The sequence below is a fragment of the Eptesicus fuscus genome, chromosome 5 (assembly GCF_027574615.1).
Source record: "Eptesicus fuscus isolate TK198812 chromosome 5, DD_ASM_mEF_20220401, whole genome shotgun sequence".
In the NCBI taxonomy this organism is placed as follows: Eukaryota; Metazoa; Chordata; class Mammalia; order Chiroptera; family Vespertilionidae; genus Eptesicus; species Eptesicus fuscus.
In genome coordinates this window covers 2,767,565-2,907,746 of record NC_072477.1, presented here as the reverse complement: position 1 = coordinate 2,907,746, position 140,182 = coordinate 2,767,565, and the positions used below count along the sequence as shown (strand labels likewise).

At 57.5% G+C, this 140,182-nt stretch overlaps 1 protein-coding gene and 1 long non-coding RNA gene across 3 annotated transcripts; one reads left to right on the top strand and one right to left on the bottom strand.

Annotated features, from left to right (window-relative positions):
- Window positions 1-24,895: 24,895 nt before the first annotated feature.
- On the bottom strand, window positions 24,896-25,941 carry LOC114229022 (uncharacterized). The gene is made up of 2 exons (XR_003615118.2): window positions 25,574-25,941; window positions 24,896-25,375 (listed from the first exon to the last, which is right to left on the bottom strand). It is a non-coding gene; the product is annotated as an uncharacterized LOC114229022 (long non-coding RNA).
- Window positions 25,942-30,577: 4,636 nt separating this feature from the next.
- CLMN (calmin) lies at window positions 30,578-118,547 on the top strand. 2 transcript variants are annotated; one of them, XM_054715739.1, is made up of 14 exons: window positions 30,578-30,696; window positions 86,227-86,288; window positions 90,872-90,967; window positions 93,152-93,235; window positions 97,115-97,207; window positions 99,168-99,358; window positions 101,847-102,040; window positions 102,866-102,948; window positions 106,818-108,446; window positions 110,606-110,796; window positions 115,331-115,391; window positions 115,958-116,028; window positions 116,421-116,517; window positions 118,351-118,547. In XM_054715739.1, exons 1-14 carry the CDS (start codon window positions 30,615-30,617, stop codon window positions 118,513-118,515), a joined length of 3,099 nt encoding a protein of 1,032 aa, XP_054571714.1. In that variant the 5' UTR covers window positions 30,578-30,614; the 3' UTR covers window positions 118,516-118,547. The 2 variants fall into 2 exon arrangements, with proteins under 2 accessions (XP_054571714.1, XP_054571715.1); XM_054715740.1 differs by lacking the exon at window positions 116,421-116,517 and having other exon boundaries at window positions 118,347-118,547.
- Window positions 118,548-140,182: the final 21,635 nt, after the last annotated feature.

Here is a 140,182-nt window from a genome sequence, read left to right as displayed (position 1 = left end):
CACCTGCCAGGGGGGACGGCGCTCGGACTCTCCTCCCGGCCCGGCTCTTCTCTTCTCAGGAGAGCTGGCAAGCCTGGATTCTAGAACGTATCCACTTTTAATCCCCTGATCCTGTCCGTTGGAGAGCACCATGTGCTTTGAACAGAAGCCATGATACTCACCAAAATCACCCCAGGAACGCAAGCCCTCGGCCTGCAGGGGAGGGGCGGGTGGGGAAGCAGACAGCAGGAGAGTCCCTCGGAGGGGGGAGCGGGGTCTGGTGCGTGCTGAGTCAGCCAGCCGTTTGGCGGAAGGCAGCTCGAGGGTGCTTGGTCGGCGGGAAGCCACGCTTCACCTAAGGCGGGCGAGTGTGAAAGCTGCCCATCAGATGTCAGACCGTGGGGCTCCACATGGCGTCCTGGAAGTAAACAGACGGACTTTGCCAACCCTCCGCGAGATCCCGCCAGTTCTGCGGTGTGGTGCTTTCAGACCTCCTCCTAGCTGTCCAGTACAAAGATGCCCAGCCCGGCTGGTGTGGCTCAGCGGTCAGGCATCGACTTATGAACCAGGAGGTCATGGTTCGAATCCTGGTCAGGGCACATGACCAGTGCGGGCTCGATCCCCAGTGTGGGGTGTGCAGGAGGCAGCTGAATCAATGATTATCTCTCATCATTGATGTTTCCATCTCTCTCCCCATCTCCTCCTCTCTGAAATCAATAAAAATATATTTAAAAAAACCAATATGATGCCCTGAGTAAGTGTCTGCAATATTAAAAGGGCCTTTGATGCCTTTACAATTGTTAGAACACGCACGATACGCACAATGGAAGAAAAATGAAGAGCAAATCGTGTCGGTGTGTGTGACTAGCTGGAGACATCGAACTGAATTATCCGGAAGAGCCCTAAGTCGCCCACTGCTCCCCAGGCAGAGGGCAAGGGCGTGTGGGGAAGGAAGGGCATTGGTGCTGGGCACCTACTGTGTGCCAAGGCCGCAAGAGGCACTGTCGCTCACCCTACAGCAGTCTGGAGAGTCCCGTCACTTCACATCCTGTCTGAGAAGCTCACCACGCTACGCTTCCATTGCTTCCCTCCCGGCCTGTTTGCTAATTTGTCAGAGATGTTTACTTCTCTGTATGTTACAAATCCCACAATACAGTGTTAGTATGCTTACTTTAAGTGTTTAATTATCTTTTAAAGGGATTTTTAAAAAGAAAACATATAGTTTCTCTTTACCCACCTATCTATGGTTTCCAGGGCGCCCATTCCTTTAAAAAGGCTCTGTCTGGCTGGCTTTAGCTCAGGGGTTCCTTTGAGTCAAGCCTTCCCTTGCCAACCACTCTTGCTTGCGAGGGTGGTTCAAGGCCTATGGGCCTCCTCCAGTCCTTTAAAAAATGAAAAATAAAGTAAAAAGACGATGGCAAGTCTTGTCAAGGATGTGGAGCAGTTAGAATGGCCATGCCTTGCTGGTGGGAATATAAAATGGCATAACCATTCCAGAAAACAGTTTGGTGGTTTTGAGCTAAAACTACACCTACATGATCCAACCATTTTACTCGGATGAATATATGCAGAACAGAGGTCAGCGTATTCTCCGCACAAAGACCAATACGGGAACGCTCATGACAGTTTTGTTTGTAATAGCCAGACGTGGAAACAGCCCAGATGTCCATCAGCAGGTGACAGATAAGCCAACTGTGGTACATCTATGTAACAGAATAGTACCGGACAATGCAGAGGGATGCATTATGGACGCACGAGACAACACAGATGAAGTATGAAATAGTTACGCTGGAAGAAAACAGAAAATAAAGAAGAGCACAAACTGTACAATTCAAATTATATCAAATTCTCTCTCATCATTGATGTTTCCGACTCTCTTTCCCCGCTTCCTTCCTCTCTCTGAAATCAATAAAAATACTTTTAAAAAAGAAATTAGAGATTAATCTATAGTGACAGAAAGCAGATGGGGATGGAGGGTGAGAGTGGAGAATGGATGTCAAAGCACAAAGAAATTTTCAGGACTAATGAGCAAACTCATTATGTTAATTATAGTGATTTTTTTATGGTTACATACATATGTCAAAATTCTTCCAAGTTTACACTTTAAATATGTAATTTATACATCAGCAAATTGTAAAAATGTATTAGGTGGGCTTATATCAGAATGGACACGGCAGAAGAAATGACAGTGAACTGGAATAAAACACAATAGAAATTATCCAAACTGAGAAAATAATAATTTAAAATAAAACAATGAAGAGAGACTAAATGATCAGAGGACATATCTAGCAGGTTAACATGTATTCAATCAGAGTCTCAGAAGAAGAAGAAGAGAGAGAAGGGGACAAAAATAAATACAAAAAGAGATAATGTCTACATTTTTTCTTTTCAAATTTCCAACAAACTATTGATAAAAAAACAAAAAGGTCAACAATCCCCAAACAGGAAAACTATGAAAAAATTCACATCACTATCAAATGTCTGACGACAAAAAATAAAGAGAAAATCTTAAAAGTATCCAGAAATGTTTAAAGGATACATTAATTACAGGGAATCAATAATAGAATGAACAGCTGCCTTCTCAATAGGAGCAGAGGACAGAAGATAATGGGAGCACATCTTTAAAACTGCTGAGAGATGGCCTGGCTGGTGTTGCTCAGTGGTTATGGCACTGCCTCACTCACCGAAGGGTTCTGGGTTCAGTTCCCAGTCAAGGACAAGTACCTGAGTTGCAGGTTTGATCCCTGGCACCAGTCAGGGCACATTAAGGAGGCAACGAATCAATGTGTCTCTCTCCCATCCATGTTTCTCTCTCTCTCTCTCTCTCTCTCTCTCTCTCTCTCTCTCTCCTTCCCCCTCCCTCCCTACCTTCCACTCTCTCTAATAATCAATGGGAAAAAATATCCTCCAGTGAGGATTAACAAACACAAGAAAACTGCTGAAAGAAAATAACTGCCAACCTAGAATTCTATACCCAGTAAGGGTTTCCTCCAAAAAATACAGGGGAATAAAGACATTTTCAGATAAACAAACCACTGAGAGAATTTACTGCCAGCAGATCTGCACTACAAGAAATACCGTATTTTTCCGTAAGAAAATATGCTATTTTTTTCTAGAATCGTTAGACTGAAAATCGAGGGGTGTCTTATACATGGAAGTCAGCCGAGGAGGGAGCTGAGAGGGTGCCTCACTGCCCATACCTCAAACAGGCTTCCTCCAATCACGAGCCTTATTGTTACTGACGTCAGCTGATGCCGTAATTGGAGGTGGAGGTGGAGAGTGCACAGGTGCAATAAGGACCTGAGCATTCTGACCCCATAAAGATGTCAAAAAATAAAAAGATAAATACCGGTCAGCGATTGTCTTACTCTGCAAAATTCAAACTGAATGTCAACAGCTATGCAAAAGAGCTTGGAAATAGAGCTGCAGAGAGACCATTTGGACCTTCTCCCACTGAGTGTATGATCGTACAGTAGAGAAAACAGGAAGAACAACTCCTTAAGATGCCAAAAAAAGAAGAAGGCCTTAAGAGGAAAACCAGCAAAATGTTTAAAATATTGATTTCTTAATTTTGGGTTGGAAAAGTGGGGGCGTCTTATACATGGAGGCATCTTATACATGGAAAATACGGTATTATAATAAACTAGAGGCCCGATGCATGAAATTCTCACAAGAGTAGGCCTTCCTTCCCCCGGCTGCTGGCACTGGCTTCCTCTGGCACCTGGGACCCAGGCTTCCCTCACAGCCCCGGCTTTGTCTGGAAGGACGTCCGGTCTAATTAGCATTTTACACTTTTATTATTATAGATCCATCCAGCTAAAGGGAACGATACATAGACATACAGATCAAAGGAAGGAAAGAAGAGTACTGGGAATACTCAATATGAATGACTACAGTTTCTTAATTTCTTTAAAATATGAGTAAACATTTAAGGCACAAAAGTACATGTATTTAGGGTTTATAATTTATGTAGAGGTAAAATATATTACAAGAAAAACACAAAGGCCCAGAGAAGAATACATGGATTTATGGCATGGTCACACTTGCATTTTACATAAACTTGTAAAATATTAATTCAATGTAAACTGTGATAAATTTAGAGTGCCTATTATAATACCTAAAGTAACCCCTAAAAATAATACAAATGCTAAAATGTCCATAGAAAAGAGAAAATGGAACACTAAAATTATTCTGCTATCCCAGAAGAAAGCCAGGAAGAAGAAATAAAGAAGCAAAGAGAAAAAGTGAGGAAAAGAAAACAAGTAAGAAAATGAAGGCTTTCACCCAACCATATCAATAACCACATCTGCACTAATAAAAGAGTAAGATGCAAATTGACCGTACCTTTGTGACACCCACCAGCCAATCAGGAGTGAGTATGCAAATTAACCCAACAAAGATGGCACATTAATTTGCATATGCAGGCGCCTTGGGGGCGGGGCAGGATGCTTGCATCCTTGCCATGGTGACGATGCAGGCATTCCACACTGTCCCAGCCACTCTGGGCCTCTGGGCAGTGTGGGAAGGCGGAAAGGCGGCTCCGGGCCTGAGTGAAGGCGGTGCCGGCAGCCAGGGGAAGGAAGGCCCATTCTTGCACAAATCTTCGTGCATCGGGCCTCTAGTAGAAAATAAACACTCCAACAACAAGATGGCAGTTGCCAGGCTGGATGGAAGCGTGAACCATAAACAATTAAAGCGAGTTTCACTTCTATGCTGTTGACAACAGAAAACTTTCAATGTAATGAAAACATCTGAAAGTCAAAGGACAGAAACACATGTCACATGAAAACACTAAGCATGAAAAAGCTAGTGCAGATATACTAATAGCAGAGCAAGGGGTATCAAGACAAGGGGTATCACCAGAGGAAAGGAGGAACCTTCTAGAATGTGAAAAAGGTCAATTCATAAAGAGAGAAGTCCTAGTAACCCTACGTGCATGTGTGTGAAATATAGAGCTTCGAAACCGGGGAATTAGGGGGAGAAATGGGGAAACCCACAGTCATAGCTGGGGATTGTAACAATTACTCTGTCAGTCCCCAATAGAACCAGGGCCAGGGCTTGGGTCAGGCAAGTGAAGCACTTGGTGCAAACGTTAAAAAGCACCGAGAAACTCCATAATCAAGATAAATACAGTTTTAAGACAATATTTTAAAAAATTAAAATTAATGCAAAAAAAACAGCAGGAGCAAAACATCAACACTTTAAACACCGACAGGATCAGGATGGCCGCCTCTTCCTTCTGCTTCAGGCGACAACATGGATGAGACGAGCTCCAATACTGACCCTTTTATTTAACACTTTTATGTTTTCTGTAGCACTTCTGCCCGTGACACCAAAAGAGCCGCAAGGGGAAGGAGAAGACATTCTAAACGGAACGATAATGAATACAGAACAGGACTGTGGGGGATGTAGCTAAAACACTTCCATGAGAAAATGTATGCCTTTCAATGCTTGTATTATTTTAAAAATAAAGTTTTAAAGTCAATGATCTAAGCTTTCATGTTAAAAAGCAAGGAGAAAAAGAGCAAAATTTAACTTTTGCTAACACAAAGTTAGTTATAAAGAGAAGCAGAAATCCATGAATTAGAAAGCAAACAATAGGAAAAATTGGCAAGGTCAAAAATTTAACAAAATTTAGCCCTAGCCATTTTGGCTCAGTGGATAGAGCATCGGCCTGGGGACTGAAGGGTCCCAGGTTCGATTCCGGTCAAGGGCCTGTACCTTGGTTGCAGGCTCCTCCCCAGCCCAGGCCCTGGTCAGAGCTCCAGCAGGAGGCAACCAATTGGTGTGTTTCTCTCACATCGATGTTTCTCTCTGACTTTCCCTCTCTCTCCCACTCTCGCTAAAAATCCATGGAAAAATATCCTCAGATGAGGATTAATCCTCCCCCCGCAACCCCGACAAAACAATGAACAGATTAACAAAATTTATAAATCTCCAGCTAGATTGGGAAAGAAAAATGTGAAAGAATCACACACATGGAGTAATGAATTGCTACAGATGTTACAAATATTAAGTGGTTAATAATGAATAACTTTATGCCAATAAATCTGACAATTTAAATGAAATGGACCAATTGCCTGAAAAGCACAACCTATTAGAACTGACTCAAGAAAAAATAGAAGATCTGAAATTAGTTAGCCTTGTTCTTGCACACAGCTCCCTGTCCCTCTAGCTCCAGACCCTGCACATCTTGTATCTCAGGGTTCCCTGGTGTCCAGCCCTCCTCCTGGGAGAGCTAGTAAACACAGGTTGTTCGTTGCTGTATTTTATTGTATCGCTTAACCAGGGGCCCGGTGCACGAATTCATGCACCGGTAGGGTCCCTCAGCCTGGCCCGCACCCTCTTGCCATCCGGGACCCCTTAAGGGAATGTTGGACTGCCGGTTTCAGCCCGATCCCCATCTGGCAGTCCGACATCCCCCCAAGGGATGTAGTAGCACGCAAAGCGGCAGACGGCCAGGGAGGAGCCTGGGCTCGGGCTCCACTCCCGCTCACCCCAGCCCCACTGCGCCTGCCGCTGCTGCCGCTCGGTAGCGCCAACACAGCTGCACTTCCCAGCCGTGAGCCTGGCATCGGGCACCCATCGGTCAGCTGAGCGGTGCTCCCCCTGTGGGAATGCACTGACCACCAGGGGGCAGCTCCTGTGTTGAGCGTCTGCCCCCTGGTGGTCACAGTGCTCGTCATAGTGACCGGTCAACCGGTTGTTCGGTTGCTTAGGCTCCTATATATATAGATGTCACCTAGTATAGATTCATTCCCTGATTAATTCAACAAAGGCTTATTGAGCGTCTGCTGGGAGTCAGGCACTGTGTTAGGTATTAGACCTATAATAGCCCCTTATACTAGTTAATGGGTAATTAAATCCAATCATTCCTGCTTATTCTTATTAAAACTGGGGCCTTGGATTCTTGGTGAGGGACACAGTCCGTCATGATGCCATTGTTTCTATGGAGACATTAGATTTGGTTGATGTTCTTCCTGTGCAGTATCTCTGCATTGGAAATCAAGTTCATGATAAACGTGAGGGCTGTCTGTATTCTATTGGGGCAGTAGAGGCCTGCATGATACGATTTAGAAAGTTGTTTGTTTTTAACCACAAAGACGGAAAAGGTGGTGAAGGATTTAAAAGCGCTGGCAGCCATCTGAGAAATACGGACCCTTGGAGGCTGGTTCTAGAACAGTGTGCTTCTGGTTTGCCAGGGTCACGTGGTCCACCGGCTGTGGTGCCCACCTCACCCCGACACTGGGGAGTGGGGATGCGGTGGGCGCTGGGAGGGCGGGGGGTAGACCGAGGAGGGAGCGTGGGTCCTCGGGTGAGCAGCTTTCACAGCTCGCCGGAGCAGGCATTTAGCAATAAGAGCCCCCCTTGGGGTGTTTGAGCATTGCAGGGGAGCACGCGGTCAGGCCTGCCCTGAGTGTGGCTTATGCTGACCCAGCCCCCTTCTCTGACCTGGCCCCTGGGCACCAGCGCAGCTAGCAGGGCCCCTAAAGCACCTCCCTACTGGGCTCCGGTCCCACACCCATGACCCATTCCTACTGCCCCCAGGACCACCGTAAGATGTTAAGAGAAGGAGCAGCCGGTGTGGCTCAGTGAGCATCGACCTATGATCCAGGAGGTCACGGTGCCATTCCCGGTCAGGGCACATGGCCGGGGTGCAGGTTCGATCTCCAGTAGGGGGCGTGCAGGAGGCAGCCTATTGATGATTCTCATCATTGATGTTTCCATCGCTCTCTCCTTCCCTCTTCCTCTCTGAAATAAAAAAACATATATTTTTATAAAAAAGGGGAGAAGGCGCTACTTGTAGGTTTAGGAGGATATCCATGTCTCTACCTGTGCATGCAGGTCACCCTTGTGAAGCCCTGCCTCTTACCCCATGTGATCTTCACTCCCGCCGTCTGAGGGCCTTAGCAGGGTAAGAATCGCACGCCCATTTCACAGGAGGGAAAACTGTTCTCAAAGGGAAGTTGGCTGGTCAGGGTCCGCAGTGACGAGCTGGGGCTCAGACCTCCACGCCGCTGACCCGTGGAGTTGTCGGGGAGCGGGAGGCTAGCCGGGCGCTCCCCGCCACGTCATCGAGGTGTGCAAATAGCGCCGGAGCCAGGCGGGGCCCGGAATGCTAAGCAAATAAGGGCTGTCGTTCAGGCAGGTGCTTTCTAGCCACTTCCTGGAGCCCGGGCCAAGCGGGTGAGGTGACGAGGGGGCGGGGAGGGGGCGCCCCTCCCGCTGTAAAGGGGGGCGAGCCCTTAGGGATGGGCCTCTGGTTTCTCTCCAAACCCGGGTAAACACAGGAGGGTGTCCAAGGCTACGCCGCGTTTCCCAGGGGACACAGCAGACGCAGGAGGCGCGGGAGGCAGCTCGTCCCGAGAGAAGGGGCGTGGGAGGCTGTTCTGGGGTCGGGTTACCCCACTGTGCGCCGTGTCCCCCAGCTCCTGCCCTGCCCCCTCAGACCCCGCAGGTGACAGAGGCGCCAGGCCACACTTCTGGGGCTCATGTTCCTGGCCGCCTTCTTCCCGCCCCCTCCCCTCTGGGTCCCTGGGGCTTCCTGACACCTGGGTGCCTGGCTTTTTCTCCCCCGTGAGCATGAACTTGCTTGTTTTGGGGAGCAGAGACCGGGACCTCTCCCTGCAGCCTCCTGTCCCCAGCCCCACAATGGGGTGCCTTTCGGACCCTTTCTATCTCCCGAGCTCTTCCCGGCGCCGCCATCCCAAGCACAAGGCCTCGCACCCAGACCCACCCCAGGACGGTTGCACTGCCTTGGGCTCCCCCGAGGCCCCTCGAAACCTCCCCGGGGAGCATTGGAGGAGAGAAAGCACTGCCCTCCTCCCGGATGGAAGGAAGGTTCGGGACGGGGCACGGGGAGGCTCAGGGGCCGCACCCCAGGCCCCGCCTCCTCTTGGTGGATGAAAGGGCTCATAAAACCAGCGGCCAGCCTCCCCCTTTGCAAGTGGCACCTCTCCGGAATGTGGGGTCCGTTCTTTAGCGTAAAACAGAGAGGGAGATCGTTCCGCCTAAACACTGCAGCATACAATGCTCTCTTCACGGAAAGGGCCAGCACACAGCAACGTGCAGTCAGTGTCACTGCCGCCCGCCCGGACAAACGCCAGCCACGCTCTTACCGCCAGGCTCAGCACCAGCGTTCCCGTGCGGGCGCAGCCTTGGGGGTCCACTCTTATGCTTAAGAACGGACCCCCACATTCCAGAGAGGTACCAGGTCGCCAGGTGGAACTTGCAAAGGGGGTGGCTGGCCGCTGGTTTTATGAGCTGTTCGGGCGGAACTCTCCCAGCACCTGTGGGCCCCCCTGCGCGGCTGTTTCATCTGCCCCCCGTGCCTTCCCACCCCAGGGGGCGGCTTCACCGATCCCTCCAGCCCATCGCCGCGGCCACTGCAGCAGGCTGTCCGTCCCACCGCCCCCACGAAGCTGAGCCCTCTCTTGCTCTGATGCTCCCTGCACCTCCGAGTCTGTCCTGCCTCCATCCTGGCGCTAACCCGCCCACCGCGCGGCCTTCACCTGCTGCCACGTCCCCCGCACACGTACACGCGCACGCGCACACACACAACATTGAACCAGCCCAAGGGTGCCTGTGGTCGGCGAGGATGGCTGAATGAATAACCGATGGGTGAATGAGTGAATGGATGCATCAAGGAATTTAAAAAAATCAACCAATCAAGTAATTAATCAATCAATGTGCTAGAAAAAGAAGTGCAATCCTCGCAGGGACTCTTGCCCCAAGTTGCTGCCTCAGCCGGGCTGTAAGTGAGACCTCAGTGGGTGAAGTCCAGCACAGGGGCCATGGTCAATGATATTGTCATGGCCGTGGATGGGGTTGGGGGAAGCAGGCTTAGGGGGATGATCACTTTGGAAGTTATAGAAATTACTGTGTTGTATCTGAAACTAATATAATACTGTATGTCAACTGTAATTGAAAAATAAATTTTAAAAAACACCCTACCAACAAAAAGAAATAGATAAAATAAAATTAATCTCCGGATCGTCTCTGCATAAAAAAAAAAAATTATCTACGTTGTTCTACCCTATTCACCTGCAAATATAAACCAGTGAGCGGTCGCAAGAGGTGGGTCACTTCAGGTCTTAGGTCAACGCATCCGAGTGCCTGACCCCGACCCCAGCCAGTACTTAGCTTGGTGGGGGCTGGCCCCTCGCTCTCCACCGGGGTCGCCATTCCCGGGATCCGGGAGCCACCGGGGCCGTTCCCTGTGGCCCAGGTACCGTGGGTAGGAGCCCCGCATCTGGCAGGGACCCGGCCCTGCCCTGCCAGCTTATGCAGGAGGGCATGCGGCCGGTCTCACTGGGAGTCCACAGTCTGCAGCCTTCCCATTTGCCAACCCGCTGGCCAGTTCTCATCCTCACCTTCCTGCCGCCGTTGAACACTGCTGCCTCCGCCCTGAAACGCTTCCTTCACCTCCTTTCTGGGACACAAGTTCCTGACTCCTCCGACTTAGCTGGTTGCTCATTCCAGACCCTGTCCTCCCGTCACCTCCTTGCCGTTCCTCTCTTTTCCTCTCCTCTTCCTCCCGTCGCTTCCTCAGCGCCTTGTCCATTCTCAAGGCATTAAATATGACTTTACACCATGACGTGGGAAAAGATACTAGTTATTGATGTATACCCAGCATGCACATGTTTGGCCACATCTACTGAGGCTGACTGTGCATATGTCCTGGCAACATATACACTCACGCTCCTAGGTGTGTGCCTAAAGGAAATGCTTACATCCGTGTGTGGAAAAACCTCGAACAAAACTATTACTAGCAGGATTATTAGGAATAACCCCAACCTGGAAACTACCCAAATGTCGCTCAACCCTAACATGGGTAATAAATTCAGGTAGCGTCACATGATCGCTACTGGAAGGGAAAAAAACAGAAGCAAAGAATCTGCGAAATGCAGTCACTCCAGCCCTTAGGAGACCTGTCCCGTCTTGATGGTGATTGGGGGTGAGTCAGTGTGTGCCCATAAAAGCACACTTTCCCGGCTCATTCCCTCCCGAGCCCTTCCGGGGCTCACAGCAGAGAACATGCCCCAGGCAGCCACCCATCCGCGCTGCGCTGGGGACCTGCCAAGCTCCCCCACATGCCGGAGCTTTCCAGAAACTCACCACGGTCCTTGGTGGGCTTTCTGACGTCAGCCCTCCCAGACCTTGCCGGGCAAACATCCCCATCATCATCACTGTTTACCGAGGAGACGGCAGGCAGGTGGTTAAAGAGCCTGGGAACCGCCCAGGCCACGGGCAGTCCTGCTGATGCCCACGCCTGTTTGTCATAAGTGGCTCTGCCCGCGCAGGAGCGAGCTGGCGAGCCCCCGGCTGCTCGGAGCCCCACCGCCTCAGAGCCACACGGGGCTCCTCAGGATCTGCTCCCGGGGCTGGAACTTGGCTTTGGGGAAGCGTCGCACTGAAGAGGGCCTGCTCACTGGGACTTAGTCTCGAGGTCTTGGTGGACAAACAGACAATTGTCACCTGCAGCTCTGGACCCCAGCCTCCCCTTGAGAGGCTTAAACAGAGGCAGGGAATGGCGCCCTCGGGCACCATAAACAGAGGTGCAGACACAGCGGTAAAGATAGGGAGTGGCAGGAGGAGAGGAGGAAGTGGCCACGCAGCTACTGAGAGGGAACTGACCCACCCAGGTCACCTGGCGCCCAGCACGGCATCCGCAGAGGGATGTGGACAGATGCAGGCGTTTAGTCAAGTGGCTCCCGACAGCGCAAAGGTCTCTGGGTGTGTGCCCCGCGCGCCTCAGCCCAGGGGGGCGCGCAGTGGGCGTGGGGGCGGGCGGGGGTGCAGGACACACTCTGGGGACAGGCAGCTCAGGTCAGTGCTCCCGGCCTGGGAGGTGGCAGGCGGTGGGTCCTGGATCAGCCCTGGAATTGGAACCCCACGCGGGATCCCGCGGCTCTGCAGGCCCCAGGCTGGCGGCCCAGGGTCCTGGGAAGTGCAGGCGCTGGGGAGACAGGCATCCTGGCCCGCCCCCCACGGACGGAGGCCTGAGCAGCGGCGCTGCCTCCCTGGGCCTTCTGGTTGGGGAGTGGTTAACTGTCTGTCTGCCCGGCTGGGTGTGGGCGTCAGAAGGCTGGTGCGGGAGGGCGCGGGGTCCTGGGCTCCGTCCTGAGTCTGCCCAGAGCCGGCTCACGGGAGGAGCGCGGCAGAGGTTTGGTGGCGGGAACACGTGTCCGCCCAGCAGCCGGGTCAGCGGTGGGCTCCGCCCTCGGTGGACACACTGGCCAGCTTGCAGCCCTGCAGGTGCTGCCATTGGCAAGTGTCCAGCCCCTCAGAGCACAGAGAGAGATTCAGGGCTCACAGCTGAGCACCAATGACACTCCTCCTGGAGGCCCCCCCCCCGCCACCCGCCCCGGCTTTCATGGCCCATGATGTGGCCTCTACCATCCCCTGATTGTGGCGGGCAAGCTCAAGGACCCCTGTGTCTCCCTGGGGAGTGAGGAGCCACAGGACGGCAATGCCATCTGAATTAAGTGTTTCCATCACTGGGGATTGAGCCCACAACCCGGGCATGCGCCCCTGACCGGAGTCGAACCCAGGACCCCTTAGTTCGCAGGCCAACATTCTATCCACTGAGCCAAACTGGCCAGGGCAAATTGTTCTTTAAAAATCATTGGAAATTAACGCTTCCCAATCACCATTTTGTCTTACTCAAGAGAATCCCTTTGTATACAACTAAACTTGGTTTCCAAAGTAGGTTCAGAAAATACAGAAACTTAGAGGGTGGCTATTAGCCTTACGTGAGACTTTGCTATATACTTTTAAGCTTTTAATTCTTGTGACACATTTAAATACAATATGGTTAAATAAAATGACAACATGGATGAAACAATAAAATAAAAAAGTGAATCAAGTGTTTTCAGGGCCGGTCCACTTGCTGGGCTGAGCCGACCGCAGCGGGGACCGGGGGCAGAGGCGAGGAGACCCGTCGGGAAGCAACCGCAGTCATCTCGGCCAGAGGACGGGGCCCGGCGTGGCTCAGGGGCTGAGTGTCGACCTCCGAACCAGGAGGTCATGGTTCAATTTCTGGTCAGGGCACGTGCCTGGGTTGTGGGGGGTGTGCAGGAGGCAGCCGGTCAATGATTCTCTTTCATCATTGATGTTTCTATCTCTCTCTCTCCCTCTCCCTTCCTCTCTGAAATCAATAAAAATCTACTTTTTAAAAAGAGAGGATGGTGGCAGTGGGCAGTGAAGGTGGGAAGAATGGTTGGTTACGGTTTTTTTTTTGTTTGTTTGTTTTTTAGGTAAAATGGACAGGATGTCCTAGGCAAAGACAGGGGACCCAGATACTAAGATCTGGAAGACTGGGAGCGGTGGGGGAGTGAGCGAGACGGAGGAAGACCAAGGAGCTAGTCCCGGCTTGGGGACGCGGCTGAGCACTTGCACTGAGCCAGCTCTGGACCAGGAGCTGGGGTGGGGGGTGGGGGGGCGTGGATTTGGATGAGACCCAGTTTGGACCTCACGCAGCTCAGAGCCCAGCAGGGAAGCTGGAGCTCCATCTCACCCGTGGAGCCTAGGACCTGGGCACCTGGAAGGACCCTGACCTCGAGCCGGGCAACCCTGGGCTGCACCCTCCCCCACCACGGGCCCTCCCACGGCCGCCCACGCCTTCCCCTGTGGCAGGACTATCGCTGGGCTTCAGTTGCCTCCTCTGTGAAAGGGGACAATGACTCACCCCGGCAGAGAAGATCTGAGAGCTTTAGAGAAAAGGGTGCCCGGCAGCCTGTACTTGTTGTTTGCTGGCATGTCCCCCGGCCCTGAGCCCCGGAGCCCCATTGCCATGCATAGCATCGGTTAGGTTTCCAGGAATGGGCCTGGGGACGCCTTGCCCGCTGCCTGGCCTTCCACCATGACTGATGCTGCCTCGGGTGGGCTGGGGACGGCTGGTGGCAGGGTCAAGGCCACGCGGCCCTTTAAAGTAATTGACGATGACAAGGGTATTTTGCGTCTCAGGGAGGCTGTGGGAGATCAAAGGCAGCAGGAAGGAGCTGCTGCGACAGGCAGGAATTCCCTGGCAAATGCCGCCAATTACCGAAAATTGGCTGCAGTTACGGCCATTACCATGAAGGGCAGCCTGGCTCCTTCCAAACGCGGCGGAGGCGCTCCTGACAGCGGTCCCTGCCGGACGGGCGCGGGGTTCTAAGGGTCCCCCTGCCACACGATTGGGAATCTTCATCAGCGAGCACAGAGCATGACATCTCAAGCCTGGGCCCTTCAGAGCAGCTGCACTGGCAGCCGGTCCATGAAGAGGCCCAGCACCCCCCGCCCCCCCCCCTTCTCCCCCCACAGGTAGGTGGAAAGGAGGCCTTACCCACAGCCTCTCCCCCTCTTCCCCTGAAGCTCTCAGGGGCCAATGAGATGAAAGCGGCATTTTCACTATCATCTCATTGGTCAAATGGGGTCACGTGGCTACTGATCGCTACAAAGGAGTCTGGGAACATGCGTATCTAGAGTTTTGAGCTTCTGTCGGAAGAGGTGGGCGAAGAAGAAAGAAGCTGGCAATAGCTACTGTGTAGACCAGCGACTCGCAGCCTTTTTCCTCTCATGGCGCACATAAACCAGTTACTGACATTCTGCAGCACGCCAGAACATCTATGTTCAGCAGGTGTGACGTAAAAAAAGGTATACTTTTGATTCATTCACACCAGACAGCTGTTGTCGTATTGGCTGTTGTCATTTTTTAATTTGACAATCTAAGGCGAGGTTCTCAACCTTCCTAATGCCGCGACCCTTTAATACAGTCCCTCATGTTGTGGTGACCCCCAACCATAGCATTATTTTCGTTGCTACTTCATAACTGTAATTTTGTTTTCCGATGGTCTTAGGCTCTACAGCTAGCAGGGTCGCCTAAGACCATCGGAAAACACAGATGTTTACATTACGATTCATTAACAGTAGCAGAATTACAGTTATGAAGTAGCAACGAAAATAATTGTATGGTTGGGGGTCACCCCAACATGAGGAACTGTATTAAAGGGTCGCGGCATTAGGAAGGTTGAGAACCACTGATCTAAGGGGAAAAGGTCAGTGCCCTGACTAAACAGTCAGGTGCTGCATGTTTTAAAAAATCTTGCGGCCACCAGCTGAGAGTCGCTGGTGTAGGCAATCAACAGTGGCTGCAGAGCAGGAGGGGACCTGTTCCTCAGAGCCGGCTCCTGCCATCCGGGTCCCTGAGGCCAACGGGTCAGCAGCAGGAAGGAGGTTAGGTCCACTGGCCTGCAGAGGGCGGGAACAGGAAGCACTCAGCATCAGGTTCTCGGACACACGCATTTCATCCCCACCCGAGGCTACGGGTGGGGCGTGCTCACCCACTTTTTGCAGATTCGGAAACGGGGACTCGCAGCTTTAGGTGGTTGTCCTTGCCATGCAGGGAGTGAGTTCAGTGAACATGGGTTGTCTAACTTGCAAACCGTGGCCACAGCCCTCATCCAGTCCGGCGCTCGCTGAGGACGAGACAGTTTGGGTCACTTGCCTTTAGGGGTGCTGGGGGGCAGGACTCCCAGCCAGGCTGGCGTCCTTTTCACTCTATATCGCTCAGCTCTTTGCAGGAAGGGTCCATATTGCACCATTAATAAGTAAAATGTGGAAACCTGTTTCAGGAAGGTCTCCACTTTGGCCTTTCAAAATATGTGATGAGCTGAGGACTTGAATAGCACAACAGTTTGCTGCCAGGAACAACAAAGATATCCCGTAAATACAACAAAAGAGGGGCCGGCTGGCGTGGCTCAGGGGTTGAGCGTCGACCTATGAACCAGGAGGTCACGGTTCGATTCCCAGTCAGGGCACATGCCTGGGTTGCGGGCTCGATCCCCAGTGTGGGGCGTGCAGGAGGCAGCTGGTCAATGATTCTCTCTCATCATTGATGTTTCTATCTCTCTCTCTCTCTCCTCTCCCTTCCTCTCTGAAATCAATAAATGTATTTAATTTAAAAAATACAACAAAAGAGAGTGTGTGGCCCCACTATGCGCATGGCTAGGGAGGCTTTCAGGCTGCCACAGTCGGCCTCCATCCGATGCCTCCCCTACCGGGTGTCTCCCCTACCGCATGTCTGCAGAGCTCTGCTCCAGCACACGGGCCTCCGTGGCAGCGCGGTGACAACGAGGCCATGTGAGTGGCCCTCAGCAGCCTTTGCTGGTGCTGTCTCCCCCACCACCCCACGTAGGAGGCCCTCCAGGTGGCAGGACCACCCGAGGCCAGCATGTGGCCAGGGGGAAGAGCACTGGCCAGGCAGCCTGGTGCTGTGGGTCCTCATCTTGACTCTGCCACTCCTACACGGGGTGACCTGGAGGCGTCACTTCCTGTGTCAGAGCTCGGGGATGCAAGCCACAGACAGACCCATTCAATGTCTGCAGGGAAGGGCGGGCCCCAGAGGGCCTCAGAATCGGACAAAAAGGGAGGAGCAGACAGATGGGATAAGGCTGCTGAGGGTGTGATGGGGCTGGGGTGCATCGGTCTCCTTAGCACATTACTCCTGCCCCCCCATCCCCCCCCCCCCCGCTTCCCCATGGCAAATCAGCTTCAGTCATTTTTTTTTTTTTATATTTTATTGATTTTTACAGGGAGGAAGGGAGAGGGATAGAGAGGTAGAAACGTTGATGAGAGAGAAACATCGACCAGCTGCCCTCCTGCACACCCCCCACTGGGGATGTGCCCGCAACCAAGGTACATGCCCCTGACCAGAATCGAACCTGGGACCTTCCAGTCCGCAGGCCGACGCTCCATCCACTGAGCCAAACCGGTTTCGGCAGCTTCAGTCATTTTTATTGCTGTTGGCCCTTTGCTTGAGATAGAACCTCTGATGGGCTGAGCTGGGTCCCAGACCCACTCCTTGGCCAGAGGATGTGGGCACCTTGATTGACAGTCCCACCAGCCAGCCCATCGTGGGAAGAAGGTAATTTCCCCAGTGAAGCCAGGGTAGTCCCATCAGGAGGAGAGGAATCGATGTGGGACAGAAAACATGAACCATGTCCACTGCCCTTCCCCCTTCCGGAGGCTCAGCTTCCTCTTCTGGAAAATGGGGACAGTGATATCCAGCTGCCGGCAGGGGGTGCGAGTCCGTGCACCTGTGTGGGCCGGGCACGGGGCAAACAGCAGCCGTGGGTGTCCTGCCCACGGGGTGGCACAGGATATGGAGGCCACCCCTCAGCCGACGGCAGGGTTGGAGCTCAGAAGGTGTTTCCTCCCAGGAGGAAAGGGGAGGGTCATACGGGCGTTCATGCTCATGCGTGCTCACAGCTGGGAACCGAGCCGCAGAGAAGCTAACCAGCGCGCTCGTCATGGGCATTGCTGGCTCCCACGCAGGCCTACGTGGCGCCGGGCACGGTGGCCATCCCGGCTCGGGCCGTGCTGCGCGGCCAAAGGCAGCATCCTAGCTCCCGGGGGGCTCCGCACCCCTGGGAGGGCCTGTGTGGAATTCCTCAGTGAGCCTCACGCGCCCGGGGCCCCACAGATGGTTCTACTTTTCCTCCGAAAGAGCGTTACTTGGATTCACTTGGAGTCATTTTGGGGGTGAACGAGTTACCAGATGCTGGGACGCGGCCTCCCCTCGCTCTTCCTGAAAGGTAAGAGGCTTTAATTTGCGCTTTTCTTGCCTAATAGCGGTGCTGGGGGCGGGAGGCCACGGGAAATCAAAGGGAACTCGTAGGCAGCGTGCAGACAGCTCCCGGGTTCCAGATGCTCGGCGGGCGGCCCCAGGGGCCTCCTCACGGTAGGGGCTGCGCAGCATCCGGCAGGGGAATTAGCGAGAACCAGGCCTCTCAGCGGGACGGCCCTGGATTGAGCGGCTTTTAAGAAACAATCCCCCCATCACTGCTGGTTAAAAGGAACATCAATTTTAAAGGGAAGGTGTCACCGAAATGTGGCCACATGGCCCCGCTGGCAAAGGTCACCCTTTCTCAGAGTGTCTGCCTTCCCGATGCCGGCACAGTGTGTGGGAGGGAGCCGCCTTCCCCGGAGAGTGGCCCGCCTCGGTCACGTCACAGGACTGTGTCCTCCTGGCAAAGACGCCCCGTGGCAAGAAGGGTCCTCTGTACAGGTGGTGGGCCGGGAGTGGTGACCGATGCTTCTGGTCCCCAGGCCTCCCCTAGGCCCTCTGGGAAATGGGATAATCCCTCCCCCAACCACACATCCCCCTCTTGTGCGGTTCCCTGGCGGGCTACTTCGTAACTGTGTGCATGTCCCACAGCCACACAAATCGGGATGCCTGCAGACTGCGCCCCGTAAAAGCAGAGAAGCCGAGCATCTGAGTCGGCCCCGGCCTCTCAGGCTGCATGTTCTCTGCCGGCCTCTTTACCCAGGACTCGCCGAGGCTGGAGCAGACGGGGAAGGCCTTCTGCAAGCGAGGGCTGGAGGGAGCCCCGGCCACAGCGCCCGAGCGCGTCCATCCCAGGCGCCGGTTACGTCGCTGTGCTTGGTAAGCGCAAAGACAAGGTGTGGATGAGGGGGTTCATGCTACAGCCCGAGCTGCGCACCAGCGCCGGTCACGGTGCTGAGAGCTGGGGGTGGGACGGACTGAGAAATGACAGTAATGCAGGAGCAAGGTTCATCTATTCAGTCATTCACTAGCCACTCATTCATGTCCCCACGCAGCTTTAATTGAGGGCCTACTAAGCGCCGTGCTGCACTGTAAGCACTGGCATCCAGCAATGAGCAAGACAGACAAGATCCCTGTCCCCAAGGAGCTGTACCTTAGGGGGTGCGGCCCCAGGGGCAGGGAGGACGGAGGAAACGAAGAGAAGCAATAAACAAGGCCATAAAGATGCACAAACTGAAGAAGCAAAAAATAAAAATAACGTAATTAATAATAATAATAATAATAATGCCAGCTTGTGAGAAGGAAGACCCAGGGTAGTGAGGCAGTAATGGATTTCCTGTTGCAGGTTAAGGCACATGGATGTTACGTGGACAGAGATGCATGTGTGTGGAGTCCAGTTCCTCTGGGCAGCCGAGCGAGGGCCGGACCCTGAGTGAGAGAGGGCAGGACCCTGAGCGAGGGCCGGGGCCGGGAGGCAGGGGGTGACGTGGGTCCAGGTGGAGCTGTGACCTGCATGAGCCTCTGAAGGCATGAGCCCTGGGTCACAGCATCCTTGAACTTGGGCCACGCAGACAGGACGGACCTGTGAAGTCTCAGTGGCACAGACAGTGTTTGCACCTTCTGCTCTGCTAGTCCCGCAGCCCTGGGCGGCCGCGCCAGCAGCCACGCGCAGCGCTCGATGCCTCCTGCGCTGCTGCAGCCCCGTCCACCCACCCCCAGCGTTTCCCCTGCAGCGCAGTTCGCAGACGCGGCACGTTATTCTGGGGTGGCTCTCATGCTGTCTCCTCCCTCCTGGGCTTGGGGAGCCCGCCCACCGTCTCAATAACTGGTCTCGTCCCCTGAGCTGGTCACGAGCCCAGGAAGCTGGGCGTGGAGGTGGAAGGAAGGGCCGGGAGGAGGCAGGAAGGACAGGGCGTGACCCAAAGGTCACTGCCTTCCCCTCGTGAGAATCGGGCTCATCTGTTCTCGGAGCAAGCGAGAGCCCAGCCCGCTTTCCGTTCCGGGCAACGTGGCCCTCACTGCCCACGGGAGCGTCACCCAGGCCGGTCCCTCCAGGGCAGCCCCTGGCTCCGGGGCAGGCAGGCTCCTCGGCCCACAGCTGCCCTCTGCCTGCTCCTGTCCAGAGGTCAGGCCCCAGGCCCCCCCTCCAGGGCCTCTTCCGCTCCCCTCCCCACGGAGCAGCCGCGTCCATGGACAGAGGAGGGAGCCCTCCCTTCCGGGGCGCATGGTTTCACTGTGGCATCGTGGTCTGGGGACTCTGAGCCGGACTGAGCTCGGCGCCACATCTTGCTGGTGGGTGATCATGGCCACAAAGCTTCCCTCAGCCCCGCTCTCATCCATCCCATAGAAATATGGATACTTCTCACCCCAATGCCTCACGGGGCTGCGGGGTGTTCGAGACTGGGAGAGGGCGTGTTCATCCATAACAAAACCATTGAAACCTGTAAAGAATTTTTGTGAGTTTATTTGAGCCAAACTGTTGACACATGCCGGGAAGCAGAACCTCAACGGATTGAGATAATGCTCCGGAGAATGGCGGGTTACATCTGTATTTATACATTGCCATCAAAGGAGGGGACTGAGGTGGGTTACATGAAATCCATTAGTGATAGACTAGAGAGGCGAGAGAAAGCAAAGCGGGGTGGGGTGGGGGAACCCCTGGGGTTGGATAAAAGGTAAAATGATAGACACATACTTAGGTGGGTGCAGGAATAATTAACATGACAATGAAGGAATTTGTGGTATCTGTCCTGGCGCCCAGCACATTAGGCTGTGCCCCAAGGGGTCCAGAAAAAGGGAGGTTACAAGTTACCCGGACATTTCAAGGGTATGTTATCATAGATCCGTGGTCGGCAAACTGCGGCTCGCGAGCCACATGTGGCTCTTGGGCCCCTTGAGTGTGGCTCTTCCACAAAATACCACAGCGGAAGAGCTGTGGGCGAGTCTAGGAATAGCTCGGCCTGGGCGAGTCTATTTTGAAGAAGTGGCGTTAGAAGAAGTTTAAGTTTAAACAATTTGGCTCTCCAAAGAAATTTCAATCGTTGTACTGTTGATATTTGGCTCTGTTGACTAAGGAGTTTGCCGACCACTGTCATAGACGCAAAAAGACAGACAGGCTCCGTGAAGGTAAAGGTTGACCTTGTCGGGGAAGACACCGGCCTCGGACGTGACTCCCCACCATCACTGCCTTTAGTTAAAGTTTCCTGTCAGACCTTCCTTGTGGTGACTGTAGGTCTGAGTCTGCGGGACCGCCACGCAGGCCTCCCCTGAGCTGTCAGGTCAGCACTGGCCCCTTCCGTCCACGGGGGCAGTGATTCGGGGATGGCTGAGCCACGTGGATATCCGGAGGAAGGGATGGAGGCAAAGGCGAAATGGGAACCTGGAGCCGCCACCCCGGAGGCACCCAAGAGCTGAGCAGGCAGGAGGGCCCGGCGGCCCTCTGCCAGCGAAATGCCTCCTTCTCCCCATTGCCTCCCCATTTCCTCCCTCCCTCCCTCCCTTTCTTTTTCCCTTTCTCTTCTTTCTACCTCCTTCTCCAGATCCGTATTAGTAATACTGTTCCCAGCCCCGTGCTGGCCGCGGTGTGTCCACACCAGGACGGCCTGTGCGGCCTTACGGGGAAGTGGAGCGGGAGGGAGGGACAGCTCCCTGCACTACAGCCCGTTGTTGCCACGCGGTGCGCCAGGAGGGACCGTTCAGGGGCGTGAGCCAGGGTAACAGGGAACAGGGCAGCTCTTCTCTGTGTGGCGGGGCAGGGCAGGGAGGCAGATTGTCAGAGGACAAGGCCATAAGGGTTCCTCCCACCCAGGGGCGGAGTTCATGTCTTCAGCGCTGGAATCTGAACTTGGCCGCGTGACTGGCTTCGGCCAATGGACTTGAGCAAAAGAGACACCAGCAGGGGCGTCAGCAGCACTGTGCATTGAGGCTGCCCGCTCTGTGGCCCTGGCAACCTGAGACCATGATGTGATGAGCCCAAGCTAGTCTCCTGCAGGGTCATATGGAACAGGACCCAGGTGTCCCACCAACAGGGCGCCAAGTGGCACACACCAGAGGCCATCCTCAAGTCTCCGGCCAGCCACGGCGCCAGCTAACTGCAGACACGTGAGCGCGCCCGGGCGAGACCAGCCCAGGACCCGCCCAAATCAGCAGCCACAGAGTCACGGGCTAACCAGCGGCTGGTGCTCTGAGTCACTACATTGGGTTGTTTGTTACACAGCCACGACTGACTGATACAACAAAGGAAGGTCTGCGCTCGATCTGAACAACCGGCAGGAGGTAAGCAGGGAAGACTGAGGACGCATGCAGAGTTGCAGGGGGCGCAAAGGCTGTGTGCGAAAGCCGTGTGACGGGAGGCGGCGTGGCGCTTTTCCGTTCGAACGCTGTACGTGAGGCTCAGATTGGTGAACTGTAACATCGTGAATGAACACTTGTGTAACCAGACCCACAGCAGAGACAGATCATGACCAGCATCACAGGGGACCCTCAGGTCTCTCCCCACCCTCACCTCCCCCCAGGGCTGACCCTGCCCTGAATTCCATCCCCACAGAGAAGTGCCTTTGACTTCTTAGTTTGGGACTCCATAGGTTTTAGCTTTTTACCGGCAGAATCCTGGGGCTGGCTCTCTCCTGTGTCTCGTTTCTTTATTCCACATTATGGCTTTGAGATGCATCTGTGTGGCTCTTCCATTCTCATTGATAAATTCCATCACTGACCCGTTCTTCACCTGATGGATTTGGGTGTTTTGGCCATTAAGGATAATACTGCTAAAAAAAAAAAAAAAAAAAAAGAAGAATAATACTGCTGCCCCGCCGGCCTGGCTCAGTGGTTGAGCATTGACTTATGAACAGGAGGTCATGGTTCAATTCCTGGTCAGGGCACATGCCTGGGTTGCGCCCTTGATCCCCAGTGTGGGGCGTGCAGGAGGCAGCCGATCCATGATTCTCTCTCATCATTGATGTTTCCATCTCTTTCTCCCTCTCCCTTCCTCTCCGAAATCAATATTTTTTTAAAAAGAATAACGCTGCCCAGAATACTCGAACACACCACTTGAGGAATTACAGAGGGTGTCCCCCAAAAATTGTATACATGTTTTAATAGCTGATAGCTCAGTTTTGAAAATGAAATATATTCTAAGGAACTGCCTTTATAACTATTCAAAGTGTGTGTGTACATTTGGGGGGGACACCCTACAAATTTCACAGACTAGCAGTGAAATCGCTGGGCTGTGGGGTTTGCGTCTGAAGAACTGAAGGGAACAGGGTCTGGAATGGGGGCGAGTGAGGAGGGGAAGTGAGCTCTGTGGGGGCCTGGGAGGAGGCTGGCCCCTGGCGAGTGCTGTGGGAAGCCAGGGAGTGGCAGGCTCCCTCCCCCTGTGGGCTGCGTGGGGCACAGGTGGGGTGTGAGGCAGGACACTCAGAGCAGCAGGGAAGCGGGCGGGTGGGTGGAGGTGGTGGTGGCCTGGACCCCGGGCCAGCGGAGATGGAGACAGGGGTGGCGTCTGGTCATCCCGCTCTGCAAACGCAACTTCGTGCCTCAAATAGCACACCTTTTCTCCCACGGTTTTGGGGTGGATTGGGCTCTGCCGGGCGGTTCTCACTTGGGGTCTCCTACAGCTACCATCAGAGGGTCGCTGGGGCCGGAGTCATTCAAGTTCAACTGGACGGAAGATGAGCTCTTGTTCAAGGTGGCTTGCCTGGTGCCTGGGCTGGGCTGGGCTGGGCTGGGCTCTCTCTCTCTCTACCCGCGCCCCTCCCCCATGACCAGCTTGGGTTCCTTCACGGCATGGCCACTCAGATGACAGGGCCCGTGGCTATCCCCAGAGCAGGCGTTCGAAGAGGCCGCAAGGGCTCTCGTGACCCAGCCTCAGAGCTCTCAGAACTCCGCTTCCACCACATTCTCTGGGTCAAGCAAGCCATGAAGTCCAGCCTCGGTTCACGGGAAGGGGGTCAGCCTCGACTCTTCACGTGAGGGCTGACGATGGCTTCGGTGGGCACTGACTCCCCAGGATGGATTTGGAGACCAGATAAAAGTGACAGGACCTGCTGTCGGCTTGGAACCTATGTGTTTAGAATCCATTTGAACAGCACAAACATACACACATACACACACACATACATACATACATGCATACACACATACGTTTCCAGCAGAGCCACGCCCAGGGTTCTTCACAGAGATCTCTGACCCATCTGAGAACTCGGGGTCAGAGGTGGACACCCGCCCAGCACTGCACACAGACCTGAGAACCTCCCGGGGGAGGGAAAGGAGAGAGGCTTTCCTGCCGGACCCGAGGGCACACGGGCCCCTGTGGTCAACTGGCTGCTCTTATTCCGCAGGAGTCTGTCTCCCGCATGGCCTGCTCCACGCAGCAACCTGGGCCAGTGCCAAAAGGCCAATGCCTCGTGCAGGAAAGACCAGACTTTGTTTCTGCACCATGTCCTCCTCTGCTCACCTGTGACCCCGTGGCCTCAGGCCTCAGGGATGTTACTGAACTCTTTGTCCTTAGTTTCCTCGGAAGTGAGATCGGGATGATAATAGAACCGCCTTCAAAGGGCTGCTGATGAGATTAGATGAGATGATGCAAAGCCCTGGACGCCACCCTCAGCACAGAGTGAGCTCTCGGGAATGCTGCCTGCACAGCAGACCTCCATCCACCCTGATCTGCTGAGCTTGACTTGCCTGTGCAGGGAACGTCAGCCCGGGGGCTGTCCCCGGGGTTTATTTGATCTTTCTTCTTTTTTTTTTTTTTAATTCACCAAGCTGTGGCTTTCCAAACACCCTTCCTGGGATTATAGCAGCAAAGCTTACTTTTGATTCCAAAATGTTTTTAAAAATTATATACACTGAGTGGCCAGATTATTATGATCTCTGAATGCATAATAATCTGGCCACTCAGTGTATATCCTATATAACCCTATATAATAAAAGGCTAATATGCAAATTGTCCCCTCGACTAGGAGTTCGACCAGCAGGCAGGCCGGCCAACTGCCCATGTCCCCTCCCCCTGGCCAGGCTGGCCAGACCCCACCCAAGCACAAATTCATGCACTGGGCCTCTAATATATATATACTGAGTGGCCAGATTATTATGCGTTCAGAGATCATAATAATCTGACCACTCAGTGTATAGATATACTATATTTCCGCAGTGCGGCCGCAAACACATCAGGCCGCTGTTTCCTCTCCCTCGGCTGCATCTGGTCTCCCCCCACATCTCCACGTGGTCAGTCTCTCACTTTGTGGGGAAAAAAATCTCTTACCACTTGTGTTACTGCGAAGTGTACACTTCTTAGCTAGTGTTCTAATACCAGCAGAAAAGCAAGCGAGTTAGCAGGGCTGTCTCCAGGGGAGCTGCCTCTGACTAGCGGAACCTGGAAGAAACGGAGGGTTTTATTTATGGAAATGGGGCACCCGGAGCTGTCTACTTTGGAGAGCAGGAGCTTTTCAAACCACCCACCGACACCCCCACACCCCAGAGGACACATGCATATTTCACATGACAGGTCATCTCCCCAATCCAGGGCGTAGTTTTCCTTCTGAGTGGGGTTCGTTTATGCCATCCCAATGATCCGCATCTTCCCGGAGAATCTTCCAGAAGTATTTCTTCTCTACATGCAGATCTCTGATCTCACAGCATCCTGACAGGCAGGGATTCTGGGCCTCATTTCACAGAGGAAAGCACAGCGGCCCAGAGAGGTTAAGAACCTGCGTAAGGCCACACAGCTCCGACCTCCACCGTCTGCGCACTGTCCAGGACACCACGTTCTCCTGCCTTTTGCTGGAGCCTGGAGTCCTTCTGCTTGAGCCTGTCCCTCTGACACCAGCCTTTGCATCACGTCCTGCAGGATCCCTGGAGACAGGTAGCAATCAAAGGGGAGGATTTACGAGGAAAAACCCATCAGCGGAGGGGCAGACCTGGCGTTCCTAAGGCACGGAAGAGACCCAGACTGGCTAGTGGAGCCTGGGGGCTCAAAGAGCTTTTAGGATCACTGCTTGGTGACGCATATCATTTATTCATACATGTAACTAACATGTACTGAACACTTACTATGTGTCCAGCATGGTCCTGGGCTCTGGGGAGACAAAGCTGACTTAGGCAGCCCTGCTTGCCAGGCATTCTGTCTCCGTCTCCGCTGGCCTGGGGTCCGGGCCGCCACCACCAGAAACATGCGCAAAACTGGACGCAGAAGCAGAGGGACCGGGGCTGCACCGCGCCGTGGCCGGCCACCGGGTACTGCCAGTTCCACGGCCTGCACGACCGGAGAATCCGTGTCCGTGACTTCCGCTCTGGTGTAGGCCACCACCAGCTCACACCCGTGTCCTGAGCCCAGCAAGGCCCCCCGAGCTCTGCCTACACCTCTGGCCCTCCTCTGCGCTACCACTGAAGGGACAGTCAGACCCATTCCATCTTCCAAGGCTCCTTCCTCTCTGTCCTCACAACGAAGCCCAAACGCCTGAGCCGAGGCCCCGCCCTGCAGGCCGGGTCTGGGTCTTGCCCACCGTTGGGTCCTCGCAAGGGCCAGGCCATGGGCGGCCATTCAACCAATGTTTGTTAAGTGACTATACGAGCCAGGGTGGGGGTGGGTCTCTACCCTACAGTGGGGCCTTGTGACATCATAATGCAGACCCCCGCCCAGGAGAGAGCATCTTGGTCTATTTACAGGATAACCTTGTAACTGGGGTTAATGGGAAATTCCTATCAGTGTTTCGATGCAGATGACAGCTGTGATTTTAATGGAGCTAAGACTTTAAAAAATGCTATATACACATGACCGTAGGCAGGAATGGCTGGCACCAAACTGGTGCGCTAGTCTTGTCTACAGCGTAAGGCCAGCCGTACTGGGACTGCAATGGCAGGGCAGTAAGACTGCAGGCCCGAGTCTGGTTGGGCCAACTCTGTGATCTTGAGCAGTTTTCTCAGCAGCCTTAAGCTCCATCTAAAAATGACCCCCGCTGCCCGGCCGGCGTGGCTCAGGGGTTGAGCATCGACCTAGGAACCAGGAGGTCACAGTCCGATTCTGGTCAAGGGCACATGCCCGGGTTGTGGGCTTGATCCCCAGGGTGGGGCATGCAGGAGGCAGCCGATCCATGATTCTCTCATTGATGTTTCTGTCTCTCTGTCCCTCTCCCTTCCTCTCTGAAATCAATAAAAATATATTTAAAAAAAAAAACACTTAAAAATGATCCCTGCCCAGTGGGCCTAACGCGGCTGTGAAGCCCAGCGGAGCCCTGGCTGAGGACGGGCTGTCCGAACCCGGAAGGGCTGGGCACACGGAGGAGAAGGCCGCGGCGCAGGCCAGAGCGGGCGGCGCCCTCTGCGGGGAGCCCTGCACGCCCCTCTCCTGGCAGTGGCTGGCGCATACACTGGGCTTGTCTTTGTTGTCCTTACTCTGCCGGGGTGAGAGGCAAACCGTCCGCCGGGCATCTGGGCCTCAGTGCCCGGTCCCCGCCGACAGAGGCAGGAAGGACAGGGCCGCCGCCCAGGAACTCCTTCCACGGGGAGCGAAGTTGGACTCGATGATCCTGAGGTGCAGACCCGGCCTCCTCCGTGAGTCTCGTCCTCTCCCTTGGCAGGGCTCCGTTTCAAACAAAGACCAGGATTCTAGCAGAATTGGGCAACCTCAAGAAAACCCGCTTCTGGAAACTCCCGGAAGCCAAGCCTCAGACAGAGAGCTTGTTCTTCCCCCAAATGAAAGGGCCAAGAAAACGAGCACTGCCCGTGCATGCCAGAGGGCGCGTACCGACCCGGGACCGCACGCCCCTGCCCCAGCGGGAACGCAGGCCCCGGCGGCTGCGCCGCCCCGGGAGGCAGCAGCACCGCCTGGCACCTGCCTGGCGCCCGCAGCGTGCGCATTGCCCGGCGCCAATATGGGAGCGTGTTCGTGATCGCCCCTCAGCCGTTTCCTCGGGCCCGGGCCACGGGGCCGACTGTGTGCTGTGTGGTCCCTGCGTTCCGCGTTCAGGCCGATCATAAGAGGCACCCTCACCCGCTCGCTCAGTATGGAGACGCGCTCTGCCAGGCTGTGTGCTGAGCGTGCGGACGGAGAGATGAACCACACACAGCCCCTGTTCTCAGTTTCTGGGGGACCACCCCGGAAACACGAGGACCACGCAACCTAGACACAGGAGCGTGGGGTTCGTGGCTATGAGGAGACTGTACCCAACACCATGGGTTGGAGAAGGTTCTCTTGAGGTGGACTCGATGGCGCAGGCGGCCCTGTTTCCATTGACCCCTGACCCCGGCTGTCTCAGTGGTGGCTCCCTTCATCCCTCTGTTCAGCCCCAAGGCCAGGCCTCAGAGACCTCTGCTGCCCCCGTCCCCACCCTGGTGATGTCCCCCAGTTGGTTTTCTCCTTTCTGGGACTACTTGCCACTGTAATGATCTCGTGTCCGTGTTTACTGGCTGTCCATCCCCTCCTCCCCCCCTCCCCCCCCAGCAATCTACCTGAGGTGAAGGTCAAGAGCGGGGAGCAGGGGAGGGAAGGGCATTTTAAAGGGAACAGAGTGAGCGGAGGCCCGGAAGTGTTGGGCGTGGCCAGGACTTCCAGCATTTCACCAGCACTGGATCCAAAAGTGTAAACAGCATTGATGGGCAAGGTGGTGGCACAGAGACCAATGAGGGAGGCCGAGCTCAGAGACACTGAGGGAGAGGGGTGATGTGGACACGTCAGAGCCATGGATAGGAAGTACCTTTCAGAGGCCAGCCTGACGTTCAGTGCTGGCTCAGGCTCCTAGTCCACGTTAGAAACCACCTAACATTCCCTTGGTAGTTTTTCCTTTTCCTGCTGTAGGACTCGGTCTCTGCTGCTGATCTAACGTCTGGGCCACAGCGGGTGCTCAGTCTGTGTGGCCAGGCTCCTCCCCGCCTAAGCCATGCTCCCCAGAGACGCGGTGGTGAATCCCTTCATAGGAACAGGCATCCTTGTGTCGTGAAAAACGGCCCAACCCTGCAGGACCATCCGCCCTGCGCTGTTCAGAGCCTCTGTCCCGAGACCTGCCTCTGGGTGGAAGGGGACGCTGACGCTCCTCAGCTCTTTGCTTTGGAAGGAAACGTATTTTCAGCCCGACTTCACCCCATGGCAATTACGGGAAATAAAGTGTAAAGAACAAGAGACGACCGGCAGATGGGGCAAAATCAGGTGCCGCCAGATACCGGCGCCCTGCCCTCCAGGACAGACGAGCAGACCCTGCTCCTTGGAGTGTGAAGTGACCGTGCGCTTTCCAATCAAGTCGGGGAGAAGCCAGCTCCCGCCTCAAGCCCGGGAGCATGTGCCCAGGCACCCGTGAGGCCCTTGGCACCCATGAGCCCAGACACCCATGTGTCTCCCTGGCACCCATGAGCCCCCCTGGCACCGTGGGGCCTCCTGGCCTGCACACGAAGACCGCGGGGCAGGCTGGTGACGCCTGGAAAGGCCCGAGAGCTTAAGAAGAACGTGCTGGTGTTCGGTCTGATGGTAAAGATTTGCTCCCGGTGGGCCCTGTGGCCACGGAGCGCAAACGGAGAGAAAAAGCCACCCAAGCTCTGCCTCTTGCCATTCCCCGCCTCCCTCCCGGGAGCCGACTCCCCACCAGTGTCAGCTCCGGGGCGCCTGTCCCGGCTGTGCCCTGGTACCTAGAAGAGCGAAGCGCACAGGGAGCCAAGGCCCTGTTTCCACTGACCCCTGACCCCTGACCCGGCTGTCTCAGTGGTCAGCCCCAAGGCCGGTCCTCGGAGACCTCTCCTGACCCCTGACCCCATCCCAGTGACCACCCCGGCTGATTTTCTCCTTTCTGGAACCTCCTGCCACTGTAATGATCGTGTGTCCTTGTTTGCTGTCTGTCCATCCCCTCGCTCCCAGCAATCTGCCTGCGGGGAGAAGGGCCCAGGTGGGCTCCCAGCGGGGCTCCGTGCGGCTGTCAGTGAGGGAGGAGGCCATGGGTCCCTGCTGCCCGCGTTTCAGTGGAATAAACACAGCGATGAGGAACACGGCCCAGGTTTAATGCTCAGTGAAGCCTGGCCGTCCTCCCCGCCCCCGCGGGAATATCCCATTTATAAGCCACTGTGAGTGCGTGTGTGCGCATGCCCGGGACAGGGTCCCAGCCCTCGTGCCCCCAACTCATTCCCGGCCCTGGGCCAATTCCAGACAGCGGCCTTTCCGCCTGTCACCCAATAAAGAACTGAGTCTGTTGTGAGCCCCAAACAAGATCAGATCCTGGGACTCTCAGCGTTAAAGACACAGGGACAGGAGGGCAAGGCCCAGCACTCACCTTCCCTAAAGCCCCAGAGCGGGTGGCGTGGGGGTGCAGCGCCCCAGGACTGCCCGAGGCACCCCAGCAGCCCAGCCTTCCCTGCTTCTCCCTCCTCCCAGACCCCAGCGAGGCCGTGCCTGGACTGGATGCCCCAGAAAGGTTCCCCAAATCCAAACTGTTTGCCCTGCTCCCCGCACCGCCCGATTGGGAGATAGAGGAGGGCCCCCCCAACTCCATTTCCACACTCTTCACCCCTCCCCAGGCCCGGGCCCTCCCCAGGCGCCCCGCCCCTCACCTCCCCGCAGGAGGCTGCCCCTCCGGACCGGACCGCCGGGCAGGCCCTGCCTGGAGGGCGTGTAGGAGGGGTCAGCCGCGGGACAGGGCGCCGGGGTGGCGCTGGGGGCAGAACCAGGCCCCGGGGCCCGCGGGCTCAGCGCGCACCCCGCGGTTGCGTCACGCGGCCCACCGCCCCCTGAGATCACAATCTAGGGGCCGGGACCCCGCGCCTCCTCACCGCCCGTCTGCAAGCAAACAATCCACCCGACAAACACCGGGGGCGAGGACACCGGCCCGGCCCGGCCTCCACCTCCGCTCCTCCCAGCGCCCCCCGGGGCCCCCGCCCCCACATGGGGGAGTGAGTGCGAGCCAGGGCGCCCGCACCCGCCGCCCCGCGCCCGCCAGCCGCCCGCCCGCGGCGGGGGCGGCCCGAACGCGCCCGCCCCGCCCGCGCCCCGCCCGCGCCCGCCGCTCCTCGGCTCCGCGGCGCCCTCGCCGGGTGCGTGCCGCTCGCGCGCCCGCCCGCCCGGCTCCCCGCGCCCGCCGCCCGCGCCCCCCGGCGCCCGGCCCGCCGCCCGCGCTTCATGGCTGCTCAGGAGTGGGACTGGTTCCAACGCGAGGGGCTCATCGGGCAGATCAGCGACATCCGCGTCCAGAACCTGCAAGGTAAGCGCAGCCCCGCAAAGGGCGCCGGACGGGGTCGCTGGGGGCCGCTCCCGCCCCGCCGCCGCCACCGCGACCCGCCGCCCCTGCCGGTCCGCACCCCGTGCCTCCCTGGCTGGGAGGGAGAGGGCTGGAAGCGCCGCCCCCAAACCCCAGCATCGCCGGCCCCGGGGGTGGGGCGGCACACGTGCGTGTGTTTGGGGGGGGGGTCCCCTTTATTTCTGCGGGGCGTCACGAGTCCCCTCCAGCCACAGCGGAGAGTTTGGAGAAGTTTGTCCCGGGCGCTGGGGGCGGCGGCCCAGGTCCGGAGGGGAGGAGAGAGCGTGCGCCCTCGTGTGAACTCCCTCCCGCCCGAGTGCCCCTGGGGCCGGGGAGGGGCTGGGGAGCGGGGGGCCAGGGGCTGATCTGCGGGTTCGGAGAGCACCCGCCCCCGCCGGTCACCCTGGGCCGGGAGGTGCCCCTCCCCTGGCCCCGCGCTCAGCTCGGGAGGGGCGAGAGGCCCCGCCCACTGGGGGCCGGACCCGCGTCCGCCTGGAAAGGGGGTGAAGGGAGACCCAGGTGGCCGCGCCTCTGACGCGGGCTGGGGTGGCCGCCGCCACGGTGAGGCTGCTCTAACCGAGGAGTGTGTTCACGGTGGACACAGCACAGAACAGTTCCAGGGAAAGAGTCACCGCGTTCGCCTCCTGACCACCCGCTCCAACATCCAACAAAGCTGCTTTGCCTGGAGGTGTATTTCCTCTCTCTCTCTCTGGTTCGTGTGTGAACTTCGCAGAACTGGACAGAGTTCCACTTCCGGCCTCTCTTGGCGCACATGGACCTGGGCATGTGGACCTGGGCAGAGGGAGGTGCTTTAGCCGCTTCCCCTGCGGACTTGGGGTTTCAGGGATTCCAAGGCTGGGGGTGGCCCAGGGGGAGTGGGGAGGCGGGTACTGAGAGGTTTGGGGGGCGGCCTTTGCCCCTGCCCCCAGCAGGTGGCATGACTTTATGGCTTGGGGGCGGGGCAGGGAGCCCCAGCTGGGGGTGGCTGGGCAGTCAAGTTTAAACATTACACCCGGTGGAATGTTTCCGGGACCCACGTGGGCCAGCTCCACCCCCAGGTTGGGCAAGGACAGCAGCAGGCAGAGGTGACCTGGAGCGGGAGGGAGCCGGCCAGTGGGAAGGATTTGCTCTGAGCTCCCGGATCCCTTCTGGCTGTGATGTGTGTTGTAAAAGGAGGATTGCGCTGGAGATGCTGAAAATGAGTCCTTTTGATAATGAGCCGCTTGCCTGGATCCTGTTGCCCCAGAGCCGACATCCTATTCAGGGGGCTGGCGTTGTTACCTGCTGAGATGGCAGCTGGTTTGGGCTGTCAGGGTGTGTGTGAGTGTGGGTGGGTGTTTAATAAGCACCTTCTGGTCAGTCCTTGGTGCAGCTTCCTGCATTCCTCCGGGATCAGCTCCCAGGGTGAAGGGATGTTCAGCAATGTGAGCAGTCAGGTGCACCTGGAACTGTGGGAGAAGGCTTCGTCAAATGGGGATAATTTGATATGGGTCCTGAAGGTTGGGTAGGAGTGCACTGAGTGGGCTCCTGTCTCTCAGTTCCCAGTGAACTGTCCTCACTTTTAGCCAATGCCAGTTACAATTTGAGCATCCAAACCTTTGCCATTAAAAAAACAATAAACTTTAAACTTATGTATATATTTCATATGCATCTTATACATGACCAGTGTCCCCATGCACATTGAAATTAGAATAAATATTTTAATATCGCTATTCACCCTTTCTCTATAATAGAAGTGTCAACCAAATTCACAATCGACAATGACATATTGAAATGTGTGCGATTGGCGCCAGCGAGAGCTTTATATGTATCACACATGTGTGAGTCAACTTAGCCTTTTATAGATATAGATACACTTGCTTAATTAGACCTGCTTTCTGATGTAGCTATACTTTTTCCAGCCCAGTGAAGCACCCCAACTTCTCTCTCAGGTAATTGTCAGCAACACAGCAGTAAATATCAACACGAAGCAGATTATTATTGTAGATCACGCAGGGAGAACAAAGGGCAAAATATTTAACGGCAGCAGTGTCTGACTATATTCTACGCAGTGAGAAAACCTGAAGTCATTTTCAAGGTCCACCATTTCTTACTTTTTTTCAGTCGGGCCAAGTTTCTAAATTTTCTGAATCTCCAGTTTTCTGGCTGATGAAAAGAAAATAGGATTCTACCGAGTCTCCTTTCTACCTACTCCAGGAATCAAATGAGATGAGGCACGGGAACACGCTTCACAAACATTTGGTTAAACTGTAAAATGTTTGCACCTGGCTGTAAAACAAGTCGGGTTCCTGGGCTGAAGAAACTTCAAGGAGGCTAGTCGCTAGGGAGAGGAAGCTGGGCGTTGCTATGTGACATCATTACCTGGTGCCCACAGCGACCATTTCTGAGCTGGGCTGTGGGCCACATTTTGCACCATGGGGTCTCGGCAGCTGCGATTTGGTGGGGTGTCGCTCTGGGGTGGTGGCGGGGCCTGTGTCCCACTTGGGGGAAGCCGAGTATTGGTTTGTCCACGCCAGGTCCGTGGTGCCGTTTATTTTAAAATGGCCAGTGCACGTCATGGCAGCTCCTGCGTCGAGCGTCTGCCCCCTGGTGATCAGTGCGCATCATAGCAACTGGTCAGAGGGAAAGACAGACACTTAGCCTTTTATCTATATAGATTACATACATTTATATAAAACACATTAATCTTAAGTAGGGGTCCTCAAACTACAGCCCACGGGCCACATGCGGCCCGCCGAGGACATTTATCCGGCCCGCAGGGTGTTTTTGCCGCCGCTGCCTGTCCTGATGCAGCCGACTTAGCAGTGTGCATAGGAATTTGTTCATAGTTTTTTTTAAACTATAGTCCGGCCCTCCAACGGTCTGAGGGACAGTGAACTGGCCCCCTGTTTAAAAAGTTTGGGGACCCCGATCTTAAGGATGATCCCAACAAATTTTTACATATGGATACACCACCACCCAGATCAAGATGCAGGAGCGTTCCACCATCCTGGGTGGGTGCCTCCTCGCCCTCCCCGGTCAGTAACAATCCCAAACGCACACAAGGCAGCATTGCCCTGGTCTTCATTATTATGTTTTGCCTCTGGAACTTCCTGTTACATTGAACCGGACAGTGCGTACTCTTTGGAGCTGGCCTTTCTATTCCCCGTCATGTTGGAGCGATGGGTCCGCTTGCTTGCTTGTTTTGGGAGGGGAATTGTGGAACTGCTTTACTGAGGTGCGATGTACGTATCACAACATTCACCTGTTTTAAGTTTACGTTCCAGTAATTTTTAGCGAATCCACAGCGTTGTGCGAACATCACGGCACTCCAGCTTGGGAACATTTTCATTCCCGCTGGTGCCCAGCATACGCGTCAGTCCCGCTCCCAGCCCTGGGAGGCAGTGCGCAGGGCCGGCTGTGGCTGAGGACCGGTCCACCGTGTGCACAGCCATCGGTGAGGGACATCTGGGTTGCTGGCAGTTCGGGCTACTGTGGGGGACAGAAGCTGTCAGTCCCGGGCACCCAGCTTTGCTGCTCTGCCCAGCACCCCTGAGAAGGGGCTGGGAGAGGGGCTGGCAGCAGGGATCTGTCTCCTCTCTGTCTCCATTTTCCCCTGGGCCTCCCTGTCTCTTGATTGGATGTAAACAGACGTGTTCTCTCCTTATCTCTGTGGTACTCAGGAAGTCCCCACCAAAGGGCCACGCCCAGAAGGCACCCACGCCATGCTAGAGCGTCTGCCCAAACCAGCTGGTGGCTGTCAGCAGGCCTGGATGGTCCGGTGATCAGCCCTGCGGGCGGTGGGCGCGGCCGGACTCACCTGCGCGCTGTGGGTGGGAGCCCGCCCGGGAGCCCGGGTCCAGGCAGAAGGGCTGTCTGTCTTGTAAGCTGTGTGTTCCTTGGAGCGCCGGTGGTCGCAGTTGTCATGGTGATGGGAGGGTGGGCACAGAGGGCGTTCCCGAGCCTGTAATCATAGGCCTCCGTGCGCAGGTGGTAGCTGCTGTCCTGGTCAGGCCGTCTGCTTCTTTCCGGAAAGCTTGACTCGCCCGTCCTGGGACCAGGTGCTGCCAGGGGCAGGCATGGGGACCCTGCATTTCAGGAAAAATGGTTCGGGAACATACGGGCATCTTCACCTCTTTCTCTCTCTTTTTAAAAAATATATATTTTTATTGATTTCAGAGAGGGGGAGAGAGAGAAACATCAATGATGAGAGAGAATCACGGATCGGCTGCCTCCTGCACGCCCCCTGCAGGTGACTGAGACCACAACCCAGACATGTGCCCTGACTGGGAATCAGACCGGGACCTCCTGGTTCACAGGTGGACACTCAACCGCGGAGCCACTCCGATGGGCTGCCTCTTCCTCTAGAGCTGTATGTTTCACTGACGTGAGGCATGCTGACCTCTGCTTAATTGCTCATCTGGATTGTTTCCTACGGCCCTGAACTGTGCCATTCTGCCATGCACGTGGTACGATTGTGGCATCGCCAGACCTCCCCCGGGGGGAGGGGGCGGAAGGAAGGCCTCTGGCTGCCTTTGAGTCAGGTGAGCCGGGCGGAGAGATGGCCTCCCCGGGGGCGGGTCACGCCCTGGCGCTCGGACTCATGGGCAGATGCAGCCTCCCTGTGCTGTGTCCCCAGGGCGGCTCATCGAAGGGTGGGCAGGAAGGCTCTCTTCCTCCGGGAGGAAGCGGGGGTGGGGGTGGGGTGGGGGGGTGGGGGGGTGGCCCACGTGGCTGACCTTCCATTAAGGAGAAAACGGAATTGCAGGGTGTGGGCAGCCTCCACCTGGTGGCCCCCCTGCCCTGGAGCCACGTGGGGTGGGATGGCGGCTCCCCCCTGCCCTGGAGCCACGTGGGGTGGGATGGCGGCCCACCCCCTGCCCTGGAGCCACGTGGGGTGGGAAGGCGGCTCCCCCCCTGCCCTGGAGCCACGTGGGGTGGGAAGGCGGCTCCCCCCCTGCCCTGGAGCCACGTGGGGTGGGATGGCGGCCCCTGCCCTGGAGCCACGTGGGGTGGGATGGCGGCCCCTGCCCTGGAGCCACGTGGGGTGGGATGGCGGCCCCTGCCCTGGAGCCACATGGGGTGGGATGGCGGCCACCCCCTGCCCTGGAGCCACGTGGGGTGGGATGGCGGCCACTCCCTGCCCTGGAGCCACGTGGGGTGGGAAGGCGGCTCCCCTCCTGCCCTGGAGCCATGTGGGGTGGGATGGCGGCCCCTTCCCTGGAGCCACGTGGGGTGGGATGGCGGCCCCTGCCCTGGAGCCACGTGGGGTGGGATGGCGGCCACCCCCTGCCCTGGAGCCACGTGGGGTGGGATGGCGGCCACCCCCTGCCCTGGAGCCACGTGGGGTGGGAAGGCGGCTCCCCCCCTGCCCTGGAGCCACGTGGGGTGGGATGGCGGCTCCCCCCCTGCCCTGGAGCCACGTGGGGTGGGATGGCGGCCACCCCCTGCCCTGGAGCCACGTGGGGTGGGATGGCGGCCACAGGCGGTCGGTTACCGGGCTGCGCTGTAGGCGGCGAGGCAGCGCCTTCCTGATGACGAGGCGCTCCGGCTTCCCCTCTCCCTCCGTGACCGGGCTTGGGGTCCAGCTGAATGCACCCCTAGTTCTGGGGTCAGCGGGTGGTGTCCGGTCGGGATTTGGAGGTGCTCCTGTTCCTGGGAAAGCCTCCTCCACCCCGACACTCGCTGCCCTTCTCTGTGCACTTGGCCAGCGTGCGCCCAGCATAGGGCCCTGGGACAGGGGTGCAGGCGGGTCTCTCCCCGCCTGTGAGGAGCCGGAACGCGGGCGCCCAGCCAGACCGGGGCTGGGATTTTCTGCCTCTGGCAGCGCCGACGGCAGTTCAGCTTGGGGCTGTCTCCTGGTGCCCTGGTGCCTGCTGGGTCGGATGCTGTGAACTTTGACCTCAGTGTTCCCCGGCACCCAGAGCTGGAGGTGGATGGAGTTGGGGGGGCCTAGGCTCTGGGGGAGCCAGGCCGGTGCTCACCTCTGCCGGCTGAGCCTCCCAGCCCTGCCTCAGTGTCTCCTTTAGAACTTTCAGGAAGCAGTGCCGCCGGGTTAGCAGACGGGGACCGTGTGGGGGCACTTGGAGCTGACCAGACAGAGGTGGGGCAGGCCCCTGTCAGCCCCGCCCGCTGGTAACACGCCTTTCCATGCGGCCCCCAGCCTTCGAGGCGGGTGTGTGTTGCGGGAGTGGAGAGGTGACAGGACTTGCCCAAGGTCACGGACTTGTAAGTGGAGCTGGGAAGTGAAACCAGGTCAGACGGAGCCCTCGCATCCTGCGCACACGCTCCGCGAAGCCGGAGGAGAGCTGCTGGCCCGCGCTGGGGGCGGGGAGCTTCCCGGGGAGGCCGGTGGGTCGGCCCTCCAGGCTGAGCAGCGGCCTGGCTGCGTGCACCGGATCTGTGGAGAGGGAAGGGCAGTGGTGGGCAGCCCCGAGGCAGGCCCAGGGCAGAGCAGTGCCTGTGTGGGCGAAAGGTCAGCCCTCGCCACGTTCTTCCTTGCGCCCACTGGCGCAGAGCCACTGCAGACCCGACTCCCTAGGGACCTCTGAGGGCTCGGGGCCTTGCGTCACCTCCTCCAGTCTACCCGCCACCAGCCACCCAACACACGTCCCTGCTCATGCCCTTCCCTGGGTCTCCATGGCCAACCCGTGGGCAGCCCCTGGGTCTACCGCAGGACTAACAGCGTCGCCCGTGAATCACGATGGGCAAAAGGTGTGGTGGCCCGCACTGGCTTACAGGGTCAAGTCCAAGGCCCTCAGCCTGGCGCCGGGCCCTCCGTGCTCTGGTTGGGGGTGCCACCCCAGCCTCCTCTCCCACAGACCCCCCCCACCCAGCACCCTGCCCTCCGGTTCCACCTCGTCCCTCCTCGCGTCCTGTGCACACAGCAGCGGCATCAGGGCGGCACTGAGGTCTCGGATCCCCCACCCAGAGCAGAGGCGTCCAGGAGGCTGCTGGCTGCTTCCGCCTCCCCCGGCTCCTGGGGGCACAGCGAGGGCGCTGGGGGGCACAGTGGGTGTGCTGGAGGTTTCTGGGTAAAAACCTCAGGAAATCAAGTGCAGAGGTTTCGTGCCCTCCAGGAACCTGCTGCGGCAGCGCCCTGCCCCAGGCTGTGCTCGGCTCGAGGCTGAGTCACCGTGGAGAGCTCTTCCCGCCCGGCTGGGAGCTGAGCTCGCTCTGGATTCTGCCCTCAGGAGCCATGTTCCAGGCGGCTCATCCCTAACCACGGGGCAGGTCGTGTGTGTGTGTGTGTGTGTGTGTGTGTGTGTGTGAAGCCATGTTCCAGGCGGCTCATCCCTAACCACGGGCAGGTCATGTGTGTGTGGGGGGGACGGAGGGCGGGGCGCACAGCCGGGGCGCAGCTTCAGTCCTGGGTCTGGCCCTGGCTTTGTTGCTAACTTGCTGTGGGATCTTGGGGAGCCTTTTCCATGAGCTGGGCCTCAGTTTCCTCATCTACAGAAGGAGAGGGGTGGGCTATCAGGCTCCAACGGGCCCCTGGAAGGTGGCACAAGGACAGCGCGTGCCCAGTGAAGCCATCACGTTCCGGTCCCTGGCACACGTGGGCGGGCGGCGGTGTGGGCCGCTGGGCACTGCTGAGCGCAGCTGGCCGTGTGCCTGGGTTCCTTCCCTGTCAGGTGCTGGAGCCTCACTCCCACCGAGGGCCTGCTCCTATACTCCGCGTAACCTAGGACCGGTAAATGCGCCTTCGCTCCGCGTAACCTAGGACCGGTAAATGCGCCTTCACTCCGGGTAACCTAGGACCGGTAAATGCGCCTTCGCTCCGCGTAACCTAGGACCGGTAAATGCGCCTTCACTCCGGGTAACCTAGGACCGGTAAATGCGCCTTCGCTCCGTGTAACCTAGGACCGGTAAATGCGCCTTCACTCCGTATAAAACTAGGACCGGTAAATAAACGAGGAGCATTCCTGGTTCGTTCTGGATCAATGATAGTTGCTATGAAAAGCCTGGGGAAGGTGTGGGACCCCTGCTCTGACCTCGCTGGGCACAGTCGAAGGTGCCCAGGGGCATGGGTTCCTGCCTTCACCATGGAGGTGCCTGGGGGCGGGGTCCCTGCCTTCACCCGCAAACATTGGCATGGAGGAGGTGCTTGGGCTCAGGTGAAGCCGGAGCTGGGCACCTAAACGGTCGGTCGGACGGTCAGTCGGTCGGTCGGTATTGAGCGGCGTCCGCAGTCCAGGCGGCGGCAGGCCTAGGGAGAGGTTTCCCCACGGAATTGTTCACAGCTGGAGCTTGCGTTGGCCTTGCCTCCAGCAGCCTCTCGGGGGAGGCGGGACTTCTGAGCAGCCCCAGCCCCGGGGGGAGGAGGAGCAGGAAGAAGAGGCCCAGACGATGCTCACTGCCCTCCCTGACCCTGGGACTCTCTGGCATTTAATTTTTGACTGAACAGCTGAGGCCCTGGGCAGAGTCCTCCTGCCCGGCCGGCCGAAGGTCAGGCCTGCTCTGTCTCCAAGGGAAAGAGAGAAAAATAAAGTCATTGTCTTTTTAGTGGTTGAACCATTAAAAGTAAACTCCCTGTTCCCATAGCAACCTTTTCTGATTGCTCCCGCCCATCCCTGCACCTCTGCTTGAAAGCTGTGTCCATCACAGAAGGACTTAGAGGCAGCGTCCAAGGTCACACGGCCGGCTTTAAAGAATGTTTGCCGTGCCCTAGCTGGTGTGGCTCAGTGGATAGAGCCTCGGCCTTCAGACTCAAGGGTCCTGGGTTCGATTCCAGTCAAGGGCACATGCCCAGGTTGTGGGCTCGATCCCCAGTAGGGGGCGTGCAGGAGGCAGCCAATCAATGATTCTATCTCTCCCTCTCTGAAATTAATAAAAATATATTTTAGAAAAAGAACGTTTGCTATCCCCCCCCCCCCCCCCCCACTGCTCCGTCTCCTTTTCTTTCTTTCTTTTTTTAATCAGAGCAGGAATTGGCAAACTATGGTTTGTGGGCCAAATCCGGCCCACTGCCTGTTTTTTTGAATAAAGTTTTATGGAGACACAGCTGTGTCCATCCGTTTGCACTCGGTCCAGGGCTGCATTTGTACCGCAGTGGCAGTTTCGCGGTGACGGAGAAGTACCCACAAAGTCAAAGGCACCTCCTCTCTGGCCCTTAGTGGACACGTGTCCCTGTGGGATGGACCCGACTCAGGACACGCGACAAGGAGGAGGCTTTGTGATGACGAAAGCGGGGCACGCTTGCCGCCCGTGCCATGGGCCAGCCTCATTTTCAGAGGCTGCATGGGTGGGCTCCGTCCCGATTTAGAAATGGACTCGCCCACCTGAAACCTGGCCATTCCATCAATAGCCATTCCGAGTCTTCCCAAAACGCTGGGCGCCGGGATAGAGGGCTGAGCGGGACACTCGGGTCCCCAGGACACAGAGGCCGCCGCATCGTGAGGCTGTGGGGAGGGTGTTAAGACTGAGGGGTGCTGCAGGGGAGGGAGGGGAGGCCCAATCCAGCTTTAAGGGCGGGGGTAGGGCAGGGGAACATCTGAAATCACATGGGCAGGCCGCGGGAAAGCAGGGAGCAGGCAGTGTGTGGTGGCCCGTGCCAGGATGGGGCAGTGCCTGGAGGTGGTCCCACAGGTGGCCGTGCCCTTGGCACCCTCCTTCCTCCTTGCCCTCCCTGAGCCCTGTCACGCCTGCTTGGTGGACGTGATAGTTCACAGCCCCCGAGGGTGAGGGAGAGCCAGGCAGCACCTGGGGGATTTGCAGAAGCCTGGGGGTCACTGCGGGTCTGCTCGGGGGCCCTTTGGGGCTCTGATGGCATCATGCCCACTCCTGCTGCCCTCGCCGGGGCTCCAAGCGGGCAGGGTCCTTTGCGATATTTATATCCCTCTCCTGTTTTGGACTATTTTTAATCCTCTTTGGGGTGACATACTTCAAACGCGGCGCTCTGGGGCCTTCTAGTGGAGAACTGGGGCGAGGGGTGGGGAGGGGCGCGGAGGTGACCTGCCAGGTTGGTGGTGAAGTGACGTAACCTCAGAGCGCGTCCTCCCCTCACCCCTGCCCTCCGCGCCACCAGGCCTGGCCCTGAGTCTCTCCCGTGCGCCCGTCCGCTCTTGCCCGCTCTTGTGAGCACCCTACCGTCATGGCTGGGACCTGTTTTCCTGCCTCCGTGCCCCACCCCTGCGTCAGCCCTGCAGCCTAGAGAGCTTCCTCTCTCCGTGTCTCAGGAAGAAGCCTACTGTGTGCTCTGGCCCCTCACTTCTCCAGGCTTCCTGGAATGAACCAGACTCAGCTGCACCCGGTATCTCCATCTCCCACAGGCCACGCCCTCTCCCCCCCCTGTCCCTTTGTCTGCAAGGCTCCTCCTGCAGGGAAGGGCCATGACTGCCCCTAGGGTGGCCTCCCAGAACCCCCGCCTGCGCCCGGCCGGGTGGATTTCACAGCGGCCTCCCCGGGATTCTGTGGGGCCCACCCCCGAGTAGGTCCCCAAGAGAAGTAGGTCTTTTCAACTGTTGGCCAAAATTGTGCCCCCCACCGATGTCCACAGCCTAATCCCCAGAACCCAGGAATATGGCAGCTGACTTGGTCCAAGGGACTTTGCAGATGTAGTTAGGGAGCGATGTTGACATGAGGGATGACCTTGGATTCCCCAGGTGTTTGGTTGATACAAGCACCCCTGTAAGAAGGAGGCAGGAGGGGCAGCGGGGGCGGGCGGCGGGACGAGGGAAGCTGGACGGAGCGTTGCGCTGCGGGAGGAGGCCGTGAGCCGAGGCGTGCCGGCCGCTTCCTGCCGGAAGAGAAGGAAACGGCGCTCTTCTGGAGTCCCCAGAAAACGCCGCTCTGCCCGCAGCGTCGATGTTAGCCCGTCAAACCCAGGTGGGACGTCTGGGCTATGAGGTGACCAGTCCTTGTTGCTTTAAGCCACCGAGGATGTGGCCCTGTGTCACGGCAGCAACAGGAACTAACGTGAATTGCAAGCGGCTCTTGTCTTCCTATGGGAGACACAGCTGGGAGGCATTTGCCCAGCTGGATGGCCCTTTCGGTTCCGTGGGAGTCTGATGGGCACCCAGGGGGGTGGCGCTGAGCCTGAGCTGGGAGTCCAGAGACCTGGGGAGGCTGCCTGACCCGGGGCAGGAGAGCGGGACTGGGGGACAGGCGAGGGGGCCGGCTGGGTGAACAGAGACTCTTTGTCCAGGAGTCCAATTCAGCAGAGTGTGATCTGAGACACACGCAGGAGGTGGAATAGCCGGGAGCCAGTGTCCCAGGACCCGGCCTGTGCTCTGTGGCCCTCATCCTGGGTCCCACTGTGGCGGCGACAGTCACGCAGCACGCCATCTCCATTATGTCATTGGACGCTACCGTGACCCTCTGCGGCGGCTGTCATGTCCCCACCTTGCAGACAGAGACACTGAGGCCCGGCAGAGCTCAGCCACGCTGCCCTGTCCCGCAGCTGGTGAGCGGACATCTGCGGTTTCACGCCGCGCGCTGGCGTCTGAGCCCCCCGGCCCCCCACGCCCAGTGGCACCTGCTGGGCCCGGTCGGTACAGGGGCTCACTTTCCTTCCTCGGCACAGCCGGCGGGCGGGCCTTTGAGCTCGACTCTGATCCGAAACAAAACAAAACGTGATACCTTCCACATCAAAGCTGAGGGCCTGGGCCTCGGAGGCGGCGGGGCGCTGGCCGGCCTGGCGATGGCCTGCTGGGTTCTTGCGGGCAAGTGCCAGGAAGTGGCACGTGATGGCCTAGCTGGGCATTGGAGGAAGGGGACAAGGCCCCGCAAAGCCTGTGGGTGGTGGGCGGGCAGGTACCCTGGGCGGACTGTGACTGACGGGCGGGCACTGCTGTCCGGGCACTGGTTAGCGCTGGCTCGTCTCACTGCTGGTTTGCCCGAGGGGACCGGAGCCCCTGGGTCGGGTGCTGGGGCCTGTCCTGCCCCCCACGGGTCCTTGGTGTGACCTGTTTGGTCTCTCTGGACGGGAAGAAGGCCCAGCCCACCCTCCTGTCTTGGCTCCGCGTGTGTGGAGTGTCTCCGTGGAACGTGAGTGCTCCCCCGCAGGGCCAGGTCCACCCGGAGGTCTGGCCGAACCGGGTTGTGAGTTCCAGCCTTTTTGGAGACACTGCCCAGCTGTAGCTGTCGGAGCCGGGGGCACCTTTCAGTGACAGGAGCGACCCCAGCCCCTCTCGGTGGGCAGAACGTTCAGGGATGTCGCAGTCTGTGTCCCCTTCCCTTGTCTTGGCCGCGGCATGCATACCCATAGTTCTCCAAGGTCGGCGGACACACTCCGGGTCCCCACGTGGCCCGTTGGCTCCCGGGCATCGATCGCTCAGGTTTCCTGAGCCGATGCTGTTGGTGGTTTCCTCGGCGTCTCTAACAAACGTGCACGTGGCACTCCGTCTTGCGTCTTCGGTTCCAGGCTCCCGTTTCTTGCTGTGGAAGGTGAGGATGCTGGTCTCCTCTTGGCCTCTTTCGCCTTCTCCCACGTGCCCCATAGAGTCACATCCGGATTAGGTAAGAGCCGCGATCGGGTTGACAGGGTCACTGCCAGGCCAGTGCCCCCCCCCCCCCCCCCCCCGCCCTGCAGCTCAGCCGCGGCGTGAACGCTCCTCCCTCTCCTTCCCTGCCCTCCTCTGGCGTCTGTGGAGCTGGACGTCGCCTGTCGTTGATGGTGTAGGTGCTTCCTGTTCATCCCAAACTCGCAGTGCAGAGAGCCCCCGGTTGTCGGGGTGCACCCGGTAAATTCCGTTCCCTCCTCTTGAGCACGTCGTGGTCTGGGCCTGTGGCCTCCACACCTGAGCCTGGCTGCCACTGGGCCTCTGTCACCGTCACCGGGATTCCCCTCGCCTGCCTCCCGGGTCAGCTCTCCCACCGCCTGTCTCCCCGGGACGGCTCCGCCCCTTGAATGCGGAGCCCACGTTCTGAAGGGAGGGAGCCCGAGGGAGGTGCTCGGAGACCTTGCACACGGGAAGTGACTTCACTCTCTGCTTCTCAGTCGCTGGACCAGCCGGACACCCAGTCCGAGGCGGGAGCCGTCATCGCCGGCCCTGCATGGTGGCCTGTTGTGGTTGGGAAGAGGCCATTCCTGGTCCTTTGTGTGCCGGCTTTGTTCTCTCGGGAAGCGGATAAGGTCCCGATTTTGTCTTCAGCGCCTGAGCCTTCAGGGTGACCGCCTTGTGCCGGTCTCTTCCCACCCCTCGTGCTGAGCCGCATCTGGAACCGGGGCCTGTGCTTCTGGGAACTGTTCCTGGATGATTCCGGCATGAGTTCTGCCCCTGGGCTTTCCCTGCTCTGCCAGACGCCTTCATTTGGACCTTGGTCCTTGTGGCCGGACCCTCTAAGATTCTTATCTTTTCCATTTCACATCCCTCTGGCATTTTGCTCTACTTTCTGGGAGATTTCCTCCATCTCCCATTCCCTGTTTTATCCGCCACGTTGTTCATTCACACGCGTTCTCTCTTACTCTCGGGAGAAGCCCAGTCGCGCTGCAAGCTGCGGTACCTGCTCTCCCCGCCGAGGTGCTGAGGACGGGCCGGGGCTGGGGGACGCTGTGGCAGGCACGCGGCCGAGAGCGTGGGACCCCATGGCCTGGTTGGAACCCCGGCTCTGCCACTTACTTGGCTTGTGACTTCGGGTGAGTTGTTTAGCCTTGATGTTCCTCAGACACCTTGTCTGTCGAATGAGAGGGATCGTGCTGAGCTCTGCCTCCGGAGCTGTGATGACACAGGCGCTGTGCAGGGGGAGGGCCTGGCCCGGTCGGCCCCGCTGGGTGTGCGAGGGTGTGTCCTCTGCCTCTCGCTCTGCACGTGCGTTAGGCCTGGAGCGGTCATGGTGGAGGCTGCTTTCTTTACTGTTTCCTGGTCCTGAGCTGTCCTCTCGTGTTTGGAGTTGGGCACTAAAATGTGTACCAGCTCTAAGCACGGGGGCGGGGAGCTTCTGGCCAGCAGAGTCTTTGTATATATACTAGAGGCCCGGTGCACGAAATTCGTGCACGGGGGTGTGTGTCCCTCAGCCCAGCCTGCACCCTCTCCAATCTGGGACCCCTTGATGGATATCCGACTGTCCATTTAGGCCTGGTCCTGGTAGGATCGGGTGCCGGCTCCTTGGGAGAGAAAGCCACCCGGGGGGCCGAGCTGGCTGGCGCGAGCTTTTCAAGTCGAGCTGTGCTTCGTGACCAGATTCAAGATTATCCTGCCCGAGCCACCTCAGACCAGCCAGGCCCACTCTTCTTGATCCTCTAGATTTCTGTGTGGGTTGGCCCACCCAGGGCAGGAGCGCCGCGGACACTCCCTTCGGGTATTCCAGTCACGACCCAGTCAATCCATGACCCTCCAGTTCCCTGAACTGATGCCTTTTTATCCCGAAGCCCTCATCGAGCAAACGCAGCCGATCAGTAAGAGCAGACCAGACCCCGGAGAGCCTGCCTGGCCGCAGCGGAGAGAGGAGGCGTGTGAAGCCAGGGGTGGGCTTGATGGTTAGCGCCTGCACGTGTGGCTTCGGAACGTTTGCCGAGGGACACGTCCCTGTGCAGTTCGGATCTCGTCGCTCTGTAACGGGACTTTCATAATAGCAGCGCCCTCCCAGGGTTGTTTGGAAGAGCCAGTGAAATCGTGAATGCTGAGTGTCCAAAGCTAACCGGGACCATTGGGATAAATGTCTCTTTATTTCAAGTAGAGGGGAGCCCTAGCCGGCCTGGCTCAGGAGATAGAACGTCGGCCCTCGGACCGAAGGGTCCTGGGTTTGATTCCGGTCAAGGGCACCTACCTCGGTTGCAGGCTCCTCCCCGGTCCCAGTAGGGGTGCAGGCGGGAGGCAGCCAATCCATGTGGCTCTCTCACATCAGTGTTTCTCTCAGGCTCTCCTCCTCTCTCCCACTCTCTCTAAAAATCAATGGGAAAATATCCCTGGGTGAGGATTAACAGCATAAATAAACACATGAAGTATGAGGGGAGTTTCTTTGGCACGTGGTCAATAACTGGGTAGAGATTCAACTGACTGATGTGAAAACGTCTGTCCGTTTGGGGGATAAAATATCCTCTATCCTGAATGTGGTGGTTCCGTGACTTTATTCATCAAAACGCACAGAACTGTGAGCGAAGAAAGGGTGAAGCTCGCTCCGTGCGCGTTATTCCTCCGTGAATCTGAGGCGACTCGGGGAGGGACCCCTGGCACCAAGACGCTCCCTGTGAAACCTGTTCAGGGGCCGCTGCGTGTCCGTTGAAACAGGCCTGCACAAAGGGGCTTTTCCCGGCCTGTGGCCACTGATGCAAGTCCGCATTTCCCAACTGGTCTTTGAAATCTCTTCCCATAAAAGCCACGGGAGTCCCTCTGAGCCCCCGGCATAGATTTCCCTTGTAAATGAGACTCTGCAGATTGCTTTCAAGCCCAGTAAAGTGAGACCTGCCCGGGGAGCCACAGGGAGGAGTTGGACCGACACCCTTTCACTCTGGCCCCGTGGGCACCGAGCCCAGACCCCCCCCCCCCCGCAGTGCACCAGCTGGCTCCTCTACTTTCTCCCCCTCTGAGAGGCAGACCTGGGGTAACTCGGACTCAGTCTTGATTAGAGTTAGCTGTGAGTTACAGAAAGTCCCAGGTAACTGTGTCCTAAACATATGCATTTCTGTACAGACAGTTCAAAGCTGGTATGGCCACTGTGCACCACAAAACGGGAGGGACCCCGGCTCTCTAGCTCAGAGTACTGCCGCTCCCCCCCCGACCCCCCCACGTTCCGTGTAGCTTGTGACCTCATGGCTCAGGAGGGCTGCGAACGCTGCAGCCATGACATGAAGTTTCAGGCAGCGGGAATGGGGAAGGGACAGGGAAGGAGGGTCCAGGGTGGATGCTAGCTCTGCTAATGCCGGCGGCGTTTCGGCGTGCACCTGTTGGCCAGCGCTGGGCCGTATACTTGCGAATAACTGTGCGGGCGGCTGAGACGCAGGCGGCTCCCCTTCAGGGGAGGAGGGGGAACAGGCCTCTGGGGTGGGGACGACAGCCAGCAGTCTCGGCTGTAACGCCCGGTTCTGCCAGGTGTTTGCTCTGGAGCCTGGGACCAGTCTCCAACCTCTTTAGGTCTTAGTTTTCCTGTCTGTGAAATGGGCACAGCGACGCCTTTCTCTCTAGCTTGTCGTGGAAATTAAACGAGAGAAGGTGGCTCTGACCCTCGGGGCGCTCAGTTTCCCCATGATGACCATGTCTAGGACTCCCACTGTGTTAGCTGTCCCGTCCGTGGCCTCTGCCCTCAGTGTCTCGGCTGAGCAGCAACGCCATAGAGAGACGACACACTTTGGAGTCACCCATGATCTAGTCATGCAACCGTACTTACTCCCCCCTTAACTCGGACAGGCCCGCGGGGCCAGGCTCCTAATGAACATCCTGGCACCCCCGCTGACTGCTCGGTGCCTTTCGGTGCGCGGCACCGATGATGTGACCGCCCCGATGATGCGACCGCCCCCGATGATGTGACCGTCCCCGATGACGTGACCGCCCCCGATGATGCGACCGCCCCGATGATGTGACCGCCCCGATGATGCGACCGCCCCGATGACGTGACCGCCCCGATGATGTGACCGCCCCCGATGATGTGACCGCCCCCGATGATGTGACCGCCCCGATGATGTGACCGCCCCGATGACGTGACCGCCCCCGATGATGCGACCGCCCCGATGATGTGACCGCCCCGATGATGCGACCGCCCCGATGACGTGACCGCCCCGATGATGCGACCGCCCCCGATGATGTGACCTCCCCGATGACGCGACCGTCCCGATGATGCGACCGCCCCGATGACGTGACCGTCCCGATGATGTGACCATCGCCGATGATGTGACCGCCCCGATGATGCGACCGTCCCCGATGATGTGACCTCCCCGATGATGTGACCGCTCCCGATGATGTGACCGTCCCCGATGATGTGACCGCCCCGATGATGTGACCGCCCCCGATGATGTGACCGCCCCCGATGATGTGACCGCCCCCATTTGGCAGAGGGAGCCTGAGCACTGAGCGGATTAGGCGCCTGTCCCAGGCCCCATGGCCACTGAGAGGCGGGTTTGAGACCGGGCAGTGTGGGGCCCGGGCTCCCGCCCTGATCTGCAGACGCCCGCAGCCTCGTGCCGGGACAGACTGCGCACGCCAGGGCAGAACAGCGGGCAGTGGGCGGATGCATTCCATGGGCCGTGGGATCCCCAAGATGGATGTGCCTTTGAAGGAAGAGCATCCCGGCAGAGAGCCGGCTGAAGGGAGGGGGCGGGCCCCGGCACTGGGAAAAGGTGGGGATGATGGAGAGCGGTGCGCCCGTTGGGGATGGCCAGGAAGGCCAGGCGATTTCCTCCGTGCTCCACTGGAGTAAGTACGCATTGCGGGGATGCCATTGACCCTGAGCGCAGGCTGATGGGAGCCTGGCCCTGCGGCCGGCCAGCTGCACGGCCTCTGAGCTTCGGCTTTGTTTTCCCGTATCGCGGGCCTGGCGCCAGGCTCGGACTCACAGACACGCTCGGGAGGCGCCTGGCACCCAGTGGCAGCAGCCTGTCCTCGGTTCCACCCATCCTGCCCCCCCCACCCCCAGGCTCTGTGGCCTCCCTGCGCCCAGGCTGGGGGCCCACAGTTCCACCCATCCTGCCCCCCCTCACCCCCAGGCTCTGTGGCCTCCCTGCGCCCAGGCTGGGGGCCCACGGGTCCACCCATCCTGCCCCCCCTCACCCCCAGGCTCTGTGGCCTCTCTGCGCCCAGGCTGGGGGCCCACAGTTCCACCCATCCTGCCCCCCTCACCCCCAGGCTCTGTGGCCTCTCTGCGCCCAGGCTGGGGGCCCACGGTGCCCGTTCCCTGGCGTCCAGAGCAAGACCATGTCCTGCCTCCGAACAGGGCCACCGTGCCAGGGGGTCAGTGCCGGGGCCAGCCGGGGCCCAGGGTGGGAGGAGGGGCCGAGCCCGTCATTGTCACCTCTGACTCCGGCCTGTGCCTTCCCCTGCAATCCCCGCCCTCTCGGGGCAGGAGCGTGGGCTGCGTGGAAAGCCCCTGACGGACGGCTGCCCCGCGCCCTGCGCACTCAGTGGCGCCTGCTGGTCCCTGTCGCACTCTGTGCAGGGCCTGTGTCCCTGCAGCCGGGGCTGCGCTGTGACTACAGGACAGCAGGTCGGGAAGGACGAGCTCCCGTGCTCAGCCTGGTGCCGGGCGGCCCTCGGGGTCGGAGCCCTGCCCGGCCCGCCTTCCCCGCGGCTCAGCTCACTGGCGATTCTGCATCTCCATCTAACCTCCTAGATGGCAGTGGAATTTAGGGAAACGCATGAGTAATTCCTATTCCTGAGGGAGCGCTGGCTCCCTGGGACCCCCCCAGTTACCCGCAGGGAGTGGGGGGGAGCTCCATGCACCAGGGGGCCCTCAGCAGGTCACCTGGCCCTGCCTCCTCCCCAGCCAAAGAATGGTTGCACTTGGCAGCCTGTTCTGACCCATTGGTTGTGGCTGCCCAGGCACAGGCCCCCAGCCAGGGCATGGCGAGCAGGCGGGACTGGCAGTGTCTGCCAGGGCGCAGGGTTGGGAGTGTTCCAAGGGCAGGAAGGCTTACTGCCCAGGCAGGGCCAGCTCATGGCAGAACCCAGTGTGAGCGGCCCCCGGGCCGGCCGCATTGTGGGGGAGCCCAGGCACCAGGGAACTGGCCCTGGCGGGGTGGCTAAGCACCCCCTCCAGGAGCTGCTGCCCCAGGCCCTCGGACGGACGAGTTCCTTCCGCCAGGACGGAGCGGAGCGGGCCTGCTCCCTGCTTGCCCGGGCCTCTCCTCTGTGCCTGGTGCACCTGGGCCCCGCCTCTTGATGCCACCCTCCCTTTGAAGCGCCTGCCCTCTCTTTCCACCCGTCCAGTCCTTACCCACCAGCGGCTCCTCACCCTCCAGCCCTCAGCCTGGGGTGGCGCCTCCGCTGCGCAGTGATCCCTGACCGTGACCTCCTCCGTGGCTGGGAGGGTGACTGTTCTAGCACGAGCGCTTAGGCAGCCCCGGGAGGAGTCCGGACCCAGTGACTGACCCTGTGAGGCCGGAGCCCGGCCAGGGTCAGGTTTTCAAAACTGCTATCTCGGGGGGCTGGGTAGGGCGGCCTCTCTTGCCTCCCTCCTTACCTCCACTCCCAGTGCCTCTTTTTTTTTTTTTTTTAAATATATTTTATTGATTTTTTTACAGAGAAGAAGAGAGAGGGATAGAGAGTCATAAACATCGATGAGAGAGAAACATTGATCAGCTGCCTCCTGCACACACCCCACTGGGAATGTGCCCACAACCAAGGTACATGCCCTTGACCGGAATCGAACCTGGGACCCTTGAGTCCACAGGCCGACGCTCTATCCACTGAGCCAAACCGGTTTCTGCTTTTTTTTTTAAATGTTTTTATTGATCTCAGAGAGGAAGGGAGAGGGAGAGATAGAAACATCAGTGATGAGAGAGAATCGTGGATCGGCTGCCTCCTGCACGCCCCCTAATGGAGATCGAGCCACAACCCGGACATGTGCCCTGGACCGGAATCGAACCCGGGACCCTTCAGTCCACAGGCTGATGCTGAGCTAAACTGGCCAGGGCCAGCTACTGACCTCTGAGATTAGACTAACCGGCCCATGAGCCTCGCAGTCTGGACACGCGTGCCGAGGGCAGGGTCCCATCCTGTCATCCTGAGCAGCATGGACCGCAGTTAGGGGGGGGGGGGGTCCTTAGCCGCCAAGAGCCCAGAGAGAGCTGAGGGTGCATCTGCAGGGTTTGCTGGAGGCTGTTTACAGAGCGGGGGGGCGGGGAGAAGGCCCCAACAGGGAGGCCCAGCATCCCCTCCTCACAGCAGCAGGGAGCCGTTACAGGCAAGGAGGGGGAGTGGAGCTGGGGGAACCCCACAAAAAGAGAGCCAGGGAGACTAAGGGGTCTCCTGCAGGAGCTGTGGGCCGAGGTGGATGAATGCGGCTGGAACCACATCCGAGGACCCGCGGGTGAAGGTGTTACCTGCTCCCGCTCTGCCCCATTGCCCTCCCTGCACCCCCCACTGCCCTCCCTGCACCCCCATAAGCACTCCCTGCACCCTTACTGCCCTGCCTGCACCCCCACTGCCCTCCCTGCACCCCATAAGCATTCCCTGCACCCCCACTGCCCTCCCTGCACCCCCCACTGCCCTGCCTGCACCCCCCTATGCCCTGCCTGCACCCCCATAGCCCTCCCTGCACCCCCATAGCCCTGCCTGCACCCCCCACTGCCCTGCCTGCACCCCCATAGCCCTCCCTGCATCCCCATAGCCCTCTCTGTACCTCCCATAGACCTCCCTGCACCCCCATAGCCCTCTCTGTACCTTCCATAGCCCTCCCTGTGCCTCCCACTGCCCTCCCTGTACCCCCCATAGCCCTCCCTGAACCTCCTATGGCCCTGCCTGCACCTCCCATAGCCCTCCCTGTACCCCCCATGGCCCTCCCTGTACCTCCCATAGCCCTCCCTGTACCCCCATAGCCCTCCCTGTACCCCCCATAGCCCTCCCTGTACCCCCATAGCCCTCCCTGTACCTCCCATTGCCTTCCCTGTACCCCCCATAGCCCTGCCTGCACCTCCCATTGCCCTGCCTGCACCCCTCATGGCCCTGCCTGCACCTTCCAGTGGCTGAGCCTGGCAGGTGTTGAGGGACAGGGTGCCCAGCGATGCAGCCTGTAGGGGGATCAGCCTCCCAGTGGGGACAGATGGTGGGAGGGTGGGGGAATGGAGACGAAGGGCACAGGGCCTTCATCCTTAACCAGCGCTCAGGAGGATCCGCCTTGCCCAAGCCACGCTGCGAGGAAGGGGCAGGAGAGGGAGGGGCTGGAGGGTGGGGCAGGTCTGTCTCCAAGGCCTTGGTGCTCCTTCCAAACAGATCCCGGTGGGCTGGCCTCAGCCTTCGCAGGGCCCTGAACACCCACTGTGTGCATGGCCTGCCCCCTGAGCACCCACTGCGTGCACGGCCTGCCCCCTGAGCACCCACTGTGTGCACGGCCTGCCCCCTGAGCACCCACTGCGTGCACGGCCTGCCCCCTGAGCACCCACTGCGTGCACGGCCTGCCCCCTGAGCACCCACTGCGTGCACGGCCTGCCCCCTGAGCACCCACTGTGTGCACGGCCTGCCCCCTGAGCACCCACTGCGTGCACGGTCTGCCCCCTGAGCACCCACTGCGTGCACGGTCTGCCCCCTGAGCACCCACTGCGTGCACGGCCTGCCCCCTGAGCACCCACTGTGTGCACGGCCTGCCCCCTGAGCACCCACTGCGTGCACGGCCTGCCCCCTGAGCACCCACTGTGTGCACGGCCTGCCCCCTGAGCACCCACTGTGTGCACGGCCTGCCCCAGCACACCAGACGGGCACCAGCCCTCCTTCCAGAGGCATGCTGGGGTTTATCTCCCAGAGCCCAGCTTGCTTTCTCCTTTCTTGCTGCAACAGCCGCCGTGTGTAAGTCTGCGGCTGCGCTGCCCAGATGAACGCCTGTTTGCCCAGCGCGAGCAGGGACCTGCATTTTGCTCAGGATTGTCCCTCGTCCAGCGCCTGGCACATAGATGCTCAGCCAACACCCCAGAGATACGGGAGAGCACTGTCCGTTCGTTTCAGGTTCGTCAGCAGGCAGGCTGACCTCACTCTCCTGGCTGCTGGGGGAGGGGGTGCCTGGAGAGGGGGGCAGCCCTTCAGGGCCAGACTTCTAGGCTCCTCCCTCCTTACCCTGTTCCTCCTCCGTCTGGGAAACGGGCCTGGAGGTGGACTTCTCCACGGGCTTGCAGTGAAACTAAAAGACGTCATGTGATGGGAAGCCGGGCCCTGCACGGTGCCAGGCACCCAGTAAGCGCTCAGGAAATGCTTGTCGTCGCCATCAGCAATTTCAGGGGATCGTGTGTGACGTGATTAGGGTCTCCTCCTCCTTCCCTTTTGTGTTCTGATCTCAGAATTCCCCCACGCCTTCCACGTTGGATGGACACACGCCCTTCCTGGGGCCGCGTGAGAATCACCGTACGGGGTACGTGGCCGCCGCGCGCCTTCCGCTTCGGCTCTTCGCTCTGTGTGCTGTGTGCTGCTGCCATGACCTCCTCGCACATCCATTCTCGTCCCCGTTTCTGATGGTCTGTTAGGACCAGTCCCGGGATGTAAACATACTGGGTCACCGGCGATGGGAATTCATTTCTGGGGCGCTGGGTCACGTGAGACCAGGGTGCTTTTTCAGGGGGGAGGTGCTGCTTTGTGCTCAAGGCCAGAATCGCTGGGACTAGAACCACCTCGCCCCGCCCGCCCATCACCGACATGCTTCTTTGCAAAGGGGCCCAACGTGGCCATGTGGTACCTGGGAGCCTCCGGGGGTGAGAGGCGCCCCCTCTTGGCGTTTCCAGGAGGGTGCGTGTGCCTGGGTTTGTTCCTGGCGTAGGCAGCTGGCGGTCCCAGTTGGGGCGGGCGCTGCAGGGCTGTGGGCTGCAGACTGGCATGGGCAGGAGGCGGGTTCTGTTTACAGAGCCATCGCCTAGGTGCTGGGCTCCCTGGAGGGCCCGCCAAGCCCGGCAGACAGGAAGTGCCACGCCTCCTGCTCAGCCCTGGGTGTTGTCATCTGTAACCAAGGACACTTTCGCAGCCCGGGGCCCTTCCAGCCACTGCTGCAGCCTTTTCCCAGGCGGTTCCTTTCCTTTCCTTTCCTTTCCTTTCCTTTCCTTTCCTTTCCTTTCCTTTCCTTTCCTTTCCTTTCCTTTCCTTTCCTTTCCTTTCCTTTCCTTTTCTTTTCTTTTCTTTTTCTCCCCCTTTCTTCCCTCCCTTCCTCCCTCCTCCCTCCCTCCCTCCCTTTCTTCCTTCTTTTTGTTAATATTCACCCAAGGATATTTTTCCAGTGATGTTTTAGAGAGAGTGAAAGGGAGGGGGAGAGACACAGAGAGAGAAACATCCATGGGAGAGAGACACATTGATTGGTTGCCTCCCGCATGCGCCCCAGCCAGGGCCAGGGATCAAGCCTGCAGCGGAGGTGCGTGCCCTTGACCAGAATCAAACCCAGGACCCTGCCGTCGTGGGTGGACACTGATCCCCTGAGCCACCCGGCCAGGCACCTTTTTATTTTTCAGTTGTTCTTGTTCTTTGGGAAACTAAGAATTCGACACAGAGCGTGGTCGGGGGGTGCCTGGCAGGTGGCTAGGAGGGTGGTAACAACAACAATGAAAACTAGAGCATCATCCCGGGACCCGGTGCGTGCCCAGCGTCTTCCTGTGACCTCTGCCGCGAGCCGGGCGCCGCGTCCTCAGGGTCCCCGTGTCTCTGCATCATGATTCCTGGGCCCTTTGCCGAGTCCCCCTCGTGAGCTCTTAGAACCTGAGCAAAACAGAACCAAACCAAGGCAGGTGAGACGGCACCTGCTTCCCCCGCAGGTCACGGAGGCTCCGGGAGGTGCGCTGGGAGAGGCAGAGCCAGGCCCTTACCCGGTCTGTCTGTCTGTCCCCTGACCTGTGCTTCCAACCGCCACCGCCTGCTCCCTTCGCACATCCCGCGTTGAGGGCGTGCCGCTGGGTGCCCGACACCAGGGTGGGCGGGGGGGAGGAGCGGGGGGCGTTCTGTGAGCAGCAAGGGTGTCTGGTGTTCCGTGCCTCACCGGTGATGAGGCAGGTGTTCGTTCGACCGCGGGAACAAATGAGCACAAACCGGGTGCTTTCGAACCGCACCCCTGCACCCCCACACGCTGTCACCCCGGCTGCTGCGGCCTCGCGGCCGGGACCAGCGGGGCTGCGCGCCTTCTAGAAGGTTCAGGAGAAAAATTGCTGAGCATGCTCAGCTCGAAGACACCGGGACACGGCGCTGACTCCCGGTCACGGTCAGGGCGAAGCTCTAGGGCCCCCCGGCCGCAGACGCTGTGCACACGTCGGGGGCTCTGCAGGTGTGCAGGGAAGCGTGTAGTAGCGCTTTCTTTGCCAACAGGATATGTGCCGGGCCAGGACGCGCGAGGGGGCGGGGAGAGGTCCCTGGGATGTCTTGGGGGCGCCCCCCGGGGCCAGGGGCAGCCTGTTCACCCGGAGCCTTGGCCATCGAGCGGCCCCTGCTCAGTGGAGTGTTTACAGCGACCAGCGCCGAGAACAGGCTAGGCCTGAGGTGATGTCTCTAAGGAGAGGCTTAGCGCCTTTCTTCTCTGCCGGTCGCATCGCCGTGGAGCTCTCATCCCTGACAGACGTTCCCCAAAGACCGGAAGCTCCGCCTCCAGGGCTTTCAGGCCTCGGCTGCAGGGTTTCGTGTGTTCTGCGCGTATAAACATTTATTCGGTGAGGATGCAGGGTGGCGCCCACCCCCCCCCACCCCCCCCCCCCCCGTTTTAGTTCTGTGCTCCCCGCTGTGAAATTTCACCCGTTTGGCAAGTAAACCCGGTAGATGTACTCAGAGAGGGACTTGCTGAATCAAATGCCACCTTTTCAGCATGGCCTTCCCGGCCACTGTACTTAGGCCGGGCTCCGGACCACGCCCTGTGGGCCTGCTGGGCAGGTATCCCTGTGTCCTGTGCCTCGCAGGGAGGAGCTGCCTCCCTGGTCCCTGCCCACTAGAGGCCAGCAGCACCCTCCCCCGTGGTGAGGCTCCAAACCCAGTCTAGGAATTGCCAGGTGTCCCCTGGGGGCAAAATGGGCCCAGGCTAAGGACAAGTTTAAGTTTAAATTGGGGAAATAAAAATCACCCCTTCCTACCCATCCCTCCCTCACCCACGTCTCCCTTCTCTTAGCCCTCATCCCAGCTAACAGACTAGACAGTGTCCATGTCTATCCAGCTGACGCCGGCCTCTCCGGACCCGCCCGCAGGCCGGCAGAGCCCGTGGGCCACAGCAGGAGTCCACACGGTTCTCCCGGGGCCCGGGTGGCCGGCCGTGGAGGAGCTGGAAGGCGGACTGTGAGCACGGAGCTCCGTGGTGTGTGTCCGCTCGGGCCTGGCGCGGGCCTTTTCTCTGGAGGTCTCCCCACGGGAGGGGAGGCGGGTTCACACAGACACCTACACGCTTCCGGAGGACGGCGTGACGCTTCATGCTTTTCCCCACTTGTGTCTCGGGAAGGGTTTCAACCAGGAGATGCCTGCTGGCTGCCGCCAAGAAGGCTGTGTGTGGGGCTGTTGCTATAGAGAACACCTGATTATCTGCAGACTCGGATTCATTAATCGGAACGTGCTCTTTCCAGAAGGCTGGAGAAGGCCCCGCCTCCCTCCTCCTGCCTGCGCCAGGCTGCGGGCGGGGACTGCTGGAGGCGCTGAGCTGAGCGTGCAGAGCAGCCTCGCTCCTCTCGACCCGGCAGCTGCTCGGCATGGGGCTGGGAGGGAGACGAGGCACCGAGGTGGCTCAGCCACTGCACGTTATTGCCGACAGGAGGTCCGTCCCTGGTGCCGCCTTCCCCCTCCCCTGTCCGCACGCGCACCTGCCCCCGTGCACGCCTGTGTGCGTCAGACGTCAGGGTTCTCGGAGACGGCCAACAGGATGGGGAGAGAGAGATGTAGTTTCAGGAATTGGCTCACGCGACCATGGAGGCTGGTGAGTCCAGAACCGGAAGAGGAGGGTACCTGGAGGTTCAGGGGAGGGTTTCCGTTCAAGTTCAGAGGCCACCTGCGGGCAGAACCCCTTCTTGCTGCAGGGAGCTCGGTTTCTGTTTTATTCAGACCTTCCCCTGATGGGAGGAGGCCCACCCAAGTGGTGTAGGGCAGCCTGCTTTATTCGGAGTCCACTGATTCCCACGTTCCCTCCTCTAGAACACACCTTCTTAGAGACACCCAGAATAACGCGTGACTAGAGATCTGGGTGCATGGCCCAGTCACGCCAACACGTGACATCAGCGAGCAGACGGCGCGTGCTCCAGGTGCGCTCACAGCAGCAGCAGGCGGGCCTGCCAGTGCGCGGACGCCGGGGAGCCTGGGTGTGAGCCTCCCTCCTGGGTGCTCTGGGCCCAGGTGAAACCCGGGCCCTTTATCCGGCCCCTCCTCCGACCGAGCACGGCGTTCCCGGTTCTCTCCGAGCTCACGGCAGGGCGTTGGAAGGGACGACCCAGGGCTGCACAGCTGCGGAGCGGGAGACCGGGCCCGGGACCCAGGCCTGGCCCGGAGGTCACAGGCTTCCACCGCTGCACACCAGGCGGGGGAGGGCCTGTTGGAAGAAGGTGCGGGCTCGGGCCCACTGGGAACGGTGGCGGTCCATCTGGACTTGCAGAACCTCAGGCCGTGATGGTGGTGGGACAGCGGCAGTGACAGCCAGCACTGCCCGGGCCTTTGCGTGCCGGCCACTTGTCTAACTTCACGGGCGCCAACCCGTTCGGCCTCATGCCACCCAGAGGCGGGCATGGCAGTTCCCCCACCTCCCGGGAGAGGGAGGCTCCGCGCCTGTGACTTGTCCCCAACCTCTCACTTCTCCTCCCACCTCCCGCGCCCCTTGGGGCTCCTCCCGGCTCTGCAGCGCCTCTGTCTGGGGCGGGTGGGCTGCCGTAGGCAGGTGTCAGGGCTGGGTGTTTATACACAACGGAAATGTATTCCTCGCAGTCCTGGAGGCTGGCAGTCCCCGTCAGGACTCCGGCAGGCTCGGTGCCTGCCGAGGACCCACGCCTCCTCGCTGGTGGCATCTCGTCCCTGTGTCCTCACCCGGAAGTCTCTGGGCCCCCTAAAGATCAGGCACCGCGGGCTCCACCCTCAGGCCTGGTCACCTCCCCAGGCCCCCCCGCCAGCACCATCACATTCGGAGTTAGGGTTCAGCATTTGAGTTTGGGGGAGACACAGACATTCAGTCCGCAGCGCTGTCCCCTCCCTCCCAGCTCAGATAGCCGGTAGTCTGCATGCGTCTTCACACGCCGAGTCAGTGTCCCGGCTTCGTGGCTGAATTCCGCGTTTGGGGCGAAGAGAGCTGACTTTGCAGTCTCCTCCTGGGCCATGGAGCCCCCTCTCTGGACGGCGGGGGCCGCTCTGTTCTCTCATCAGTGTCCGGGCTGTTCCGGCCTGCTGGGTTCCTGTCCCGATGAGCCACCTGCCCGCCAATTGGTTCGGCCGCCACTGACCTCACCAGAGCGGCGCTCCCGGCGTGGCGGCCCGGAGCTGGATGCTGAGGCCCAGCCCTGTCTGCACATCCGCCTCCGGGACCAGCGGCGTGACCTGAGCACTGCCCGAGTCCTCCCGCCTCCCGCCTCAGCAGGAAAACGGGGAAGCATGGCCGGGGTGGCTCAGTGGTTGAGCATCACCCCATGAACCAGGAGGTCACAGTTTGATTCCCGGTCAGGCTCATACCCGGGTTGCAGGCTCGATCCCCAGTGTGGGGTGTGCAGGAGGCAGCCGATCCATGATTCTCTCTCATCACTGATGTTTTGTCTCTCTCCCCCTAGCCCTTCCTCTCTGAAATCAACCAAAATATATATATTTTCTAAAAAGCCCATACCGCAAACTCAGCAAGATTCGGTAACACCGGTAAAGCGCGAGCACGTAGCGCAGTGCCTGCCCGGCACGCAGCAAGCACGCAGCCAACGGCCCCCGCTGTTCCTGGTCACCCGCCAGATGCCACGGGCACCCTGGCTGACTCCGCTTGTTCTAGATGATCCTTCAGGCCCGAGCTTGCTGGGCTGTGCCCTGGTCACTGGCATGTGTTCGTCTTTCGTGGAGGGAGCTGGGTTGGTGTTCTGGCGAGCAGACCAGCGGGCAGAGCTGGTGCTCAGTAGCCAGGCCGAGATCCGGCTCACCCAGGCGGGCCCGGGGCTCCGAGGGAATGTCGGCTTCGGGAGCGTGCCCGGAGCCGGCGCTGAGAACGGCTTTAATGCTGTTCAACAGGTGATGACACGGATGCTGACGCCCACACGCTGCGAGGAGACGCGTGGGGAGTTCAGATCGAAGCTCCGGGACGTTTGGGAGTGGAGATGCGGATGCTGGCCCAGCCCAGTGCCTGTCAGCCAGCCTCCTGAGCCCTGAGCCCTGAGCTGCTCCGAGGAGAGATTCCTGGGAAAGTGGGGCGGGGGGTGGGGGGGAAGGAGGGGGAAGCTGCCTGCAGGTCATCAGGAGTCCCTCCTTCTCAGAGCAGCCTTGATGGATGCTCTCAGAGGCAGGGCGGTGAGAGGACGGTGATGGTTTCCAGGTTCTTGCTGCGGCGGAGGACGGGCCGTGGGGACCGCGTGCTGTCTGGGGCGCGCAGGGGGTGGGAGGAGCCAGCACACCTGCAGGCTCTTAGGATTAAGGCTGGGGTCGGAAGAGCCCCCCTAAGAGCAATTATGTGCTCTGCTGGGTCCCCCTGCAAAGGCTCAGGTCCTGGTGACTCTCAAACTGTTGGAAGTGAACTAGAGCCCGGCCGGCGTGGCTCAGGGGTTGAGCGGCCACCTATGACCCAGGAGCCACGGTTTGATTCCCAGTCGGGGCACAGGCCCTGGTTTCGGGCTCAGTCTCCAGTAGGGGGCGTGCAGGAGGCAGCCGATCAATGATGCTCTCTCATCATTGATGTCTCCCTCTCCCTTCCTCTCCCTTCCTCTCCGAATCAATAAAAATGTATCAAAGGACAAAGGAAGTGGACCAGAGGCTGCCGTCCATTACATCAGTGCTTGTTATTTACCGATTCCATACCTGCCGCTCCCCTACTCGCTGAAACCAGCCGTGACCCCACAACCCATACCGGAGTGGCCGTCACGGTCACCCGCAGACATGCACAGAGGGGCAGCCATCCGAGTCCTCGGCTGCACGTGTCCCAGCCGCGATGGGACCGGGCGACAGTCCGGCTTCTCGGCGCAGCTCTCGCTCTGTAAACCCGTGTCCTCTCCGAGGGTTGGTGCGGGCGGAGCACGGCTGTGCGTTTGGTTGGTGAGCTTGCCGTTCACTCCGCGCAGTGCTGACAGCGCGAGAGCCGCGTGTGCCCTTCGGAGGGAACCGTGCGTGAGGTGAGCTTCGTGAGGCGTGGGTGACAGCGCCGCCGGCCGTGAGTTCAATGTCAGTGAGTCAGCGACATGTAGCGAGTAAGGTGCCTTTAGACAGACAGCACATCAAACAAGGTCCGCATCGGTCGGCTGACGAAAGTGTGGTGTCCAGAGGCTCACAGGAGCCTAGCCTGTGTCCCCCGGAGCAGTCATTAAGTTACTTACTAATCGGTGTTCGTGGCGACCTTCTAGAACATGGCCACGGTGAATAACGAGGATCAACTCTATTACCTTGGGGTCAGTAGGGGTAAACGAGGTCATGTAGTCACTCAAGACCTGACTCAACGCCGCCGCCTCCAGGAAGCCCCCCAGGGTCTGCCCAGCCCCTAATGACCTTCCCCTACCCATCTTGCCCCACAATGTGTTTTATGTTTACCATTGACTTGACACATAACATAGACTGCAAGATACTAGTCTTTTTCCCCCGTACGCTTATCTCATCGAGTGACACTATGGTGAGCCCCTGAAGCTGGGAATGTGTCGAAGTCTTGGAGCCCTACGTACAGTAGGCAATACAGTGGCCGTACGACTCCACACACACTTGACTCGCTCGTGTGATTTGCATGTTGGATTTGTTCCTGTGATGAACACGTGAACAGAAGACTGGGTGGGTGAAGGAATGATGTGCGCACTGAGGCCAGGCACCCGTGGGAGGCAGCAAAGCCGGAAGGATGAGGAAGTCATCATACATAGAACCTCGGGTGCCGCAAAGTGGGGAGCAGAGCGGAGGCCCCCCACATCTTAGGGTGTACAGGAGGCCTCCCGGGGAACTGGACAGTAGATGGGGAGGTGCAGGGACTGTGTCCCAGGCAGTGGGGCAGCAAGTGCCAAGGCCTGAGGCAGGGCGAGCGGGCCTGCGGGGGGAGGGGGGGGCACAGAGATGGGCAGCACAAAGGCCAAGGCGGCCTGGGGGAGTGGGGCGAGGAAGGGAGGAGAGCGGGACAATGGGGGTGCAGGCCCAGGGCCACCTGTTTGTCTATGAGGAGTCCTGGGTTCTGCAGGGGTTGGGCACTCACGGTGTGTGGTTGGACGATGCTTCTGTCCCTAATTAGCTCCACAGTTAGCACACATTGGGGGGGGGGGGCTCTCCACCCTGTGTGGCCGGCGGCGGGCTCACGGGCTCAGCAGCCTGTGGTCCTCTGAGGCCCCGCCCCGGAGGGGAGGTGGGCCAGACCCGCAGAGCTAACTCCCTCCTGCCCCAGCGGCCAGGCCTGCAGACCGGCTCCCACCGGCCGGGACGGCCCTCCTGGCTGCTCCCCCAGCGCTGTGGGAGAGGCGCTTCTTCCCGCCCGGTGTCCCGAGGCCCCGGAGGCCGGGCAGAGCTGCGTCCCAGGCCCCAGTGAGGCTTGTCCTCGAGGCATGTTCTGCCCTGGCCCCTGAGGTCGAGCCTGGGGTGGGCGGTGGGCGGTGGGCGGGCAGGGCCCAGCCGGCATGGAGCTCTCAGGTTTGCCGTGTCACAGCCAGCGTACCATCACCTCGCCCCCTCTGCCCACAGGAGGCGCTGTCTGCCCGGCTCCCTCTGCTTGCCCAGCCCTGACAGCAGGCCTGCCATTGCTTCCGCTCCAGGCCCAGCAGCAACCCCTGAGCGCGCACACACAGACACACACCCCACACCCCACACACCACACACCACACACACACACATACACACCACACACTACACACACCACACACTACACACTACACACACCAAACACTACACACCCCACACACTACACACACACATGCACATGCACCACACACACACACACTATACACACACACCACACACACCAATACACACACCCTCCACACACCCATACACCACATACATACATATACACCACACACCAATACACTACACACACATACACACATACACCCCCCGAACAACACATGCACCACACCACACACCAATACACACACACACACCCCCACACACACCCATACACCACACACACGCATACACACACACCACACACATGCATACATACCACATACCACACACAACACACACACGTGACACACACACATACACACATACATCCCCCATACACCACACACATCCACAGACACACATATACCACACACACACACCCCCACACACACACACCACACACAGGAGATGCGCTGTTATCGGCTGTGGCCCAGCCCCCACCCACTCTTTCCTCGGAGATACTTCCTACCGGCGCCTTCTTTTCTGGCTCGTGCCTCTTTGCTGCGGGCCCCGTGGCCTGCGGCTCCCGGCCAGCTCTTATTAACGTCACCGGGCCTCACTGAGCTCGGGGCACTGCTTCCTCCACACAGCCCTCTGGGGCGCACTGCTGAACCCCCTCACTCCCATCCCCTCTTCCCTCAGCTGAGTCCCTCCTGTGGGGCCAGGAAAGTCCCCTTCCCTCCTCCGCTTCCTTTTGGCCAAGAAATCAGGTCAACAGGAGGCAGCATGACGAGAGAAAGCCGCATTCGCATCGTGTGCATGGGAACCTCGCATGCATGAGGGGTCCGAGGAAGAAAGGGGTGAGGTGGATAAGGCACCCAGAGCTAGGGAGGAGGCGAGGTGCCCTGGGGCTGCGGACGGTCATTGCAGGATGAGGAGCGGGAAAGAAGCCAGCTCTGACCATCTCGCATGGACAAGTCCTCGGATTAGATTCTTTTAGGTAGAGCCCTGGCTGGTGTGGCTCAGTGGATAGAGCGTCGACCTGTGGACTGAAGGGCCCCGGGTTCGATTCCTGGTCAGGGCACAGGCCCAGGTTGCGGGCTCGATCCCCAGTGTGGGGCGTGCAGGAGGCAGCCGATCAGTGATTCTCTCATTGTCGATGTTCCTGTCTTTCCCTCTCTCTTCCTCTCTGAAATCAATAAAAATGTATTTTAAAAAATCTTTATGATCACAGGCAGTACAGATTTCTTTGTTCCTTTTCCACTCCCACTGCTTCACTTGACTAGCCTAAAAAAAAAAAAAAAAAAAAATCTTTAGACTAGTGACTGGGGGAAGGGCAGGACTTTCTCTTGAACCTGAAGCTTAAAGTAATCTGCGTACCACCGAGGCACATCGCGGGCGGCTTGGGCTGGACCCGCCCCTGGGAGCCTCCCAGCCCCTCACGCAGGGACCCAGGTGCTCCCCACCATCCCTCTCTCGGCAGTCGGGGGAGGAAAGGTGCAAATGCGTCACCTCCTTTTAGAACAGCGTTGCCAAGGAAACCGGGGCTTCCTTGAAGGACCAGCAAAGGGTGGAGAAACTTCTGCAGCTCGTGGGGCAGCGTAATTATTAGAACACTAGAGGCCCGGTGCATGAATTCGTGCACCAGTGGGGTCCCTCAGCCTGGCCTGCGGGATCAGCTGAAACCAGCTCTCCGACATCCCCCGAGGGGTTCTGGATTGCAAGAGGGCACAGGCTAGGCCAAGGGGCCCCCACCGGTACATGATCGGGGGCCAGAGAAGGACGTGGGAGGTTGGCTAGCCGGGGAGGAACCGTGGGAGCGTTCCAGGGTGTGTCTGGCCCGTCTCGCTCAGTCCCAATCAGCCGGACCCCAGCAGCAAGCTAACCTACCGGTTGGAGTGTCTGCCCCCTGGTCAGTGCACATCATAGTTGAGCAGCCTTAGCATATCATTAGCATATTACGCTTTGATTGGTTGAATGGACGACTGGACACTTAGCATATTAGGCTTTTATTGTGTAGGACTAGAAGCCCAGCACGCGAAATCACGCATCCCCGCCCACCCGCGTGTGCCTCACGCGCACGCAGCCTCCTGGTGACTGGTCCTTGGTCGTTACGGCATTAGGACCACTGGGTTTTTCTATGTAGATGAAGAGCAGCTACGCTGAAGGCTGCCGATGGCACTGGGCCTTGTGTGTGTACTCTCTCATTCTTTTTTTTTTTTTTAAATACATTTTATTGATTTTTTTTTTGTACAGAGAGGAAGGGAGAGGGATAGAGAGTTAGAAACATGGATCAGCTGCCTCCTGCACACCCCCCACTGGGGACGTGCCCGCAACCAAGGCACATGCCCCTGACCGGAATCAAACCCGGGACCCCTCAGTCCACAGGCCGACGCTCCATCCACTGAGCCACACCGGCCAGGGCTACTCTCTCATTCTTATCACGCCCTCCAGGGGTCCCAGGTGCACATCAGTCATTTCACAGCGGGGAGGAGTGAATGCACAGAGCCTGCTAGTTTGCTGGGGCTGCCATGACGAAGAACCACGACTGGTCTTCAACAACGGGAGTCTGTTTCCTCACAGCTCTGGAGGCCAGAGGTCCAAGGTCAAGTTCATCTGGGTTGGTCTCTTATGTGGGCCCTGAGGGAGCAGCTGTCTGTGCCGGGCCTCCCGCCTTGGCTTGTAGATGCTCTTTCCCTGTGTCGTCACACGGTCTCTATGTGTGGATTTGCTTGTTTGTTTGTTGTTTTTTAAAAATATTTTTATTGATTTCAGAGAGGAAGGGAGAGGGAGAGAGAGAAACATCAATGATGAGAGAGAATCACTGCCCACACTGGGGATCGAGCCCGCAACCCGGGCATGTGCCCTGACCAGGAATGGAACTGTGACCTCCTGGTTCGTAGGTTGATGCTCAGCTTCTGAGCCACGCCGGCCGGGCTCTATGGGTGTTTGAGGACCTAGTCACACTGGGTTAGCATCCCCCCCTAATGGCCTCATTCTAACTTGTTACCAGAGGGTCAGTTCTGAGCACTGACTGGCAGTTGGGATACCAACATACGAATTTTGAGGGGACACAGTGCAGCCCCTGAGAGAAGCACCCCCACCCCTGACCATGCAGCCGGTGACGGTCTAAGAGAGGAACCCCATTCTGCTGGACTCCAGAGCGGGGCAGCCACCTCCGAGGGCGTCTCCCGGCCCTCTGCTCTGTGGGGTGGGGATAGGGCCTTCCAGGGAAGGGTGGGGGAGAGTGGAAGATCCCAGCCTCCCACATACCTTTATGTCCTTAAATACAGTGATACAGTGTCCGGGATACAGTGTCAACCCCAGAGACTGGTTTTCTAGTGCACATGCCCCAAGGTACGTTGAAAAGGAGATTTGGGGTCCAATTCTAGTTCTGAAACTTTCTAGCAGTGTGGCCTTGGGCACGCGCCCCCAGGCCCACTTCGTCCTGGGTGAGGTGGCGATCGTACCTGCCTGCTGGGACTCCTGGTGGCGACTGACAGAAATCTATCTGGAGCCGCCCAGGCACAACAGGGGATACCTCCGCCCTGGGGTTCACGGATGAGATGCGGAGCAAGCACCTGGCGGGGCAGGGACGCAGCTGAGCCCCGGAGGCAAAGGGGACCGGGTTTGGCATCACCAACTGCGTCCCTCCTCTGCGTTTTGTCTGATTCTCTCTCATCCTCTAGACGGACTTTCTCCACGGAGTGAGAAAGGTGGCTGCATCAGCCCTCAGGTTCACACCACAGCCTCAGTCCCGGGAGAGAGACTCCCCGGTGGTCTCTGTGGTTCCAGGTCCACAGCTCCAGGGAGAGGCTCAGGGCTCAGCGGGGCTCACGTCCTCGCAGCCAGCCTGGCCGTGACGGTGGCGGGGTTCTGAGCCAGGCAGGGTCCTGGCCTAGACCTGGGGAGCCCGGTGAAGCCGGGGAGCTCCATCCCCTCACCGCCCGGGCAGGGCAGGGCAGGGCACAGGGAGGCAGCCTCGGAAGGGGGAGTTGGCGCCGTCCTTGCGAGAATTAATCAAGATGGTGTTGTTCCTGAAGCGCTTAGCCGGCAGCCGGCCTCCGACACGCTAGCGCCCCTCTTCCCTCCCGCCCCCCGCCGCCCCCCCCCCCCGTGCAATACGAGTTAATTAAAGGAGATTAATGTGGATTAATGAGGTGCAGGCGACGTATTTTAACACGAGCACATGGAGGTCCCCCTGACAGTATTGTGCACGGTGGCGGCGGGCGCTGGGCCGTGAAGAGCACTTTCCTTTACGTTGGCTCCTTGGCATCCAAGGGAGTGACTGCAAGCCCGTTCTTTGTGGAGGAGAGAGGGGACACGACTAAGCACAGTCACAGCAGGTCCTGGTCTACAGGCAGCTGGCCGCAGGGCCTCGGGGTGGAGGGAGCATGGCGGGGTGGAGGGAGCATCCCGGGTGGAGGGAGCATGGCGGGGTGGAGGGAGCATCCCGGGTGGAGGGAGCATGGCGGGGTGGAGGGAGCATGGCGGGGTGGAGGGAGCATCCCGGCGTGGAGGGAGCATCTCGGGGTGTGGGGAGCATCCCGGGTGGAGGGAGCATCCCGGGTGGAGGGAGCATCCTGGGTGGAAGGAGCATTGCGGTTTACTCTCGCCCTGGCCTTTGGTTACTTCTCCAACTCGAGCACTCGTCCTGATTGGAGGGATTGAGTGAGCAATTGCCTCGCTGTGTATTTGGCCCCGCCGAGCCCCTCGGGCGCTTCGAGGCTCTGTCCCCTGGGGCTCCGCGGCCCCTCCCTGCAGTTATTATTAGTCCCGCTCCAGCCTCCTGTCGCTGCCCCGCCGTGTGGGTGCCCTGCCCCCTCCCGAGTCCCACAGATCTGCAAGTGCCTGCCCTGCTCACCCCACCGGGGACGCCCCTGGGGCGGTGGCCAGACCCACAACAGCGCCTGCCCCTCCTCGCCCAGGTTCCTGGGCCCGCGTGCCCGCAGGTGCCGCCTGGGACCCCGTGTTTGGCGGCTTCTCCCCCCACCAGCCCAGACCCACTTGGTGTCCAGCGCGGGGCTCAGGGTGAGAGAATAAAGAAGGGGCCGGGAGCCGGGCGCCTCCTCTGGTCAGTTAAGGGCCTGAGTGACCATGTGAGACGTTTAGAGGGGTGTGGGCCCCCGGAGCACCCCGTGCGTGGACCCCGCAGGTGGGGTGTGCGCGCCCGCCCCCTCGCGGAGGAATCGTGTCCTGAGGGAAGCATGTGCCGGGCTGGGCCCTGGAATGACCTGTTGGGTCGCAGTTTCCTCAGCAAGACCCACTGTCACCAGAGCCGAGTTCCTCCCGTGGAGCGTCCCCGAGCCTGCGATTTGTGCACAGACACGGGTTTGAGGTGAGAGCCCTGAGTCCGTCCTCACCCATGCGGGGCGTGAGCGCTGAGTGCGGGACTCCGTGGGGCCACCCCGGGGAGAAAGCATGGGGCTGTTCCCCACGGGTCCCCATGTGACCACGGCACATCGCGGTGGGCTGTGCGACTGCAGGCAAGTTCACTAACCTCTCTGTGCCGCCAGCCGCGTCCTCGTGTTTACAATGAGGGTGAGAGCACCTGCCTCCCAGGGTTAAGAATTCAGGTGAAAAGCCTTCACACGTGACATGCTTGGAGAGTGCAGGGTGTGCTATGGCGTGGCCTGCGCCCCTGCATGCCCCCACACGGGGCGGGGGGGGGGGGGCGTGGAGGAGGGAAACAGGGCTGGGGCACGTCTGTCAGTCCAGGCGCTGGAACAGGCTCCCGCAGGCCGGCCCTTCGGCAGCGGGAACGCGTGGCTCAGGGTCCGAGGCTGGAAGTCCCGGATGGAAGTGCTGGCGGGGCGGGGCCCCCTCGGCCTCTGTCCTCGCTCGCAGATGGCCGCCTTCCCGCCGTGTCCTCCCGGGTCTCCTCTGTGCGCACGGCCTGGGGTCCTTCCGCGTCCACATTTCCTCTTCTAAGGACACGGTTAGCCTGCCAGGGCTCGCAGCAGCCCGAGCTCACTCCTCTCCTCTTTAAACACCCCGTTTCCAGTGCAGCGCCCTCGGAGGGCCAGGGGTCCGGCTTCAGCGTAGGACTGTGGCGGGGACACGGTCGGCCCCTAGCGAGTTGGATGGCGTGGCTTTTCGCCGACGTGGTGACCCACGGGAGCTGGCAGGTGTTTGAGGTGCCCACACACATGACACATGCGTGTGTGTTCCAGGTGGCTCTGTTTGGCTCCGGTCAGCCCTGTGGTGCCGTGGCCTGTCCCCTCCCGGCACCTGGAGGTGGGGACAGCGAGGGAAGCACTCCGCCACCACAGAGCTGCAGGCGGTGGCGCCCGCACCTTGACCCCTTGCGGCTGGCCGCGTTCGTCTGACTTTTTAATTAACAAGTGGCTGCTCCGTCCCACGCCTGCTCCACACCCCGTGCTCCTTGTGATTTCCGGCCCCGGGAGAGAGCGACCACCCCCAGGCCCCCGGGGGGGGGGGGGCCGACGCGGCGGGAGCTGGAAGGAAGAGGCGCAGGCCGTCGCGCAGCCCGGCGGGAAGTCACTTGCAATCAAGTCGGGCTTTGCTGGCTAATCCTCCTCCGCGGGCCGAGGCAGGAACCCTCTGCGTGAGGAGGCCCAGGCCCGGCTCCGGCCCTCGCAGCCAGTTCAGAGCCGGCCTGCAGCTCTGAGAGAAGCAAAAGCGAAGGGACGTGTCCCAGCAAAACACAGGCCCGCAGGCTTCCAGCTGCTGCTCAGGAGAACAGCGACCGAGCGGCGGGAGGAGGGGTGTCCCCACCAAGGCCCCCCAACTCTCTCCGAGACACCCTCGCTGCAGGAATCAGAGCTGATCTACCTGGGACATTTGGAATTCTTTTTATTGTTTTAATATATTTTTATTGGTTTTAGAGATGAAGGAAGAGAGAGAGAGGAACATTATTGATGAGAGAGAATCATGGATCGGCTGCCTCCTGCAGGCCCCACCCTGGGGATGGAGCCCACAACCTGGGCATGTGACCTGACCGGGAATCACACTGTGACCTCGTGACTCATAGGTCAACGCTCAACCCCTGAGCCACGCTGGCCGAGCGGAATTCTTATTTTCTTCTGTGTGATCCGGAGCACTGCATTCCCTCGCCTGCCTGAGCCTCCGCTTCCTCACATGTAAATGGAGATACTAACGCCGCCTCACAAGTGCCAGCGCTTAATAAACACAGGTTCCTCGTCTTCAGAGTCCAGGGCCACAGCCAGCCTGGGGGACTGTGACAGCGGGTGCTCCCTGCTCTCTAGTAAGTGAGCTCCGGTTATAGACTGGGAGACGCTCGGAATGGGACGAGCGAGGAGCGGATGTGCCTGAGCGAGCGCAGAGCCCACTCTGTTTTTCTAGGGTTGGTCAGCGAGCATACCAGGTTCGCTGTGTAGCCAGAAGGACTGGACCCCATCGCAAAACTGACATGGGGCCCCCGCCTTTTTCAGAATGCAGGGTGGTGGGTGGCGGCTGGACCAACATTGTCTACGAGCTAAGAAGGTGGGCATCATCTGTGGCCCCCCAGACCCCCCCCACCCCCCACCCCCGCCACGGGGCCACTGTGTGCAGACGCCGAGCAAGGACGCCTGGGAAATAAAAAGCGGCTCAGGAAGCCAGGAGGGTACGGGGTGCCGGTTCCAGGTGGTCCCCGAGCAGACTTCCTGCGTTGTCGCTAAGCACAGCCCTCTCCTAATGCCTTTTCAAGATCTCACAGCCTAGCCCGCTTTTCTTTTTTTTCTTTGTATTTTTATTGATTTCAGAGAGGGAGGGAGGGGGAGAGGGAGAGAGAAGCATCAGTGATGAGAGAGAATCATGGATCAGCTGCCTCCTGCACGCCCCACCCTGGGTAGGGATCAAGCCCCCAACCTGGGCATGTGCCCCAACCGGGAATCGAACTGTGACCTTCTGTCTAGTTCATAGGTCAACGCTCAACCACTGAGCCACGCTGGCCAGGCAAGCCCCCTTTTCTGGTGCAGGTCCTTCCCCACCCCCCACCCCCACTCCACCAGCCCACCCCTGACACATACACAGACTGGTCTCATTATCTCCGAGGGTTTTGTCCAGAGGCCCCGAGCAATCTGCAGCATTCCCGAGCCCCTGCGTGCGCCTTGACCTCCTGCGTCCACGGGTTCTTTGCACCCTGCGGCTGGAGACAGGCCTCCTGGCCGCCCAGGTGACCTTCCCTAGGACTCATCTGCAGGGTGGGGAGCCTGCATGACACAAGCCAAGCTCTTCACGCGCTGTCACTGCTTCTCACTTCTCGCTGGGACTCCGCAGCCGCTGTTTCCTGACGTTGGTTGGTTTTGGAGCGGAACCTCGCTGCTGGGGTGCATGAAGGAGACAGAGGCCACCGTGGATGATGCGTTGCCCATAACTTGGCTGCTGAGCCATCTTATCTTGACCGTCTTCTCCGGTTTCGTGAGGGAATGGAGGCGAAAGAGCTGTGCAGCTCATAAAGCGCTGTAGAGGCGTCAGGCCCCACAGGGTTATGCATCGAAGTGCTGATTTCCGGAGTATTTACAGGAGGCAGAAGCGATGGAACTCGCCTGTGTGGCTCAGAGCACGTTCTGCTCACAAACACAAAGGATGGGCTTGCAGCAGCAAGAAGATGGGGCTGTATCAGCTAGGACTGTGTTCAGCTGCACGGAACAGTCCCACCCACACGGACTTCATCCCAGAGGGTTTATTCCTCTCAGACGATGAAACCCGGGACCAGCAGCCTGGGGCCAGTTCGGAGACCCCGCAGCGCCATCGGGGTACTGGCCACATCTGTCCTCCGCGCGGCCATTCCTAGCATCGGCTGTTGGGTTTTCCAGCTTCACAGCCCCATTACAGGAAGCCGGGGCTAAAGGAAAAGGGTGCACACCAGCACTCTCCACTCCCTCTTCCAGAGCACTCCTGAGAGCCCGCCCCCTAACGTCCCCTTCCCCTTCATTGGCTGAGCTTTGTCACATGACTACGCCTACTTGCAGGGGATTCTGGGAAATGATCATTTTTTTAAAGTGTTTTTTATTTATTTCATTTATTTTTTTAATCCTCACCTGAGGGCATTTTTCCATTGATTTTTAGAGAGAGTGTGAAGAGAGAGGGGAAAGACAGAGAAATATCGATGTCAGAGAAATACATCGATTGGTTTCCTCCGGCATGTGCCCCGCCCAGGGGAGGAGCCTGCGACCGGACACATGTGCCCTTGATCAGAATCGAACCTGGGACCCTTTGGTCTGCAGGCCAGCACTCTATCCACTGAGCCAAACTGGCTAGAGCTGGAATGATAATTTTTAATATTTTTGTATTGGTTCTTAGAGAGGAAAGGAGAGAGAGAGAGAGAGAAACATCTATGTGAGAGAAAAACATGGATAGGTTGCCTCCTGCATGCCCCTCACAAGGGATTGAACCCAAAACCCTGGGCATGTGCCCTGACCAGGAATAGAACCGGCAACCTCGTGCATGGGACGACGCCCAACCAACTGAGCCACACTGGCCAGGGCAGAAGGATAATTTTTAAACTAGGCAGGTTACTGACTCAACATCAGCATTCTGTTAGTTGGGAAGAAGGGAAGGGTGTCTATTGGGGAGACAACTAGCAGGGTCTGCCATAGTCGCCCCCAATAGCTACCCAGCATCCCTCCTCCCTTCTTTTCATATCAGAGCTCATTCGCCTCCTTCCCCTGAGGAGAGTCACAGTGTCACTGTCGTCACAGCCGGGGCTCAGCATCCAGGACCATGAGGGGCTATGCTGGTGCCCCATCGAGTCTGAGTGGGTCAGGTTCCTTGCACCTGTAAACTACAAGACAAGCTCTTCGCCCTCCTCCCCCAACACAGTGAGGGAGAAGGAGCAAGACAAATAAGATCTATACACACACACACACACACACACACACACACACACACACTAGAGGCCTGGTGCACCGAAATGTGTGCACTCGGCGGGGGGGTCCCCTCAGCCCGGCCTGTGCCCTCTTGCAGTCCAAGAGCCCCACGATCAATCACCCTGCCGAGGGAGGCCCTGCCCACCCACCTGAGCCCACCAGTCAGTGGCCAGGGCCTCCCTCTTTAGGGCTATCGTGGAGCCCCCCATTGATCACCCCACTGGCCGGTGGCCTAGGCCTCCCTCTGCAGGGTGATCATAGGGCAATGGCAGTGCCCCCGACCAATCATATTGCACCCACCTTGGGTGGCCTGGCACCAGTGGGTATCATAGCATGGTCATCTGGACAGTCGTTCTGCTGCACCGCGAGCCACCATGCCGTGCGAGCTGCAAGCCCCACCCTGCCGCCACGAGTGGCTTGCGGGCCAGGGGGAGGGACCGAGAGGTGCTCCATGCACCTCCTGGTGACCAGTCGTTTGGGCGTTACGGCGTTAGGGCGTTACGGCCACTGGCCTTTTATAATATAGATAAAAGGCTGATATGCTAAGTGTCCAACCATCTGACCAGCCACTATGACGCACACTGACCACCAGGGGGCAGACGCTCAATGTTGGAGCTGCCGTGACACACACTGGCCATTTACAGAGAAATGGCACCGCAGACCTGGCGCCCACAAAGCAACACTCGGCTTCCCCCAAGTGGAACACAGGCCCCGCCACCACCCTGGAGCAACACCCCACCAAATCGCAGCCGATGCTGCCGAGACCCCGTGGTGCAAAATGCGGCCCACAGCCCAGCCCAGCCCGGAAATGGTGGCCTTTGGTGCTGGGTAAATGATGTCATGTAGCAACGCCCAGCTTCCTCTTCCTAGCGACTAGCCACCTTGGAGTTTCTTCAGCCCAGGAACACGACTTGCTTTATGGCCAGGTGCAAACATTTCACACTGTAACCAAATGTCTGTGAAGCGTTTTCCCTGCCTCATCTCATTTGATCCTCACAGAAGTCCTGGAGTAGGTAGTTAGGAGACTCAGTGGAATCCTATTTTCTTTTCATTAGCCGGAAAACGGAGATTTAGAAAGCTTAGAAATTTGACCCGACTGAAAAGAAATCAGAAATGGTGGAACTTGAAAATGACTTCAGATTTTCTCACTGTGCAGAATATAGTCAAACACTGCTGCAGTTAAATATTTTACCCTTTGTTCTCCCTGCGTGATCTACAATAATAATCTGCTTCATGTTGATATTTACTGCTGTGTTGCTGACTAATTACCTGAAAGAGAAGTTGGGGTGTTTCACTGGGCTGGAAAAAGTTTAGCTAAATCAGAAAGCAGGTCTAATTAAGCAGGTTTATCCATATACTAGTGCTAATATATACTAGTAAAGCTCTTGCTGGTGCCAGTTGCACACGTGTGTTTCGATCTGTCGCTGTTGATCGTGAATTTGGTTGACACTTCTATTATAGAGAAAGGGCAAATAGTGATATTAAAATATTTCTTCTAATTAATTTCCTTTCAGTGTGCACGGATTCGTGCAGCGGGCCACTAGTATAATAATAACAAGAAGCTACTGCCATTCAGGAAGGTGAGGAAATACAGGGGCAGGTGACTAGTAGAGCCCACCCCACAGAACACCACATTGCACGTACACGATGGCCAGGGTCATGTTAAAACAAGCAAAAGTGTAAAAAAGTTAAAAGGAAAAACGGAAGGAAATAAGCTGCCTTAGGATAATTTAATCCATGTGATTCTTTCTTTCCACTGTATGCTTCATTTTTTTTCTGTTAGAGGTAGCTATTAATGACATAAACAGAAAATTCGTTACGTTTTATAAATATTTCTCCCAATGTTGTTGAGGATAATAGTTTAGAAATATTGCACCGTGCACAGGGTTGAATACATAGTCATTTTTTAAAGTAAAACTTAAAATTTCTAGGAACTATATGCACTATATAGTTCAAAAAAAATAAAATAGCCCGCCTGGTGTGGCTTAGTGGTTGAGCATCGACCTATGAACCAGGAGGTCACGGTTTGATTCCCAGTCCAGGGCACATGCCTGGGTTGTGGGCTCGATCCCAGTGGGGGGCGTGCAGGAGGCAGCCAATGAATGATTCTCTCTCATCATTGACTAGAGGCCTGTTGCATGAAGATTCATGCAATAGGCCTTCCTTTCCCTGGCTGCCAGCACTGGTTTTCCTCCAGCACCCAGGACCCAGGCCTTTGCTCTGGCCGCCGCCTTCAGTCTTTGCTCCAGCCAGAGCGCTACTCCTGTAGCTCCCTCCGCCCCTCTGCCTCTCCCTCTCATAGCAGGTGTCCCACCCCGTCCAGCTGCTCCACGCCTGCATATGTGCTGCCCAGAGGCCTGGAGTGGCTGGGGGGTGGGGCCGCTGCCATCTTTGTCAGGTTAATTTGCATACTCACTCCTGATTGGCTGGTGGGCATCATGAAGTGATGGTCAATTTGCATATTTCTCTTTTATTAGTGTAGATCAGTGATGGTGAACCTATGACACGTGTGTCAGCACTGACATGCGTAGTCATTTCTGATGACATGCGGCCCGGCCGCATGCTGAGGATGAAACATTTGCGAAATAATGTTTTTTCCTCAAAGTGACACACTACCTGAGTTATGCTCAGTTTTTTGGCGAAGTTTGACACACCAAGCTCAAAAGGTTGCCCATCACTGGTGTAGATGTTTTCATCTCTCTCTTCCTCTCCCTCTCTGAAATCAATAAAAATATGATTTTAAAATTTTAAATGCAATGTACAGACCAGCTGATAATAAAAGCAGTAGGCTTCACCCCGGTGCTCCCCGCCCTCAGGCCCGCTCCCATGGGAAGCCCGGTGGGGCTTTAGACTTGAAGATGGGGTCCTTCCCTTGCAGAAGAGAGAGGGAACCGACTGCAGGAAGTGAAGAGGCGCCCGCCCAGTGGCAGGCAGGGTCGCACCGGCAGTGACCTGCATTGGAAGGAGTAAGAATAGTTCCGCTAAGGATTTCTGACCTGGTTCACTGGCAGTCTGAGTCGCTGTGGTGGATGGTGTCCCGGACACGGGGGAGGTCACGGGTAGGGTGAGGGCTTTGGGGCCCGGCCTGGGCGTGAGACCTGGCTCTGCCACCTACCCGGTGGGCGACCTGACTTGTTCCTGCCTTGGTCGGTGCATCTGTAAAATGGGAACAGGACCGTTCCATGAAGCACTCCTGTTGTTTTTTAACATGTAATGATGTATTTAAATTTCATATTTCTTCTTGCCCTAATTGTGACATTTTATAATTGCCTAAGAATTTATTTAGCTACATTTCCAAATGTTCAAAATACAATTTCTTTTTTTTATTTATTTTTAATTTTTAATATTTTTTATTGATTTTTTACAGAGAGGAAGAGAGAGGGATAGAGAGTTAAAAACATCGATGAGAGAGAAACATCGATCAGCTGCCTCTTGCACACCCCCTACTGGGGATGTGCCCGCAACCAAGGTACATGCCCTTGACCGCAATCGAACCTGGGACCCTTGAGTCCACAGGCCGACGCTCTATCCACTGAGCCACACCGGTTAGGGCCAATTCCTTTTTTAAAAAACAGTTTGTTTGAATCAGGACTAAATAAGGACCAGGCATTGCAATCGGTAGGTGTCCCTAAGCCTTTCCTAAAATACAGGCTTCTCTTCATTCCTTTTTTCCTTTGCAGTTTGCTTGTTGAAGAGATTGGTGAGGATGCTCTTAATTGTCACGGACAGAAATGGGGAAGCTACAGAATTGCACTTTAGGAAAAGGACAGGGTCCACTGAACCCAAAGGACAGGGTGTGGCAGGGCCGAAACCTGTCGTCCCTACCGCCTAACAGTTGGTGCTAGTTTGTACCCTGTGAACTTTCCCCTTTTCTACAAGACAAGCTCTGAGATCGTGGGAGCCTGGTTTTGGGTAGGCGCTGAGCTCCTCATCCCGGGAGGCATTCAAGCAGATGCTGGATGACTGCTGCCTCGATGGCCGTGTTGGATGGGAGCTGCCCTCGCTGTGCAATGACCTCTCCGGTCAGAAAACTGATTGCCACGTGATCTGATGGGCAGAATAATTCTGGTTCCTCTTGTGGCTAAGAAATTGGGGGCGATGACTGTCCTTGAACATAATTTGATCTTCTGGGGAATTTTACCTCCCAAGTAGCCTTGTTTGATTTTTTTTTTTTTAACCTGTTTCAACTTAAATTTTACAAAAGAAGGAAAAATACCAAGTGTGATTGTTTGGAGTCATTTTTCCTGCCCATGTTCCCCTCGGGTTCTCCAGACAAAAGGGGGTGTTCAGTTGGGGACGTGGAGGGTCGGGAGTGGGTGATGTGACCTAACTCGATGGGGAAGTTTCAGTTGCTGAGGAAGGAAAGCAAAGGCAGGAATTACTGAAACGTCTGGTCGCCAAATGTGACTTTTCTCACTGGTTTTGGTGGTGGGAGGAGAAAACCCGAGTGGCTTTCTCGGACTTGCAGGGCGAATCCCTCGTGTTTCTGCTGCGTCTGTTTCCCACACACCCTGCTGCCCCTCCATCCGTCTCTGCTCTTCAGTTTTCTCGTGACCGTGGACGTCATGCGAACAAACCCACTCCTGGAGCCTGAACCGAATCTTCACAGTTGGGCTGAGCCGGGGCAGCCACCAGTGAGCTCTGGAAAGGCTGCTTAGGTCCGCCTGCGGCCCACCGCCTGCTCTTCTAAATAAAGTTTTATTGGAACACAGCCATGCCCATTCACGTATTGTCTCTCTGCTTCCGACCATGCTGCAGAGGTGACCAGTGGTCGGAGGCCGTGTGGCCCACAGAGTCTAAAACATCAACTGCCTGACCCTTGACCCTTGGCAGGAAAATGTGGCCAACTCCTGGCCCAGAGCAGTGGTTCCCCGTGCCAGCTCAGTGTCAGAACCACTGCGGAGCCCTAACGTAATGCAGAGGCCTGGCCCGCCGCGGGTCCAGACTCCCTTAGTCTGGAGAGGACCCAGGCCGATGCGTTAACGTTTCCCCAGGTGACGGTCATGTGCAGCCAGGCTGAGAATCACAGGTCTAGTCTCGGTGGGTTTTTTAAGATTACAGAACTGGAATTTGCCATTCTAAGAGTTCCCCCTCCAGGGACAAGGATCTGACCTTGACCTCAAGGTCAGAGTGCAGCCCTCGAGGCTGAACCACTGTGCTCTGGCATAAGGGAGACCTTGTCATGATGACTCTCTCCAGGGACCCTAAGGACTCATTCCCTGAAGAGGGCTGGAGGTGAGGCCATTGCGGTGAGGGGAGTGTGTGTGTGTGTGTGTGTGTGTGTGTGTGTGTGTGTGCGCGCGCGCGCGCACACGCACACGCATGAGCATGCATGCGTGTGTACATTTGGGTGATTTACGTAAGTAATAACTTTCGTGTTTTCAAACCAACGTGTCTCACCAAGGCCCCAGCGCTCTATGTGCTGTCTTGGCACAGCTCGGTCCCTGGGCCCCGGCGCCGGCACCCTCTGTTCTCTCCTGTTAATTAACGTGCAATGTTGGGGACGCGTCGAGCTCCGGAGAATGTGACACCTCTTGCCTTTCCCCATCACAGTTTCCAGTCGTGCCTCCCCCACTCAGGAGAGGAATTGAAACGCTGGTGTCACTTTTTGTTGGCAGGTAGACGTTGTAAATGGGAATTTCACAGTTTGCTTTATCCCTTGCAGATATTAACCGCCTTGCAGACATTAACCACCTTGCAAATATTAACCACCTTGCAGATATTAACCACCTTGCAGATATTAACTGCCTTGCAGATATTAACTGCCTTGCAGATATTAACCACCTTGCAGGTATTAACCACGTAGCCTTCATGTCTTCTCTCCCAGGAGCTCCCCAGGGCCTCCGCGCTCCCTGCTGCCGTCCCTCGCGGGCCTGCTCTCCGGAGCACACCCCGGGTCTGTTACTAGAGTGACTGACTCATCCTGGTTTGCATGGGACCGTCCCAGTTTGATCACTGAACCTCCCGGGCCAGCTGGGCCAGTGGGTTCGCACAGCTGATTGGCCTTTGCATGTACATAAAAACGTTGGTATTCAAAGGGTGAGGGTGGGTGTTTTTAAGACAGATGTCCTTGAAAATGCTAATCAAGGGCATTTGTATGAAGTGAGTGTTTTTAATGTCCTTTATAAAAATAGCTGAACCCAAGAGGCGGGGCTAATGCTTCTGTTTTGGGTTTTTAGAAATATATTTTTATTGATTTCAGAGAGGAAGGGAGAGGGAGAGAGAGAGAAACATCAGTGATGAGAGAGAACCCTTGATCGGCCGCCTCCTGTACGCCCCACACTGGGGACCGAGCCCACAACCCAGGCATGTGCCCCTGAATGGGAATCAAACCGTGGCCTCCTGGTTCGCAGGTCGGAGCTCACCCACTGAGCCCCGGGGCCGGGCATGGGCGAATGCTCCTCATCAGGCTTGTTAAGCTCTGTGCTCAGGGACGGCCCAGGTCAGCCTCCACTCTGCGGGGAGCCATCCTGCGCCTGGCAGATTCTTCAGGAAGGTTCTTCAGGAAGGTTTGCTTTGCAGGGGCTCAGCCTTCCCGTCGTGGTGCCGGGGAGAGGGGCTCGGCCCGCAGTGACTATGTTGGATTCTTGGCCGAGTTTTTCCGCCGAGTGCTGGGGCCCGTGCCTTCCTCTCTGAGACATTTCTCGTCATTCCTGCCTGTGGAGGTTGCCACCAGGATTAACGGCGGACGTACGTGAGCCTCCCTGCCTGGACGGGGCTTCAGAAGTGTTGCCTTCCTCCCTTCCTTCCTCGCAGGGGCGCCTGGTTCTCACCCCAGGCGGGCGTTATGAGCCAGGGAGGGCAACTGCCATAGCAACAACCCCAAATGACGGCGAAGATGTATTTCCCACTCACCCAGCGGCCCAACCCTGGCATTCCTCGTGGGGCATCTCTATGAGCGATCCTTGTCCACGGGGTCCCGGGGTCTGGCCGCCTTCCTCTTGTGGCTCTGTCTTCTCCGTCCTTCGCGCTGCCTCTGTGGGGTGGCGCCGAGCACGGGGGATCGCTGGCCCTGTCTGAACGTGGCATGCCCTGCGCCCGCCTGTCCACATTGCGTCGGCCCGGCCACCTCACGGGAGGCTGGGAAGTGCGGTTTGGCTGAGTGCCCTGGAGGAAGAGGAAGCCGGGGTCTGTGTCACGGGAAGCGTGGCTGCCTAACTCAGAGGCTGTGCAGACCCCTCTAGGGAGCGTCACTCCCCATGCCCAGAGCAGGGTTCTTGCAGGGAAGTGTGATTGTTTGGACCCAGGAAAGGGGTCTGGCTTCCAAGGAGCTTAGTTTAGACCAGTGAGACCTGTGTCTTTATCACAGGACTTGTCAGAGCCTTAGCCCTCCTGGTCACAAACGTCCCCGGCGGGGAGCAGGCAGTCTTTCCAGACGCAGCGGCTCCTCTTTGGAGAGGGCTGTCGCACTCGTCCTCGCCGCATGTGGCTTGGAAAACGCTGCTTTAGAAGGTCCTCACGTTCATGTTGAGAGACCAGAATATTTTCAAGAAAGCGCTGGTATTAAAAAAATCACCAAAATTTGCGGTCCCGACAGAAAGTTCGGTGCCCCAGGCGTCGGGACGTCAGGGGCTCATGAGGTGAGACTTCCTGGGTGTGAAGAGAGCGTTGTCCTCTCTCCCTCCCTCCCTCCCTTTTCTCCTCCCCCCTGGGCTGAGTGTTACCTGGGGTTCAGGTCCTCACTGTGCTGCCTGCGTGGGTGCGGGCGCCCCGGACAGCGCCACGAAGCCCCGTCTCCACTCCAGCTGCTCGCCTCAGGGCCGTCTGCCCGGGCTGGGGGTGCCCGGCCTCCCCATCTGGGTGGATGTTAAGGCCCCTTTCCCTAAGCTGGGGTTTTTATGGCTGGCTGGCGTCGTCTGTCGTAAATCAAGGTGGGCTGAGGTTTAGCGCTGAGGTTCGAGTCGCTCTCAGGAAAAAAAAACGAGCAGGTTTTTTATTTTGGGTCCAGGCACCAGCCCTACATACGTCTAGAGAGCTTAAAACTTAATTTGGTGTGTAATTGGGACTCGCCCTCCGGAGCCCTGGGTTACGTGTTTTGGAGCAGCTGAGAGGCGGGCAAAGCCTTCTAATTGGTGGCCTCTGGGGCCGTGAGAGACTGGATTTAAGTCCCCAGTTAGAATGCGTTTGGCAGTTTTATTGGCCTCCGTGGGGGCGAGGATTGGGGGGCCGCCGGCCGGTCTGTGCGGGCCCCAGCAGGCTGCTCTCTCTCGGTCCCGAGGCCCAGGGTCCGCGCATCCCCGGCCTGTACCGGGACAAAGGAGCGAAGGTGCGGAGGAGCCGCAGCGGGGGGCGCTGCCTGCTGGGCCGCCCGGGCCCGCGCGGCCCCAGGACTCGGCGCACTTGTGCGGAGCCGTTGCCTGCTGCCCCGTCTGTGGTCCCAAGGCGGGTTTTACGTTTTATTACCGAAGTCGCGATAAAAGCGACTTGGGTCAGAGCAAACATTCGAGGAGGAAAAACAAAGGAAATTAAATGCAAAGCTCGCTGCTGGTGCAGACCACATGGAGCCCGGCTTTCACGCCGCCAGAGCCGGTGGGGGGGTGGTCCCCAGGAGTCGGAACCAAAGGACGCCGGCCCGGGATGCCTGCAGCCTGGCCCCTCTCCTGTTTGAAAAGCAATTGCCATTTAATTTGTTTCTGAGTTTTATTTCTCAAGTGAGCCAGCATGGGGCCGTGTAATGAGGCTGTGTTTCGGGGAGGTGTTGAAAGATGGGAAAGGAGCGAAACCACCGGGCAGGGCCTGGCCCTGGGCCTGGCCGCGTCCAGACGGGGTGGCCTCTTCTCCGAGCCGCCCTGGACCCCGGGAGTCCCGGGGCCACCCGGCTGGAGGGCACAGGCAGGGGCCGCCCGGCTGGCTGCCCTGGGCACTGTCCGTGGGCCGTGGTGCCCATGGACGGGCTCGGGGCAGCCTGGCTGGTGGACTCTTTGCCACCCGCCTGCGTGTGGTGTGGTGAGGCAGCTGGGATGCATTTGACCCACAAAACCGCTGAGTCCCTATAATGATTCCGCCGTCCTGGCACTGGAGGGTGTGGGGCAGCGTGCTGGGCCTCTACCCACTAGATGCCAGTAGAATGCCCCTCAGTTGTGATCATCCAAAGTGTCTCCGGCCCCTGCAGTGCCCCCTGGGGGCAGATCCCCCCTGGTTGAACTCCCCGGGCCGACCTGTACAGAGTGTTCCTACGTGGGGCACTGAGGCCCGCAGCCTGCTGAGGGCACCCGGCGGGCCCTGCCAACGTGGGAGGCACATGGGGCAGCGTCACCCTGGCGCCCGGGTTCAAATCCCGGTCTTCCAGTGAGAGGCCAAGTTACTTAAGCTCTGTGCCTCAGCCGCCTGCTCTGTGAAATGGGTCCGTCTAGACCAGCTCCGGGATGTCAGTAGACGGCAGGGTGACTCCTTCGGTGCTTGGGCGCAGTCAGCCCCCCGCTGCTGCTTTCAGGCCTTCCCAGCTGCCGCACGGGGCGGGCTCCCTAAATCACAGGTCTCCCCCTGCACCTCAGCTTCCCTGGGGGAGGGGAGGGGCTTCCTGTAGCTTGCCCAGAGCCTCCGTCCTGGTGTCGGTCGGGGTCCGTGGGCACCGAGGGCGGGTACCCCCCGCCTCCTGGTCTCTGGGTTGGAGGAGTGAGCACAGAGCGGTGGGGCCACAGTTCTCCCTCCTCCTGCCCTGGCAGTCCTGCAGCCGGAAGCAGATGCCCCCCCGCGTACCCACCTGGACGATGTCACAGGAGACGGCTCCCTGTGGGGACGAGTCCTCGCAGGGGAATCTGACTCATCTCCCAGGATCGGGGACCTCCCAGCGGTGTGCGTTCAGGGACGGCGGCCACTGCCTGGGGTGCTCTGGCCACAGAAGGAAAGGCAGTGACGCTCCTGCCTAAGCGAGGCCGCACGTAACCTGGCCGGCCGGGGGCCGCGTTCCTCCCCGTCCCGGGGTCTGTGGCGGGCCCTGTGCTGCCTGCTGCTCCTGGGCCAGGGGGGGGGGCGGGTGCCGCTGCCTCCTCTGCTCTGCCCCAGGGGACCACGGAGCTGTGGCACGTGTCTCTTCCCAGCTAATACCTGGCTTCTCAAACGGGGCACCGTCGTCATCCCCAAGCTGCTTAATATGCCTCACCGAAGAGGGCGCGAGTCAGTAGGTCATGGGGGGCTTGCGGGGGGGAATTAGCCTGTCAGCCGTCGGTGCTGTGATCTGTGGGCTGCTTCGAGGAACGCCGTTCACTGATCACATTGAAATGGTGCGCCGTCATCTCTCTCCAGCCCTAGCACAAGGTGTGTGTGTGTGTGTGCCCGCCCGCGCGTGCTTCTCCCGGAAGGATAGGCAATAAAACGCCAATAGTGGTGATCTCTGGGTATGATGAGAGTTCAGGATATTTTAGATATATTTCTATATGCTTTCCTGATGGTTTTAATTGTTTGTAATCAGTATACAGTTTTTATAAACAGACTAGAGGCCCAGTGCATGAGATTTGTGCACTCTGGGGGGGCAGGGGGCGTCCCTCAGCCCACCCTGTGCCCTTTCACAGTCCGGGAGCCCTTGGGGGATGTCCGACTGACGGCTTAGGCCTGCTCCCCCGGGGGAGCGGGCAGTCGGACATCCTAAGCGCTGCCTCGGAGGCGGGAGAGGCTCCCACCCCTGCCGCTGCGCTCCCCAGCCGTGAGCCCGGCTTCTGGCTCCCCGGCGCTCCCCCTGCGGGAGTGCACTGACCACCAGGGGGCAGCTCCTGCCTTGAGCGTCAACCCCTGGTGGTCAGTGGCGTCATAGCTACCGGTTGTTCCACTGTTAGGTCAATTGGCATATTACCCTTTTATTATATAGGATACAGCCACCAAGCCTTCCTCATGGGCAGGAAGAGCAGAAATTTTACGGAGGGAACATATATGACATGGGATGTGGGTGTGAGGGGACCGTGGGCAGAGGGACAGAAGGCCACGCCTTCCGTGTAAATGACAGTGTTGGCGCTCAGAGCTGTGCCCCTCCCTCGGTGGCTCCCGCCTCCTGGCCTGCCACTGACAGCTTGCAGGAAGGCCCGCCTTCTCATTTCCTCACTGTCTGCGTTTGGCAAAGCAGGGACCCCGCTCACGCCTGGGGATAGTGCTGTGGGCGAGCCTGAAGGCTGGGCCTCCCTTCCCATCTCTGCCCGCGAGTCCTGGGCCTGGTGAGCTCCTCGCCCACCCTGGCCGGCACTGGGCACCCTGGCCAGCCAGGCAGAGCCGGGATGGCCATTTTACAGCACTGTGACTCCTCTCGTTGCCCAGGAAACCCGCAGAGGGCCCCACAGCGCTGTGTGAGGAGGCCAGCCCCTCCCCGGGCACTGGTTTCCTACACCTTTACAGCGTGATCGGGGCGGTGGAAAAAAGGGGCCGTTGGGCTTATGGAAACTATATAAAGTTTATGGAGTCTTGGCAGGCCAGAGGTAGCAGAGGCCTGCGGATGGGGGTGGGGCCTTGGAGTGGAGAAAGCCGTGAAAGAGCGGGGGACCTTTGTGTGGGGCACCAGACACCCTAGCCCGCAGCTGGGGCACGGGGCCCGGGAAAGTGGAGGTGATCCAATCAAAGTCTGTGTGAGCGGCTCAGTCACCTTCCTCCTCTAGAGGGAAGACTGAGGCAAAGGTTTTTGAAAGCAACGAACTTGCCAAGGTCGCCCACGTGGATGGCTCTCACATGGATGTTCTAAATTCACACACTCTCTCTGCCGTGTATTGAGTGATGTGTCCCAGTTTCAGGTCCAAAAAATATGGTCTCCACACCCAATTTCAGTTTGGGACTCGTCTGTTATTTGTGGTTTAGTCTTTTTTTTTTTTTTTTTTAATGTTTTTATTGATTTTTTAGAGAGAGAGAGGGGTAGAGAGAAACATCGATGAGAAAGAAACATCATTGATAGGCTGCCTACTGCACCCCCCCACCCCCCACAGGGGATGGAGCCCGTAACCCAGGCATGTGCCCTGGCCGGGAATTGAACTGGTGGCCTTCTGGTTCCTGGGTCAATGCTCAACCGCTGAGCTACACCGGCCAGGCTGTGGTTTAGACTTACGGTTCCCTCATAACTTCAGTCACCACCTTGCACTCCTGTGGGTCAGATTTGCCCACTGGCCATGGCTGGAATGGAAGGAAAGCCTCCCGGAGCTTGGCTCTGGGTCAGGGCAGAGTGAGAAACATGTCCTTGTCCTCAGGAGCCCCTACGTGTCCCACTTGTACCGTGGGATCCTCTCATTCCTGGAGGAGTACCTCCTGGGGTCTGAAACCATGCCCTCACCTGGAAACTTCTAATTCATTTCTCCTTCCATGTGTGCTCCGTGCTGTCCATGTTTTCTCTCCTGCTTGGCTGTGAATTCTTGGAGTGCTGATTCTGTGAATACTTAATTCTTTATCTGATTTTGCCCGTAAGGTCTGGCATAGTTCCTGGCATGTAATAATTATTGAATAAGTATCAGCTGGGAGAATGGGTGGGTGGATGGATGGATGGATGGATGGATACATGGTTGAATGGAAGGATGGATGGATGGATACATGATTGGGTGGAAGGATGGATGGATGGATGGATGGATGGATGGAAAGATGGTTGGGTGGATGGGAGGAAAGATGGCTGGGTGGATGGATGAGGCATATATAGACTAACAGACACCCGCTTCCTCCTTTACGCCTTTCTGCACAGTTAAACCAGCAGCCTCACCCAGGTTCTCTCGGGCTCCCACTGAATGCACTTCTGTTTCATTCTCTGCTCTCTCTGCCGCCATATGGAGAAACCAGCCTGAGTGCTAGAACGTGTGTGTAAATACTTTACAATCCCCATAAACTTGTTTAAAGACAGTTGGGGGCGAAAGTATAAACTGGGGCAGCCTTTGGGAGGGCAGTTTGGAAGTAGCTATTAAAACTTTAAATGTGCCTGCCACTAAGACCCAGCGGTTTCCCCTTTAGTTGTCCAGCGTGAGACATATAGGCACCGGCTTGTGCACAAAGAACCGCACGCCGGCGCTTCCACACGGGTGCTCGTAACGGAGAAAGCAGGAAGTAGCTAAGTGCCCATGGACAGAGAGATGGTCCCTAAGCTATGGGACGCCCACCTGTGGAAAAAGCTGCAGAGGCACCGAGGTCTCCAGTGGGATTTGGGGAGGGTGTCTCCAACCTTCTGGAAAGCTCCGAGACTCTGAAGCTCATGCCCTCAGCAAATGCCCCCCTTCCTACCTCATTTCTCTCAACTTCCTTTCTCCCTCCTCTTCCTATGCACCAGTCACCTGAATTAGACATTTAATCCTTAGGCCTTCTCGCCAGCGACCTTCCCTTCTAGAAAAGGAGGAAACCGAGAGAAAAGTCAGTCTCATAAAGCATAATTACTGTCTGCTGGCCCTTCAATTAAAAAGATTGAAGGGCACAATATTAAAATTTGATTTATGGGCACCACTATCTACCCAGTAATGAGGCCGGGAGGAGAAAAAGAACCGCAGTCATTAGAGAAAACTGTAGCCTTTCTCCCGCAGGAGATAAATGGCCTCTCATTTGCTTATGAAATGTTTTCTAAAGAAACGTGAAATGGTCTTAAGTACGTGTGATGTGTCCGCGGCTTGTTGAAACCCAGAACTCGGTGACTAGAGAGTCAGCTTCCTGAGCGGCCTGAGCTGGCGGGGCTGCTGGCGGGCCCAGCCCTGGGACCCAGACTGCCATGTCCGGAAACAACCTTCGGGCCCAGGGGCGCCGGGCCAGGGCCGCCCCAGAGCCGGGGTGGGGGGGGTGGGGGGGGGGGGAGTGGGAGATCCGCCGCCTCCGCTCCAAGTCCCACTGTTGCTGCTTATTCGTGATCTGACCCTCCCGTTTCTTCATCTGCAAACTGGGAGCAGTGACCTTCGTCAGCCTGTGAGCTTGGCGGGTGCCCCAGGTGCCCCTCCGACTCCAGGTGTGGTAGGAAGGGTTAGAACAGTGAACGGGGGTGAAGGGCCTGGATGGGCACCGGCCACAGAGCGAGCGCTTGGTAAATACTTTCCAACCCCCGTCCTTATTATTGCCCGTGCTTCTGCCGTAATTGAAAGACCTGGGATTTGAACCCAGACCCCCCCCCCCGCCCCCCCCGTTTCCGAGTGCCCGTCGGGGGCAGACAGACCTGAGGGGGATGCCCAGTCCTGCCTCTCCAGCAGGTGCCCTGGGCAGTCTGGTGCCTGTCTGGGCCCCGTTTTGTTCATCTGTAGGGTACGTCTCCCCTCGCAGGCGGTGCTGTCAGGTGTCAAGATGAACGGGAACAAAGTTGAGGGCGGGGACCCCTGGAAAGGGGAGCTCTCCCGAGAAGCCTGTGCAGGGGGTGTCGGTGGAGGAGGCACCGTCTGGGTCCCGTCCTCCGGCCTCTGTGGCTCCGCGCAGGCTCCTGCCGGACCCTCCTCCCGGGAGGAGGTCACATGCTTCTTGGCTCCAGAGAGAATGGCCACAAGAACATAAAGGAACGGAACGGAACAGCCGTTGTCCCAGGTGCGGGCTTGAGCTGGCCTGCAGGACTGCGGGTCTCGGGCAGCCCGGGAGTGAGCGGGCCCGACGTGGGGACGGGTGGCTGAACACCACGCTGGGAGGGGACAGGGCCGAGTGAGAGTCCAAGCCCCGGACGGTCAGTTCTCTCCACCCCACGCCGGCACACCCCATGGCCCGCGTCCCAGTCCCTCACGCGGGCCTCCGCCTGCCCCGTCTCTCCTGGGCCCCTGCTCCTCAGCCCCAGGGCTCTGGCCTGGCGGGTGGGCAGCGCCGTCACCTGTAGGTAATTTGTATCTTACCACCAGCGCTTCTTTTTTTAAAAAAAAATATATATTCTTATTGATTTCAGAGAGGAAGGGAGAGAGAGAAACATCCATGATGAGAGAGAATCATGGATCAGCTGCCTCCTGCACGCCCCCTACTGGAGATCGAGCCGCAACCCGGGCCTGTGCCCTGACCGGGAATCAAACTGTGACCTCCTGGTTCATAGGCTGACGCTCAACCACCGAGCCACACCAGCCCTTCGGAAGCTGCAGCGTCAAATGCCCAAATGCTCACGCGAGGTCGTGTAGAACGTTTTGTTCTGTGCATCTTTTTGTGGGTGCTTAATCGACGGGACGTGCTGGGGATGGTGGATGCGAGGTGCCACCCAACCCCTTGCCGGCCCCCTTGGGCTCGTCCCGGGGACCCTCCGGGCTGTCTGCCATCGCCCACAAGCCCCTGGGGAGGAGCCGGTGGGCTTGGTGCGTGTTTCTGTGCCGGCTGACGCGTTCCTTTGTTCTCAGTGGAGCGGGAAGATGTCCAGAAGAGGACCTTCACCCGGTGGATAAACCTGCATCTGGAGAAGGTGAGCGGGCACCTGGGTTTGGGTAACGGGGGGCTCACCCATAACGGAGTGCAGCTCTCAGCCTGGTGAGGGGCCGCGGGGCAGCGGGTCTCCTGTTGTTGTTGCTGTTGTCATTCGCTCGTTTAACCCCCCGCCGGGTGTGTGCTCACGGCCAGGAACCGGGGTATAAGGCAGGTCCTGTCCTGGGGCTGTTAGTCTAGCTGGGGCAGGAAAGGTCTGCCTTTTTACTTATTTTTACTTATTGATTGATTTCAGAGAGGAAGGGAGAGGGAGGGAGAGAAGCATCAATGATGCTCGGCTGCCTCCTGCACGCCCCCGGCTGGGGATCCAGCCTGCAGTCCGGGCATGTGCCCTGACCGGGAATCGAACCAGGGCCTGCCTCTTGGTTCATAGGTCGATGCTCAACCACTGAGCCACGCCGGCCGCGCTGTTTTATCAGAAAGCTGACTTACCAGGACTCAGCCCGCCCACGTCCCTTCTTTCGCGGACATCCCACCCTCTGGGTCTCCAAACAGGCGGCGGCAGCCCCCTTGCCTCCTGGGCCCGCAGTCCACGTGGCTAGTCGGGCAGGCTGTCCTTAGACTTAACCCAAACGTGGTTTGTGGGGAGCGGGGCTCTTGGCCGAAATTCGCATTCACGGAGTTGATTTTCGCAGCCTGGGGTGTTTCCCCGGCAGCACCTGGCCACCCACACCTCTGTCCCCCACCTGTAGGATGGGGTACACTTGACCCAGGGGGCTCCTGAACTCTTCAGGTGAGAGACTCCCTGTCATTTGCCAGTCATTTGACGGTGGGTGCGTTTCCGGCAGGGCTCAGAAAGAGAAGAGCGATTTCTGGAAAAAAGTCCCCGTCCTGAGTTCACTGAACTGATTCCCCGATGTGTGTGAGGGTAGCCATGGCGGCTTTCTAACGTTCTTTTTTTTTTTGCTTTTAATTAAAAAATAAATACAGGGAGGCACAGAGGGGAACAGAGCCAAGCCCCGCGCACTCGCTCACCACCCCAAATCGCCTCCGTTAGCGTGTATCCTGCGGGGCCCTCTCCCCCTGGCCTGGCCGGCTCGGCCGTCCGCGGGCAGGTGGGCCGCACCCACTCTGGGGATAAATCAGGCAGCACCTGGAACTGATGCCTAATAAACGGGGCAAAATTAACAGCCCCGTTTCCAGCCCCGAGACTTTCAAGAGCAGCCTTTCATGTGAAGGAAACCCGGGGCCTCCGGGGGGAATTGGGCTTACCTGCAATTTGAAGGCTGTCAGAAATATTTACCGAGGCTCTGGCTTCTGGAAAAAGTCCTTCATTTACCGGAGGGGTTAGATCATGAAGAAAGCCCTGGGGGTGCCGTTTGCTCGGCCATACCGATCCCATGAAGCCCACGGAACGTTCGGGCCCGGCGTGTTTGTCCTGGAGCCGTTTCAACCCCCTCCCCCCCCCCCCCCGCCCCCCGCCCCCCGCCTTCTCGCAGGGTGGACTGCGGCCAAGGCCCGTGCGCCGCCGCCGCCGCTGCCCAGTTCTACTCGCACACGAGGCTCGGCACAGTGGGGCTGCTCGCTGGAAACGTTGTTTGTCCGTCCATCAGGGGGTGTTGGCTCGGGTCTCTCGATGGCCGCCTCCCATTAGCAGGAGAAATGTTTCCTGGAGGCTCTGTTCACCGATGCCCGGTGCTCGGCCTGGACCGCGCCCCAGGAGCTGCGGGGGTTTGCAGGGAAAAGAGCCTGCCTGTGGCTCCAAATCCGTCGCTGTTGCCCTGGAAGCGAAGCCCTTTGCTGAGCACCTGTGGGTGGGATCGCCCTGTGTTTGGACCCCCTCCCCTCATAAGACACACACCACAGGCCTCCCAGGCTGGCCGGGGCCCCAGCTCCACCGTGGGTCTCCGGGGTCACAGCTGCCCACCCCCACTTACACCGTGTCCTCCTCACCTCTGTGGACACCCCCTTCCATTGTCCCCGGGAGCAGAGAGCACCAGCCTCCCTGTTCAATGTTGCCAGAGGCCCCAGCACTGAAAGGTAGAGGGAATCTGTGCTGGGTGGGTCATTAGCATCGGGCGGGGTCATTGGGTGGGGCTCATTAGCATTGGGTGGGGCTCATTAGCATTGGGGGGCTTATTAGCATTGGGTGGGGCTCATTAGCATTGGGTGGGGCTCATTAGCATTGGGTGGGGCTCATTAGCATTGGGTGGGGCTCATTAGCATCGGGCGGGGTCATTGGGTGGGGCTCATTAGCATTGGGTGGGGCTCATTAGCATTGGGTGGGGCTCATTAGCATCGGGCGGGGTCATTGGGTGGGGCTCATTAGCATTGGGTGGGGCTCATTAGCATTGGGTGGGGCTCATTAGCATCGGGCGGGGTCATTGGGTGGGGCTCATTAGCATTGGGTGGGGGCTCATTAGCATGGGGGGCTCATTAGCATCGGGTGGGGGCTCATTAGCATGGGGGCTCATTAGCATGGGGGTTTGTGGACCCTGTTCCCGGAGGTTCTGTGGCAGTAGCTCTTCACCTGGCGGCATTAAAGCTTTAGTTCACAGAAAACTTTCTTTAAGCAAAGCCTTACCTGAGACCCTGAACAAAGGCCCCTAGTAGCTGGGCCTCTCTGATGAAGGGGGTGCAACGGATCAGCCTCCTTCTCGGCCCCCAGCCCCCAGAGGGCACCCTGAAGCTGTTCTGCTGAAGCCTAGGGGCCCGGGAAGCCCAGTTTGCAGATCCCTGCGCTGGAGCATCCGACCGACCAGTTCCAGCCGGCCCTGTGGACTCGGGGCCGCGTGAAGCCAAACCCTTGGTGGGCTCAGCACACCTAGACAGCAGGCCCTCCAGGTCAGGGCTCAGGGAAGAATGCCGGGCTGGGAGTCGGGTGTCCACCTCCTCCCGGCCAGGCCCCTCCACACCCCAGGTCCCGTGTGGAGAGGAGCCTTTCCTCCGGGCAGCAGGGAGAACCCGGTGAGCTAGGGCTCAGGGTGCCATTTACTGACCCGGGAACCCAGAGAGAGAAGCCAGTGGGGCACAGAGACGATGCTTCAAGCGTGGCTCCCTGCGGAGGGGCACCGGCTACGGACACTTTCCTGCAGGACTCAGCCCTGAGGCATCCATGCCTGGGCACCCCAAGACTCTGCAGGGAGGAGGCCACTCAATAGGAAACTGGTTTGCCTGGTGGTGTTGGTCTGGGGCACAGGTGCTGTGGGGGAGGACAGGACTTTTACCCCATTGCAGCTCCCGTCCCCTGTGGTGGGTCAGATTCCAATCCTGACCTTGGAGCCGAGGGTGCTCAGGCCCAGGGCGGTGAAGGAAAGTGCCCAAGGCCAAGTTCAGCTGAGGGTAGACCTGGATTTGAACTCAGGTGTGTCTAACCCCCTTGCCTCTGAGTGGGACGTGAGGAAGGTGCATCCTGAGAGAACAGTGTATCTCAGGAGGCCTGGTGTGGTGGAGGAAAGAGGCAGGCACATCCACCGGTTAACTTTTTTTTTTTTTTTTAACATTTTATTGACTTTTTACAGAGAGGAAGGGAGAGGGATAGAGAGTTAGAAACATCGATGAGAGAGAAACATTGATCAGCTGCCTCCTGCACACCCCCCACTGGGGATGTGCCCGCAACCAAGGTACATGCCCTTGACCGGAATCAAACCTGGGATCCTTCAGTCCGCAGGCTGACGGTCTAACCACTGAGCCAAACCGGTTAGGGCCGGTTAACTTTTTAATACAATTTTAATTAGTTCAGTTTGCTCTCATGAGCATGTGGTACGTTGTCTAGCTAAACATACAGATGTACATCTACTCCAGCCTCTCCAACGTTGAGATCCTGGCAGACCCACAGACGTGGGGGGGGAAGGAAAGGTTCTCTCCCTTCACCCAACTACCAGCCGTCAGCGGGCCGGCTGTGTGTCCGGCTGTGTGTCCATCAGCCCCAGCCTCCTCTGCGGGGGTGCCCCACCTCCAGACTTGGACTGCATGTTGATGACGTGGCCACGGGCCCCTCAGGAAGGCGTGATGCTTGGACCGAGCAGCGTTGGGGATGAGGGAGCCCTGCCGACATCGGGACCGAGGCCCAAAGGGTCACTGACCCAGGGTCACGCCCTCGCGGGCTGGGTCCCGGTGGCACTGTGGTCAGGCAGTGTGTCCTGTGAGGAGCAGGACTGTACCAAAGAGCCGACTCGTACAAACACTGGGCACGTCGCTCAGCCTCCTGGAGCCTCGGGGTCCCCAAAGCTGAGGCGAAGGGCTTGCCCCAGGGCGTTTGATGTGAGCCCGGCTTCTAGAATTAGTTCGTCGGACGGAAGGCTGTAACTCTCTGGCATGCCTTTTCTTTTACCCTGAAGAGCAGCGTGGGTGTGATATGACTCTGGGGTCTGAGATCTCATCTTAGAAGGGTCACTCACTCGATGGGACCCCTGACACAGTCTCCCCGCAGCTCCCCAGGCCACCCGCTGCTCGGGCATCCCCTGGGGAGGGGGGCTTATGCCCTCTGTGGGTGGATGGGCCTGACTGCCCGTGGACAGATACGGGTGTTGGGAAGTTCTCTCCTGAGTGACAGCTGCACAGGGAACTAGTTCTGGGAGTGACAGGTCTCTAATCGCCCGTCCCCTTCCCCTCCTTGCGCAGTGCGACCCTCCTCTGGAAGTTAAAGATTTATTCCTCGACATCCAAGACGGCAGAATCCTGATGGCGCTGCTAGAAGTCCTGTCTGGGCGAAATCTGGTACGTACGGCGCGGAAGGGTCAGAAAGAAAGCAAATGCCAAGGGCAGCGGTGCTGGCGGCTCCTGTTGGCACAGACCCATGCGCGTGTGCGTCCTGGCCCTACGCGCGTCCTACGGCACGCGACCGTGGGGACCTTCCTTCCTCGGTGATCAGGCTGACACAGTCCTGCGGAACCACGCAGCATCCCCCTCCTTTTTTTTTTTTTTTCCTATAGCAAATATACTTTAGTAAGTAGATGAATAAATGCCCGGTGTTTTCTGTGAATATGGTAAGGCAAAGAATAAGAACTGGCCCGCCCTCGTACTAACCAGAGCGATAGCGAAGAAGCAGGGTGGTGGCCATAAAAAAGAGCCACCCCCTTGGAGACAGCATGGAGGGACCTGGGGAGCATCATGCTAAGCGCAGTAAGCCCGTCAGAGAAAGACAAGCGTCACATGATCGCACTCATATGTGGAACCTAATGAACAAGATAAAGTGATGAACAGAGTGGATCCAGAGACAGAGAGGCATGGAACAGTGCAGAGTCTCAGAGGGAAGGCGGGTGGGGAATGAGAAGTGTCCAAGCCAAGACCTGTGTGCACGTAGGCATCACCCATGGACACAGGCAGTAGGGGGTGGAGGCCTGGGGGGGGCGGGGGCGAGCTAGAAGCGGTCAATGGGGGGGGAGAGGGGGACATGTTATACTTTCAACAATAAAGATTAAAAAATAATAATAATAATCAGGATGATGGGAGGGTATATTACAACCAAAGTCTATCATCCATCCCAAGGCTGAAACGAACTGCCAGGTTCTAGAACCTTCTTATAAGTATGACCAGAACGGAATTGAACCCGCTGACCTTGAGGCTATTTCATTTTGATCTTTGATCGGAGCCAACCCCCTCCACGTGGGGCGTCTGCCGTGCGCAGGCCGGCCTGGCCCCTCGCAGCCGCAGCTCGGCCTGGTGCTGCTGCGGATTCGGTGGGAGAGTCCCTTTGGGGGGGCCGTCTGCGTACTGCAGGCTGTTCAGCGCATCCTTGGTCTCCACCCACTCGATTGGATGCCAGTGGTCCCCCAGGCGTGACAACTGAACGCGTCCCCACAACACTCCCAATGTCCCCTGCGCGGGGGGGGGGGGGGGAGGGGGGGGAGGGGCAGTGACCTGGCCAAAATGATCCCCCCAGGGTTTGATTTTTCCTGAGGGGCTCCTGGTGGCGGACACAGAGGGGCATCCATGACCCACGAACGTGGCCTGGCCTTCATGCCGGGGGGACCGACACCCCTGGTTTGCCCTGTCATGTCAACACCCTCCTGGAGAGGGGGGCGTCAGCTCTTCCCGCCCAGGCCCTGGAGGGGCACGAGGTCCTGGGGTGCTCCCGTGTAGCGGGCATCCCTGGGCTGGGGCTTCTGCAGGCACCTCCCCCTCTCCCTCCCTGTCTCTGTCCCCTCTTCTCTCTCTCTCTCTCTCTCTCTCTCTCTCTCTCTCTGTCTCTCACTCTCTCTCCCTCCCCTCTTCTCTGTCTGCCTGTCTCTCCCTCTCCCCTGTCTCTCTTCCCCCTCTCTGCCTGTCTCTTTCTCTCCCCCCCTCTGTCTCCCCATCCTCTCTCCTCCTCCTCTTCCTCTCTGTCTGTCTCTCTCCCCTCTTCTCTGTCTGCCTGTCTCTCCCTCTCCCCTGTCTCTCTTCCCTCTTCTCTGTCTGCCTCTTTCTCTCCCACCTCTGTCTTCCCCCCCTCCTCTCTGTCTGTCTCTGTCTACCCCCCACCCCACCCCTCCTCTCCTCTGTCTCTCTCTGACCTGGGATCACTGTTCCCGAAGCCCTTGGCCAGCCAGCGGGAACATCTGCCCCCGGGGGGACGGGCGGGTGATTTAGCAGCTGCCGGTGACGGTGACGCTCCCTCAGAGGCTCCTGCTCTGAGGAAACCGTCAGTGGGCGCAGCGCGCGGCCGGGGGCTCTGCAGGGGGAGCCGATCAAAGGCAGGAGCTGGGTCAGAGGAAGAGCCCGACTCCTCTGTCCGCTGCTTCACCCCTGGGTCCCCCGCTCACCGGCGCGGCCTTGTGAAGCCCCAGGAACCATAAATAAAGGGTGGGTTCGGCTGGGACCCCCGACTTCCCCGAGATTAATGTGAGCCGGGGAGGAGAGCGGGCGGCGCGGGCTCCGCGGGCCGGGACCGCTGTCTGACGCGCTCTGTCTGGTTTCTCTCAGCTCCACGAGTACAAATCCTCGTCCCACCGCATCTTCCGGCTGAACAACATCGCGAAGGCACTGAAGTTTCTGGAAGATAGCAACGTAAGTACGTGACGCATCTGGCGAGCAGGCCCTTTCCCGCCGCGGCAAGGACAGCGTGAGGTGGAGCGCTGGTCACGGAGAAGCGTGGAGGGAGCCTGGGAAAAGGCAGCCAAGTTCAAAGTGAACGGCACCCGCTCACCAGTCTGTGGGCGATGCGGCCCGGCCCTCGCCCCCTGGGTCTCCCTCGGGACCACGCTCCGTGGCCACCCGCCGTGGGAGGGGCGGCGGCTGGGGCAGCTCTCGGGGCCAGTGGGCCTTCTCCTCCCGTTGAGTAAGAGCGCGGTGAGCGTCGCAGGGCCACCCGCCTCTGAGGACCCGCAGCCGGAGAGGCGCGGGGCGGGAGGAGAGGCTGTGAGCCAGGAGAACGTACAGGATTCTCCCCTCTGGATAGAACTTTTTAGACTTCCATTCGCTTCTTCTGTTTGGACGCTGCGTGGTGTCCTGCACGGGCACGGGTGGCCCTAGTGGGATGCGGTTTCCGGAGCGCCCGCAGGCCGCCTCCGCGGGCAGGGCGGGGGGTGAGACACCGTAGCCCGCCCGCCCTGCGCTTGGTCATGAAGCGCCGTTCACATGGCGGCCCAGCAGCAAAGGAACTTCCCGAAAGCGCGCTGGGCAGCGCACAGAGTGCCTTACAAGCTGGGGGTCAGAGACGGAACCCAGGGATGCCAGGCGCCCACTGCCAAGCTCCCCACGCCCCCTCCCAGGGCTGAGCGGGCCTGGCCGCCCCTGCCCGGCCCCCCCGCTGCCGGAGAAGGGCCTCACAGCCCGGGAATGAACGCCGTGTCGCACGTTCAGAGTCCAAGGCCGGGCGCCCGAGCCTCCGTCCCTGCCCACGGCCCGGCTCCCGAGGCGGGTGAGGGACGCACTGTGCACTTTTTTTTTCCAAGGCTTGTTTTTTCGTGTGTGTGTTTTTTTTTAATATATTTTATTGATTTTTTTACAGAGAGGAAGGGAGAGGGATAGAGAGTTAGAAACATCGATGAGAGAGAAACATCGATCAGCTGCCTCCTGCACACTCCCCCCTGGGGATGTGCCTGCAACCAAGGTACATGCCCTTGACCGGAATCGAACCTGGGACCCTTGAGTCCGCAGGCCGACGCTCTATCCACTGAGCCACACCGGTTAGGGCAGCACTGTGTATTTTGAATGGGGGGGTGCCCCTGCCTCCCACACTATGGGGAGAGCCCAGGCACAGGACGGGTTTCAGAGGGGGGCGGCCAACAAGCTCCACAGTTCACAGCAGCATCACTCCCGTAGCCAAGAGGTGGGGGCAGCCCCCGTGGCCGTCCATGGAGTGCTGTTCGGCCGTGAAAAAGGACCGCGTGCCCGCCCGGCTGCCACGTGGATGAACATGGAAACCATCAGGAAAGGTGCCAGGCACCGAGGACGCCGTGTTCTGGGATCCTGTTCCTGCGAAGCGCCCAGGACAGGGGTGTCCCGGAGTCGGAAAGGAGACTCGTGGTCGGTTGGGGTTGAGGGGCCGAGGGCTCGGGGAGAGGGAGTTAGAGGGACAGGGTTTCTTGTCAGGGGATGACGATGCTCAGAAATGGACTGTGGTGATGCCGTGCTCACCTGTGAACACGCTAAAACCCAGCGAATCGCCTGCTTTCAGGGAGTGGATGGGATGGAGTGTGACTCCCCTTCCCCCTTCTGCCCCCTGAAGAATGGGGTTCACATGTATGAAGGGTGTAAAGGACAAAGGGGAGACGTGACAGACAGGTGGCCTGCAAGCTCTTGCCTGTTCCTCTCTGATCTGCGGGCTCAGGTCTTGTTTGCGGAATGAAAGGACTAGGGGCATGGTCCTCATTCTCACCCGGAGGGCCGGGGAAACGCGCATGGGGGCCCCTCCCAGAGCCGCTGGTTCAGTAGGTCTGGGGCAGGATTTGCGTTGCTAAGGGGTTCACAGGAGATCAACCTGGGGCCCACACTTGGAGAACCATTGCCTTGAGAACCATTGCTAAGAGCGTCATCCGGGGTCAGCAGTTGAATCAGCAGTTGAATAAGTAGCTAATGTCCTGAGGGTTTCTCAGATGGGCACCGTTTAGCCAATCAGCAGGCTGTTGGGTAATGACCCCGAAACTCCGGGAGCAGCCTTATCCGGCACGCGGCGGCTGATTACCCATGGGCGATTCTCGTTCCCATCGTGGCCCAGGATGGCCGGTGTCATTGCTCTGCGCTTGTCCACAGCCGCGTTCACGCTGCAGGGGTGGGGCTCATAGCGCAGCATGCACAGACCTGCTGGGCTCTCACCACCTGTCCTGGAGAAGATGGCTGACCCTGGGCACGTCACGTCCGACCTCGCTGGAACTTCCTCACCTGAAATGCCCGGCTAACAGAAGTGCCTACGTGGAGGGGCTGGTGTGGGGGCGAACTGAGGTAATACCAGGTGTACCGGTTAATGATGCGGACTTTGTAATAAAAGAAAACACGATCGTTTCAAGAGAAACATCAAAAGTGCTTTATTCAAAGGAATGTCCATCGCTAGCTACGCATTTCCCCATCTTTTAGGTAATTTGTGGATACTGTCCCAATAGAACTTTGCTTGTTTTGAGGCAAACCATTCAGAGACCCAATTTTCCACTTCTTCGTACGTTTTGAAGTGCTGCTCAGGAAGTGCGTGTGCCATGGATCGGAACAAGTGGTAATCTGAAGGAGCAAGGTCTGGTGATTACAGCTGGTGGGTTAATACTTCCCAGGCAAGATCTTTTAACGTGTCTTCAACTGGTTTTGAAGGGTGTGATGGTGCGTCACCATGAAGCAACATTACTTTGCCCTGTCTTCTAGCCCATTCTGGTCGTTTTCAGGATCAAAGCGTGGTTCAAATTGATTATTTGTTGTCAGTAGCGATCAGTATTAATGGTTTCACCTGGTTTTAGAAGCTCATAGTACACCACACCTTCCTGATCCCACCAAACGCAGAGCATGGTCTTCTTTCCGAAGCGATTTGGCCTTGCAGTCGATGTTGATGGTTGACCTGGATCAACCTATGATTTTGTGCATTTGGGATTCTCAAAATAAATCACTTTTCATCGCCAGTCACAATTCGATGCAAAAAATACTTTTTTTGTGTGCCATTGAAGCAACATTTTACTGATGACTTTTCGGTTTTCCATTTGTCTTTCTTTCAGTTGATGTGGCACACATTTTCCTTCCTTTAAAACCTTTCCCATTGCTTGTAAATGATCGAAAATTGTTTGCTGAGCAACATTTAATCTTTCTGCAAGTTGTTTCTGAGTTTGACACGCATCTTCATCCAATAATGCTTGTAATTGTTGGTCTTCAAACTTTTTCGATTGACCTGGACGTTCTTTGTCTTTCACATAGAAATCATCACTTTTAAAGCATTTAAAGCAGCGTTCACAAGTATCTTGAGATGGAGCATGTCCACCATAAGCTTCCCGAAGTATACGATAACTTTTTCTTCAAAATAAAGAATTAAAACTTCCCACAAATGCTCTTTTTTCGGGGGGCACGAAATTCGACATTTTTAAGCGTAAAAATATCTATGATGTTAACACCTTCAACAAATTTGACATATGAAGTTTTGAAGCTTGCTGTCAATACAACAAAAATAGCATACATATCAAATCGCATATGCATTCACATATGTGTAACTCCATCGATTGAAAGGAATCCGCATTATTAACCGGTACACCTGGTACGTGTAAGGAGCTTAGCCTGGTGCCTGTTCGGGGTAAGTCCTATGTGGGTGATGGTGAGTCACCCCTCCGCACACTTCTGCCTGAGGGCCCCGAGAGGCGGCCTCGGGCAATGCTGAGCAGCGCAGGTGACAGAGGCAGGCCCACGAGGGCATCAGAAAATCACCTGTTTTCCTCGCACGTGGCCGCCCCACTAAGCTCACCCGTTGCTTTTCTGCAGGTGAAACTGGTGAGCATCGACGCGGCAGAAATAGCAGACGGCAACCCCTCTCTGGTTCTCGGGCTGATCTGGAACATCATTCTCTTCTTCCAGGTACGAGCCTTGCCTTTCTGTAACGCGGGGTGACAGTCTCCTCGCGTCTGCTCGGGGCCAGATGGAGGCGACAGTGGGATTCAGTTCCCGGCAGGTTTTGGCTTCTCTGTTTCCTGGAAAAGAACCGGAGGGCTCGGGTAGCTAGAGATTTGAGTCCCCGTGATTTTAAAAGTGGTGAGAGCTCTGTTCCCCAGGAGAGTCCATCCATCCTCTTGGGAATGGAAGAATTAAATATTTGCCTCAAAAAAGTAACTTTATTCTCCAGTGCCACAGGAACTGGGGAAATATGTCCGAAGATTGGGCGTGGTAGAGTTCCTTTCCTACAGCGAGCCGGGCTCATCAGAGAGTAAAGGCCCGCCCGAAACAGCTGTGGGAAGAGGCACGTGGGGCGGGAGACGTCGCTTTCCATCCGTAGCAACGTCAGCCGCTGCTTGGAAACGCAGGCGTTACGGAGAGGGGCCGGGGCCGGGGCCGTGGCCGGCTGCGAAGGCGGCGTTGGCAATAGCGCTCACGCCCTCTCCCGGGTAGGAGCTGCCGGTTCACCTCTCGCGCCCCTCGTTGGAAAGAGAACGCGGGCGCATCACTGGACTGCCCTCCCGAGTACAGGGCCCTCGATGGCGGCCATGGGCTGGGGGTTGGGCTCAGTGCTTACGTTTCAGGGAGGGACGAGCCCAAACAAAGTCTGGATGGGACAGACCAAGTTCTAGGTGAGCCTTGAACTTGCACAACCAAAGACCCTCTCTCTGAGCCTCAGTTCCCGCATCTAGGAAAAAGGGGGCCTGGGCATGATGCGTGGTCAGCTGTCACGTTATCTCCAGGCTCAGTTACTCCCCGAGAGCTGCCGGAAACACCCTGAAGATGTGTGCAACGTCAAGGCCTTCCGTCCCCCCAGACCAGTGGTCGGCAAACTGTGGCTCGCGAGCCACATGCGGCTCTCTGGCCCCTTGAGTGTGGCTCTTCCACAAAATACCACAGCCTGGGCGAGTCTATTTTGAAGAAGTGGCGTTAGAAGAAGTTTAAGTTTAAAAAACTTGGCTCTCAAAGGAAATTTCAGTCGTTGTCCTGTTGATATTTGGCTCTGTGGACTGATGAGTTTGCCGACCACGGCCCCAGACCATCACCCATTCATTTGTACCTGTCTGTTGAGTTTCTGCTGTGTGCCAGGCTCTGGGCATGCCCAGTCCTCAGTCATGACCTCTGGGGTCACCAGTGAGTCCGCCGCATCGTACAGAGCTCCTTGGGGCAGGCCACCTCTGGGTGTGAGCCGAGTACTGGAAGGGCCCCGAGCAGGGGCCGCTACCTCGGAGGGGCGAGGGCAAGGAGGCACACTTCCATCCGTCACGCCAGCCTACAGGGAGGGACATCAGGGCTGGGTTTTGACGGGTGGGTAGGAGTGTGCTAGACCAGTGCTTCTCAGACTTGACTGTGCACACGAATCGAGGGGAGAGGCGGGGGGAAGGAGGGGTGGGGGTGAAACGCGGATTCTGACTCTGCGGGTCTGGGGCAGGGCCTGGGCGTCCGCCTCTCTCACACGTGCCCCGTGTTGGGAACCACCTTTTGAGTGGCCGGGAGTTCAGTGACGCAGGAAGGGACATCCAGGCAGCAGGACCGGAAGAGCCCAGGCCGCGGGCTCGGAAGAGCGCGCTGCGTTCTGGGAGCCATGGGCCACGACGGGAGAGGACAGGGGAGTCCGGCCAGGAAGACCTGCGTGCGGAGTCTGGCCACAGCTACAGACACTCGGGGAGAGATGGCTCCCCGGGACTGTCACTGCCCGCGCGACCAGGCACACGCGACGGGCAGGCCACCCTGCGCGCGGCCCCGCCCCCTGCCCCGCGTCGGGAAGGGGCCTGTCCCTGTCTGCATGAGCCGCTCCTCCACTCGGGATCCCTAGGCTCCCGGGGTCAGACGAGGGTTTGCTCGGGGTCTGTCCCGGGGTCTGAAATGGTTCTTTTCCTTCCAGATTAAGGAGCTCACGGGCAACCTCAGCAGAAACTCTCCACCGTCCAGCCTGTCGCCCGGCTCCGGGGGCACCGACTCCGACTCCTCCTTCCCCCCCACGCCCACCGGCGAGAGGAGCGCGGCGCTGTCGGTGAAAGACCAGAGGAAGGCCATCCGGACGCTGCTGGCGTGGGTGCAGCGGAAAACGCGCAAGTGAGCCACCGCCGGGCGCGGCCGGGCAGGGGAGCAGGACCCCCGGGTGGGCGCCGCGCGGGGGGCTGGCGGCCGTGAGGTTCTGCGCCCGTTCCGTGCCTGTGCCGCGCGGGGCGTTTCCAGGGTTTGTGCTCGGAGAACTGTGTTTGCAGCATGCGGTTCGCAGAAAGCTCATGGGAGGACCGGAATACCGAGCAGGGGGCCTGCCCCCGCGTCCAGTCCCACAGTGGGCTGTCCCTTGGGTCCTAACAGCACGTACATATTTCTTACGAAGGGCCCAGGTGTCGTCCAGTCTGCACCCACTGAAAAGCTAGTAGCAGTAAAGGCGGTCGCTGAGCAGAGTTAGGTTTGGCCTTTCCAAAATGCACACCGCGAGTTGGAGCAGGGTTCCTGGCCTCCTGTGTGACCCTGCGCGGCGGTTGGCAGGGCCTTTCAGCAGTTTGGCATCGGGCCTTTACCTGGCGGTGGCCGGCAGCCCCGGGGACTCGGGCTGTGGGCAAAGCTGGGGAGAAAGCCAGGCCACGGGGGGCGAAAGCCACACCAGCCCAGGGCACCTCCGCTCTGCCGCGCACACGCTGGGTGAGCTCCTGGTGAACCGCGTTCCCGCCGGCCACAGCTGCAAGGTGGTAACTTTTCACCCGCTGCCCTGCAGGGTGGTTAGGCTGAGATGGTAGAGACCCCGGGAAAGCGCCTGCGTGGTTCCAGCACGTTCCAGCACCACAGAGATCCAGTCCCTTCTCCCCGTGTGCAGGGTCAAAGGTGAAAGGAAGCAGGTGGGAGTGAGGCTGGGTCTTGGGCATTTTGATTGAGGGGCAGAGCACGGTGGAGTTGATGTATGCGAACAGTCATTACATGTTGTTTAAAAAGAAATCAGCCCCATGAACCAGGAGATCATGGTTCGGTTCCCAGTCAGGTCACATGTCCGCGTTGCAGGCTCGATCCCCAGTGGGCGTGTGCAGGAGGCAGCCGATCGACATTTCTGTCTCTCATCCATGTTTCTCTCTCTCCCTCTCCCTTTCTCTCTAATAAAAGTAAATCAACCAGAGAGAGCCGGGGTGATGAGGAAGGGAGGTGTCCTTGGGGTGAGGCCGCAGTTCTGAGTCTCCATGGCTGCAGGCCGTGGCTCCAGGACTCTGCGCCTGTGACAGAATGTCACGGGGCATACACCACCCCGTGAAAAAGAAGCTGGTGAGACCCGCAAGGCCTGCGGCTTCACTGATCGTCTGTCCCGGCGTCGGTGCCCTGGCTTAGACACACTCTGGGACGTACGGTGCTCCTGCTTTTCAGCTTCTTGTGAATCTTAATGATCTCTATATATAAAAGCCTAAGCAAACAGACGACCGGATGACTAGCCGGTAGCTATGACATGCACTGACCACCGGGGGGCAGACACTCAACGCAGGAGCTGCCCCCTGGTGGTCAGTGCGCTCCCACAGCGGGAGTGCTGCTCAGCTGACAGGGGGCACCAGACGCCGGCTCACAGCTGGCGAACGCAGCTGCAGTGGTGGGTGTCGCTCCCCCCTCTCCTGCCTCCGCGGCAGTGCCACCGGGCCATGGCGGCAGCGGGCGCAGTGGGGCCAGGATGAGCGGGAGCGGTGCCCAGCCTGGGCTTGGGCTCCTCCCCTGCCTGCCGCTTTGCGCACTACTGCATCCCTGGGGGATGTCGGCCTGCCAGTTTGGGCCTGATCCCCTGGCCTGTGGGGATCAGGCGGAACCGGGCAGGCCGGCATCCCCTGAGGGGTCCCGGGTTGCGAGAGGGGCAGGCCAGGCTGTGGGACCCACCGGTGCATGAATCCATGCCCTGGGCCTCCGGTTCCTAATAAAAAAGGTGGGGCTGTTGGTTTGTTTCCAGAGAACTCGGTGACCACCGTGGGGAAACGGGCAGGTCTCGGGGTGGTTTCTAAAGGAAATCGGTGCCGGCAGCACCAGCTCTCTCCGTCCCTCACAGATGACATTAGCTGCCACTTAGTGGGTGGCTCCGGGTGCTGCCTGCGTGGCCCGTTGGGTGTCCGCCTGCCGTGGCCACTCTTGGGGTTCAAGCTAGTATTCTCTACGGCCGCCCCCAGGAGGTCACAGTGGGGGATCCCTGTTTATCCCTGAGGAGCCTGAGGCCTGGCAGGTGCAGGACTTGCCCAAGGCCACGGCCCGGGAAGTCCGGGGGCGGGGGCGGGGAGCAGCGGGGAGCAGGGGGACTTCCTGGCTCCACGTTATCACAGCACATGCCGTCTGCTGTCCGGAATGTCCCTGACGAGATGGCATTACAACATTGCTCCCTGTCTGTCTGGACCTCGGGGCGCACGAGTCCTGTGTGGCCTCCTCGTAGGACGCACGCCTTCCCCTTGCGCTCGTCCAGAGGGAAACGTGACGGCCCCGTGCCGCTCTCTGGGGCTCGGGCTCCCGGCCGCTCTCGGAGGGAGGACGAGAGGCTGCTGCGTCTGACCCCGTCGGCGGCTCTTTCCTGAGCGCCGGGGCCGCTGCTTTCCCGCAGGTACGGCGTGGCGGTGCAGGATTTTGCGGGCAGCTGGAGGAGCGGGCTGGCTTTCCTGGCTGTGATCAAGGCCATTGACCCCAGCCTGGTGGACATGAAGGCGGCCCTGGAGGACTCCATGCGGGAGAATCTGGAGAAGGCTTTCCGCATCGCGCACGACGCCCTCCACATCCCCAGGCTCCTGGAGCCGGAAGGTAGCGGCGGCTCTCGCGCTCTCTTCCTTCTTAACGGTTCTCATTGCCTGCGTCGCACATGCTGTCCCAGGAGCACACACAGAGAAATCCCATGGAGACGTTTAATAACGCCCACATTCCTACCGCTGGGGTCATCTCTCCAGTATTTTTCTATGCATTTAATTGTTTTTTTAAAACATAATGGGACCATTCCGTGTATGCCTAGTTTTAGCTCTTCTTTTTTTTTTTTTTTGCTTGACATTTTAATTTTGACATCCGTGTTTTGCGTGTGGCTAGCATGTCTTCATGAGCTGTTTTGATTGGCTGCATCACGGACCCTCTCGTGGGCTCTCCTGCCGCTGGTGCGCCCTGGGCTGTTGGAAACGGTCCTGTTTGCATGTCGCTGCGCAACTCACTGAAGGACGCCCCGTGCCTCTCAGTCCTCCCTCCGGCCCAGGCCCGTCCGTGTACAGGACACGCCCTTTCCCGGCGCGTGGCTGTCACTGTCTAAGTGGCTTCCCCGTGGGTCAGGCTAGTGCGGGATGCCCTCCGGCAGCGAGGAAGGGTCCTGGGTCACCGCACCGCCGACAGAGCTGCCGTGAGCTCGCGGCTCCCAGTGGAGGGATGGGGGAGTGAAGGATGACCTTGGGGATAAGGAGCCCTGGGTTCTACACTCGGCCCCGTTCACCAGCCAAGGTCCAGCGATCCCCCTCTCGGCCGGCTTCCCCTCCAGCGCAGGACAGGGAAACCGCAGCGGCCAGGGCTCCCTCACACCAGGCGCCCCGCGATCCTCTTTGAAGGCCGCGTGTCCGTGTGTCCTTCTAACGCCCGTGTCTCTCTCAACAGACATCATGGTTGACACGCCGGACGAGCAGTCTATCGTGACTTACGTGGCACAGTTTCTAGAACATTTCCCGGAGCTGGAAGCCGTATGTTGGTTTTCCTTGCCTTTAATTCTGAAACTGCACATTTCCATCCGCTGAACCGGGCTGGGGCTGTGTTGTTCGAGGAGTGGGAATCATCAAAACTTGATATCAAGCCCCTTGAGCGTCGCCCTGCCCCGTGTTAATTTCAAAATCACGTCTGACATGTATTATGTGAGAAGCAGGACGGGAAGTTAGGCAGCCACGCCTCCTGCAAACCTCTTCACATACCAAACTGTATTAAGGTTATAAAAGATGCTCGCATGCAATAAGGGTAACTTTCCTGATTTTTTAGATGTCAGATAGAACATTTTAGCAATCTACCAGATTTTATCAGAGGGTGAAAATTTATAAAAGACCGTGTTCAAAACACACCTTTAACAGTTTTTTTTAAATGTATTATTTATTTATTTTACAGAGGAAGGGAGAGGGAAAGAGAGATAGAAATACCAATGAGGAGAGAGAATCATTGATTGGCTGCCTCCTGCATGCCCCCGGATCAAGCCTACAACCCGGGCGTGTGCCCTTGACCGGAATCAAACCTGGAACCCTTCAGTCCACAGGCCGACACTCTATTCACTGAGCCAAACCGGCTAGGGCTGTTATTATTTTTACAATAATACAATATATAGTCTAATATATTAAATTGTGTAGCTTTATACGTTATACAATATCTATATATATAAAAGCCTAAGCAACTGTTCGATGGTTTGACCAGTAGCTCTGATGCACACTGACCACCGGGGGGGCAGACGCTCAACGCACAGGCATGAAAACATGGAACAGACTGATGAACCTCAGAGAGAAGGGGGTGGGGTGAGGGCGGGAAGAGATTAACCAAAGATCTTCTATGCATACTAGAGGCCCGGTGCACGCATTCATGCACCCGTGGGGTCCCTCAGCCTTGCCTGTGGGGATTGGGCTGAAACCAGCAGTCCAACATCCCCTGAGGGGTCCCGAATTGGAGGGTGGAAGCCAGGCCAAGGGACCCCACTGGGGCACGAATCCATTTGATATAATACCAGGGCCTCTAGTATGATATAATAATATTTTGTGAATTTCCTAGTCCATGACTAAACTCGGGGATACTTAGCCCTGAGCTCTTAGAGATGTAGGCAAAGTGTGAAATCAACTCACACTTAGGGTGTTTGTAGGCATCACAGCCAGGATTCAGCAGTTCTGACGCTTGGGTCTCCCCAGGGCTGCAGGCTGGGGCGGGGGAAGAGAAGGGTGACCTGAGGAAGTCGCCCTGAGTCCCAGAACAGAGCGCGTCACCACGGAACAGTCCGCATACATCCCCAGCGGACGACAGACGACAAGTCCCAGCTGATCTAGGCACCCATCGAACTCTTCCTTGGCAGTTCAGCTGAGCTTAGTTCATTTCAACAGACACTCTTCAAGCCCTAGCCATCCGTGCACCAGACACTGTGCCCAGCTCGATGCCCCAGTATATGGTTTATTGTGGTTAAATGTACCATATGCACTTGAAAAGAAGGTGTCTTCACATTCTTTAAGTATCAATTAGGTCGGGTTGGTTAATGTGCTGTTCTCATATTCAATAGGCATACTGCTATTTTTTCTTCCTTTCCTATCAGTGAGTGTGAGAGAGAAATGTTTAACATGTCCAACTCATGATAGTGGGTTGATTTTTCTTAGCTCTGTCCGTCTTTGCTTCGTGTATGCTGAAGCCATGCTGTAAACGCATACACGTTTAGGATGGTTGTATCTTCCTGGCGACGCGGTGGTGGTAGTTTTACGCAGGTTCTTTCTTTCTCTTGCCGGGTACTTTGTCAGCTAGAAATATGTAGCCATACCAGCTTTCTCATGCTATTTGCATGCTATATCTTTTTTTAAAATATTTTTATTGATTTCAGAGAGGAAGGGAGAGGGAGAGAGAGAGAGAGAGAGAAACATCAACGATGAGAGAGAATCACCAATCGGCCGCCTCCTGCATGCCCCACACTGGGAATCAAATCCGCAACCTGGGTACGTGCCCCAACAAGGAATTGAACCCTGACCTCCTGGTTCATAGGTCAGTGCTCAACCACTGAGCCACACCAGCTGGGCTGCATGCTATATCTTTTTCCTTCTTTTTCTTTGCAGCGTGTGAGCTACTATTTATACACATCTCTTATAAACAGCTTATAGTCAGGTCTTGCTTTCTATCCGTTCTGACAAGAATTAGCATGTCATAGAATGAGTGTGTTTGTGGCCACTTAAGTGATTCCATCTACCAGCTTGACTTGCTCTCCACTGGTCCTGCCTGGTCTGCGCTCCTTCATTCTCCCTGCCTGACCTGTTCTGGATGATTCAGTTATTCTTTTGTTTCCCTTTTAGCTCCACTGTGAGCTTTTGAGCTACACCTCCTGGTTTTATCTTCTTAGGAGTTGTTCCAGGGGTTGTAATACTCATCTTGAACATACCTCAGTCTACGGTGAATTCCTATTATAACACTTCCAGTAGAATGCATTTTTTAATATATTTTATATATGCAAACATTTAATTCCACTCACTTCCTCCCCATTCCGTTGTGCTATTACAGTCATTTGCCTCCCTTCTCCATATTCTAATCCCAATACTTGGTCACATTTTTGCTTTAAATAGTTAGGAGGCTTTTTTAAGAAAACTTTTTAGTTTTTTATATTGACCCTATATTTACTATTTCAGGCACTTTTCATTCCCTCCTTCAGATCCTGGCTTCCCTCTGTGAGCACTTCTCTTCAGCCCGAAGAACTGCCTGTGTATTTCTTCTGGCATGGGTTAAACAGTTATTTCAGCATCTTTACTTGCCCGTTCTAAACCTGGCTCATATATGGGTCTACTTCTAATGACTGTTGTTTCTCTTCACTGTGGGTCTCATTCCCCTGCTTCTTGGTATCTTAACATTGTTTCTTTCATGTCAGACCGAGTGCATAAATGAACAGTTCCCTCCCTTTCCCCCACCCCCCAAGAATGTGGTCCTTTCCTAAGCAAGGATTTACAATGAGGAACTAATTGGTTTGGCCTTCCCAGGACTCAGGAAGGGATATGGTGCAGTTTTAATTAATTTTGGCTTTCTGGTTTCACGTCATTTTAAGAGGAGGTCAACACACCGATTCCACCAGTGCACTGGGTACCAACCACTGCACTACCCCAAGGTCGCTCTCTGCTTTGCAGCCCTGCCCACAGCTGTTTCCTGCTCAGCAGATGGCCCCGTGGGGGAGAATTATGATTCTGTCAGAGGATTTGGTTTTGCATTTGGGGTCCTTTCCGATTCCTACCTGCCCACACTGTCAGTGAAGAGGTGGCTGATCTCCCCTTATGTCAGGTGGTCAGCGCTCCTCCTGTCCTTCCCCAGACTCGGCAGCGGCCCACAGAAGCTGACAGTCACCTGTCCTGTGTGGCTCAGAGGTTGAACGTCAACCTTTAAACAGGAGGTCACTGTTGGATTTCCGGTCAGGGCAATGCCCGGGTTGTGGGTTCAGTCCCCAGTAGGGGGTGTGCAGGAGGCAGCTGATCATTGATTCTCTCACATCAGTGATGAGAGAGAATCATTGATCTATCTCTCTCTCCCTCTCCCTCTCTGAAATCAATAAAAATATATTGGGGGGGGGTGGGGGGAGGGAAGAAGCTGAAAGTCTTTGCTCACTTAGAAGGGCTCATCCTACTTACAGTTTAGTTCACTGAGATTTCCTTGCATCCAGAGCTGGAAAAATATAGTCTTTGTTAAATACTCTGGCAGCAACAGTAGTCTTTGGCAACCACTCGCCCGTTAGTTAGAACCCTGAGCATTAGCTCTGAAGCGGCCTTCCTGCTTTGGGTTTGCCCTTGGACGGGGGGGATACGTGGTACTTCAACGCGCTGCTGACGTCACGCTGCCCTGTGTTTCTCCGCAGGAGGATTTTGTGGACGCAGATAAAGACGCCCCTATCGAGTCCACCTTCGTCCGCATTAAAGAAACGCCCTCGGAGCAGGAGAGCACCGTCTTCTATGTGACTGACGACGGGGAGCGGGCCTACACCGTCAACCACGACAGCAGCCACCCGCCCCCCTCCAAAGTCTTTGTCTGCGACACGCCCGAGAACTGGAAGGAATCCCGCCCCAGTGGCAGTTCTGGCCCCGCGCCCTCAGACAGCCTCATCGAGGTCGCATGGCAGGGCATGGACCGGGACACCCACGGGGCCTCAGAGAGGACCTACAGCCTCAGCGAGCCACCTCCAGAATCTTCCATCTTATCCAGAAAGGACAACCAGAGGTCCAGCTCCCTGCCCATCAAGAAAACGGTGCACTTCGAGACGGACATCTTCAAGGACGCCTCCTACAACAAGGACCCCGTCCACAGCCAAGACTTTGACTTCGAAGGCGGCCGGAGAGGGACGAAGGACTGGTGGAAGCAGGACGGGCGCGTCCCGGTGGTCGCCGAGGAAAATCCGAAGCAGGACGCCCCGAGGGCCCCGGAGGCAGCCTCGGACCAGGCCCTGGGTGATATTTCCCTGGCGGACAGCAGGACCGGGCCTTCTCCCACTGCCCAGAGCTCTGCCCCCGGGAACGGGGCCTCGGAGCGGCCGGCCGGCCCGGGCGAAGAGAGCCGCCCCCGCGCGCTCCTCGGAGAGGAGACGGTGACGGCCGACCCCTCGGAGGTCATCGAGGTGACGCTGCAGACCGTGGAGGCGATGGACGAGGAAGACGACTTCGAAGGCATTCCCCTGAAAGCCTCTAAGTTTAACAGTGACCTCGTGGACTTCGCCACCACCAGCCAGGCTTTCGGCGAGGACCCCCCGCCTCCTGAGGACAGGCCCGCGGAGGAGCAGGCCCCGGAGGAGCAGGCCGAGAAGCTGGGCAAGAGGAGAAGCAAATCCGCCCACAGGATGGAAGCTCCCGAGGACGAGGACGATCCGCCGGGAACGCCCGAGCAGGAAGACGGCTGTGTGCTGGCCCCCGAGGAGGAGCCGGCGGGTAAGAAGCCGGAGGTGTACGAAAAGGCGAAGCGCAAGTCCCCGCGGCCCCCGCGCGGGGAGGAGGAGGGGGAGGCCGAGGACCCCCCGGAGTTGGGTGGAGACTTGCCCTCCAACCCGCCCAGCAGCCAGGTCAGCCTGGAGACCCTGGAGAGCCACAGCGAGGAAGGCCTGGACTTCAAGCGCTCGCCGCCCCTCTCCAAGGTCTCGGTCATCCCCCACGACCTCTTCTACTACCCGCACTACGAGGTGCCCCTGGCCGCCGTCCTGGAGGCGTACGCGGAAGGCCCCGAGGATTTTAAAGCCGAAGACGTGGACTTTGAAGACCCCGAGGACTACCTGTCTGACCTGGAGCCGAGGGAGGACGAGGACGAGCCCGAGGCCTCCGAGAGCAGCGGCAGCTTCGGGGGGCTGGGGGAGGACCTCTCGCACTCCCCCACCCAGGAGCCCGACCGGGGCCGGGGGACCCCGGCGGCCAAGCCGGCCTCGGACCCTCCCCCCGCCGCCCTGGCCCCAGAGGACCACCAGCCGAGGGAGGCCGAGGCCCGCGGCCCTGCGGAGAGCCAGCAGGTATGGGGCCGCCACCTGGGGAGTTCCGGCTCTCGGAGCTCAGCTCCTGTCCCAGCACAGCCCCCTCCCAGGGCCCCGCCAGTCTCGTGGGCTCTGGAGACACAGCCCCTGACAGGGCCTGCAATCGGGAGACAAAGGTGTGTTTTGCAGGGTAGTTTGGGGTGAAAGGTGAAGGTAGGGTGCCCTGAACCCCAAGATAGACAACGATGCCCTGGCTCACGCAGTGGAGGGGGTGGAGGGAGAGGCCCAGAGGCGTCAGGAGGAAGGGGTCTGAGCAGCCTGGTGAGGCGTTCAGGGCTCAGGCCAGCGTGGTCGCTTGCGTTGATGGGCTTGTCAGCTCTGCACAGGGGTGTGTGGCCCCCAGGAGTGGGAGCTCCTAGGAGGTGAGCGTGGCAGGGCCACTGGCCCTTGGAGAGGGGGGCACTCACTCTCTGTCCATCTTGGGGTGGAGAAGAGGGCTGGATGGTTCCCCAGGGGCCCACTGCCACCTCCCCGTTTGCCCCCACGTGAAGGAACCCGATCCCGGTCCTCCACCCCACCCTACCGGCTGTCTGCTGGCTTGTGGGAAGCCAGCCCTGTCCACGATCCAGGGGTTAGAAATGTCCCTCAGGGAGCTCAGGTCTTGGGGTCCTCAGATTGGGGGGCCATGACAGCAAAGGGGGCTATTCTCTGGGTGGTTAGGAGCCAAAAAATCTCTTAGGACAAAAGCCAGGGGACCGAGTGTTGATGGAAAGAAAGTCCATGTTGCCTCTGCCCCTCTGTGATACTGGAAATGGCTAATTAGGGGCTCAGCCCCCTCCCCCTGCCCCCGGCCGGCTGAACGCGGCCTATGGAATCGCAGATGTGGCGCTTCGATCTCTTCCGCTTTCCTGCGGTCTTTGCCAAAAGCAGGTTGCACACCTGCTCCTGTGCCCCGCAGGTGGCCAGGTGATCTGGGGTGGGGCTGGGAATGGAAGCAGAGACCTGGACTGGAACTCGGCCCTGATCTGCTCCCTCTGGCTCTCACCTGTCCACCGAGCAGGTGCGCACTGCGCTCAAGCCCACCTTGTCACTGGCCCCGAGGGTAGCCCGGGCCTTGATCCCTGTGGGTCCGCGGAGGGAGAGGGTGCAGCTCAGAGGGGCAGGGGAGGTCTGTGAGCCGTGCCCCCTGGCAGCCAGGACAGCTCAGGAGGGAGCATTTCTCTGATACCTGGCCCTTCGTGAAAAAAGAAAAATATGCCTTCAAAAGAGACCAGAACATGGCAGGTTCTCCTAGTCTTTAAAAAAAAAAAAGGTGTCTCCTCATTTCACCTCTCAGAAAAGGTACCATTGATGACGGAGGAGGGGCTGGAGTTTCAAATTGCCGAGGGCGTTTTACTCTCTGCACGGAGCATTGATTGTTCTGTGGCTGCACGGGCCTGGCCAGCTCAGTCCTCTTAGTCCACCGCCTGCCGAGCAGGTTCCTCCAGCCCTGAAGGAATTCTCCAGACTCTGCTCCAACAGTTCCCACGCTTCTTGGTTTCACTGGCGAGCACTGCCGATGCGTTTCAGAGTGTTGGCTGTAGACGCCGCTCAGAGAACGCTCCTTATCCAGTAAATGCTAGCGGTGCCCCAGAACCCACCTTCGCCGAGGGCACCGCAAAGTGTCCTCCCACCAGCTGTACGCGTGTCTGCGTGTACACCTCTCCAAACTCGGCGACCTTTGCACCCTTGGGCCTGCCTGTGTCTCTGTTTAAGCGGGTGATGGCTGTGTGAAGGGTCCGACCCCGGCCCATTGTGAGGGACACCCTTCCTAGGAAGCACTGTCGTGTTGTGGGAAGAGGTTGGTAATTATTGTACCCATTTGACAGACAAGGAAACTGAGGGTCAGAGAGATCAAGTCTGTCGCTCAAGGTCAGAGAGCTGCCTTGGTCAGGGTTTTAAACTAGAGGCTGCGGACTCCAGACCTCATGCCATTTCACCTCACCCGTCTGGAGCATTTGAACTCTGCACGGGACAGGCGTTGGGGGTCGGGGGGGCTCCCGTCCCCGGCAGGCTGTGCTGGAGGGAACTGGTGGGAGAGGCAGAGTTAGAGGGGGGCCCCTCTGGGCCTTGGAATCCAGGCGCTGGGTGGTGTCCCTCACTCGGTGTCTCGGCGTGAAATGCTGACTTCCATTTGGTTGTCTTGTCCTTGATCCCAGGAATCCCCAAACTCGGGAAACGTAAGAAGCCCTTTAGAAGAAAAGGCGACGGAGGAATCGGTCAGCAGCAAAAAAAAGGAGAAAAAGAAGCACGTGGACGACGTGGAAAGTTCAATAGTGCTCGCCCCCGGCGCGGGGCGGTCCTCGGACGACCTGGAGGAAGACCCGGGCTTCCACAGAGTCCCCTCCAGGTACGTACGCGTCACCGTCTCCTCGCCCGGGAGACGCAGCTAGAGAGAGAGGGTCTCGAACCCAGCACATTGTTAGTTCCTGACGTGACGGGGTTGGGGGGTGGGACTGGCAACAAAGGAAACTTCGTAAGAAGGTTCTCCCGATTCACACCAAATTCGTCTGGCAAGGTGGCCTTTTGCCAGAATCAGAAACCGACACCTCAGCTTTCCACCTGGGTCCCCGCCGGCCCTCACCGTCACGAGACCTGCCGAGGAGCAGCGCGGGGAAGACGGGGGCCTGCCTCCTTCCTCCTCCAGGTCCCCGCAGGGCAGTAGCAGCGAGCAGCGACGTGGCTGGCCTGCGGGAGGCGTGGGGTGTGGAAAGCAATGGCCTTGGAGACTCGGCCGGCCGGCCCGGCCCGCAGACGGCCGCGGGTTGGGCGGTTAGAAATGGAACTTCGCTGACTGTCAGCGTCTCCCAGACCTGGAAGCGCTGAGCCGTGTGGGTCCGGAGGGGACCTTGCATGGCTGTCACGTGGAGTTTGGACCTTAGTACTGTGGCTTCGCCCGGGAGTTTGGTTCTAAAGCGCTAAGGACGGTTCCTTTATCTCAGGGAGGATCGTGAACTTGGACTGATGGGCACGAGGTGTGTAGCGTGCATCTACTCTGTCACACCAAGGCCACCGGGTGGGCCGGATCTGTCCCAGGGAAAATACTTAACTGCTGACTCCAGGGGACCCTGGCCTCCCCATTGCCACTCCTTGTCACGGTGGTCTCTGTTTGCCCTCAGCGGTCAGGCATCTCCCTCCTTAACTCCCCCGGGACCCCCAGAGGCAGGGGCTAGGATCGGGCCTCCTGATGGCGGACAAGGAGGCTCGCAGCCCTCAGCCCAGGACGCTGCAGAGCGGGGTCTCGGACTCAGACCTGTGGGGCTGCACCACCCACATGCTCTCCTGCCCCTCGCTGCCTGTGCAGGGGGGGCCATCCTGGCTGCAAAGGGAAGCTGTCGAGGTTTGCATTTGGGGTGGTGATCAGTCCAGACGGGAGAGCCGAGGAGTGGCTGGTAGATGCCCAGCCTCCCGCCTCCCCTCTGCCCTGCTGAGGTGGCGGGACAGGGGGTGGGGGTGGGGGGGGCGAGTGGCCTACAATGGGAGACTGCTACCGACTTTGGCCCTGACTCCAGAGTCCCTCTCCCGCTGCCTTTCGTGACTGTCCAGCAGACACGTATGTCTTAGCATGGAGCTGGACCTGCTGTACATGCTGCTGACACTGTAGGCACACGGCCCGGCTGTCACCTACTTGATCACAACCTGGGGAGGGGCCGAGGGTCACTCGCCAGGCCGCTCAGCTTCTCCCGAAGCAAGTTAGTTCTCAGTAACCTGTGGGCGCCGCCCTGTGAGGGTGTCCGCTGGGCTTGGGGACTTCCGAGGAGGTGAGTCACCGCGGGGTTCAGGCCCAGCGCTGTCTTCCAGGGCCTCCCAGCTAGAGAGAGAGAAGACGGCTCCTTCCGGCCTCCTGGGACCAGGACTGGAGGGGACACCTCAGGTGTCAAGAGACAAGCGGGGACTTTGCGGTTTAGGCCTCGGAGGCAGATGGAGCCTCGAGATGGTGTGGGGGCTGACGTGTGTGTGCGGTGAGCGCTGAGGACTATGGGGGATTGGCCCTGGGAGAGGGAGCGAGGGAAGGCATTGCCGGTGAAGGGAACAGCTGGGCAAGCAGCTGGCACACTGCGGGCATCCGCACATATTGTGGCAGGTGAGGGGGGAGAGGTGGCCGTGGGGAAAGGGAGCGACGGGCGTGTGCTGTGTCCGGAGGCTCCAGCAAAACCCGAGCTGTGGGGTGAGACACGGGAGAGAGGTGGAAAGGTAGGCGGACTTCTCTGGGGAAGAGGCCTGTGACCCTTCATCACAAAAGTTTCGCCTGCTCTCTGCACGGAGGGCAGTTCCCTCCCGGCTCCTCCTCGCATAGCCCTGGGCAAAGCTGCAGCTACGGGGAGCGTGCGCCAGGGGAAGCTCGAGCCCCGTGGAGGCATGTGCAGGCGTGTGCCCCGTGGAGGCGTGTGCAGGCGTGTGCCCCGTGGAGGCATGTGCAGGCGTGTGCCCTGTGGAGGCGTGTGCAGGCATGTGCCCCGTGGAGGCGTGTGCAGGCGTGTGCCCCGGGGAGGTGCATGTGCAGGGGTGTGCCCCGTGGAGGCGCTGTGCAGGGTTGTGCCCCGTGGAGGCAATGCATGTGCAGGGGTGTGCCCCGGGGAGGTGCATGTGCAGGGGTGTGCTCCGTGGAGGCGTGTGCAGGGGTGTGCCCCGTGGAGGCGTGTGCAGGGGTGTGCTCCTGGGTGTGACTGAGTGCGGACCGCGGGGCCCTCCAGGGCCAGGCCAGCTCACCTGCTCCCTCAGTGTGGACGGTGTGGAGTTTAAGTCAGGACCTGGCCCCAGGCGACGGAATGGGACTGAGCTCTGGGCATGTCTATTCCCAGGATGCTTTTCCGACTGTCTCTTGGCTCAGTCACCATCTGTGGCTTCCTATTGGTCAAGGCAGGAAGGCCCGTTGTCCCCAGCCTGCTAGACTCTGGTGACCTGCCTCCCAGCTTCGCCTCCGTCCACCTCAGGCACCTTCCCCCCCTCCCAGCACTCCCCAGCTGGTTTTAGTTGAGGTCCTGGAATGCCCACCCTCATCCAAGTTCCTTCACCTGTGAGGACCCTCTGGCCCTGCCTGTCTCCTGCCGTGCTGCTCCCTTGGGTCCATCCCAGCTTCCCTTCCACTTCCTCCAGGCAGCCTTCTTGGATTCCTCCAGGCTGTCCTTTGCCCGCCTTTCCATGTTCTCACGGCCCCTGTTCTTGTCAAAGCAGGGTTTCTCTAACCATTTGTGGAAGAGCATGTTTACCAGGGGCTCCCACCTGGAGGCCAGCGAGCGCCCTGGGGGCGGGGAGGGCACACCAGCATTGCCCTGGCACGGCGCACAGCCTGGCTGCAGCTGGCATTCAGGAGGACTCCTGTGGGTGGACGAATAAAGGAAGGAACGTGTGCTTATAGGCAGCGGCCGGCTCCCGGGGAGAGCCGGGCTCGGCACCTGGCCCAGTGCCTGGCGCGCAGGAGGGTGCTGTGCTTGCTGGGAGAACCACGGTCAGGGAGCGGACCTCCTTATTCCCTTGGGGAAGCTCCTGTCCCACACAGCCCGCCTCGAAGAAAGCGTGCTGGGCACGGCGTGGAGGGAGAGCGGGAGACCCCGCCCGTGGGGATGCGCTTTTTGCCAGAAAACATCACTAGTGCTGCGCCCGCTCTCAGGGACACGGCACGGGGGCTCTTTTTCTCTGTGGGCGCATTTGCTGTTCCGTTCTTTTTTTTTTTTTTAAATACATTTTATTGATTTTTTACAGAGAGGAAGGGATAGAGAGAGAGATAGAGTTAGAAACATCAATGAGAGAAACATCGATCAGCTGCCTCCTGCACACCCCCTACTGGGGATGTGCCCGCAACCAAGGTACGTGCCCTTGACCGGAATCGAACCTGAGACCCTTCAGTCCGCAGGCCGACGCTCTATCCACTGAGCCAAACCGGCCAGGGCTGCTGTTTCGTTCTTGTGCCGTGACATCAGCCAGCAAACCAGCGCCGGCTTTGGGTGAAGGACAAGGGCTGCGGTTCCCCGAGGCCTGGCCCAGCGCCCGCCCAGCGCAGCCCCTGAGGTGCGCCCAGTGCCCAGGCAGCAGGCAGCAGGCAGGGTGGGTGAAGTTTGCCGAGCAGGCGGGCGGGAAGCCAGGGCTTCGCTGGGGAGTTCCTTTAGGATCAGCTCTGCATCAGATGCCTTGTCTCCGGGCCCCAGGCTGCCACACAGTAGGTCTCCCAGGAGCACACCGAGATGACTGTCTGCCAGGCACGGTGACACCCAGCACCTAGTTTTCCTGCGGAGCAGCCGGCCGGGGCCCCTCTGACCTGCAGGGCCCTGTTGCCCCCCAGCTCTGTGAAGTGCGGGCGATCCGTTTTAGCGATGAGGACAGCTGACCGCAGGAGGTCAGAGATCTGTTCCACATCAGCCTCAGAGCCACGGTCAGGAAAGCAGCCCCGTCTCGCAGGAGAAGCGGAGGGCCACGCCAGGGCTGGAGGAGCGGAGGGCAGCAGGGCGCCTGGGACGCAGCACTGGGGCGGGGGGAGGGGTGCTGGCTACCAGGTCGCGGCCCAGGTCTGGCCTCCGCTCTTCTAACCCGTGGGTGCCCCTGCAGAGGGCGTCGGGCAGGTCCCCGATGGGGGGCTGCAGGGAAAGAGAGCGCTTTCTGCTGCGAAATCCTGTGGCTTTCGCGAATGCGTGCTTTGCTTTCTGTGTGGAATGCTTGCTCGCTGTGTCTTCTTGTTGACGAGGGCCCGGTGTCTCTGCATCCATCCCAATATCTGCAGCACGCTCCAGCCCGCACGGCGTCCTGGGTCAAAGGTCTCATCTCCCTCGCGGGGTCCGACGTCGCGGTTTGCCTAATCCGAATGCAGAAGCGCCTGGAGGTGGGGGAGCCCCGCGGAGCCGCGAGGAGCCGCTGGTGGCACCAATTCAAAACGTGTGTTTATTTTTCAGGACTAGCCACAGCGACTCCAGCATTTACATCCGACGACATACTAATAGGTCTTTGGAATCGGTTAGTATGCGAATTTCTTCTTCCTCTTCTGAGCACCACTGCTAATCAGTTCCTTTCCATCCTTCCTCCTCCCCAGCACGCAACAACTATACTTTTGGATAGAAGGCAAGCACATGGAAATCTTGTTGTTAAGCACAGTCCAATCGGATGTCCAGTTTGGGCCATAGGGGATGTAAATAAAGTGATGATTTTAAAGCCCAAAGGTCTCTTTGTTATATAACAAAATGCCCCCAATGCCCCCACCCCCACCCCCCCCCAGAAAGAGACGCTCCATGACGGGTGCAACAGAAGCGGAGGGTCCTTGACGCTTGCAACAGTGTAGCTCTGGTTGTGTTGGGACCCAAAGCACCATGGTCCGCAGCCCTGATTCAGGGGAGGGGGGCCGGGGAGAGGGGGGAGTGATGTGGACATTGATCAGCACTTGGACTTGGGAACTAGATGTTGACAATATTGAGAGAAGCGGGGCGCGCTCGGCTTTGTAGGTTGAACATGGTTTTATTTTCTGTTCCAGAGGTTTCGTCTTTACTAATGGGGTTGCGGGGTTTTGTTTATGAATCTCACTGTAGGATCACTCTAGCTATGTTCAGTTGAGGAATGCCGCCGATCTGGACGACAGGAGAAACCGAATGTTAACCAGGTGGGTGGCTTTCCTCCAAGGGTGGCGGGGTCTCCAAGACCCTTTTCTCTGTCGGTCGTGCAGCCGGCCTTCTGCCGGCGGTGGGCGCGGGTGTCTCTTCTCCAGCGCGGCTTTGCCGATCCCAAGGCTGAGTCTGAGAGAAGGCCCCGGAACTGACCGGTTCCAGAGCGGATGAATGGGAGCCCACGGTGCGTGGGCGGGAAGAGGGATATTAACGCACAGAAAGCGCTGCTGCGTGTAGAGACAGGTGTGGGCCGTGCGCCTGCGTGTCCGCAGCACGGGGGGGCAGCACGCGCGGGGGTCCCAGGGAGAGCCAGGCAGCAGAGGAAGGGACGTGACCCGTGGACACGCCACCGCGCCTGACAGCCCTGTTCGTTCTGTCGCCACTGCAGGTACAATACCCAGAGGCTCACTGAGCTGATTTTACAGTTTTATGGCATCAGAGCAGACATGAAGAGGGAGTGCAAACATGCCAGGATGTCCATGAAAGTATCTCTTCCCGTGGAGGACGGGGCTCAGCTGCCGCACCGCTGTCCACTGCCCACTTAGGACCTAGCGGCCCAGAGGAACCTCTTAACGGGGTACCCCGCCAGGCCTGCTCCCCTGCCTGTTCGAGTCGCTGACTCGCTCCACTTGATTGATCTTTCTTAAATGTCTGCCACCGATTTGAATGGGCTTGGAAGGACTTAAATGATGGGAGTGGAAAGCCTCTGCCTGAACATGACCTCACACCCGGGAGTGTGGTGCCCAGAATTCCACCTCTCTGGCTCCTCACAGCGCGGCCAGCCCCGTTTCCCTCTCCCGCCGTGACGTGGAAAGATGAATTCACATTTTCCGTGAGGCTTGACACGCTCCTAGGGAAACGGCGCTTCGCTTTTATGAGGGAGTCACGCGGGGAATTGGAACCCGCGAGGGGGAGACCTGCAGTCAGATTTCCACATTGTTTTTAAAAAATGCATTTTTACCGATTTCAGAGAGGAAGGGAGAGGGAGAGAAACATCAGTGATGAGAGAGGATCATGGATCATCGGCTGCCTCCTGCACGCCCCCTCCTGGGGATCCAGCCCGCAACCGGGCCTGTGCCCTGAGCGGGAATCCAGCCGTGACTTCCGGTTCACAGGTGATGCTCAACCACTGAGCCACACCAGCCAGGCAGTTTTCCATGACTTTGAACATTTATTACCTTTGCAATAAAGAATATAGTTTACATTTTCTCCAAAAACAGTTTTGAGAAAGAGAAAGCAACCCTGTCCGTTGTTCGTTTTCCGCATGTGAACTACTGGGTTCCTAGACCAGTGGTCGGCAAACCGCAGCTCGCGAGCCACACGCGGCTCTTTGGTCCCTTGAGTGTGGCTCTTCCACAAAATACCATGTGCGGGCGCGCACGTCCAGTGCGATTGAAACTTCGTGGCCCATGCGCAGAAGTCGGTTTTCGGCCTGGGCGAGTCTCTTTTGAAGAAGCAGCGTTAGAACACTCAAGGGGCCAAAGAGCCGCATGTGGCTCGCGAGCCGCGGTTTGCCGACCACTGTCCTAGGCCAAGGCTGATGTCAGCCCCGCCTAGCCCGGCCTGTCTCTGTGCGGGAGACAGTCGGGATGGAGTCGTGTTCCCTCTCAGAACCTCCATCACAAACCCCCCAAAGTCCCAGTGAGCTTCAAGCAGAGGCCCCCACACCCCTTCCAAGCAGATGGGGTCCCCCAGCCCTTTCCTTGGTGGAAATTTGGAACTTCGGGGCTCTATGCACCAGGCAAAAGCTAAAGGTCACTTTAATGCTGCCTTCTGTAAAAAAAAAAAAAGAAGAAGAAGACAGACAGACTAATCTGACCAAAACCACATCTAGTCGTTAATTATTTTAAAAGCCCCAAACCAAACTTGGTGGTCGTTTTTGGTTTTTGGCGTTTGTTTCTGATGGCTGCTTTCAGTGATCTGACTCCAGGGAATGCTCTGTCCTTTCGATGACCCAGGAAGTCCCCTCTGTCCCTAATAACAGGACTGCCCGTGTCCAGCTGTGTGACGGCCACTGAGGTGGAAAGGAAGGTGTCCTGGCCTGGGAGTTAGACCTGGGCCAGAGCCCGGCTCTATCCCAGTCATTGTGTGGCCTGGGCAAGCCCCGTCACCCCGTGAGTCTCAGTATGCCCATCTGTGCAATGGGCTAACAGCTCCTCCCTCTTCGTGCTGCGGGCGCCTGGCCCCTAGCGCCCTCCTTGGGCCTACACGTGCCCGCAGCTCTCCAGTTGGGCAGCGAGGTTGGAGCCTGGGAGCCGGTGGGGTCCGCTCGCCCGGGGTCCCACTTGTAACAGCCCGTGTCTCCCTCCTGCAGGAAGGCCAACCACTCCGGCGAAGCCTCGCTGCGGGAGAGCCAGAGCCCGCACAGCGACGCCCTGGCGCAGTTCGTCCAGCAGCCCGACCTGATGTACTTCATCCTCTTCCTCTGGCTGCTGGTGTACTGCCTGCTGCTCTTCCCCCAGCTGGACATCAACAGACTCTGAGCGCATCTGCGCAATAAAGAGACGGGACCCGGCGGGAGTGCCCTCTCCTTCACTTACCGGGCTCCGGGCGGGCTCCCCGCAGACAGCTGAGGGTCTCCCTGCAAACGTGGACGCCTCGCTTTTTCTTCCTCGCGTTTCCTTTTCCTCCTGCGCGCCCCGAGCGTGCTTCCTCTGGGGCTGCGTCCTCGGCGCGCGGGGGTGCGGGTCCCCGTGGGCTTCGTTCTGCGTGCCTTGCTCTGTCAGTATCTAGCCATAGCCCGGTCTCGGCCCGCCCCGCACGCAGGGCCTTGGGGTCCCGGGTGGCCTCGAGGTCCTCTCCTCTCCTGATGAGAAAGCGGGTGGGTGCCCCCGGCAGAGCCTCTGCCTTTTCCTCCAGGAGGGGGCGTTGGAGCAAAGGTGCCTGGTGACCGCGCACCCGTGTGGTGTGGCGGTGGGGGGACATTCGAGGGGCACGCAGCGGCCACCCGCTGTACCGTGAGCTGCGGGCACGGTTTTTGTTTCTGAGCGGGAAGGGTGCATTTTAAATTCACTTCTGCATTGATAGACTTGGGGGGAAGCTGGATTTTCAGATCTTTTCCACCAATGGAACCCTCCTTTCAAATGAATTCGTGGGGTGGAGTGTGGGCAGTCTAGATCAGTGGTTGGCAAACTGCGGCTCGCGAGCCACATGCGGCTCTTTGGCCCCTTGAGTTTTTAGCAAAGGCCAGCTTAGGAGTACCCTAATTAAATTAATAACAATGTACCTACCTATATAGTTTAAGTTTAAAAAATGTGGCTCTCAAAAGAAATTTCAATCGTTGTACTGTTGATATTTGGCTCTGTGGACTAATGAGTTTGCCGACCACTGGTCTAGATGATAGATAAAAGCAGAGTTCTGGCTGACGCGGGGCGGGCCTGGGGCCCCTGTCACTTTGCCTGGGCAGCCCCCTGGCTTCCATGGCGGGCTCCTGGGGGGGTCTGTGCTAACCCCCAAGGCCCCACCTGGCACTGCAGGAGCCCTGGGAAACGCCGAAGGAGGACTACAGGAGAGGCTGGGCCCAGAGCCAGCTCTGGCTGATGGCACAGCTGGACATGGTCCAGCAGCTTCCTGCCCCCGGACGGCCTGGGCGCACCTGCCTGGCGTGCGGTCTCGGCTCCGGCATCCTTTGTGGTCCTTCGCAACGGTTTTCCTGAAAAGGCAGGCGGTTTGGGAGAGGAGAGAGGCACCCGCTGCCCTCCCGCCCTCCAGCTGGGCCCCTCTGCGCCCGCTTCCTGCAGAGGCAGGTCCCGGGGACTGTGGCTTCCTCCCCGTTGAGCATAAATCCGGTGACACTTGTAAACCACAAGCTGTCAGGTCAGGAGGGACCCTCAGACGGCATCTGGTCCAGCTGAACCCCGAGAGGCAGAGGGCATTGGCCAAGGTCGCCCACCCCACCAGGAGCAGACTTGCCAGCACCCCAGGCCGCCCAACGCCCAGCCCAGAGCCACCCCTTTTAGGGAACTTCCGTTGTGCCCACGAATGTCCTGAAAAGAGAGAGTGATTAGATAAAAATGACCTGGTTGGACGCAAAACCAGATTTTTCAGGCCAACTTCCAACCTCTGTTTTGTTCTCGGATGTCTCCCACGAAGAGTTTCCGTTCACTTTCCAGCCCGTCCCCTCTTCCTGCTGGGGACCCGTGACCGCTGACAGACCAGCCTTGCTCTCACCCCGGGAACCACGCGTGTCCCTTAGCAAGCCAAGGACTCGTCTGCGTCGAGCAGCGGGGTTCAAGCTGGCAGAACCCCAGCACGGCCCAAAGGCCCCGCGGCGCCCATCTGGGTCGCGCCGGCGGCGTCTGGCCTCTGGCCCGCTCTGACTCAGCCTGCCTCTCCCCACGAGCCGACCCAGCCGTCTCAGCCGAAAGCCGCGGGAGCCTGGAGCGAGTCCACCCGAAGGCCGCGTGTCCGTGGAAAACGAGCTGATGGTGAGCGCCCGGCATCGCCGCAGGCTCCGCGGCAGATGATAAGGACGATGCCTGGGGTGTTTTAGGACCCCGAGCGCCACGCGTGCACGCCTCACTCAGAGGCTCCAACGCCCGGGGAAGGGCTGGCCCAGACGTCAAACCATTTCATCGACAGCCTAGACCTTGTTCAGAACCCCCACAGGCGGCTCCTCTCGCCCCTCACAACTTGTGATATTGCTGAAAGCCGTCGACTGGCCGGATGCCTAAAAGTCATTTGGTTCAGGTTGGCAGCAAACTGAACTCTTTTTTTTTTTAAGGAGAAAACATTTCTCGTTTGAGGAAAGGCTCAGAGGGAAAACGCTGGATATAAAAGGTGGATCGAGAAGCCTGCAGGACACACCACCCCAGGGGTTTTAATTTTTTAAAACAGAATTTGTTTTAGACTCTAATCCAAGGAATACATGTTCGTAGTTTAGAAAGCAACGCAGGCCATGAGGCTCCCAGTAAAACCAGGAACCCCCCGAGTCTGGCTCTCTAGACGTAACACTTTCCACTCTCCAGTGCTGGCTTTGCGTTGCTGCAGAGCACGCTCCTACTTTTGTTTTTTAATTAATCTAGAAGCATCGCTTGCTTGCTTGATGGCAGATGTGGCGCGCGCTCTGCCTTGCCAGGGTACTCAGGTCATACTGTTGGGTGCATCGCTGTTCAGTGTGGCTGCATAAGGACTGTTTGCTCCTGAACCAAGCAGTGTACTGTGCTTACCTATTCCTTCCTGTCAAATTTCCCATTGATTTGATTTGATTTTTTTTTTTTTTTTGGTGTGGAACATTCCTTTTATATATATATTGATTTTGAGAGAAGGGAGAGGGAGAGAGAGAAAAAAACATCAATGATGAGAGAGAATCATGGATCGGCTGCCTCCTGCACGCCCCCACACTGGGGATTGAGCCCACAACCCGGGCCTGTGCCCTGACCTGGAATTGAACCGTGACCTCCTGGTTCATAGGTCGATGCTCAACCCTTGAGCCACGCCGGCCGGGCTGAAATGTTCTTTAATAACTTCTCAAGAAAATGAACATGGGAAGTAACTATTTAAGTATTTTGAGATTTTTGCATAACTTAAAGTGTCTTCATTCTGCCTTTACCCAGTGTGGCTGGGTGCAGAATTGCAGGTGGGAAATAATGCCCTCTCCTCCCCCACCCCCCCCCACGCCCGCCCCAAATGGGTCTGCCTTTGGTTCTGTGGCTGGAGTGCGGTCATAGGAACTCTGCGTCAAGCTCGGGTTTTCTCGAACATCCAGGAGGACTCCCGAAACCCCGCCGGAGTTCTGAGACGGGCCCTCTCCTTTCTGCTGGGAGACGTCCCTCAGGGGCCTCTGGTCAGCTTCGCCACCCAAGTCTCTGAAGTGGACAGAAGGTGGGAGCGCCTCTTTCACCCGCCTCCCAAGTGTGGGCCCCCCCCAAACTGCTTAAACGCCCCATGCCCACACCACAATGCCCGAGGAGGCAGCTGTCAGGTTAGCCTATGGCTGCAAACTTGCCAGCAGATGGCTCCAAGGGGCTGTCTGCAGTAACACCTCAGTGTTTGATGTGGAGGACTTCAGTGACTTCAGTAACTGCAGCCTGTCCCTCCCGCTCATCGCTTCCACCACGGCAGCTGCTCCTCAGAGCAGGGCGGTGGGCTTTCTCTCAGAAAACGCTCATCTCGGCGGCCTGGGCAGAGCACGGTCCCCGTGGGCTGGAGGGCACGGATGTGGGATGGAGGTCACGGTCCCCGGGGGATGGAGAGCACAGACGTGGGATGAAGAACACGGACATGGGATGGAGGGCACGGTCCCCGTGGGATGGAGAATACGGTCCCCGTGGGATGGAGGGCACGGATGTGGGATGGAGGGCACGGTCCCCGGGGGATGGAGGTCACGGTCCCTGTGGGATGGAGAGCACAGACGTGGGATGAAGAACACGGACATGGGATGGAGGGCACGGTCCCCGTGGGATGGAGAACATGGTACCCGGGGGATGGAGAGCACGGATGTGGGATGGAGGGCACGGGCTACCTGGATGAAGTCATGATGGTTGGTCTGAGATGGGTGTGTCGTAATTTTCCTTTTAAGTTTAAAAGTCATGATTTCGGCATTGTTGAAAACACATCGAACAGTCTTGTAATCGGTTTATTCCTTTGCAACAGCTACCACTTCTACCCATCCCACCACAAGTCAGTCTGGGCACATCCTCCTGCAGAGCGTGCTGTGGGAAAGGGCAGCCACAAAACACGGAACGTTTGTTTTCCTAACTGCCGTGCAAGGAGGAAGCACTCTTTAAAGGGAACGCTGCGGGTGTCTAACCCAGAGAGCTGACTGTTCCAAACCAGGACAAGCTGGCCGGGCTGCCCTGCGGCCACACCTGGAATCGTGCATTCACCTCTCTGGGTGGGACGTCGGAAGACTTCTGAAAAGTCCTAGATTTTAAAATCTAAATCTTAGCAAGTTTAGATTATTTTTATGAAAGCTCAGTGCGTGGCCTATTTGCCTAAAATAAATGTACCTCTGTATTGGCAAGCGAATGCCAAAGCTCAGAGCATTGCTTCCTGCTCTGTCCCTAAGAAAGTGCCTGGGGAGGGTTAGTAAATAAAAGGTAGTTTATGTTACAGGTGCGGGGATGGACGTTTGCCGGGGAACGTGGGGGATCTCCTTCCTAGGGCTCCTAGAACGAACGGGGTTTCCTTAGGTCAGCATCGGGGGCAGTTTCCTGGGGGAATTTCTTTTGATGTGAGAGGTTCAGCTGCAGGAATAAGTAGCTTTTACCCACTAGCCCTGCCTCCTCCTCCCACCTCGTTCCCTTCCCCCCAGCAGACTCAGGGCATGGGCACAGAAAGTCCTCGGGAATCAGAGGCCCTTTGCATGCTGGCCTTGGACCCCGGGAGCCAAAGGCTGGCACGTTGGTGTGGCAGGTCCCGGCACTGGGCACGGCACTGGTGGGGGAGGGGTGCCTCAAGAGCCCTTGGCCCTTGAAACCACCTGAGGAAGCTGCCTGCATCCCTCGCACGGCGCTGGTGACATCAGCCAAGGAGGGGAGGTGGCAAAACCGCCGTCCGCGCGTCATCGGCACAAAGGCCCAGACCTGGGCACGGGAGTTTGCTCCGAGGATGTTGTGTTGGATGGTGATGGGCGTTTCTCTTTTCCAGGTCAGTCGTGTGTTTAGCAGGGTTCATGCTAGAGTTTCCTTTAGTGCCATGGCAGGGCGGCGAGGACACCACGTGAGGGTTTTCGCTGAGGGCTCTGAGAGACCTATTGAACAAAGCGAGATGCTATTTTGCAGTACGAGGTTTATTTTGTCTATTTAGTATACACATAGCTGTAGCTTTGTAAAAAGGGATCTTTGTAAAAACAATTGTATGAATGTGCACACTTATTTATTGATGATTGTAAATGAAGATATTAATGACTATTTGCCTAATTTATACCTGTGGGAGATTCACTGGAGTATTTGTTGACTGTTTTCTATTAAGGGATTTTAGGCTTGGTGCTATGATGAATGGTCTTGTAAAATTCATGTATTCTTAAGAAAATTTCTGAGTATAAATTTCAGGAACCGACACTCTCGTTGATGATTTTTATTTCCACGTGCAGTGGTGTCTTTGCCAAGCGGAGATGACACCGTCTTTCCTTCGTCCCAGCACAGAGTGCTGTTGCCAGGGTAAAGGCGAAGCCAGCTGGTTAGGGACTGTCCCTTCTTAACGCCCACCTCGCCTTCAGCTTTGCCTGGGAGGCTCCGAGAAGAAGCAGTAGTCGTATTACTACTAGCAGGAGTGGTGGGGGTAGTAATAGTGCAGTAGCAGTGCTAGTCGTGGTGGTGGTGGTAGTACTAGTGTAAGTAGTGGTACTACTAGTAGTGGTGGTGGTGGTGGTGGTAGTAATAGTGCAGTAGCAGTAGCAGTACTAGTAGTAGTGGTGGTGTGGTAGTAATAGTGTAGTAGCAGTGCTAGTCGTAGTGGTGGTAATAGTATAGTAGCAGTAGCAGTACTAGTAGTAGTGGTGGTGGTGGTGGTGGTGGTGGTGGTAGTAATAGTGCAGTAGCAGTAGCAGTACTAGTAGTAGTGGTGGTAATAGTATAGTAGCAGTAGCAATACTAGTAGTAGTGGTAGTGGTGGTGGTGGTGGTGGTAGTGGTGGTAGTAATAGTGTAGTAGCAGTGCTAGTCGTAGTGGTGGTAATAGTATAGTAGCAGCACTAGTAGTGGTGGTGGTGGTGGTGGTAGTCATAGCGACAGCAGTGGCAGCACCAGCAGAGGTAGGACTGGTGGTGGTGGTGGTGGTGGTGGTGGTAGTCATAGCGACAGCAGTGGCAGCACCAGCAGAGGTAGGACTGGTGGTGGTGGTGGTGGTGGTGGTGGTGGTCATAGCGACAGCAGTGGCAGCACCAGCAGAGGTAGGACTGGTGGTGGTGGTGGTGGTGGTGGTGGTGGTAGTCATAGCGACAGCAGTGGCAGCACCAGCAGAGGTAGGACTGGTGGTGGTGGTGCTGGTGGTGGTGGTAGTCATAGCGACAGCAGTGGCAGCAGTGATAGTCGCAGTCGCAGTGGCTGGCCCTGGAGTGAGACTTCCTGCGTGGGTGCCTGGGCTTGGATCCTGGCTCCGGCTCTGACCAGCTGTGTGGCTGCGGTCCCCTGGGCTCCCCAGAGAGCAGAGCCCGAGTCCAGCTTCTGTGCTGAGTGCGTCACGGGAGGGGAGTGCCATCCCCGGGCAGCGGGCGTGAGGAAGGGAGGACGGAAAGCAGATAAAGGGAGGCAACGAATCTTGGCTCCCCATCTGCGGGTCTCGGCACTGCTCTGGTGCTGAGAACAGTCAGCGAAACCACAGCCCTTGCGCCCACAGAGCTCCTATTGCAGCGGGGGAGCTGGGTATAAAATAAGTGAAATATGTAGTCCATCCGCCATGCACCCCTCTTCCAAGGCCCGGAAGAGGGAGCACAGGGGGCGGGGGGGGGGGGGGCGGGGGGGAGACACGGTGTTGACAGAGTAGTTGAGACGGTCTCTGCGGAAGAGATACTTGACTAAAGCCTGAAAGATGCGGGACCAGTCACTCGACAGTCTGGGGAAGGAGCTTTCCAAGCAAAAACTATACGTGCAAAGGCACTGAGGTCGCGGCTGGCGTTCCTAAGGGCGGCAAGGAGCCCGCTGTGGCCAGAGCAGCGCGCGAGGGAGGGAGAGGCCAGAGGAGCTGAAAGAGGTGCAGGTCGGGTCGGGCATGGAGGACCTTGTGAGGACCTTGGCCTGGGTGAGCTGGGATCCACTGGAGAGCTGGGATCCACTGGAGAGCTGAGATCCACTGTGTGAGCTGGGATCCACTGGAGAGCTGGGATCCATTGTGAGCTGGGATCCACTGGAGAGCCAGCGCGTGCTCACCCTGGTTGCCATGGCTTCGTCTCGTTTTGGTCAGGGTGGTCATGCCGTAAAGGACTCACAGGGAAGATGGGTGACCGTCTCTTCCCATTAATTGCCACAACATCTAGGATTAATGTCAGCTGCCTCCGACAGAAGAACTCACCGGAGCAGCGGCTTCACCACGATCAAGGTTCGGCTTGTGTCTCCTAAGAGGGAGGCCATCAGATCGGTTGGTTGCGCAGCTTGGCGTCGGTCCATCTAAAGCGCCCTCCACGCGCTGTCTGAGAATGGAAGAGGCGGCGGGCTGGGCCGCCCCTGCCTTTGGGCTTGCAGAGCCACCACACAACACACCCGCCTTCAGCTCGTTCCGAGCGTGTCCCTGACCACAGCTGCGAGGCAACCAGGCGGGGCCGGCGCCCTCTGGCTGACCGCTGTGCCCAGTGACCTGCCAGGAGGGAGGGACATAGGCAGCTGGCCCCCTGCGTGACACGTGCCCCAGTCTTAGCTGGGCCAGAGGTAGGCAGCTTGTGCATTAAACACTCTTACAAAGGACCTACTGGGTGTGTGGGCTCAGCGTTGGGGACACACAGAGGAATGAGATTAAGTCCGTCCTCTGAAGGCACGCGTGGGAACATGAGGGGGAGCGGTGTGCATGGGGCAGAGCCGCCATTTCCCGAGCGCTCTCAGGCCCTAGACTGGAGACCCACTGCAGGCTCATAAAACTCGTCCCCACCCGGAGGCAGGGCCTCATCCCGCCCAGGGGAAGGGGAAGGTTGGGCAGAAATGCATCGTTCCTGTGCTGCCCCGCAGAGCAGAGTAAGACCTGGGGCTGCCAGGCTTGCACCTACCCATCAGCCCGCCTGCTGGGCGCCCAGAAGTGGCAAGAGAATGTGACCGGGCCTGGGGTCCATGCGGCTCCCAGATGAGGCCGCGGACCGACCAGGCCCGAGAGCGCCCCCTGCACCTGCATCGGCGGCAGGGCCAGGGCCTCGGTGAGTCCGCTTTCCCAGGCCTCGATTTCTCCCAGTGTGAAGTGGAGCTGACAGCTGCACGGGCTGAGGCTTGAAATGAGCTACTGTCTTTGAAAACACCCAGGAAATAATCCAAGGACCAGTGTTCATGGTATGATTAGAATTGCATTCTTATCTCTTGGCCTCTTAAAACAGAATCTTAAAACTCCAATTATTATTATATCAGACTCAACCCCCTCCTACCCAATATTCCTCATTTGCAGACATTTTTTTGCCACTGCCATAGTCCTTGAAATGTCCCGACAGCCTTGAATGTTTCCAGGGGTGCGGAACGGCCGGCCTGCGGGCCACAGGAAGCCCGCAAAGTCATTGTCCTGGCCCTGCCAAGGCACCAGAGGGGAGTTCGTTAAATGTTAGACCAAATATAGCAGGCTCATTTAGTATAGATTGATCTCAGAGAGGAGGGAGAGGGAGAAGAGATAAAAACATCAATGATGAGAGGGAATCATTGATTGGCTGCCTCCTGCCTGCCCCCTCTGGGGATGGAGCCCACAACCCAGGCACGTGCCCTGACCAGGAATCAAACTGTGACCTCCTGGTTCACAGGTCGACGCTCAAACACAGCCTCACCGGCCGGGCAAAAGCAGGCTAGTTTTTAAGTTGAGAGTTTTGCGTGGCCTGTGACTGATGTCATAAATATCCGGTGGCCATTGGCAGGAAAAAGGTCCCACCCCTGTTGGATGGACAGTGTTTGGCACTGTGGCGCTCTCTGGCCCGAAGGGACAGAACTCTTGTAATGGAGTCTTCAGGATGCCATTGCATCTCTGGCCCTTTTGTTTAAGTCTTTGTTTTTTAGAGCAATTTTAGGGTCATGGCAAATTTAAGAGGAAAGTATTCAGATTTCCCACATACCCTCTGCCCCAGACACGCACCGCCTCCCCCGTCAACATCTCCAACCAGAGTGGGATGTTTGTTGCAGTGATGAACATACACTGACTCGTCGTTACCACCCAAAGCCAGTAGGTTAGTGGTTTACATCAGGGGTTCTCTCTGGCTTTCAATAATGTGTATTATTTGTACCAATTGATTTTAACCGCAGTACAATTTTCAGGAACACTTTTAATAACATTTTCTAACCATTTCGAGCTAACAAGGATAAACAGGTCAAGTGAGCCCCATAACTTTTCATATATTTAAGCAGGAGGTATAGTGAAAAACCTGCCAACATGTTAGTAATTTCACATGATCAATGAAATTCCGAGTGGAGCACAGTGAACTGTATAGCTCCATCTACTGTAAACACTTTGAATTGGCTACCTCTGGGTTTTATACGTTATGGGTCTTAGGTTGCTTTCATAACGAATTGAATTTGGGAATTTTGTGAGTGATGCTGCGCTTGGACCATGCTTGGAGCGCGTTGCTAGACGCTGAGGGAGGTGAACATAATGAACAGGGAGGGGATGGAATTAACGACAAGGGGGGGAAGGACTTTTGGAAAGTGTCGGGGCGGTGGGCAGAGAAATGGAAATCCAGAGGCAAGCTAAGGAGAGGCCACGAGGGTCTCATGGACCCTGGGCTGACCAGCCTTTCAAGACGGGGAGAGGTCATGGTCAAAGGTGACGGTTCACCTACAGCAGCTCTGTGCCTCGCCCAGGCCGGATGGCACGCTGACCCGGGAGAAGCCTCAAACAGCTACTGCCTCGTGATGGAAAGGATGCGTAAGTAAAACCCGTGCCTGTGATAGATGCTAGGATAAAGGCATTTGCCATGCGCCTTGCGAGTAGAGAGAAGACAGACATTCAGAGGGGCTGGACCAGTGGGGAGCCAGGTCTCAGAATGGATGACCTCGTGAGAGAGGAGAGAGACACTGACGAGTGGGGGGATTTCTAAGGGCCCGGAAAGAAAGGAAGGGCATTTCAGGCCAGGGGAACAGCATGAACGACTGCGCAGAGGTGTGGAATTTCATCCTGGGTTAGGAAACGGGGCGGCCTGGCTGCAGCTGAAGCTCAGGGAGAGGGCAGGGCAAGAAGTTACATAAGCAGCCACCAGCTTCTGCGGGACCTTGAACTCCAGGGTGAAAAGTCTGCAGACACCTGGGAGCCGTGGGGAGCTCGGAGGCTGGGCGGAAACGCGAGAACAATGAGGACACACAGCAGAGGGTGGACTGCAGCAGCTGAGCCTGGAGGGCAGGGAGATGGGGAGGAAGCTCTGGTAATGAGGTCAGAGGGAAACAGACCAGGACCAGCGCAGGGACTGTCTAAAGAGGAGGAGACAGAGTCACAAGAGGGAGTTGAAATTCTCCTTTGGAATGGCCAGCACGGGGCCGCTGGCTGGGCTGGAGTGACACCTTAACCAAGGCAGGGCAGGCGGAGGAGTGACCAGGCATTTGGTGTGACCCACCGGTTGGCCCGGGAAACGACACATTAAGTGTTCTAGCCCAGCCGGTGTGGCTCAGGGATTGAGCATCCACCCAGGAGCCAAGAGGCCACTGGTTTGATCCCCGGGCCGGGCACATGCCCATGTTGGGGGCTCAATCCCCTGTGGGGGGCGTGCTAGAGGCAGCCGATGACAATGTTTCTCTCTCATCGATGTTTCTATTTCTGAATCCCTCCCCCATCCTCTTTTTCTAAAAAAAAAATCAATAAAAACATTTTTTTTAAAAAAAGTGTTTTATCCATGGTATTTATTGTTACTACTTTTATATATCTCAAAGGTTAAGTCATCTTTGTGATTTTTTTTCATAGATAATTTTTAGGACAGCCCTATCATTGGATTTCTTTATAGTCAGCAAAATACCGGGGCCACTAGAAAACCGTTTTATTGCATTTACGATCGTGACGCCTCAGATCGGAGCCTTTGTAACTCAGTCAACTCCATGCTGCCCCGCGAAGCAACGGCAAAGCATGAGGCGATGGTGACACCTCGTTGGCCTCTGTCTCCAAAGTCAGACACAGGGCTCATTCGCCATGGGGGCCCCAGTCTGCAGGGGGACCTTAGACCGTGGCCGGGGCTGTGATCAAGAATGAAGGAATAATGGATGAGTGGGTGGGTGGGTGGGTGGGTGGGTGGATGGATGGAACCATAAAAACCATTTAATCTCTTCTTTAAAAAAATGACTTCCTTTTGGACTGACTAGAATGTGTATCCTTCTTGGAACCTGCGCAATGACCCAGGTCCTTCAAGACGGACTCTGCCTTCCTGCGGCCGGCGCTGCCCGCAGGTGCTGTTCTCTGTGGAAGACGCGGAGCGCTGGGCTCCGAGCCACCGTGTGGAGTCACTTCGGGTCTTGGTCCCCCCAGTGTTGTGTGCCGCGCAACACTTGTTAACGAAACATTTGTTTTCCTCTCGTTAACCTGTCTTTTATTACAGGGGTCTCAGCCAAGAACGGGGAAGGCAAAAAGAAAGTGAATTTGTCTCCCCTACAGGTACAAGGCTGTTAGCTGGGAAGTGGGGCGCTGTGGAGTGGGGCGCTGGGGCCCCACCCGAGCGGCTCCCACGGGTGATGCTCTAAGCCTGATGGTTGGCCGAATAGCCCTGTTTGACCACCAGTTGGCAGTTCCCCCCAGACTGCAGCCTTGTTTGCCCAACTCTGCTTCCGGGCTTCCACCCAGGCTCTTGGTTGCCCTTTAGGTCTCCAGGCAAAGGTTCAAGAGCAGCCCTGAATCCTGCCGACTTGGCTGGAACTTGGATCCTTGGCTCGGCCTTTCCTAGCTCGTTCCTGGGAGCCCAAAACTATTGTCCCAATAGCCTCAGTTCGTTGCAATCCTACCACAAACCAGAAAACGAGGTGAAGTCCTGACGCTCTCTGAGAACCAACCCCATCTGCTACTGGTCCTACCAGCAGACAGTGTTCTTGGACCGAGCCCAGACCCTGCAGCCTCTTTTGGATCCTGGGAGCCTGGAGGATTCCAGTCTATGGGTGCACTGGTCTCCCGAACCCTGACCCCCATCCTGTGCCTACTGCCGGCCTTCCCTCCGGCTCACCGCTGACACCACGCTGGCTTGCAGTTACGGCCATCAGTCAACCAACAGCGAAGTTGGGAAGACCTAATTCTAGTCTTCGGGACCTGCAGAGGTGCTTTCTCCCGATGCGGGGCTTTTTATGGGGTGGGGTGTGGACTCCAGAACAGCGGTCGCCAACGTTCGGACCTCCGGTTGGCGACCGCTGATCTAGAGAGCCCTCCGCCTAAAGTATTTCTCATTCCTCCTCCTATTCCCCGCTCTCTCATTCCCCCAAACACACACCCTGCCCCATCCTCTCTCCAGGCCGGAAATATTACCATTTGTGGTTTTTCCTTTGGGAGTTACACCGTTGTGACTGCAGAACTCTCTTTCAGAATCCTAAGACATACCCCCGGAGGGGAGAATGTGTTATTTTCATCTATTAACACCTTACGGAGTCTTATTTCCGCCGTGCTCTCCATAGCTGTCTGCAAATGGAGCCGAGGAGCTAAGTGGCAGAACACGTGGGTGTGGGCTGGCTATGCGTCCTGCTTGCCCGGGGCAGTGCCCGTCTATGCGTGTTGTCTTGGTGTTATTTTTATTAGTGTCCGTTTCACTCTCGCCCAGGTTTGGCCATGAGTGAATGTGTCTAAGTCCTAGGGAATCATACGAAGACTTGGGTTTTGTGCTCCCTCCCTCCCTCCTCCTTCCCGCTCTTTCTGTCTTACTTTTTGCTGTGAGTGGACCCTGGAGGTACAGAGATGAGTAAGACACCCCCCACCCCCATGATGTGTGCCCTTGAGGAGCTCTGCTCAGCGGGGAAGTGGCTGGGGAGGAGGGTGGGGAGGCAGAGAGAAGAGTGAGTGTAATGTGCTCAGTGTTCCAATTGGGTGGAGTTGCTATGGATAAACCAAGGAGGGCACATTGCCTCTTTTGGGGAATAGGAGGCAGGGAAGGCGGCATGATGAAGGGGAGCCCAAGGGAAGGTTTGAAGGACAGGAGGTCTGCGGCCAGAGACAAGGGGAGCAGGGCTTCCCAGCGGACACCCTAGAATAACTAGCGTAAGTCAGAACTGGTCAGGGGGCCCTGACTGTCTCTTCTCTGGAAAGGAGCGTTTTCCCGAGGAGGTCAGTGTTGCAGAACAGAGAGAGGAAGGAGATCAGGGAGGCGGGACATGAGGCCAGAAACCTACGTAGAAGCTGGGTCCCGGGGGACCTTGAATGCCACGCTAAAGAGTTTGCATGGGGTGCAAGGGAATGTTTTGCATAGAGGAGTGATCCACCCAGTCTCAGTGTTAGAAAAGCTGGTCTAGAGGCAATGTGGTACCTGAAAGGAGAGAGGTGAGCTTGAGCTTAAGGAGATTGCAGCGAATTCCCACCTCGCAGAGTAGCCGCTCTTTTTCCTCTGAGTTTCCAGGTGAGAGGGAAGGTCCTAACTGGACAGTGAACAAGTGGAAAAGGTGTCTCCCCCCCGTGTTCCGAGCGGGATGGCATTCCAGGGGCCAGCTGCGTGCACCCTGACACCACCGATGGCAGGAGCGCTGTATAGTGTTATGGGCTGGATTGTGTCCCCACAAAATTCATATTTTGAAGCCCTCCACCCCAGGAGTTCAGAAGGTGACTGTATTTGCAGATAGCGTCTTCAAAGACGGGATTAAGGTAAAATGGGTAAAGGTGGGTGGGCCCTAATCCAACATCCTTCATAAGAAGAGGCAATCTAGACTCACAAAAGGAGACAGGAGGGGTGTGGTCGTACAGAGGAGACCATGTGGAAACACAGGAGTGTAGGGAGCGGCTATAGGGTGAAGCCTCGGACTGACCTGCTGGCAAAGCCGCAAACAAGTCCCAGCTTAGAGGGCACAGCCCTCTTAGCATAATTAAGCTTGATCTTGTGACGCTCCCTAGATCTTTCCTGGGTAGCTAGTGGGCTGTGGGAGGTGCAGCAAGTGCTGCCAAAACAGGTGAAACTCACAAGAACATTGTAACTATGGTGACCACTACCTTGTTTACCTCTGACTACAAAATAAAGGCTCAGCTTGCCGTCTGGATCTTTTCTCTGTGGCCTCAGCCAGGCACAGAAGATCCACCTAGACCCAGCTTATTCTCTTTGTCTGTCTTTTCTTCATCCTTCACCGGCCCTCCCTCAGGCTCGCCGAACCCTTGGCTGTGCTGGCGCGGCACACAGGAGGAAGATGACCATCTGCGAGCCAAGGAGAGAAGCACCCGAAGAAACCAAACCTCTGGACACCTTGACCTTCGCCTTCCAGAACCGTGAGGAAATACATGTCTGTTGTTTAAGCCACTGGGGCTGCAGCATTTTGTTATGGCCGCCCAAGCAAGCTAATCCATGCAGTCTGTCCAAGAGACCCCAGAGACCAGCTGTACGCATACTAGGAGGTAGTGTCTTAGTCTGTTCCGGCTGCTATAACAACAGTACCATGGACTGATAATAATAGGAATGTGTTACCCACAGTTCTGGAGGTTGGAAGTCCAAATTCAGGGTGTCAGTCTGGTCGGGTTCTGGCGAAGGCCCTCTTCTTGGTTGCAGACTGCTGACTTTTTGCTGTGTCCTCACATGGCAGAGGGGGAAGGCAAGCTCTCAGGCATTCCTTTCATAAGGGCACTAATCTTGTTCCTGAGGGCTCTACCCTCATGACCTAATCACCTCCCCAGATCCCCCCTCCGAATACCATCACCTTGGAATTTCAACATCTAAGTTTGGGGGCCAGACGGGGGGACACAAACATTCAGACCATGGCAGGGAGCTCCCTGGCAGTGGCCTTATCTCATTTGTTTGACTCATATCACACGGGGAAGGTCTCGGAGAATTGCCTGGAAGAAAATCTGGAGTGTGAGAACTAGGAGAAAACCACAGGAAGGTTCATTGGCCCATGAAAGCAGGCTGGGGAATATAGGGCAGAGAGCAGGAATGGAGGATAAAGCTACTTAATATCAGTTTTAAAGTAGACAGTAGTTCTGGTTCACTGTCTTTTTTAAGAAATCTGGGCAAACCTGATTTTTAATTCCAAGCTTCTATAGGCATTTGTTTTGCAGAAGTATGAATGCTGCCTGATTATGGTTTACCGAGTGACAATTCAATTCAATGTAAATTAAGATGGCAGCATTTCCTTTTCCAAATGGAAAAACAAAAAAAAAGCTGGTACTAAGATATGGGAAAACGGTTTCTATTCCAATTGAGGGGGACTGTCAGCCACATAGTGTACCACTGATCTGGTGACCACATGCCATCCTTCTGTTGTCTTTCTGCCGTGGAAGTGAGACGCTGAAACTGTAGGCGAGCTGCTCAGGGGCCTGGGCGGGCAGGAGGCGGTCTCAGCCGGCTTTCCCTAGGGAAGTGCGAGCAGCCTGCAGGCCGGGTCCTTCGCTCTAAGGAAACACGCCTCGGGGCTCAGTACTGCTGCTCCGGCAAAAAAACCAGGGTGTTTCCAAGTCGTCCCCCGAAGAGATGCCGAGAAATACTGAGATAATTTTACTCCTCAAGTCGAGAGAGGCCGGTCTGATCTGGGAGAGTGGAAAACGCCCCGAGTGTGCCTGGTTGGGGTATATTTTTCCTCCGTTTTATTCTAACTCTACTTGGTAAGCTGAAGATTCGTGTATCTCGGTGTTAATTATTTGGTGACGAAGCAAACTGACAACAAAAGGATGTGGCCCGTGGCGAAGACGGCTCACGGTGTCACAGCGGCCAAGGACCTGGTCAGATCAGGGAGCTCCCGGGCCGGGGGTGCTCTGCTCTCACCGCACCCTCTGCTTTCTGGCAAGAGCGTCTGGGTGGCCTTGAAACCACAACTAGAAAAGGGGAGAGTTGAAACAGTCACGTTTTGACGTCCCGCATAGCGCTAATTCAGGGGCCTCGCTCTCCCATCCAGGCCACGCTCGTCGGAGCCACCACGTTTTCACACGATCGCCAGTGGACACTTGACGCTGCTCCTGCCCACTTCCCACACAGGCGGGGTTACCTTTCGAGAAGGTGCATCTGGCCACGTTACCCTGAGCTCATGAACCTTTCTCTGGCCGCCCGCCGCTGAGATGGAAGAGTCAGTCCTGACCATGACCCGAGTGCTTTCTGGCCCGCTGCCCTGTCCTGCCTTGCGCCTCCTGCCCTGGGGGTGGGTCCACCCTGCGCCCCTTTCAGTTCCTTGAATGAGCCACACCCCCTGGCCTGTGGGCTCGGGCATGCTGGTCCTTCTCCCCAGAACATTCCCTACTCTCTCCGGCTGCCAGCCCTTCAGGTCTCAGCTCCTGTGAGTTCTTTCTTAGGAAGAGCTCCCTGGGCCCCGGGGTGTCAGGCTCTCCGTCTGTGGCCCCTCAGCCATCCGTGTCCTCTGCCACCAGAGCAGCCGTCACTTTCTTCCTGTTTGACACTCTCTCCTGCTGGCCTGGGTCCAGGCCCTTCCGGGGCATGAATGGGACAAGCCAAAGGGAGAGCGCGTGCTCTCTGAGCCGGGCGGTCCATCTCCTCCCTTGCTCAGACAGCAGATGCAGCTCCTGGTTCGCCGGCCTTCGGGCTCTGGGACTCACAGAAATGGGCCCCTGGTTCCCGGGCCTTGACCTCAGACGGAGAGGTGCACCGTGGTCTCCCCGGGTTCCCAGGCATTTGGCCGCAGACCGGATTCTGCCCTCGACTTCCCCGGTTCTTTAGGCCGAAAGCTTAGGGTGCAGGTGGCAGAGTGTGCGGCATCCCGGTTTCCACACCGGCCTGCGGCGATTCCTATGATCAATCTCCTCTTGTCTTTACCCAGATACAGGCAATGGGTTTCTCTGGAGAAGCCTGACTAATAGGCAAGCACAAAAACTCCCAGACTCCGTTCACTTTTCACCAGTGACGCCAATAAAGCCTTTAGGGCGCCGAGCTCCAAACCAGGGTCCCATGGTACTTACCAGTCATGCCCCTCTAGTCTCCTTCATCCTGAAGCTGTAGTTCCAGTCTTCCTTGGACTTGCATCGTCGTCACGTTTTTGTTTTTGTTTTTTTTTTTTAATTACTTTATTGATTAAGGTATCAAATATTTGTCATCAACCCCCCCCTTCCCTTCCCAAGCCCCCCCACACGCATGCCCCCCTCCCCCTGTTGTCCGTGATCACGGGTTAGGCTCATATGCAAGCACACAAGTCTTTTGGTTGATCTATCTCCCTTGCCCCCACCCTCCCCTACCTTCCCTCTGAGGTCTGACAGTTTGATCGATGCTGTTCTTGTTCTTCAGTCTATGTTGTTCATCTTTTCCTCTAGATGAGTGAGCTCATGTGATACTAGGAATACACTTATAGGCACCAAAAATGAGACAAGCAATAATGGTTATGCTGAGAGGCAAATGAATCAGTCTATAGTGAGTTACTTTCTGGGCCAACAGTTCTTTTGAGTCCCGGTTTCTATGTCCAACAGTTGTTTATGTGTTCATAACAGCAATGATATTTCAGTTCTGGATGGTGGACAAATGGTGGTAATGCAGGTCCGACCCTCTCTGGTTTGGTCCTGGGCAACCTGCAGTGACGCACATCTGCTGACTGCTAGTATGGCAAGGCATCGTCAGCGTCTTCCATCTCTGGACTGTTTCTCTTCTGACTTCATGGCTGGAGCACTCCTGTCAATTCCTCTCTGTTGGAGGAATCCACATGTCTCAGAGTTGTTTTCTGAAAATATACAAACATATTCTCGACCAAAAGTTAATAAAGGAATATTTTCTATAAATTTGACTTGCGATCGTCGTCACGTTTTTGAAGATTACAGGCCAGGCGTCTTGTGGCCCAGCCCTCTGTGTGGGTTTGTGTGGCATTTCCTCCTAATACGTGAGATGCGCATTTTGGGCAGAAATACTACAGAAGTGGTTCTGCTGCCCCTGATGTTGATTTGTTCGGTCACTAGTGACGTTAATGACCAGAGACAAATCTGGACGGTCCTGAAGGTCACCTCCTCCCCTCTTTTCATAGCAGAGCTCACAGCCTCCCAAGCAGGACTGAGCAGGTCAGTGGAGAGACAAAACCTTGGGCCAGTTTATACTCCGAGGGACCTCTGCCCTGGGGATGCCCACTTCCCAGCACTGTGCCCGGAGCCCCTTGATCTACTTCTTATTATTTAGAGACACCAGCAGTTCCCTAACCCCATGGGCTCAACATATAGACATGCAGCGCTCGTGGGGCGGTGCCCACTTCTGTCGGACTCTGGCTCTGCCCGTGGTACACCTGGCTGCTGGCCGAGGCAGGCCTTGTCTTGCTGGCCCGTGGCCATGGTGCTCACACAATAGCTACACTTGGCCTGTGCTGAGTGATAATGAATGTTGGGGGACAGCATGCACTCTGCCACTTCTCTGCATATGTTCCCCCCGCTGAATCCCAGGTTACAGCTGCACCATGTGCCCTAGCGGTGTGTCTGTGACCCCTTGTGTGACGGTTAGCTTTGAATACTTGGGTAAGGGGGTGTCTGCTAGATTCTCTTTTATAAAGTTCTCATTTTTGAAAGAAGGATTTTATGGGGAGATGCTTTGGACCTATGCAAATATTTCATTGCTTGTCCAACTTTTATCCACTGGATATAGCAAACATTGATATTTCTTATCTGATGATTGCCAAATGGTGATTTTTAACTCCATTATTTCTTGGCTGCATTCTACTCTATGTATGAGCTATCTCTTCTCCCCATTTATCCTATCTAATAAAGAGGGAATATGCTAATTGACCGTCATGCCCTCACAAAGATGGTGGCGCCCACAGCCAATAAGGATGGAATATGTTAATTGACTGCCACGCCCTCAAATATGGCGGCACCCACAGCCACAAGATGGCGGCGCCCAGTCCCCTCAGCCCCGCCGGGGTGGCAGGCGCGTGGCACAGCTGGGCCCGCCCCCAGGCGGGTCTGGCCGCTCTGCGTGCCTGCCTCCGGAGTCCCCCAGTCCCCTCGGCCCCCCAGCCACCCAAGGCCGGCCCGAGGTGCAGGCAAGCCTCAGATGGCGCTGCCCAGCTGCCCAGGGCCGCCCGAGGCTCAGGTAACCAGGGCCGGCTGAGGCTTGCGCTGCTGGCAGTGGCAGCAGCAGAGGTGTGATGGGGGCATCGTCTCCCCCTGATCACTGGGTCGCCTCCCACCCCTGAGGGCTCCTGGACTGTGAGAGGAGGCAGGCCGGGCTGAGGGATCTCCCCTCCAGTGCATGAATTTTCATGCACCGGGCCTCTAGTTTATTCAATAAAAAAATATCTGTGTGGTCTCATGGATTATACTTTATTACATGGGCTATATTCTCCTACCATAATTTATTTTGATGCTCAAATTGTCCCAGACTTGGCCCCTTCAAGATGACTGTTTGTCTTTTTGAAATGTCTCCAACATTCCTTGTGCATTTCATGCTTTCTGACACAATAAGATGTTCCAGGCTCACCTCTATGGCACTTAAAATACATTTACATTTATTGTTATAGCCGTGTGTATTGCAAACCTTGAATTCACATTAATGCCTCTAATTCCAATCCAGTCACACAGCCTTCTTGTTCTTCTCATTACTGGGTTTGCAACCCCTTCTCCACCAGGGAGAAATCTGGCTCCTGCTTTCCTCGATGTGGTTTTTCTCTCTGCAGGCCCCCCTCCTCCCCTATGGAATCAGCCTGTGGAGGCTGCCCTGCTTCCTTGTTTGGGGTCTGACCTCCACACTGGCCCGACTTCCTAGCTGAATATGGGTGTGGCTGTATCATCCTGTGCAGACAGAGAAGCAGAGAGAACAAATTAGAGAGAGATACACTGATGAAGCAGACACACCGGGGAAGGGGGGGGGGAGGGGCGGAAGTCACAGCAGAAGGACACGAGGAGTTTCTTTTGGGTTTCTGGACACTTCCTAACCCTGCTCCTCGTCCTTTGCTAAGATGTAGCTGTATTCCTGTTCCTGGCTTTGTGAGAAACTCTGACATCCTAATGATAAATTCTTCCCTTTTGGTTAAGCTACTTCAGGTTGGTTTCTGTTACAAACAGAGAATCTTTTTTTTTAATCCTCACCCGAGAATATTTTTCCATTTGTTTTTTAGAGAGAGAGAGGGAAAGACAGAGAGAAACATTGATGTGAAAGAAACACATCGACTGGTTGCCTCCTGTACCTGCCCAGACTAGGGCCTGGGCCGGGGAGGAGCCTGCCACCAAGGTACATGACCTTGACCGGAATCTACGTTGGGACCATTTGGTTCCCAGGCCGACGCTCTATCCACTGAGCCAAACCAGCTGGGGCTTAAACAAAGGTGTATTGATATCCTGCCTTGTTCTATAAAAAAATAAAACAAACTGTGCAATAGTCAGGGCAAGGGGGAAAAATTAACCCACAGAAAATGCTTACCACATGGTACTGCACTGTTGTTTAATATGGGCTGGAATATTAGCGCTAAGCTTTTTAGTGATCTCAACCAAGTATGAAACACTATCCCTTACAAGATTTCGTCTCCAGATTTTAAAACACGAGCAACTGGAGGATGAATAGATACACCACTGGGACACAATAGTCTGGAAGTGAGCTCTTCAACAAATGGGCAGTAATGGCACGCTGTGTAGCCGTCTGGAAAAAATATTAATTTGGATCCATACCTCACCCCATACACCGAGTCAGTTCCAAATGGACCGATGCTTAATTACAAAAGACTGGAAGTCTACCTGGTAAATGCCCATCAATAGAGGATTGGTTAAATAAATTACGGCATATTCCTACAATAAAATGTTATGGGAATTGAAAAAATTAGTGAGGAGCTCTGTATATACTGCTATAGACATATTTTTGATACATTAAGTAATAAAAAGCAAAATGTAATAATTGTGTATGGCATGCAACTATTTTTGCAAATTGGGGAATGTCTTGGCTTCTATAGACATAAAAAGATTGCCTAGAAGAATGAGCAGACCATAGTGGTTACATGTTTGGGTATGGAGACAGGTGTGGGGGAGAGATTCTTTTAACTGTATATCTTTTTATGCTTTCTGATGGATGAACCATATATATATATATATATATATATATATATATATATATAACTTAAAAATTTTTTTAAAAAATTAATGAAAGTCAGACAAACCAGCTGATGAAGCCCAGCTAGTTTTGACCGACTCAGAGGACAGCAGGAGGGGCTGGAAGTAAACCTGCCCCCACATTCCCACTGCTGGGGGCCCCGTGGCCATCCCCACCCTGGGATGCCATTCTTCCCATAAAGGATGCTCTCCCCAAAGCCTTTCCGTGTGCTATGGGGGAGGTCTATTGCCCACAGTGCTTGCCATATAAGAAGCATTACTTTTAGGGAAGTCTGCCCAGAGCACTCTGCTTCCTCCTTTTACCCACGAATAGTCTACGCTGCGGTGACTTTACAGTAACTGTATGATCATGTGCGCGCAGGAGCGATGAGCACACCAGCTTCCCAGCCAGAATACCTGGGTTCAAATCTCAGTTGTTCACGTCTTACCTGTTCAGTTGCTGGAGGTC

Coding starts and splice junctions, on each gene's coding strand:
- CLMN (XM_054715739.1), top strand. CDS start 30,615: ATGGCTGCTCAGGAGTGGGACTGGTTCCAACGCGAGGGGCTCATCGGG. Junction 97,208..99,167: donor ACATCATTCTCTTCTTCCAG/GTACGAGCCTTG, acceptor TTTTCCTTCCAG/ATTAAGGAGCTCACGGGCAA. Junction 102,041..102,865: donor CAGGCTCCTGGAGCCGGAAG/GTAGCGGCGGCT, acceptor CTCTCTCAACAG/ACATCATGGTTGACACGCCG.